Source organism: Microtus pennsylvanicus, chromosome 11 (genome assembly GCF_037038515.1).
Source record: "Microtus pennsylvanicus isolate mMicPen1 chromosome 11, mMicPen1.hap1, whole genome shotgun sequence".
In the NCBI taxonomy this organism is placed as follows: domain Eukaryota; kingdom Metazoa; phylum Chordata; class Mammalia; order Rodentia; family Cricetidae; genus Microtus; species Microtus pennsylvanicus.
This window is the reverse complement of record NC_134589.1, coordinates 38,967,391-39,110,978: the sequence shown is the minus strand read 5'-3', so window position 1 is coordinate 39,110,978 and position 143,588 is coordinate 38,967,391. Positions and strand designations below refer to the sequence as shown.

The 143,588-nt window shown below is 50.1% G+C and overlaps 1 protein-coding gene across 1 annotated transcript; it reads left to right on the top strand.

Moving 5' to 3' along the window:
* Positions 1–36,361: 36,361 nt before the first annotated feature.
* On the top strand, positions 36,362–91,342 carry Tmem132e (transmembrane protein 132E). Its single transcript, XM_075991391.1, has 9 exons — positions 36,362–37,794; positions 79,434–80,364; positions 81,973–82,119; positions 82,335–82,527; positions 83,209–83,352; positions 85,369–85,574; positions 87,479–87,767; positions 88,426–88,617; positions 89,271–91,342. The coding sequence occupies exons 1-9, from the start codon at positions 37,728–37,730 to the stop codon at positions 90,321–90,323; spliced, it is 3,222 nt and encodes a 1,073-aa protein (XP_075847506.1). The 5' UTR covers positions 36,362–37,727; the 3' UTR covers positions 90,324–91,342.
* The last annotated feature ends 52,246 nt before the right edge of the window (positions 91,343–143,588 follow it).

Genomic DNA, 143,588 nt, shown 5'->3' with positions numbered 1-143,588 from the left:
GAGTAGGTGCCTGGGCATGCAATGGCAGGGTGAACCACGTGAGGAACCGCCTTGTGCTTTCTAGGGCATCTGCCTTGTCCCACCGCCTCATCACCCCTGAATCTCTAGCTTTACTCAGGTGTCTCACATGTAGTCAAAGGTAAAATCAATTCCCTTTCCTTGTTCACAGATCCGTTTCCTTAACCGCAAGCTTTTGTTAGTGCTTCATGAAATTCCCGCTGCTGCTCTTTCTCCTTTCCCGGGTTCATATTGCATTGTGTACCAGAGGTTCTCCCGTCAAAACACTCCTTGGCACCAAGGGGGTCATCCTAAGGGTCACATGACACCTCGCTGGCTTGTCCTTTCTAAGGAGATTGGGAGGGGACTTCTCTTGTGTTAGACATACTTCACACCCCTGCTCAGCTGTGTAATCCAGGCTCTTGAAAGTTCACATCCAATCAAGGAGATATTGATGATTTAGCACTGGGGTTACAGTTTCAGTCCTGGGCATCTTGACCAGTATCCAGAACCTGTGAATAAGGCCCACCAAGCAGAGCGACAGCACCTTTCTTTACATGGAATCCAAGCCGTGTATGTCTAAGGCTCCCCAGGACACAACAGTAAGGCATGGCACATGTGAGCAACTGAATGCAAATGAGAACGCTGCAAACGGATTGGGAGAGTCGCTTGAGGACAGCCTTTTCCTGGCTTTGGCCCTTCTTGTCTTGGGCTTTGGACCCTTTTCTTTTAACTGGATGTTCTCTGTATCTTGCCCAAATCTCTCAGAAGACCTATGTCAGAGCCCGTTTTCTTAGGGGTAACTGCTGTTAAAAAAAAAAAACCCCAGCTCACAAGAGCAGAAGCTGAAGGAGATTTTTATGGTTAATTTGATGGAGACGATGGGGTGGGAGCAGGGGAAAACAGCTAAGTCCCTTTCGTAGGAATGTGTGGCTCTGTCTGTGTTTCCTACCTGCTGAGACAGTTTCTCTGTGGAGTTAGGTAGGTCTGACAGAAGAATCGGGTTATTTCTCGGTTTAAATGCATCCAGTTCAGTCATCTCCAAAGATAGGGACAGTTTTCTGCTTGACTGTCTGGAGACAGACTCTCGGAGTTGGACGCTAACAATTTGATCCCACCCTGAGCTTCAAATGAGCCCATCATCCTGAGTTTAGCACTTGCCTTCCAATGCTTCATGGAATAGAAAAGGGTAACTTTTACAGAGTTGGGGAGCTGTGTCCCCAAGCAGGGGCCTCTACTGAATGGATAAACCCAACAAGACTCTAAAATATAGCTTGTCAACTTTCCCAAGAAGAACCCCAGAGCTCCCAGGGTCTGCCTCAGGTGGCTTTTTGCAGCCTCTGTTTGCTGACTGCCCAGGACCTACCAGACACCCCCGTGGGTTTTCTCCTCACACCCATGCCCCCAAACAGGTGTTAGCACCACATTCTATAGAAAACAAACCCAAACTCAGAAATGACAAGTAGGTTACCTAAATCCACCAAGATAGAAAGTGGATGAGCTGAGATGCAAATTCTAAATCCAAATGGTACTCCAATCTCTCCTCCTCCTCCACAGACTTGCTGAAGATCGGCAGCCAGCTGGCGTTGCGCTTTATCTGTCTGTACAAGTGCGTTCCTAGGCTTGCTGACAGAGACTGGAAGTTTCTGAAGGAGGCTCTTCTGCCTCTCTGTTCCCTACCATCCTTCGGTGGGCAGGCTCTCCCTGAAAAGAGGCTGGAGTATTCATTAGGAGGCTAACGAGCTCCCACACCTGCCAGTCAGTCAGTCACCACACCTAAGAAGGCTCGGAAGGCCTGTACAGAGGAGCTGTCTCCTACCTCACAGGCTGGCAGGTGTGCCCACACCGTTTGAATGGCTTGTGGGAAGTAATTCGCTTCTGCAGAACAGACTCATTCAGGGTGTGTCTGGACACTAATGACCGTGTCCTTGGACTCTGTGATGACAAAATGACAGAGTCAGGAGGCTTTGTTTCCAAGCCTCATTGGGCAATATAACATGCACGCCAAGCTGACTTCGTTGGAATCCTTACTGTCGTACTTAGCAACTCTAGAAGCCTCTTTCTGGGCCTCAGTTTCTTTGTGCATAATATTCCATTAAAATGTTGACGGACCAGAGAGAAGAGTAGGTCAATTCATGTAAAGTACTTTAAACAACAGTCCATAGATACTGCCATTGTCATCCCAGGGGCAAACTGATGGAAATGCAAACATCAAATGATGACTCAATTGTCTACAGAAGCCTCGGAAGGATTACCAGGAGTGGATGCTAGATAAAGGCCACCCAAAAGCTCATGGACTTGACCGTGAGATCCCCAAATCCATACGGCCATTGTTTTTGGAGGCAGGACCTGTGAGGAGTAATAGAATTCAAGGATGTCATGAGAATGATGGAGTTCAAACTGTGGCCTTTGGTGGCTTTAGTCCAAGGAGTTGCAAAACTTTCTTTCACTCCCCATTCAAGGTCCTTCACTGTGTTGTGTGGCAAGAGGGCCTTCCTAGAAGCCAACAAATGTCAGGGCCATGGTCTTGAAAGTCACTGCTTCCAGAACTAAGAGCCAAACCAACTTCTGTTCTTTTTTTTTTCCAACTTCTGTTCTTTATAAACTACCTATCTCCTTGATATTTTGCAATAGCAAAAGAAAATGAACTGCGGCATAAAGTAATACGGACTTTGGGGGTCCTTAAGGAGGTGAGACTATTAAAAGGAAGTTCAGAAACTAGAGCTCAGTCGCAGATTCCCCATTAACACCTCTGCCAGCACTACCATCATCACCACCACCACCACCATCATCATCAGACTGTCAACATCACACCCTGGCATTTTAATGTCTGACTGTATATGGCAACTAAGAAGACTTCAGTCACATGTCACTTATCAACATGGATGTGGGAAACGAATCATCAGGTAACTTTAATGTGGGAACATAGGAGTGAACTTGCACCAAGGAAGGAGGCCTCGACATCTCCAAGGGATATATGATCTTATGAGATAAAATCTTCAGTCTGTTGCCTGTGAGGTCTACATGTGAGGCCCATCATTATGCAATACTTGACTGTGTCTGCAAATAATTCTGTGTTCCTGAGCTGACTTGGGGACAGATTATTCTCTATGCTTGTTGCTCTCACCTGGAGCTGATTCCATTTTCCATCCAGTGACCTCTACAGACAATGTAGTCCCATCTAGAAGGTTGTCACCAGGAGTGACTAGAGGCTGGGGATGTTGCTGAATGCCTTACAATGCACAGGATGGACAGCTTGTGACAAAGAATGATCTGGTTTGAAGTGTCCCCAGAGATGTAATGAGAAACCCCGTCCTATGCCTCTGCTATTTAAAGCATGATTCTGGTTCTGCCTGACCTGGGAGCTTGCTTCTCAGGTCTATTAAGTAAAACTCTGTATTGGAGAAGCACGGTTTAAAATGGCTCGTGCATGGTAAATAATACAGAGACTAAACTGAACTATGAACCACAGAAACCGAGTGAAAAGCATGGAACTTCTGATAGGGGAGGGTGGAAGACTCAGCAAGATTAAGATTCAGGGATACCTCTTAGGATCCACATAAACCATCTGAGGCACTCTGTAAGATGATCTCGCTTCTAATGTTAATCTTGACTGACAACCTGACAGGTTCTAGAGTTGCCTAGGAGACAAAGCTCTGAGCATCCCTGTGAGGGATTATCTCCATCAGGTTAACCTTTGGGCATCGCATACCTGTGAAGGAGTTTCTAGAGAAAGTTGGGAAGGCCCACCTTAACTATAGGCAATATCATTCCATGGGTCAAGCTCACAGACTTAAGAGAAAGGAGACAGCAAGCTGAACGTGGGCTTTCATGCCTGTCCACTTCCTGTCTACGAATGAAATGTGACCTTGTATTCCCACCACCACAACCTCTCCATCGTGATGGACTGTTCTCCCAAACTGTGGACCAAAGTAAACCATCCCTTCCTTAAGTTTTACAGTCAGGTATTTGAAGTACAACAACAGAAAAGGTAGCTAGTATATTTATCTCCGGAACCGCCCTAACTTCTGATTCTTAGACAGATAAAGAATGGACCAGTCACGTAAACACCGGTGGCATTGACAGGAAGGGACAAACGTGGTGCTTCCAGGATCTCCCTAATGCCACTGGAACTGAACTACATCCGGGCAGCTATGTAGCAGGCCTTCTTGTAAACTTTGCTGGTGGCTGGCACCTGACCCGAGCATCTAGTTTTTCACTCAGGTAGAGGCAGATCGTTTTCAGATGTGCAAAGGGTGCACTTTCCTTCTTTGCTTTCTCTTAGGAGATCAATAAACAGCTTGTTTTGCCTTTAACAGAAGTCGTGTGAATTCTCTACGATCAGCATTTGTCTCCTTTTATTAAGAGGATCTTTCCGAGGTTAACAATAAAGTTTAGAAACATTGGCTCTTTACGATCCAAAGTCTCAATGATGAGAGCACAGGGGCACAGTAACATAATACGTATCATTTATTAAGCACCGATGGTTGGCGACACTCTGCTTGTCAGCACCTCCAATCCACCCCACATGAATTCTGTGTCTTTTTTTTTTTTTTTGAGAAGCCAAGGAATAGGCGTGGTCAGGAGGCTTGGAGCCTGAGGCTTATCAGGCTCCATCCTGCATCTTAGTCACAGACAGAAGTCCTTGGTACTCCTGAAAGTTCAGTATGCTCCAGCATAGGCCCTCAAACATCCCATCCTGCCCTACTACTCCTTGCGTGTCCTTCCATCTGTTCCCCAGGTCTCCTCTCCTCTATCAGTAGGGCCTGCTTTCTTACACTCTCGTCTTCCCAAGCTTAGAAGGAGGCTTCCTATGCTTCCTTAACATAAGGAACTCATGCCAGAGGTGGCTGCCTACTGACCTGGATCTAGGGTCCTTCTCTAATGGGAGACTTCAACATGACACTGTGTTATTATTGTCCCCAAAGTTGCCATACACAATATGTGGGAAAAGGCACATGATTTTTGTCCCAATAAAGCTTTATTGACAAAAAACAGATGGGAGGGCAGCTTTGGCTCCCAGGTAGAAGCTGGCCAAACCCTGACCTATGTGATCTCCAGGGCCTCTCAAGTCCTCGATGCTCTGAAACTTCCGTGTGGCTAGAGGTAGAAAAATGGCGGTCTGAGGAAGGATCCCAACAGTTGGCCAGATTTCACTCACCCCACACAGGGCTCTGATTCGTTCATGGAATTTGCAAACATATCCCAGAGGAGATACAGAAGTGATGAGCCTGTGTGCGCCCACCAGCCAGCTCCAATAACTGTCACCATTCTTGTCAGCCCATGTCATCTGTCCCCTGACACACATCTCTTTGCTTCTGAAACAGCTTAAAGCGCATCTAGACATCCTATTATTCCACCCATAAATACTTCAGTATATCTCTCTAACAGAGAAGGATTTTTTTTTTTACAAAACAGCCTCAAAACCATTATCACCCTAACAAAACGAGGCATCACTCCTTATTAGTGACTACTACCTTGTACGAGTTTAAATTCCCCTAATTGTCTTTAAAATGTCTTCTTCTTCTTTTTTTTTTTACACTGGTGGTTTGAATCACGATCCAAATAAAATCTACATATTGTATTCACACAGCTTCTAAATTTTTGAATTAGTTGTCAACATGTGCAAATCTGGATTTCACATAAACATTGAGTTTCAAGTTTCTCTTGAGAAATAAAATCTTGGAAGAGCTGGCGTCTTTGCAGTCTCAGTCTCCAGGGCAGCCATCCTAGGCAGCCAGCGCGCATTGCGGTCCAACCTTGAGAGGCCTGGGGAAGCTATGAATGTTGCCCACAACAAAATAGTAAATGGGTCCAACATCTGGAAGTTATTTGGGGAGTATTTTTTGAAACTCAGTTGAGCACTTCTGTAGCATGAACTCTGTAATTGGCAGCATTGTGATACAATGTTAAAAGGTTAGGTGGCCCTAATGATGTCCTTGTCTTGCAGCAGGGTCTCTGAAGACTTTAGGTTTGTGGTTCCTGATCTGGACATTCTGGACTCCTCTGTCTTGCAACAGAATTACCTGGGCCACTTTGCAGCTCCTTTCCTTTCACCCATTACCCAGCCTCGCTCCCTCTTCTTTTTTTCTTCTATCAAAGCAAACTGTCTACCTGGTTCCAGGAGAGCAGGGGGATTTCCTAGACCATGCAAAATGTCCTCCAGCTGGACCGTGGGAGAGCTCCTCCTTCCCCTCCCCTATCCCACTATTTTAGTGTCTGATTCTCTTACTCTGCAGGCAGAGGGAGAAGGGGCTGCTTCACATCCCCTATGTGGCCTTTCCTTTTGATCTTTGTTGTTGTTGGTTGCTTAGGTTTGTTTGTTTGCATTTTTGGTTTGGGGGCTGTTTAGGGGTTTTATTTGTGTGTTTATTTTGCAGTGCTGTGAATTTTACTCAGGTCCCTGTACATATTAAACAAGCACTCGACCACTGAGTTATAGCCCTAGCCCGTTAAAAAACAAAAGCAATAAAAGATTGGAGTGGGGGCTAGAGAGTTGGCTCAGTGGTTAAGAGCACTGGTTGCTCTTCCAGATGTCCTGAGTTCAATTCCCAGCAACCACATTACAGATGGCTTACAACCATCTGTAATGAGAAGTGGTACCTTCTTCTGGCCTACAGGCATATGCGCTGGCAGAACACTGTATAAATATAAATACATATTTATATAAATAAATCAATCCTTTTTTTAAAAAAAGGTTGGCGTGTGGGCTAACAAGATGGCTCTGTGAGTAAAGGTGCTGGTAGCCAAACCAGCTGACTTGAGTTTGATTTTCGGGACTCACACAACAGAAGAACAGAACAGACTCCTGTAAGTTGTCCTCTGACCTCCACATGTTTATCACAGCGCGCATGCGCATACACGTGCGCGCATTAAATATTTTTAAATTCTCTAAGTCTGAGTTTCAGGAGGATGCCCCAGATGGCCTTGAACGCACATCCTCTCACCTCTGCCTCTTCAGCAACTGGGATTACAGGTTTACACCACGAACGCCAGCTCCTGGTATGACCGTAAAAGGAATCGCTCTTCCTTTCTGAGCCTCCACTGCTGTTTCTATCCAATGAGGGAGTTAGGGAGGGCGGTGGGGAGAATGGTCCATGTCAAACCTGTGAAGATGACCTTGTGATCCTGGTGACTGATCACTCATACTCTTTACCAATCCAAGAGGCCAAGTGGCAGAGACTGGGTGTGGTGGTTTGAATGAGATTGGCCTCCACAGGCTCATATATTTGTGTGCTTCGTCCCCAGCTGATGAGCAGTCAGAGAGATATTAGGAGGTGTGGCCTTGTTGGAGTAGGTGTAGACTTGTTGGAGTAGGTGTGGCCCTGTTGGAGGAGTTCGGTCGGGTCATTAGGCAAAGGCTTTGAGGTTTCACAAGCCCATATCAGGTCCAGTCTCAATCAATCTCTCTCTCCTCTCTCTCTCTCTCTCTCTCTCTCTCTCTCTCTCTCTCTCTCTCTCTCTCTCCCTGATGCCTGAGGATCAGGATAGAAAACTCTCACCTATTTCTCAAAACCATGCCTGCCTGTGTGTGGGCCACCATGCTCCATGACATATGTGAATTATTATCTCTGAAACTGTAAGCAAGTCCCCAGTTAAATGTTTTCCTTTATCAGAGTTGCCTTGGTTATGGTGTCTCTTCCCAGAAATAGAAACCCTAAGACAGCGAGCTTGGAAGGGACCAAGAGCAAAGCCTGCAGAAATCACTGAGACGGGACAGCACATTCTGGCCTTCCCTCTTCCATTCTTCTGAATGTGGGTGCACTCTGGCTCCTGGTGCTCTTTCCCCCTTCACATCCTGACAGGCCTATGCCCCAGCATGGTCTATGGATAACATCTACCAGGGCGGGAGAGATGGTGGGAGATGCTACAGCTGGCTCTGAGCCCATGCGCCACCCCAGTATGTAGGGCAGGTGTAGGCTGTTGGTGGTGCAGCAGCCCACCCTGGGGTGTTCAGTCACGCAGAGGAGCCCAGCTGCAGGGAAACCAGGTGGCCCAGTGGAGGAGTCAAATGTGTAAACAAGCAATTACAATAACTGTGACAAACGCTAAAATAAAAGCAGGCACCTTGGGGACACAGAGGAAGGATCTATTTGCTTACGCAGTTATAGGCGCCCCCATCTCGTTCCAAAAATGATTTTGAAGAGGCCAGTAGAGCTCCAAGTGAGAATGACGTAGATAAGGACAGGAATCGGTGGAGGAGGAACAAGATGAGAGCGTGCCGAAGTTAGCACTCAAAATATTTGCCAGGAGTTCCGAAGCTTTTGCTAGAATTCAGCCACCATTTGCACGGGAGCTTCCTAATAGTCAGTGCAAAGGAAGACATCATAGGAGTTCTATGATGTACAGATTTCCTGAAGAGAAAGCACAGAGGTAACTCAAGACACACAAGTCACCCTGAACTGCGACCCCAGAGAATTTCTTCTTCGCCCACATCTGCATAAAATACTCTGGGGCTAGGAGGAAGAGTACACATGAGGTTTCCTGTACAACACTTGTAAACTTCAAATTATTCAAATATTTGACTTTTAAGCCTCCATCTAGAGATCAGCCATGGTTCCAGGTACTCCCAGCACCACTTGGCTCAAACAGGACTGTGCTGTTCTAAACAGGGTCTCCAGAAGCATCACTCACAGAGCACAGCCCACATAGTAGGTTCTCTGGAAACATCAGCTGGTGAGCATTTAACCTTGGATGGTTAAACTGGACATATGAGCACCAACTCGAAAAACAGAAAACTGCGGACCCAGAGCTGAGGATGCATCCAACAGATGACCACAGCCACAGGGAATCTTAAACCTGTGTTTTAAAGTAAAAGTTATTTGACAATTTCACCTATGATTATTGGGTTCTGTCCATGTCTTGTCCTGGGCAGAGACAAAGTCACAGGAGAGAATTCAGAGAAACTTTGCTGGCAAAGTTTGGGAGGGCCATTTTGAAGAAGCCATTGAATTGTTAAGGCCTTTTTCCTTTTTCCAAAACCATTCACTTAAAAGTGACACCGTTTTTCTAGTAAAAGCATAATGCATCATCGTGGACTTTATTCAGGACTCATACCTTGAAGGTCTAAAGGAAAAACGGACAACAGAAGACAGAGAAGAGGGGCCTCACTTAATGCTGAATCCTGTCACATGCCTGCAGCCTTGCTTCAGTAGCTGATCCTCAGACCAACACGACAAACACAACCTTACTCAGGGCTGGACCTCACAGGACATCACAGAGTTCTTAAGCAAGATTCTTAGGGTAAAAACACGGTTCTGTGAAGACAATGTAGTGCGCCATTTGACTCTACCTTTGTAACATGACGACATCAATCTACCTGAGATTTCAACCACTTCCCGCCTTCCCTAACTCCTCAAAAAAATCACCCATGAGCAATGGGATGAACGAGCAATGATCTCCACCCCAAGCACCATGGGTTCTACAGCATGCCTCTGGGGCAGGAGCATCTGCTCTGACAGACAGGATGAAGGAAGCCTCTCCAGGAGGGGCTGCCTATGCAGGCACCCTCGGGAATGAGGAGGAGCAGGCAGATGGACTTTGGTTGTAAGGCCAAGGTCACGTCCACATATCCCACAGTTGTACTCTGGAACCCTCGTCTCCCCTTTGCATATGTCCAAAAAGATGCTGAAAGAGCTGTCATGTGTACTGTATCCCCACTAGTGACTTTGATCCTAACTTCCCAGGGTCAGGAGTAGGGCAGAACACCTAAGCAGAGCAAAGACGGACTTTAGTAGGGAAAGGTTTTAGGAGGGCTCTGGATCAAGCCCTCTGCCTGCTTCCGGTGGAAGAGGGTGCAGTGAACTCTTCCAGGTGAATGGTAAGCCAAGAACCCCACCCTACCAGTTCCAAGCCCACTAACAACACCATCCTAGAGCCAAAACCCCTGCCCAAGGTACTGATTTCTAACCGAGGGTCCGACCTGAAGAGATCATTCTGACATCTGGCATTTCCATAGGAAGCACCGAGAACTTGTCCAGCACAGAAGTGCTCAGTGGGCCAGTGGCAAAGCCAGAGGCTGCGGTCTGAGAACAGCTGCACGGAAGCACCTGTCTTGCGACCCCTGACCCTGCATCCTGCTAATTTTGGTCTCATTACATCTTTCCTGATTCCTAAGGGCAACTGGTCACCAAAAGATCGAAGACCACAAGAATGATCCTCATGCTCTCCTCAGCGGAACTCAGGAAGCTAGGGCACTATGAGCACTGAGATGATGGAGAGATGCTGGGAAGAGACCAAATTTAATCTCCCAGGTGAGGCAAAGCTTGAGATGGAATCGAAAGAAAGACTCCTCGATTTACCGTGCAGTCAATCTCAATGTTGTTATTCGCATTTTTGAAGAACTGGGTTTTATAGCAAATGCCTCTAAGAGTCAGACGACTGAATAACAGTTAGGAGGTAATATAATAGGAACGGAAACCACTGGGTACCAGATCTACCACAGGCAGTAAAACACACCTTTACTAAAACACATTGTGGTGTGTTCACACACAGAGCAGAATTCGGCCTTTAAAAATGCAAGAAATTCTGGCCCAGGTTTCAACCTTGAGAATGTTTTAGGAAGTGAAATGGGCTAGTCAGCTAAGGACCAAGCCTAGATGAGGTAGTTAGCAGAGACATCAGAGGAAGTGGAATAGTGTGTGTCAGTCTTGGAGGGAGTGAGATGAGGAGCCCTTGTTAAATGGGTGTGGCTTTCATTTGGGGGAAACAAAAACGTTCTGGAGGTGGATGGTGGTGATGGTTGTACATTGCACACGTAGAAGTCATTAATAGTCTGGGAATGTGGCAAAAATAATTAAAAATAATAAAAACGTAGGCTTCCAGGATGATCAAGAGGGTAAAGGTTCTTGCTGTCTAGCCTGAAGACCTGACTGGACAACACTGCAGAAGGACAGAGCTGACAGTTACAAGTTGTTTCTGATCTGTACAGACTTCCTGTGGCAAATGTATACACACACACACACACACACACACACACACACACACACACACACAAATTGTTTAAAAGAAAGAAATTATTTGAAAGTCAAATTCTGTGTCATATGTCTTTTACCACAATGAATATATGTATGTATGAATGCGTGTGTATATGATGAATCTTTTACATTAAAGCAAGGCTAGGAAGTGAACCATGAACTTCATAGTTAGCCAGATCTAGGTATGGATCTCAGCTACTGGAACATTCTTTGGCAACTATGACTTGACCTCTCTGCTTTGCTGCTTTCTCTTCTGTGATTGGAAGAGACAAAGAGGAATGTTTCAGGGTGTAGCTTACATGGTCACTCTACAGACTTATCAGCCCTTTGAGGTGGACAGAAGGGTACCAGGAAATCAAGCCTCAGCAAGGCTGTGTGATGTGTCTAAGTGGTACAGGCATACCAGCAAGCGGAATGCCAGGGCTCAAAATGTCAATGCCCATCTGCGTATACAGCAGGGCTCTGAGTCTGCTATAACCCGCCAGGTACCCCATGAAGTCCATTGGAGTCTTCCCTTAGATCTGAAGACTGGGAGGACACAAACCCAGATGTCTGCTTCGGGAACGTCCCTTCAGGTGCTGACATAAAACGCGCTGTTTTTGAGACCGTTACCCAGCCTCTCCTGGTTTACAGCTTCTTTTATGTTTACAAGTCCTATGAATGTGTGATTGAAATAGACCAAAAAATGTGTCTCAAGAATCTTACGTGCTTGGAAACCAAAGCAAGATGCCCTGGCGAAGGGAGAAACCATTTGAGATGCTGAAGTCTGAATTATGGGTACTGAGCTAAAAGCTCCATTCTAGAGAGATGTCTGGAAGTCACAGCAAGCAGATGAGCTAAGGTGTCACTATGAAGAGAGAAAGGCAGGGAAGTTCAGCCCAAGACACTCATCTTACAGATCCCAGATACCAGGGATCCGACTAGGTAGGATGGCACCAAGTCATGCAGTGTGCCAGGTGCCTACATCCTCCGCATCCTGAGGACTTCTAAAGAGATGGAAAGTAGTAGGGACACCGAGGAAGATGGTGGCAGAGAATGTGGGAAGCGACCCACCTTTCCTAAAACCTGGAGCCCAGGTTTTAGAAGAAAGATGGCAGAGAACCACTTTGCTAGGGCCTCACCCATGTTGTCTTACTTAAGCCTCAGCATCTCCTGTGTGAATAATAAGGAAAGAAGCTGAAAGAAGCTATGTGTCCACGATCGCATAGGTAGTTGAGGTAGGGTAAGAGCAGAGATGAATGCCAGCCCCTCCCCTATCCAGTGAGCAGCTGGGAAGCCCCTGAACTGATTTGGACATGAGTTAAACCAGGGCAAACATGTCTGGAAGAGCCATTTGGATAGATGGGAAAACTTAATTCAGCCACAGAAGCCTTAGTAACGGGAGTGGGTAAGGGGGTAACTGTTGATCCTCCATAGTGGAAACTGGAAACTGAGCTGACTCACCTCCACATCCTATGTCCTGGATCTCTATCCTTCTAGGTCTTGGTGGTCCATGAACAGGCTGCACCTGGGTCGCAGACATCCTAGAGATGGCACCACTGGGACCTTTGGGGATGGAGAAGGGAGCTTGAATGAGAGCCAGAGGAATGGAATTCTGGTCTTCTCTTGGCCATATTGAGCCTGACACTAGGCACACGACCTCTATCCAGTACATAGCATCCCTCAGCACAAAGAGGCTGGCTCAGGTGCTGTTTCAAATCTTTTCTTTCTCTAATACACTTGGATTTGCTTCTGGAGTCTGCTCACTAATATCAGAAAAGCCAGACTCAGTCCATTTTACAGGGCAAATTCCTTGGGTTGGGGCTTCGGGTGGGTTCCGCCTACCTCTGTGAGCCATGCACAAGGACTCTGGTCTTCTCAAGAGATGGAAGAAGAAAGAACAGGGGCAGAATTATCTCACCTTCTCCCTTCCCTGCACCTCCCACCTTTCTGATTTTTTTAAGTGCCTCTACTCAGAATTCATCAAAGATTCATCAGGCTTAGGATTGGCACAGACATCTGTGGGAGGGGCAGTGCCTGGGAGGGAGGCAGAAGAACAGAAGGCTGCAGGACTGGAGGGGCACCAGGAGAGGAGTGGGGCTCTGCCAAGGTCTCATCATCAACCTCTGAAGCCCAGTAGGTGAGAGGGGCTGAAGACAGGGAAGAGTCCTGCCTCCCCCAAGGGAGTCCCAGCCACCAGCCCTCCTCTCTTGGAAGCAGGAAGATCAGTAGCCCATACTCTACAATGTAGTCACTAAAACTAATGGAAGGGGCTGCTGGCGGTGTAGCTCAGGGGTAGAGAGCTTAGCTAATGTACGCAAAGTTCTGGGTTTGTCTCCAGTGTCCTATAAAACAGACCCGGTGTCTACACACTTGTGATCCTAGCACTCTGGAAGTGGAGGACAGAAGGTCAGAACTTCAAGGTCATTCTTGGTTACAGAGGGAGTTGGGAGTCTGCCTGGGATGTGTAAGACTCTGTCTCAAAAGAAAAGAAATCTACAAGAAGGGCACCAAGTGCACCTGTCCTTGGCAAGGGCCTCTGAGAGTCATTGGAGGGTCCACCAGGGTTCCCACTTCTGCGTTCCAACAGCTCCTTCTCTTACCAGCTAGGTCTCTTGGCTTCTACTGAAAATCCTGTTTAGCACGAAGGCCACAAGTCACTGAAGAGCCTACTCCTTTAGTTAGCAAAAGAGGAAACTGAGGCCTGGAGGAGCGTGTGACTTCAACTGGTGAGTGGTAGAGCAGGACTGAAACCCGGGCTCTAGTTCTCAGGTGGGGACTGGTCTTCTCTCCAGGGCTGCACTTTGCTCCAGGGATCCCCTGATCCCTGCAACAAAGAGCTGCTTGCCCCACCACAGCGAGGGCATTTCCATCAGTGGATCCAGACTGAGGGTATGAAGGGCATTTTGTCAGGCCAGAATGCTTTGGTGGGTGCCACTGGAACAGGGTGGTGACCCCCATCCTCTAGCGGCAGCTCTCAGAGTACTGGTCCAAGCTGGTCCAGCTCTGATTCTTCGATGAGGCACCTGAAGCCTAGGCAAGTCTTGAACGACATCGGCACCAGGCGCCAGGTTGGAGCTTCTTCCATCTCGTCACTGCACCTGGCCATATCCTGCATCAGAAGTGTCACGGCCACTACCAGGTTCTCCTGGAGGTGTGGCAGGTAGGAAAGAGGGGAACCCTCTGTGTCACAGAGAATTCACTACCTTTCAGCAGCACGACACCCATAGAGAACCACAGCAAGGCGATAAACCATGATCATCAGATTTTAATAATCACCCGGAGTTTGTTTAACATGCTATCGTGGCCAGCAATAAAATCAAATTAAAAGCCCAACCAGGAAGTGCGAGTTAAGCTCCCTAGCTGGAAATAGAAGAGTTGAGGGAGAGGAGGAGAGAGGGAGGGTAGGGCCAGGGAATGGTCAAGAATGACCTTAGAGGCAGGCTGGGGCCACCACGTTATGTACTCTCACACTACGAGCCAGCAGGGCCCCACCCAGCTCTACTCTCAGCCTTGGAGGCACAAGCCTTATTTTCCTATCTATGAGGGGCTTCTCAGTGCTTCTGACCAAAGAACAATTAAGACTCCAAAACCCTCTGCCTATGGGCAGGGCCTTCCTGCCACAGCCAATCTGGGCCTTCAGCCTCTGACTCCTAGCAGGTAATCAGCTCAATGAATGAATGAATGAATATGAACAAGTGAAAAATGAATGAGTGAAATAAGATATGGATAAACAAATGAATATGATTAAATGAGTTTAAACAAATCAGTGAACGAGTGAGGAAATATAAATGAATGAATATGTGAGTTAGCATAAACAAATGCTGCCCCATCCAATTTTTCATTCTCTAAGGATGTTCCTCCTCCCCCCTTAAATGTGTATCAAGTATCTACAGTGCCTGGGGTATAGTCATGAGCAAAATCTTTTCTGTCTAGGAACAAATGATGCAGGCTTCTGGTCTTCATGATAGGCTGCTCAGAGTCCCCACAGGGACCCCAGTAGACGGAGGCAGGATTCACAGAAGGCTCCAGGAGGAAATGTCTGAAAGTTGAAGTTAGGTCCTAGAGGGACACTAAGTAACAGCTAGACTGGCAGGAGCCTGGTCTTGGGCCATGGTGACAGTAACTGGAGGACAGGAGGTCCAACTAAGGAACAGCATGTGTAAAGTGGAACAATGAGGGGCTGATGTGTTCAAAGACAGAGGAGAGTTTGGCGGGAATGGAGAGGAGACCCGGGTCAGAGGAATTAGGGTGTAAGAGGGAAAGAGGGAAAGGGAGGCACGGTTGCTCCCACACTGAAGCCTTTGGACTTCATTCTCAGGTAAGAATCCACAATGGAGGTTAGGGTAGAGGCTGGTGTGGCTGTAAGGTAGCTGTGATGGTTAAGCTTGACTGTCAACTTGACTGGCTTCAGAGCTGCCTAAGAGACATGCCTCTGGACAGTCAGCAGGGGATTTCTGGAGAGGTCTAATAGAGAAGGGAAGGCTCACCCTGAAAATGGGCAGAACCATCCATGGGCTGGGGTCCTGGACTGAAAAGAGAGCCAAGGAAGAAAGAAGCTGAGTGCCAGAACCCATCCCTGCTTCCAAATATAAACATCACGTGACCCATCACTTGACACTGACCTCCACCATGGTGTTCTGTACTCTCACGCTGTGAGCCAAAATCAACCCTTCCTGCCTTAAGCTGTCACAGTGATAAGAAAAGGAACCTAAGGAGAAATACGCAGGAGTGGATCCCTGCTGTGATGAGCCTGACCGTGCGGTGAACAGGCCTTTGGAGTTGGTTTGTGGGAGAAATATGGAAGACTTCGGAACTGCAGGCCACAGCAGCCCTAGAATGCAGCAGGCAGAGCTTATTGTGCCCTTCCGGTGGAGTCTTCTGAGTCCGGGTCAGTAAACACTGTGCCGGCGCTGAGGTGAGTTAGGGTCAGTAAACACCGTGCCTGCAGCTGCGCTGAGGTGCAGAGCTCAGAGGCCTTGCTGTCCTTTGGTGCCCAACTGTGGGCAGGAGAGACAGGAAAGGGGACATCAGTCGATCAGGCCACCACCTCTGCTTCTTCTAGCATGAGCTGTGCAACACCCTGGCTCTCTCTGAGCGTCAGAAAGGAAATCAAATGGGCTGAAACGATGAATTAACTAAGAATGTGTGCACGGAAGGATGGAGCGATGGCTTCTTGCTTGCACGGTTACTGCTTTACAGCCTTCTGGCCCACACCTGCTGCACCGCAGAAGTAGGTCTAGTCAGTGTTTGCTGATCCTATACCATGGGATTGTGTAGATGATGTTGGTCAGAGGGAAGCGGGACGGTAGCAGGGCCTGACACTTTCCAGTAGACCTCCCTCCTGTCAATGTTCCCATCCATACCCTCACCTCTCCCACTCTAAGACCCACCCAGGCACTGCCTCTTCACTGCCCAGAAAACGCAGCAACTGCTTTGAGATGACGCTGATACCACCTCTCCTGAAAGGGTCTGTTCAGCCTCCATATGCAATACTACTCTCTGCTCTGCCCGCTCCTCTCCATCACTTTGAGTCTCCCTCAGTTCCCCCTAATCTCTAAAGCAGAGCCTGGACCCAGCCTCACACCCTGGCACACAGTAGGACCACATAAAGTATCAGTTAAGTGTTGACAAATAGTGATTGGGTAACCCACAAAGAGATCCTGGTCCCTGGGAGGTGGAGTCAGAAGGGAGGTTGCAGGGTTGGAACCAGCAGAGGGAGGCCAGCCTCCTCCTCAGGTTCTGAGTGCTGGAGCAAGTGAGGAGGGGGCTGGGCTTCCTCCAAGCAGGGGTGGGTGGAGGGGGGGGGCGTGTGAGGCTCCTACTGAGGAAGAAGCTGGGAGAAACCATTTGTAATGGGGCAAGAACTTGCTGACGGGGTAAGGATGGTCAGAGCAGCGAGGCCCGGCAGCAGCCATTCCTCTAAAGTAAGGGTGTGGGTCTTTAACAAATGGAGCCAGCATTCAACAGCTCTTCGCTGAGCTCCAGAAGTAATCTCTGGGTTTGCCTCTAATTTATTCTTTTAATGGACCCATCTTGTTATCAGCTACTAAAATGGGCTCGCCCATTAGCTGCTGGCACCCGGAGAGGTTGCCGATTTCCAAGGCCCTCGGCTTTAACAAGGGTGCACACTTATGCGTGCAGGCACGGGAGGAAGCAGGACTATCCACCCACAAATACTAGCTACACACACACACACACACACACACACACACACACACACACTCACATGGGGGGATCAGAAATAAGGGAGCAGAGACTCAAGCTCAAGAAATTTGAATATAAACCCCAATAAAGTCTACACTGACGGGCAGAAGGAAACCAATGATTCCTATATTCAGAGACACTGGGAGCCAAAAGGAGCCCTTGAGAACAATGAATCCAATTCTCTTTTTCCCTTAACTTTTCAAACTGATGTGCAGGTGTGTGTGAAAATGTATGTATAATGTATGCATATCTGTGCACATGGCGGTACCCATATCTGTGCTTGCATACCTGTGGAAGTCAGAGACAAACATCAGGTGTCATCTTTGGTTATGCTCCGCCTTAGTTTGTGTGTGAGTGTGTGTGTGTGTGCACGTGCGTGTGTGTCCACGTGCATTATGCATTAGTCCTTTATTTTTAGGTTATAAGCAGCTAGTAGCAAGTTTGGCCAGAGAGAGACGTGTAACGAGATTATAGCAAGGCTGTCCTCCTTTTCCCAAAGAGAAGTTTTAACTCCTCAAGAGAAGAAAACGCTGGGGATTAATGGAGAAGGAAGAAATACCGCACAGATTTGCTGGAGGCAGTGCGCATTCACACACAGACACACGGGCTGGATGTAGTGAATTTTTTAACTTTCTTTTTATTTATTCTGTGTCTTTCATATTATACACCTTGATCCCATTTATTTCCCCATCCCTTCACATCCATCCTCCATCTCTGCAACACCCCCCTCAAAAAAATTTAAGAAAAAAGAAAAAAATAAATATCTTCTCATGGAAGCTGCAGTGTGACACACTGAGTCATACAGTAAATGCCTTTGTCCATACACACACACGCACACACACACACACACACACACACACACACACACACACATATATTCAAGTGTTCATTGCAAAGAGCATTGGTCTGGTTCGAGGCCATTGTTTTCTACTACACTATCAATGCTGGACCCTCACTGGGACTCTTCTTGGATATCCTGTTGTACTGTGTTGTGATCTTTTGCTAACATAGAGCTCACTGACTGGCTAGCCTGGCTGGTCAGTGAGGCCCTGGAGGAATTCCTCAGTCGCTGCCTCCCAGCCCTGCCTTACAGGCACATGCTGCCGTGCCTGGCTTTTTACATAAGAGCTGAGGATCCAAACTCGGGCCCTAATGTGTACAGCAAGCACTTTACCCACTGAGCCATTTCCCCAGCCCAGGCCCAAGCCCGTCTTGTGACAAACAGAGAGAAAACCAGAGAAAGAAACTGACTATCCTAAGGCTACACAGCACTTTAATGCAGAACTAGATCCAGAACCCAAGTCCCCTGGGCCCAGTCCCAGGGTTCCCAAAATGTGAGCAGTAGAGGGAGGTGCCAGAACCCCAGCGATGGAACGTCCACACTCGCCTGGGGGCTCATGCTGGCTCATTTTCTGTTCCGGCCTTCTCGCACACACCTTTCTGCAGCATCACAGCTCAGCTCACGGCAGTTACACCCCTGACATGTGTGCTGCGCTCTACAGTTTAGAAACTGCTATTCTTCGTTAATGTCTGGTCTCAAAGGTAGACAAAGCCAGTATTATTTTAATCTCCATTTTCCAGATACAGAATCCAAAGTTCAGTTTGGCTCGAGTCGAGGATTTGCCCGAGCTCACAGCTAGGAAAACTAAAGCCAACATTCAAAGCCAGACAGTCCCAATCCAAGTCCCAGCTTTCCCAATACTGCCTTGTGGATGGGGTACTGAGCTCCCCAAAATCATTCTCCCCAGGTCACAATCTAAACCACAAAGCACCAAGAAGCACACGCATATGCCTCCCCCTACACACAAACACAAACACACACACACACACACACACACACACACACACACACACACACGTCGAACAAATGAGCGGGGTTGAAAAGTGTCCACAAGCAGATGCCTCCCCAACTCACACTCCCTCCACCACCCAGCCAATGCTGGCTCAAATCTGCCTACACTCTGGGCACTTAATAAGCAAAAACATCAACTCACTCAATCAATAAGCTCAGCTGTCGACAGCAAGTGAGGACCGAGCGCTCGGAAGAGCTAATAATGCTTTGAGGTATAAACATGGCCATTAACCTGGCTCCCACCCTGCCAGGCAGCCTAGTCACCACGGCCAGGGGCATTTGCAGCCAGAGGCTGTGGCATTTTATGGTTGGCTGAACCCACTCAGCCTGCCCAGGCTGAAATGGTACTCCCACCTCCCTTTCCTGAAATCCTTAGGTCCCTTGCTCACGACCCAAGCAGGGATTTAGCTGAATCTTTCCAAAATATATAGAAACCCCAATGGTCACATCTCAGGGACTTCACACTGGGAATTTATGCTGACTTTACAACCACATAGTGCCACACTCTCAGGGTTGCCAGTGGGTAATTGGCACACATAGCCCAGGGGGATACTGTCTCCAGAGAGGTCAGGCCGTCTATATTTGAACCTAGCTATTTACTAGCTGTGGGATGTTAGGAAGTAACTTAATTGTTCTGTGCTTTAGCTGAATTATCTGTAAATGTGATTTCTGTGCCAGGCAGATTTCCTCTCCTTCTTGAGGCAGGAGAGTGATCCCCAGAGCCACCTGCACAGGTGAGAGGAACCAGCAGAGTTGAAAGAGGAATAAGCCAGTGGGTGGTGTCTGTACCCTTGCCTCCCATGCCTTGAGGGCATACCCACTTCTAGCTCTCTCCTGCAACGACCTCGAGTCTCAGAGCTCTGTTCAGTTTGGTTAAGTGAGGATGTGAGGATCAGCAAGCCTGGATAGCACAGGATGCCAGTGGTCCACCAAGACTTCAGCCCTTGCTGAGGGCAGACACCAGATCCCATTCTGGATCCCAAATCTGAGCTCTGCCAGCTCCTTCTTTTCAAAGTGTCTCTTGTCCCCACAGGGAGTTGCAACATCTAAGTGTTGCTGCTCCATCATGGAGAATGGGGGGAGGGGACACATACTCCCTCCAGCTTCCCAGAGGAGGGCAAATGGGTCTTCTTAGCAAGTAGAATTATTTGAAAGTGATGTCAAAGCAAAAAAGTCTTTTTTCTTCTTCTCTGAAATCTCATAGAGTTTTTGTCATCTCAGTGACATCTCCTGCCTGTCCACTGTTGGAGTGTCTGCCTGTTTCTCTGTCTCTGTGTCTCTTCTCTATGTCTCTTTACACTTCTGTGATTTGGGGTTCTTTGTCACTATTCATCTTAGTTTCTTTATAATTTTATCTCTCTTTCATCTCTCATTCTGCATGCGTGTGTCCATGGATTCTAGAGCGAGGGGGCGAGAGACGCACAGGCAGTCAGAAAGACAGAGAGATTCAATCATATTTCCCAGGCTCTGGCCTACGGGTTCAGGACCATGGACAGAGTCTCGGGGCCTGGGGGAACCTCCTCCTCTGAGGAAAGGAGGGCAGTCCAATGATTGGCTCCCGAGATCAATATAGGTGGAAAAGAGGGTCCTGGGTGGTGTGATTGGGGGAAACTGAGGATAGAATGAAGGTGAAAAGATTGTGAAGATGCTGGTCCTGGCATGTGCTTCTTTGGCACATTGTGTACCCTGGGTGAGACCGTGAACTCAAGTGGCCCTGAGTAAACTATTGAGGTGAGTGAGCTGTGAGCGCCCACAAGTGATGAAACAGGCATGAGGGTAGGCATGAGAGTACCAACTGGAAGAGCACAAGGCTAGCCTCAGGTGTCCTGAAATTCTGCTTCCCACTAACTCCTGGGAGGCCAGAATAGAAGAAGCGCTGGGGCCACCAAGCCCAAGGAGCAGTGGGAAAGCCAAACACTCACACTTGGGATCCTATACATAAATCCAGATGGGGAAGGAAGAAGGCTACTCCACCAGGCTTGTGAGTAAATATCCAGAGGACTGTCTCTACGTCTGTGAAACTAGGAGCACTTGCTAGTGGGGTCCGCAGGGAAAGGTGCAGCTGAGCTAGGCCAACAGAGAAGGCGGTTAAGTCTTCCTACTCATGCTCCCCCATACTCATGCTCCCCCAGCCTGCAGTACATCAGCGTCCTATGGCTTTGAGTTACTTCCAGGGTGCACAGCCCATTGGCACACACGCTCACATACCAGCATACCTAGACACATAGCATACACATAACTCACTGGTTCCTAAACATGTGAAGATGTGAAGCCACATACATAGTACCTGGACAAATGCCCCCTACACACACACCATAGGCAGATAGCTGGAACTTCACCCATCTGGCTCAGTGTGTAAAGTCCTGGCTGCACAACATGAGCACCTGAGTTCAGATCTCTAGAACCATATGAAAGCCAGGCACAATGGTGTGCATATGTCATCCCAGCTCTAGAAGACAAGGATGTATGAGACAGAACCCTGGAGCTCACTGGCCATCCTAACCTCATCCTTGTGCTTCAAGCTCAGTGAGAGACCATCTCAAAAAAAAAATGAAGAGGAACCAACATCACCAACATGGACCTCTGTCCTCCATATATGTATTCATGGGTGAGTATATCCGTCTACACATATACACATTCCCACATGAACACATACATATATTGTGCTATGTGCCTACACACACACACACACACACTGCCATCATACCTAAACAGACCCATACCACTGAAAACATCCACAGTGGTCCCCGCAACTCACATGATAACAGCTGGCTCACACAACACCATCTGCAATTGTATGCATGAATTGTGTGGAAGCCCTCAGACACCAATCACTGTAGAAGAAACAGTATCACGTACACAGAGTGTGCAAGATCTCATACAAAAGCCAAATATGCACTACAAATGGCACATCACCTACACACGGGAACTGGGGCATGAAAATGTTACCTTACTGGCCTGGAGTTTCCCAGCAGGTAAGAAGAAAACAGAGTCGGTTCCTTAAGTTACATTATGCTCAGACACCCTGGGATTCTGCCCCTAACAACCTCCATCTGGACTTCAGGACCCTTGAGTCATATTAGGGTTTCTCTCTCGGACTCTTATTCTCTGCATCAAGAGGAGCCTCTTTCTGACTGTAGCAGGAACTCTTCTTAGGCATGATTTTTCCTAGAAATCCAGCACATCTGTGAAGTGGGAATTGGCTGTGCGACCCTCACAGGAGCCGATGCAAGCACAGACATCTGCAAGAGCATGGCTGGCTTTAGAAAAACCAAGGCGGCTCTCCACAGATGCTGAGGGCAGCATCAGGAGCCTGAGTCACTGTCAGAAGCTCTGGCTGTCAGGTTCCCTGCTCAGAACACCACCTGCATTTCTGCTTTGCTCTGCTGGGAGTGTCTAAGACCCCAGAGTCCTTCTGAATAATGCGCTCGAGGATGGGGCAGCCTGGGAGCCATCAAGACAGTCTCAGAAGCAAACTAGTCTGCGACTTTTCTAGCAACGAGAAACAGTTACGTCTTTGTGGGGATGGACTGTGCTACTCTGCAGTAACAAATAAACACCCCAAACCTCTGTGCCTGAAATCTACACTGTCTTGCTCACCTCACACTTCCTTCCACTTTCAGGCTGCGAGGCACACTGACCCGGTCATCTGTAGGTTCCAGAAAGATGGATCAATGAGGAACAGTGATCCTGCTTGTTGCCAGGCTTGTGTGTGTGTGTGTGTGTGTGTGTGTGTGTGTGTGAGAGAGAGAGAGAGAGAGAGAGAGAGAGAGAGAGAGAGAGAGAGAGAGTTAGCCATCCCAAGCCTAAACCATCTTCTCTCTCATCCCACATGGTCTTCCCACAATTACAATGTCTACATATGAACATTTGAAGCTGAGCCTCCATTCACCACGACTTCAATCCCCCCCCCCCCCGGAGCAGGCACTGTTCCAGGAGCTGTGGATACTGAGATGAAAGGCCTAGTCTCTGCCTTTGGCAAGTTCTCAGTGTCAAGTGGAAGGCAGAGGAGGACCAGGCTCTGAGAAGCGATTGCAGGGGTGTGTGGGAACAGAGCAGTGATGAGCCCCGCAGGTTAGGCAGAGGTAATTAGGAAAGCTCTCCAGGGAGGCAACCTGATGGAGGACAGGCCTTGGAACAGGTGGGAGGGGAACACAACACAAAGAACAGCAGTTAACAGCCGCCTGTAATGCAGTCAGGAAGATCTCTCTTTCCAGGGAGTCAGCGACGCTACAGAGGCCTCTAGCAGAGACCAGTGAGAGACCCTGTACAGGCTAGGTAGCTTGTGCTGCCTCTCAGATGCATCCCAGTCGTGATGCTGACCCCTAAAGCCCATCCCCTCTTCACCCTCCCCCAGGCCCTTCTAGAAACTCTTCTGCAGCTGCGGTCACCCGCCTTGAGTCAAGTCTACCTCAGAGCCAGCAGCTAGACCCCCCCCCCAAGAAGGCCCATGGTTGTCTGTTACAGTGGGGTGAGCCCAGATTTGCAGGGGGAGTTTGACAAGCCCTGTACCTTCTAGTGCGCTCTGTAGCAGGCCCCTAAGGCACCAGAGGAAGCCTTTGGACTTCCTTCTGAGGAGAGTGAAGGCCACTGTTCCCAAACAGGGGAAGGAAGAGCTAGATTTGTGAACAGGTAACAGGTAGATGTAATAAGTGCTTGGCAGTGTGGGCTCTACCTGGGTGGACTGAAGCAATCCTGGAAATGAGGCTCTCTGGAGCACGGAAGGAAGTGACGGAGGCTCATCTTGTCTCCTAGCTTTACAAAAGGCAGAGTTCATCAATGTAGACAGGGGGCAGGAGCCTTGCTCAAGGTCACTGCGGAGGACCCTAGCTGGGCTTGGGCCCAATCTAACCTACTGTAACTGGGTCTCTGTCACTGGAACGAACAAAGAGCCATCATAGAAGGGGAGGAACCATTTCCAAGTGTGCTCCCATCATGGTGGCCTGATGAATGCAGCTGAAATCTGGAACCTCATTTCTTCACCCTGCTTTTTTTTTTCCTGAATATTCAGTATGGAACTGGCAAGCTCAGTGCTGGGAGGACCAGGCAATAGGTGGTGTGTTGATGAGAAATCATGAAAAAGGGGAGACAGAGGTTCTAAAATGGGGAGACAGGGATTCTGAAAGAGGCCCTGACATCCTCCCCAGCATCTTAATAAAAACACTCTGAAGCCCACGGCTCAAACATGGAAACCCACACGTACCCGCAAACACACAGCCATTGCTGTCTCAGTCCAAGCCCTTCATAAGCACCGTGAGGCCAAGGCCAACCGGTTTAGTTTTAGTCTGTTTATTTCTGGATTTCCTTTCTTTCCTTCCTTCCTTTCTTTTTTAAACAGGCCCTAGTGTATCCTGGGCTGGCTTTCAAATCACACACTGTGGCTGAGGATGATCCTGACCTTCTGACCGTCTTGCCTCCACCTCCTGGGTGCTGGGATTACAGGAATAAGCCATCATACCTGATGTATGTCGTGCTGGGACTCACCCAGAGCTTTGCTCATGGTAGCTGAGCACTACACTGGCTGAGCTGCATTTTCATGCCCACAGCTGACTGCTTCTATAGAAGCTAGTTCTCCCTCCAGTAAGCAATACAGCTCCTGAGTCAAGACCATTATCCAGAACACCGAGCAGTAGCTGCCAGTCCCGTTTGCACACTCCTAGCCCTCTCCGGACCTCTGCCTCTTCCATGTCCTCCATTATGATCTCTGTCTTTTCCACTCTGTATCTGCCTGGATTTTAATGATCCTACTGTCTGGGTCTTCCCAGTTCTCTCTAGGTCCCTGCCTTGGTCTCCAAGTGTCTATGTCTGTGTTTCTTTTTATACCTTTTTCCCTGTTTCTACGACTCTTTCTGTGGTTCTGTCGTAGACTAACAATGAGAAAAGGCTTTGCTGGGTCCGGACTTACACTGTGAGGATGAGAAATTGGAGCCAAACCATGAGAAAGAGCTCTCTTGCCTGTGAGCACACATATCGTTTCATTCAGCTATGGTTGAAAGTCTTCTCATTTTCCCCAAACTAGAATTTTCTCATCAGTTTGTGTTGCTGCCCCAGAGATGGAAGAGAAGCGGGGTGAAAAGGGCAATGGTGAGTCCACAGCAGTGTCGCGCAGGAGGATGAGCTCAACACCGGCAGGGAAGGAGGCAACTCCAGCAATAGCTTGTCCATCAAGATGCTGTTTCACCTCGAACATATCACCCACCATCTCTGAACCCGTTTCCCCTTCTGTGAAAGGAAGAGGGCATGAAGGGAGCACCCCTGCCAGCTTTACAAACCTCTGGGTAATTTATTATTTGAGGATGAATAGAGACATGCTTTCAGATAAAAAATAAGCTATCAGGCAGGAAGAGAGAACAGAGAAAGGACAGTGACAGCAGGTACCAGTGAGGGTGAACAAGGGTGGTGGTGGTGGCGGTGGTGGTGACAACGGTGATGGTATGATGCTGTTGATAATGATGAATATAGTGATGCTCATGATGGTGGCTATGGTAACGATGGTAATGGAATGGTGATGATGATAGTAATAATAACGATGTTATGATGGTGGTGGTGACGATGATGGTGGTGGTGACGATGATGGTGGTGGTTGTGATGATAAAGGCCAACAGTGGTGATTACGATGGTGGTGATGATGATGATGGTATGGTAATAACAACCATCATGGTAGTGGCGGCATGATGATAGTGATGGTGGTGGTTCGGTGATCAATGATGGCAATGATAGTGGTGCTGATGGTTGTGCATTGATAATGGTGGTGCTTATGGTGATGAGCACAATGATAGCAATGATGATGGTAATGACAGTCGTCATGGTGACTGTGGCAATATTGGTGGTGGTGAGGGTAACACTGATGGTGGTGGTAGTAGAAATGCTGTCAGTGTTGGAGATCATGTTTACAATAACACAGTGCATCTCTGAACCATGCTCCCAGCGTGGAAGCAAGAACTAGCGGGTGTGCTTTGGGAACACAGTTCCTCCGCCACACATTGGGACCTTTCCACCTCTCTGAACCAACTCAGGTTTCCCATCCCCCTCACACCACCTCAGAACTCAGAGCCTAGTTCTAACCCCCTGCCATCTCCTCCACGCTCTTTCCTGCAGGGTCCACCCTGTATCAAGTATGTGTTCCTGCCTCTGCATCCTTAGCACCCTACCCTGGCTAACTCTGCCCCCGACACACTCTTATACACCCTTGTTCTTCCCCTCAACTTGCTCCTACCCAGGCAAGGAACATGAGCATACTTACTACAGCTAGTAGTTCCTAGGAACATCCCACGGACCCTGACTAGGCTTCCAAATACTCAGCTCCACCCATGGTCAACTTGTCAAGGACATAGCCCTGCTACTGCTACATCAGCTTTCTTTATTCTTGGGACAGGGTGATACCAAGTCCAGCTCTCCACCTCAGTTCCCCCCCCCCCAAGGGAGTTACCTCTTAGTCCCTGAGACCTATGAGAAAATTTTTTCACAGAGTGTAAATGGTGCAACAGCAGCCTCTTAAGTCTTGCTGCCATCCAGCCAATCCTCATTGGGCAGCAGCCAGAGCAGAGAGGCTGTGGACAGACAGTGAGCCTTCTATGACAAGAAACAGCCACTTCCTCTTCCCTCCACTCAACACAGAACCAATCAGGGAACCCATGGGAGATAAGAAGGAGGAAGGAAACAGAACAGATAGACACCCAAAGGTCAAGAGCACAGCCTCCCTCTATGCCTTAGGTCAGCCATTGCCCAAGGCAGAGTCTATTGGGTAGCCTTCCTGCAGAAGCAGGCAGAACCTGGTAGCCTCTTTCTACCCTGGCTTCCCCAAGTCCCCCCAGCTTCCCCCTAACTCCTTCCCTGCAGGACCTGTAGTTGACAGGACCTCTGGAGAATCAATCACAGGAGCAGAGCAATCCCCAGCCTCTGACATTCCAATTAAACACTTCCCTCTGACCTTGGTTGCATCATCCCGGCTTATAATAACATCATCTATCTTTGCTGGATGGATGGAAAGATAGACAGACAGACAGACAGACAATTGGAGAGCCCACGAGACAGACAGAGGGGACAAACAACCACACAGTTCCAGAGCTGGTCTCAGCACCCTGAGAACACATTTCAATCACAGGGAACTGCAGTACACTCCGAGAGAGAGCCGTCAGCCTTCTCAGGGACAGGCATCCATCTCTGCGGAGGAGACAAACAGCCTTGGTCCCCGCCAAGGGGCACCCCGCATTTATCCCACAGCCCAGCCCATCAGTCATCTGTCACTGCTAGCCTGAAAGTCTGAAATCCTTGTGGCAAGCGCAGAGAAGAGACTCCAAGGGCATGGGCTGATGGCCCCTGTCAGGTGACCCTTGCCTGATAGGGGACGTTGGGCCCTTCTAGAAAGCAATCTGAGAATGGAGAGAGGCTTCTGCCTCAGTACTCCAGGCTGTAAGGGAGGACATCAGGGGGTTGTCCCACCCCTGGGTACCTGCTTTCTGATGGAGAATGATCCTGGACTTGTAGAGAGCCCAGACTGAGAGACAGGCAAAGGAAGCCCCTCCCTCAGCCACAGATACGAAGCACCTACCTTGGGATGCTGCACCTGAAGGAGAGGCATGATCTCTACCCAGTCATGAATAACCTTCCTGCATCCCCTGGGGAACTGGAGAAACTGAGCCCTCCACTCATGGCTACCCAGAGGAGCCTTTATGATCCTTGTCTTTGGTCCAACATGAACTGAATTCACATTCCTGTGTGTTCTTAAGTCAGCTATTCACCCTCTCTGGGTGCCCTTTCTTTACCTGAGGTGAATAGGACCTGTCCTGAGGCATGCAGGAGAAAGGCTGACCACCTGGAACATGGGAGATCCTCAGTGAAAAGTGATGGGTCTGGGTCCGGCCAATTCGCAGGACTGGGCTCCCAGGAATGGATTAGCTGCCTAGGAGGAACTCCAAAGATTGTCCAGGGGCCCAGACTGCAGGGCTGGAGACAGGACGCATTATCAATCAGCCTCACATTTAAGCATTAGACTCCATCATCCCAGGAGCAACCAAAAAGTTGCCTTATTCGCCCCCACCTCCGAAGAACCGCTTCTGAGCTGGCGCTGTTTCTTCTGCAGTTATTTTTAGTTTGTTTTCCCAGTAATGATTCTTTTGGGTGAATTTCAGGGTTGTAGCTGTGTGCTCTCTGGGAGACGGGAGACGTATCCATACAAAGCGAAGAAGGAAAAGGGAGGCTGTTATTCATAGTAATTCAACTAGATTTGTAAAGTTATTATTAAGCATTTGTCACCACAAAAGTCACTTTGATTTGGCTTTCCTTCGAGCTGTTCTCCCAGCCCAATTTTGTTTCTTTGCCTTACATGGGAGGCCCAAAGAGCTCAGAGACCTGTCCAGCACACTCAGGCAAATCCTTGCAGGAGGACAGGGTAGGCCTCTTGGGACTTGTGTCTCGGTGAGTGTGGTGGAGAAGATGAAATGGCTCTGGCAAACTGGACAGAGTGCCAGGGCCAGCCACCGCCACAACACACTGCCACCGCCACAACACAAAGCCACCATAAGGGGAGTGCTGCTGATGGTCCCAAGGGACAATGCGGAACTGGGCACAGACAAGAGTAAGGAAGTTGTCCGAGGTCACACAGCTGGAGAGCTAGCTGGTAACCTGGTAACCTGGGTCCAGAGCTTGAGTTCACACTTGCACAGTAAACATCATCTGAGAACCGCTGAAATGCCCAGCGAGACTGGGCTGAGGTGGAAATGGAGCCCCTGGGACCATGGACAATCTTCCTGCTCTGTCTCCTGAGCTTCAAATATGGCTTCATTTGGCCAGAGGAAAGCAGTGGAGCCTCCAAATGAGGACTTCTGCAGGGTCCTTGTCCTCTCTGAGTTTCTGGGGGCTGCTGAGGGTCCCTGCTCTTCCTCCCTCAAAGAGGGAGCTGCTTCTTAGTGGCTGGGCTGGCAGTCTGTTCAGGACCCCCTAGCCTCCCCTCTCCTGGAGGATGGTGAAGTGGGCTTGAGATGTCCCAGGGAGATCAACTTCCAGGGCATGTATAATCAGAGTTATTCTGAGCAGGGAGATTTTATTAGGGGAGCCAAGAGGCCTGGGATTGAACCCCAGTTCATGACTTTGTCCGCCTGAGCTCAGCCACCTCTTGTCTAAGTGGAGATGCTAAGTGCATGCCATGTGGCATCTAGAGAAAATACCAAGGGTGACAACTAGAAAGTACCTAACAAGATGACAAGTACTGGCATCTCAACTGCTGCCTTGTGTGCCCTTCATTCATTCACCATTCATTCATTCACTCATTTGGTTAGTAGATGCTTAAAAATATGGCTCTATATATGAAACTGTATTCAGAGTTAAGAGAGTTTAAAGATGGATGAAACACAGCTTTTGTCTTTAAGAATTTAGCAACTGAGTAGAGGAAGCTAAGACAGGGGCTGGGTGAATTCTAACTAGGAGATAGGGACTAATTTATCTAGGTTTGGAGAAACAGTCTTTTCATAAAAGCCACCAGAGATGAGGAGGACTGAATAGTGGCTGAGCAAAGGGGTAGTGGCCAATTGGAGATGGGCTGTAAAGCCCTAAATGTAAGGCTGAAATTAGTCCTCCAGGCAAGAGGGAGCCACAGATGGTCATACAGCAGCAAAAGTAAGACAGACATAAGAATCTGATGATTAAGATGTGGGAAGTAGGTTGGGAAACAGTAGGAAGGAGATACTGGTTCCACTTCTGGTCTTCTGGACCCAGCCCGTAAATGAAATAAGGAGAGGTATCTGTGGCGCTGGGGTTTGCCTTCCTCTCCTAGCACACGAATCCTCTAATGGCTGTCTAGACATGCAGTCTGCAGTGACAGAGCTTCTTCCCAGTCCTGCCTCTGCAGCAGCCCAGACCGAAATTCTCTCTCAAGGCAGGAAGACTTGGCTGTGCCAACCCCAGGGCCAAGCAGCGCTGGATGGACAGCCTCTTGAGGCACAAGAACAGCAGAGATTATGGCTGACCTGGAGGCCCCAACTTTTCCTCCCTCAGGGTTAACTGCTGTTTAGCTGATGGGATGGGACATGGATAGGGTGTTTTCTGTCTCTCTGTTATACATGTGCGCGCGCACACAAACACACGCACACACACACACACACACACAAACCCACAGGGTTCTATATCTGTCTCTATCTCTTTCTTATACACACAGTGTTTTCTCGGTGTCTCCTCTCCGTCCCACTACACACACACACACACGCATGCACACACACACACACACACACACGCACACGACCACCACCACTTTGCCTTGGAATTAAATGCGGCTGTGTGGGGATGGGAGGGAAAGGGGGAGCCCAGAGTCCAGCCTGCCTGGCCCAAATCCAAATCCTTTCTTGGCTGGGAGCCCAGGGTGGTCCCAGCTTACTGGCCATGTGTATTCAAGGGAGGGAGGGAGGGAGGGAAGGGACAGCCAGGCATGGATGGGGACTGAAAGGAGTATGTGTCAAGAGAGGAACAAAGTGAAGATTTTAGGAAAATGTGAGCCCCAGGGTCTTTAACCAGATGGTTCTGGGGGTACCTCATTTTGCACATAGTGTGGCGTGGGGGAGGGTCTGCCAACAGTTCAGTAACTTAATGGCCACCGACTGAAACATCAGGCAAAGGACAACACAGTGGAGAGCAACAGAGAAAGCCCACGTTCCAGGGTCTCCTCTCTGCAGGGAAAGTCAGACAGATCAATGCGACCCCATAGACACACAGCTGCAGGAGGCATGGGGGCTTAGATGATGTATGGCATAGGGCAAAGCCTGGTCAATGACGGGGAGGACTTCACAGAGGAAGACACACCCAGAGTGAGCATGTGCAAACGATCTATTGGTATTTCAGTCCAAGGTCTGAACTGAGCCCAGGCTGCACCTGGAGCAATGAGACAGGAAGTCATGCTATCTGGGGAAGAGAAAATGAACTCCCAAGTCTGCTGTGTGGCTAAGCCAGGCCGTGATACTGGTGTGTCACAATGGGTTCATCGAGGGGCAGGAGCCAGGTGCATCCTCTTGTAGGGATTCCTTGACGGTTAAGCAGATACCCATGGGACTTCACTAGCTCTTGGTACACCTTGGTTTTCTTGTCCCTTCAAAATAAAAATGAGGGCTGAGGCTCGAGCTCTGTGGCAGAGCGCTGGCTTTGTTTGTACAAAGTCATTCATTTGTCCCAGACAACAAAACGACAACAAAAAATAAGGCAGCTTCTGATCTAGAGTTTTAAGCTGGTCACATGACACTGAGCTTGGTGGATGTGGGGCTGGGGTTCATCAGGTAGTGAGGGTACCAGCTAGGAAAGGGAACTGAGCTAGGGGAAAATGCTCAGAGCACACGAGGGATTCGGGGCTTTAAAAAGACCACCAGATGAGTGATGGGGCCCAGAAGCTAGGGCCCAGTGTTCTGCTTTCTCTTGCTTGCTTGTGTCCTATACAGCTTCTTCTCTGGGATCATCTTTCCTAGCAATCCTCTGTCTCTGGAAAACACCTCAGTGTGGATCATGAGTTACCATGCTGCTAGGAGCTAAACTGTGAACTCTTAAAATCGACATGTTGAAGTTTTGCCTCTAAGTAACAGAATGAGGCTGTATTTGGAGACAAGGTCCCTAAACAGGTGATTAAGTTGAAATGAGGCCTTTGGGATGGGACTCTCATCCAAATTGGTGTCCTTATTAAAATAAAAGAAACCCAGGATTCCTGAGCACAGAGAAGTGGCCATATGACCACACAGAAGACATCCATCTGCCCTCCAAAGACTCAACCCTGCCAACACCTTCATATTGGACTTCCAGCCTGTTAATGTGTTAACTCACACAGCCTGTGACATTTTATTACAGAAGTTGGAGGGGACGAGGCCTTGCCTTACAGAACTGGAAGCAGGTCTCTGGCCTTCAGCTGCTGACATCCTCATGGACAGAGATTAGTAATGACCCTGGAATCTTAGCCAGGAGCCCATCAGGCAGGCGGAGGTGAGGTGCCTGCAGGCCAGAGGCTGGGTGATGGTGATGATAACCCTGTGCCTGTGTGGCTATGGCAAGACTCCACGAAGATCCAATGCGTAGTTGTGAGTCAGTGCTGGGGGTGGGGAGGGCTGTGACAGGCTGAACTGCTGCAGACAGAGTCACAAGAAACAGTGGTCCCCTGCTCCCAGACACCCAGAACAAGCCTCCTTTTGCCCCAATGGCTTCCCTGGACTGGAAGTTCTGTGTATACCTAGAACCCTCCTGGACATAAGCATGACCAAGGAGAGATAGTAGCCCACTGTCGATGGAATCCAGTGGAGTGAAATGGTCAGGTGAGCTGCCTATCTGGTCTCTGGAATCACACATTTGATTTGTTGCTGCTGCTTTCTAGTCGAGTGACCCTAATCAAGAAACGTTCCCTCTCTGAGTCTCAACTGGATAAGGCAATATTAACTGTATCTATTGAACAAGGGTGTGGCAAGGGTCCACACAATGCATGCAAAATCCCAAGAAAGGTGCCTGGCACATCAAAGGCACTCCTGATGTTAGTTTTCGGTGCCACCGGGTTCCTGATGAGTTTTTGGAGGCTCTCTAGCTTCTGCCATCTGGGTGTTATCTAGCTCAGCCTATTCATTCTGATCCCTAACACAGCACTCAATAAAAAAGGATTTGTTTACGCCTGGGGAGATGGCTCAGTGGCGAATGTGCTGGCTGTACAAGGGTGAGGACCTGAGTTCAGATCCCCATGCAAAAATCTAAGAGTGGCGATGTGTAGTTTTAAGCCCCCAGTGCTGGGCAGGATGGAGACAAGGGGATCGCAGGGCTCGTTGGCCAGCCAATCTAGCGGAAACAGTGAGCTCCAGGTTCAGCGAGAGACCCTGTTTTCCAAATTAAAAAAAAAGAAAACAGAAGCACTATAGAAGATGCTTAAACTCAGCCTGTAGGGCTCCCCCTCCTTCCTCGACGCACGGTGGAGGGCAAGTGCACCCAATACCTGTGCATACCAAATACACTCACAAAATGAAAGTAGGCAATGAAATGGAATGCAGAGTTAACAGGCTGTGATGTTTGCAATAAGAACAAGAGGGAGAGCTAACTTAGGGAATCTGAAGAGGAGAGCCGGGAGGTCCCAGGAATACCCTCTTCGGAATGCCCACCCTGGCCTGTACCCTCTTAGCAGTAGGCATAGGGCACACTCAAAGGGGCTCCTCAGGCAGATAAGAAGCCATGCTGGCTCTGGATTGGGTCTTGATGAGCACGTGCACAGGGTGCTGGGGCAGAGCCGCACTCCCTCCCCTCCCCCTATTTCTTGTTATCTGTTCTAGGCATCACAAAGGAGCTGGCAACAGAGACAGCCCCAGCCATTGCCAAAACTCCATCCAGAAAGGCACTAAGGAGGAGACAAAACAGTCCTGGGCCAGACCTTCCTAAGCATGCCAGTCCTCTCTCCAGCCTCCACCCCACCTGTCCTCTGCTATCTTGGTCCCAGTGGTATGGCTCACTGGGAACCCATGACCAAGACTTCTTGGTGAGACCAAGGGCACTTGTTATATAGTCCAGAAGACAAGGGGTGGTACTATCCCCTCTCCAAGTAAGCTGGGATAGGGACACCTAAATAGCAGTAGAACTGGGGTTCCCTGGGTAGTCTACTTTCCAGATAGAGTGAACTGTCCTTACTCTTGAGGTGGAGAAGAGGAACATGTGGCATTTGGGGACATGGCAGGCAGCTCCATACCCCATAGATGGTATGAAAAGAATAGGGTTGTGGAAAAGAACTCCACTCTGTAAGGATGAAAGGACCATGGACTGACAAGCTGGCTCAGTCAGTGAAGTACTTGCAACCCAAGCATGAGGACTTGAATTCAAGTCAACAGAAAATGTGTAGGAGTCAGATATAGTGAAGCGAGTCTAGTAACCCCCATGTTGAGGCAGAGACAGGGAGATAGACCCTTGGTGCTCTCCGGCCAGTCAGTGTAGCCCCAACAGTGAGCTCCATGTTTAGTGAGAGACTAATGACGGTGATGATGGAGAGATACCGAGGAAGAGACTTCACATTGACCTCTGGTTTCCACAGGCACATGTATACATACAAAAATGATGGTGAGGCCCCCTCAGCCTTCCTGAGATAGCCTGCATCTTCTCCAGGAGTAAACCGTGGCCAGGTAACCCCACTGCCTGGCTCATGAGCTTAGCATCCACCTTTCCTTTCAGAACAGAAGGTCTATGGGAATAAGAGCTGATCCTCCCTCATGGTTAGTCCCATGACACTGTGGTGAAAGTTGGGGTGGAAGAAGGGGGAACTGAGTCGAGGTAAAGAGAAACCCATGAAGCCCATGTCACTAGCAAGCTGCCCAGCATGCTACGCTATTTCTAGCTAGAGCCAGGAGAGGAAGGTGAGCCCTCAGCCTCTTTGACTCCTGAGTTAGAGACAGAAGCTGTGGAGAAGAACAGCTGGGCAGAATCTTGGGGGAAGTGTGTCTCTTTCCTCTGGCCACCTCCAAGTTCTGGGTCCCCACTGCAAGGGCGGGCAGAACAGAAGGACCAGGTTGTATTCTTCTTTACACAGAATCATCCCTACCTCAGGAGTGGATCTGTGCTCTTCACCCCGACACCACACACACACAGACACACACACACGGGGGGGGGGGGACATGCAGCTGATTGCTGGCTTGCCTCTCCTTGGAATGGTTATTAAGTCCTTAGGTGACATTAATTGCCACCAGGCATTAGGGACCTAATGAGAATTACCTTCTGTGACTACCCCAGCAAAGTCTGTCCCCAGGGCCTCCAATGAGCCTGATAGTCCTTCCCAGTGGACCTCTGAGTTCCAGTCAGCCGGCCATGGGGGAGGTGTAAGAAGAGCTAGGCAGGTTCTAATATCAAACCCAAGCAGAAACGATCAGGGGCTAGGAGGGAAGGGGTTCCCATAGCCATTCAAGCCCGTTTTCCCCAAAGTGTCCCTTTCTGGAGGAAAAGGTAACTCACGGGAAACGGCAAGGGAGGGGTCGTGAAAATCATGATTTGCCGAAGGCAGCTCAGAAGGGAAACAGCCTGAGGCTTGTCAAAGGCTGCCTTTCTTGTTGAGCTGGGATCTCATGTAACTCAGGCTGGTCTTGAACTCTGTGTAGCACAGGCTGGCCTTGGACTCCTGATCCTCCTGACCCCACCTGCCCAGTGCTAGGATTACAAGCTTTTTACTGGGCATGCTAGGCAAGCATTCTACCGACCAAGATACATAACAGCTGAAGGGCAGACGAGGTGTGGACAGGGCGCCCACCAACCTTTGTTCTGACCTCAAAGCCCCATACTCTATCAGGTATAGAAGGGTGACACACACGTTCCATCCTCTCATGGGACGGAGTCTGCCCCTCCGGAATAGGGCCGATTAAGATCAAACCTTTCAGGATTTTCCCTCATGACGTCTAATAATGCTGTCAAATCACTGCCATTGATTTCCACGTCTGACGGTTGACTGTCGGGTCTGATTTGAGTTCCGTTCTAATGGACGAGGTGTGATGGTGGGAACGAATGTCGGCCCCATATCACTCCCTCTTCAACCAACGACTAGGTGGAATACAGAGAGACAGTTTCTCATATCCTCCCAGGCCCTCCTGAGGCTTGCAAAACAACCTGTAGGCAGTGGCAAATCCCTCGTCTGCCCCCAGCGGCGCCCCTTGCCCATCCCTGACCGAGGAGCTCCAACCAGAGGAGCTGGGCGCGGCAGCAAAGCTGATTCCCACCGGGTGCCCTGCAGAGACCACGCGGACTCAGAGGCTGTGGGAGGCTGCCCCCTACCCGCGCCTCGGGTGGAACCGCTGAAAACATCTCCGGCACCCGGCGGGGAGCTGGCATCCTTTGAAAAGGGACATTGGCGGGGTCTGCGGTGGCGTCTACACAGAACCGCAGTCGCAGCAACCAGCCGGCTCCACTCGGATCCCAGCACCAACCTGAACCGCTGAGGAAAAAAAATTTAAATGTAAAGCCGAAGAGAACTGAACGGCGAGGCCAGCCCTGGGCTGACTCTCATTAAGGAGCCGCGCGCGCCCCCAGGCTGGGAATGCGGAATGGACACGTGGACAGACAGGGGAGCCGGGGGAGGGGGGAGTCTCCGTGGCGCGCGAGCCGTGGGCCGCGCGCTCCGGGGCCACGTGATCACGGGGAATCTGGGAGGGGGGAGGGAGAAGGGAGCGAGCGCGCCAAGCTGGGCGCCCGCCCGCTACGGTCCGGGTGGGCGCTGGATGCCGGACCGAGGAAGAGGGTGGCGAACATCAGTGTGTGTGTCTCTCTTTCTGGAATCATTTACGGAGGAGCGCCGTGGAGGTGGCGGCAACTGCTTCGAGCAACTGTGGCTTCCTCCCCCCGCCTCTTCCCCGCCCCCCCCCCGCTCCTCATTCTCCCCCCCCCCCACGTCCAAGGAGAGCTGGCCCCCCTGCCGGCATCATTCTCTTCGCTGGGCCTCCTAAGCACCAGCTGCTTCCTCGGCCAGGGGCTGCGCAGGTGCGGATGCCTTAGCCCCTTGGCCGCACTCCCGCTTCTCTCCATCCGCAGCCGGGACTGGAGCGGCGATCCGCTCGCCCAAACTGACTCCGAAAGAGCTACAGCTTATTCCCTGCCGCACCAAGGCAACGGGCAAGCGGGTGTCTAGGGGAAAGGCGGGGGTGATGGGGAGGACAAGGCGTCGGAGACTCTGAACCCCGGAAAAGTTCAAGGTTTGTGCAGGTTCCCCCAGGGAAGGCGAGGAGCGATGCTTGGCGGGGCAGGGCACCTCTACTGAGACAGCGACACCCCACCCGAGAGGAGAGAGGGTGGTAGCCCAGTGCTGCCGTGGTCTGACTACCCGCTTTCCCATTCTACGACGCTCACGGGCTGGATACTGGAGGAGACGCTCCGGGAAGAAATGGCTCGAGCCGGGGCGCCTTAGCTGGCTTTCCCGCTCCCTCGCTACTCCAAGCCCCATCCATCTCCATGGGGCAGCGGGTGCCTAGAGCTCCACCCTTGCTCCAGCCATCAAGCCCCAGACCGGCCAGGAGGCGCCGAGTCTGCCTGTGCTAGCGCAGACTGGAGACAGCACGCTGGAGTCCAAGACCGAACACTGCGAAGGGACAAACATCTGGTCACCCACCTCAGGCATTCCATCTGGGCGTCGCCTAGGGTGGTGGCGACCTGCGTCGCCTGTCTCATCCCTGCAAGGAAACTTTTCCTTCCCCGTTTGGATTAAAGTTGCCTGGATTTTCTCCTTCTTTGCAAAAGAAATCATTCGTTGGCTCCCGACCTGGGATTTTCCGGGCTGCTGCAGGGCGCTTGGAGGAAGAAGAAAGCCGCGCTGTGTGTGTGGGGTTACCACCGAAACCAAAGCTATCCGGGCTCGCGTTGGGGATCTGCACCTTGAAGCGAGTACGGATAGGAGAGGCGCGGAGAGGCCAAGGGCTTTGGCACGCAGCTCTCGACAACCTCCGAGAGGTGGGTGGCCACAGGACCCCGGGACAGCACGTGCGGCTCCCCCCTCGCTTCTCAGATCCTGCAGGGGGCACCAGCCCTGGGAGGTGGAGACTCCTCCGGCCCGGAGCTGCGCCCCCGCTGGCTCCGAGGGTGTAGCCGGTGGTGCCTGGGACGCCCCCTCCCCTCAGAGTGTCCCCAAATTGCGCTCTCTGGCCCTTGAAACCTCAACAGAGACAGTTGGGCTCTACAGTGAGTGGGAGGCGACCGATCCTAGCTTGAGACCAAGTCGCCGTGGACTGCTGCCCCCTAGGACCCCTCCCGCCCCCGCCTCTGCCATGGCCCCAAGAATGTCGGGCCGCCACGGCGCCGCCCTGCTCTGCCTCTCCGCGCTGCTCGCCCACGGTAAGTGTCGCGGCGCAGACTCGGGGTGAAGATGCGGCGGGCGCCCCTGGAGGGGGCGGAGGGAGAATCGGAGGAAGGAGCACCCTCATCCTATTGCTCCCCTGGACCCTCCGCTGGCGCTACCAGCACAGCGTCCCCGCCTGCCTCGAGAGCCTGCTGAAGGGACCTAGGTCGGTCCAGGGGAGATTGGAGAAGGGGATCTTTCCTGCGGTCTCCGAGTTAAAATGCAGGGTCCAACCTGAGACCCTGGGGGCGTGTCTGCCCACGAAGATCTAGAGGGATGCTAGAGATAACTAGATTGGGTCCCCGGCACCCGGTCGCGTTGCCCCGTGCAGCTCGCGAGGCTGGGAAGTACTGGGACCCACGGGATCCCGGCTTCCCGGCCCCGGCGCGCAAGCGGGTTCCGAGTCGTGCGGCCCGCTGACTGGCTTCCTGCAGCGGGCCTCGGGCAGGGACGCGCACGGTAGGGGCCCGGGAGGCTTGTGAGCTGCATCTCAATGGCCGGCCGGCTCGCAGAGCAAGGCGGGCGGGGGTCTGGGCAGCGGGCACGGGCCGGGAGGCTGGCGGCGCGCGGAGGAAACGGGGCCGCGCTCCCGCGTTCTGCAATCTGTTGCGTCTGCTCCCCAGGCTCGCCCGGGGCTCCGGGCTCAGCGGGAAAGAGGTGACGGAGGGAGGGGTCTGGGGTAGTGTGCCCATGCAGTGAAGACAGCGAGGATGCAGGTTGGAGACGGGGCAGGGGGGTGGCAATCTCAGGACAGCCTTCCCCACCCAGAGTGGAAACTCAGATTTTTGAGCCAGGAGGATGCTGTGGCAGCTTCCGCAAGCTGGAGATGCTCCAAGAGGCTAGGAGCGCTGACCTAGGCGGGAGGGAGAGAGCTGTAGAAGCCTGTGAGAGTATAGCTCTCTGCTGCGCCCAACGTGGACGCTGCTGACCTGGGACATATCTCTAACCAACAAAGGGCCGACTAGGGGTGAGGGAATCTGATGTCCCACTTCGAGGGGTGAGCCAAGGACAGAATAGGAGAGGGGTTTTGTGGAGCAGGCCATCTGGAGGTTTTAGAACCCTCCACGTGTGGTGGTCAGCTTTTGCCCGAATCTGTGAAGTCCCTAGGAACCTGGTTGAGCCTGCTGTGAACCCACCTAAGGTCTTTAACCAGGGGCGTTGCTCACCCCAGCTGGGGTTCATTTTCAAGACTGAAAAAATAAGAAAGAATGACTTCTAGGAATTGTAGGATCCAAAGACTGGGAGGCAGAAGGGAACCAGCTAACCCCCCCCCCTTCTTTGGGTGGCTGGGTTCTTCCAGCTGTGGGGTGAGCTGTTTTGCCTTTGATTTAGTGGGAATTGCTAGTCCCCTATTTCCTCAGAAATTTGCAGGCAATGGCTAGCGGGAATAGGGTACGGAGGGCACTTAGGGGTGCATCCAGAGAAGAATCTTCATCCCTTGGAGAGATTGACTGTGGGTAAGGTTAAGACAGTGTGTGACCCGGAGCTAGCAGGCCTCTGTCTAGGAGTGGCTCTTACCGGTGCTTGAGTTCCATTACCAGATCAGCGTTGGCCCCTGGGCAGCTCAGTTGCTATCCATAGATCTTGCTACCCCCCTGCATGTTCTCTGGCCTGGCTGTAGAAATCGGTTTCCCTTCCTGGCCTGTCAGATTGGTTTGATTCCTAAGCCCCTGCCATAGGCAGGCCTTCTGGAGTGGCCTGCCTGCTGTGAACCTTAGCTAGGGCTTCATGATGTGGCTGTCTCTGGGCCCAGAGTGTCCCACAGCTCACAGGTACTGCTGTCCTTAACCTGTCCGCACACAATGCTAGCACAGTACTTGCGTGGCTAGGACTAAGGACTGACTTGGAAGAATATAGTGGAGGAGGTGGACCAGTGCCCTATTGTTCCCACTTCTGGCTCCTTTCTAAGTCCTTCTCTAAGCTTGAATGTCGCTTTGTTAACCCATACCTCAGTTTTACTTTTAAAACTCCGACATACCCCCAGTAAGCAAGAACAGAATGAAAGAAATGATGTCATGTGAAAATTAAGAGAATCTGAGCCCCAGGCCTTCATCCTGCAGGACTGCCTAGGACCCTCCTGCCACCTCCTCTCGGTTTGAGGAAGGTACATGGACTTACTGTCACTTAGGCCAACTTTCAATAGGTTTTCTAGACTATTCTAAGATGGGGGGCATGGGGGTGCTGCTGCAGTATACAATGCCTGGCAGGCGACAGAGGCCACAGGGTTCTGATCACACAGTCGGACTGGAGGCCAGGCAGCCTGGGCTTCTGTCTCACTATGACACCATTGGGCAGGGTGACCTTGGACTGCCTCCCTAGTGTCAGGTCCCCCTCCTCCCAGCCACAACATGTGGTCTCTGGCCCACAAGTTCCTTCTCAGGTTCCACCAGACTGTTGGGCAGAGCCCTTGTGTGGACAGAGCACCACATTCGTTGTGGGCCCAGCTGAGCCCTGCAGGGTGTTCAGAGTGGGGTGTTTGGCTCTCTCTTGGCGTTTCCAGTCTTGAGACTACCTTTGAAAAAAGCTAAGAAGGTTATTTTCTAGTATCTGTCTTTTGGGAAATGATCCTTCATTTTCAGTTTCAACAGGAGTCTGGGGGTCAGGGTATGACTGAGCCTGTTGGGGAACTGACTTGGTCTGTTCTCTTACACAGTAACGTTTATTGGCTCCCCATTGCCTATGGGACCAAAGACCCATTCTTTGCCCTGGTATCAGAGTCCTTCCTGATCTTGTTCCAGTGTGCATCTTCCCCCACGGTGCTCCTGACCTCTGTCCTTCCTGGTGCCTTAGATGCCCTGTCTCACTTCCCAGCCTTCCATAGTCAGCACCTTGCCTCCAGAAACCCCTACCCCAGCCTTTAAAGCCCAGATCCAGTAGCACCTCCAGCAGGGACTCTCTCAGGCCACCCCCAGCTCCTCAAGGCTCCTGAATGTTCTCCTGCCACTTCCGGCTGGCTACCTTTTGAGCTGGCATCCACATGCATCAAGTCCCCTAGCCCAGCCCGATGTCTTGTACACACTCTCCCGTCAGTCCCATCTCTAGTGCACACACACAGCAATGGGTCAGAAGAAAGGGATGAAGGAAAGCTGAGTCGCTGGGAATAAGGATAAAAGAGGGCAGGAGAAGAGACAGGTGGAGGTCTTGGAGAGGAAGAAGGGGGAGCAGGCCCAGACTCCAGTCAGTCCTTGAGTGACTCCTTCAGGCTGTACACCCCAGGTTGCACATTGGGCTTTGTTCTTAGGAAGCTACAGGCTGTCTGGTACACCCCCACGACTTTCTCCTGGAGGTTGTGTCTCCCACCCCCCTACTGTGTCTTTCTGGAGGACTGGGCAAGCAGCAGGCCAGGCCGGAAGGCCTGTGGTGGTTGTGGAGCTCAGCTCTGTTAACGTGTGAGGCCAGTAGGTGGGGGTGTGTTCTAAACTTGGTGGCAGAGAAGGAGCTTTGCTGGCTAGAATGGATCCTGAGAACGGCTGGGTGCAGGGTTCCAGCTATAGGAGGCTCTGTTGAAGGCCAGGACTGGAACTGGGCCCTGCAAAAGCACGCATGAGTTTGGGGAGCAGGGCTACAGGCCCAGCCTCCATCCATCAGGATATAGCCCACCCTCCTGGGCAAGGTCTGGCCCTGTCAGCTTCGAATACTGAAAGAGGAGACCCGAGGACAACCAAACCCAGCCTTCTAGTAGGCACGGATGAGGAAGCAGACATGCAGGAAAAGGCCTGGAACTCAAACAGCAAGATAATGCTGAAAATTACAACAGGCATGAAGCCTAAAGGGGGTTCCTGGTTTGGACAAAAGCACTTGGGCGGGTTTTTTTTTAGATTTTCTTTATTGCTTTATAAATAATACCATTCAAAATTTCCACCTCCTCCCATTTTCCTCCCTCTCCCCTACTCCCCCTTCCCCTCCCCCTCCAGTCCTAAGAGAGGGCAGGGTACCCTGACTTCCCAAGATATTCTGCAAGTCCCAAGCTAGCTCACAGTGGCCAGCCATCCTGACAGTCCTATTTAGCCTTCCCTAGCACCCCTGATCACACACCACATCTGATAAAACTTTAGGGCTGAGTCTCACTCACTGCTGGTCCTCCCAGCCCAGCCACAATGAGACCAAAGATTCCCCAGCTTGTCCCCACCTCAAGGCATTTTGTATCCAGAGTTATGAGCCCAGCTTCTCAGAGAACTGACACTGGAGGAACCCAAACCCAAGACCTGTTTGGGCTACAGATCAAGTTCAAAGCCAGCCTGGACAACTGTCTCAAAAGGTGAAAGAGAAATCCAGGTCATATCCCAGTGGCACATTGCTTGTCTGCCCTGTGCAAGGCCATGGATTTGATTCCCTTCGGTAGCCCAAAAGCAATTCTGTAAGGCAGTTGGGACTCGGAGTCCTCAGACTGCAGGACACTCAACATGCCTTAGCCCCAGGAAGTCCCTTTCTCCTGAGTCTGCTTTCCACCTCTGCCATTCTTAACCTCCAAGTTCTCTGCCCCCTTTCCACCCTTCCACCTGCAGCAAATGCCAACACATGGCTCCGATTGCCTTCCCTGCTCCTTTGCCCCATCCCTGGCAATCCTCCCTTCTTCCCTGCTTGAGCTCAACACAGAATTTTAATAAGAAATTAATGAGCCAGGTGTGTACATGTGTGTTTTTGAGAAAACAAATGTCCTTTTCTATTTTCCTTCTCTGTCCCTTTAGCTGAAAAGCAAAGTGGGCATGCCTTGCCATCAAGTCAAGCTGGTGGTGCTCTGCCTAGCTGTCCCCACGGTTGGGCCGTGTACCCACCAAAGCCAGCGCCAGTGCTCAGCCAGCCAAAGGCTGTCAATGGAGGATGAATGGAACTTTAGAGAGGGGACAGGTGAGGCCAGTAGGGTAACAGAGACAAGCCAACATTCAGGGTAGCCATCACCCATGGCCTTGGCATCCATCAGTCGCTGCTGTGTCTTGCCCTTTGTCCCTTTGGCTCTGCTTCCTTCCTTGCCACTTCTCAGTACACACACAGAGACACACGTGCAAAAAACCAAACAACCAGGCCTTGTTGGCTCTCAGCACCCAGCAGGATGAGTGGGAAATAGAAGCAATTACCTAGATAATTCAATGCTTGCTGCATGAATGAATGGATGCAAAAATGAATAATTCGCTGCAATAAAAGAGGCAAGAGTAGAAAAGGTAATTGAAGAAAGTCCTTTGTTTTGGGTTTTTTCTTCTTTTTTTTTTTTACTAAATTATTTAGGAAATAATCTGCTTTTAGAAAGTTCCCCTGTTTATCAAACACAAGTCCTTCCTGTTGTATTCTCTCCCCAGACTTTTTGGTCCGTGAGAATAGGCGAGTAGTTTGCTTTCTTCACTCAAATGGCGTTTGCAGTTCAGTCCATCAAACAGCTGGTAATTACATACTTGGCTTGTAGAGCCTGTCAGCCTGTCTTTATTTTCCTGGCCCTATCTTTGTACCTGGGAGAATGACATGTTTAGGGACATCAGGGTGGATGACTAGTTCTCACAATGGTCCGGATTCTCAGAGACATCTCTATCACCAGTCTCGAGCATGAACATGAGCAATGTGGGACCCTTAAGAGCAGAGGCACAAGACTCCTTCCTACCTGTCTGCAACTGAGACCAGTGATCCCACTGTGGTCCCAGGTAGCCATCACGGGAAACTACTTCCCAGTGAGCAGTTCTGGCCGTGCCAGCTCTAAATCCAGGCTTTCTAACCCTGCACCTGGGACTCTCTTGCCATCAGGGACAGCACTGGCATGGGCAGAGAAAGTGGGGGCCTGTGAATCAGAAGACCACTTCAGGTTCCCTCTCCCTTGATCTCTTAGGTGTGTCCAATCTCTTAATGGCGCTCTCTCTTGCGCTCTCTCTCTCTCTCTCTCTCTCTCTCTCTCTCTCTCTCTCTCTCTCTCTCTCTCCACATTCTCACCAACCTAGTCTTCAAGAGAGCAGTTCACTCCTTCCATCCAGAAAGCCCCTGTCGTAGGGTTTCTGTTGCTGTGATGAAACACCATGACCAAACAGCAAGCTGGGGAGGAAGGGGTTTATTTGACTCATACTTTTATGTTGCTGTTAATCATCAAAGGAAGTCAGGACAGGAACCTAAGTTGGGGAGGAGTCTGGAGGCAGGGGCTCATGCAGAGGCCATGGATGGGTGCTGCTTACTGGCTTGCTCCACATGGCTTGTTCAACATGCTTTCTTATAGAACTTAGGACAACCAGCCCAGATGGCCTGAGCATTCCCATATCGACTACTGATTAAGAAAATGCACCACAGGCTTGGCTATGGAACCATTTTCTGAATTGAGGCTCCCTCTCTGATACCTCTAGCTTTTGTAAGGTTGACATAAAACTAGCCAGGACCCCCACCATGGTTCCCAGACAACAGAGGACTCACGAACATTACCACCCATTCTGGTTTTCCCCCATTTGAATGGCACATTGCCTGGCTTCCCTCCTGGCCATGATCATAAATGTGCCTGGATGCCATGTGACCCTTCCCTGCCAAAGCGATCCTCGTGTCCCCAGAGGCATGCTGGCGCATGGTGTATATGTTGATTGTCTAAATAAACCAGTGCACAAACCCTTGTGTATATCGAAGTATACACCATCTTCAGCCCTCAGACAATATCCAGTTGGTGCTTACTTACTGCACGGGGCCAGCTATCATCCCGTACAGTCTTAGAATGAAACTCCTCAGGCTGCTGGCTAACTGTCCTTGGACGCAGTCAGGGGGGCAGTAGTCAGGACTACACACATTCATTGGGTATGCTATGCTGTCAGGGACAAAAGTCCTGTAAGGAGAGTGGGGAGTTCTAGAGCAATTAAGCCGTTTGTCAAATGGCAAAGTGAGCTCCTGCCGAATGGGGTATTGTTAAGTATGAACTCCAAGGAGAGAGGGGATGAAAGTGAGGCCCTTCAGTATCAACAAGCCTTCACAAAGGAAGCACAGTGAAGAGCCCTGGGTAGGTGCGGTCACTTGAGAAGGTGGGAAGTTGGCAGGACTGGGGTCTGAGAGAGAGAGGAGCCTCCTGACCTCCCTAGGAGGCCTAATGCCGGTGTGGTCACCTCACAGGACCATACAGCATTCTTCTCATTCTCTGCAGTCTCATCTTTGAACTAATTATCTAAGCTTGCAAAAATCCTGCTCACTGGGACCTGTGCGTGACATGTTCTCACTTGGCCTGATTTTATACCGCTTTGATTTGGGGATTTGGGGTGTTGTGGTCAAGAGGTGGAGGCTCTGCCAGCATTCAGAGACCACAGAGACTGCTTCCTATAAGTCTCTGAGCAACCTGCAGTGGTTCCAGGTCACCTGCTCTGGGACCTCTCTGCCTCTCTCATCATTGACCTGCAAGTGTCTTGGTGTTGGCCTAGCCTCCCACGGTCAGACACTAGCCACTGATCTTCCCTGGTGCCCACATCTCAGCCAGGGGTCCATTCGTCTCTCATCTTGTTCTTCCTCTGGCTTCATAGCTGTTTGAGGCCTTTGTGTAATGGGAAGAAACTCTTCCTTTGGAAATAGGAAAAATGGCCATTTTCTCTGCTGCCAATACAGAAAAAAAAATGATCTCAATTTTCTGTGACTGTTCTCAGGTAAAATCTGCCAGTAGCCAGCCCATGGATGAGAGAGCTGAGAGGATAGAGAGGACAGGTGGTCATGGGGCTTAGTTCCCCTGCTCTGGGGCACCCACAGCCCTTCCCAGGACATTCTTCCCAACCTTGGCCTCTGTTGACCACACATCTGTGTTGGGCAACCAATGCTCTGTCTGCTGAGCACTGATTTTGCCCTCCAGTTGGTGTTGGGTATTGAGTCATCCCTGGAGCCAGCAGAGGACCCTGTTCTGTTTCCACCTGGCTCTGACATTCAGAGCTTTCCTCCTCCACCCACCCTTTCCCTGCACTGGGCATTAAACTCCCTGACTCCCTTGCCCCTTTCATGGTGATTTGGGCCAAGTTTCTTAACCACTCTCTGCTTTAGCTCCTCTTCTGCAAAGGATGATGGTCAAAGCACTCCGCTTGCGGGGTGTGTTGTGATGATTCAATGAGTTATTTTATGCCAAATATTTCAGCAGATCGCACCCAGCATAGAACAAACGCGTAAAAATGACGGTTGTCAATATTATCATTACTAATGTTATTAGTGTGTGCCAGGAGCCATGTTGAGTGTGAAGACGAAGCTATCTGTCTCTGATAATCTGTTCTTAAAGAGGTTTCTAATGCAATGTCTTAGAGAGAGGAGACTTGTCACTGAACAACTGGAGCCACCACGGAAGGGACTGGGAATGCTGCAGGGAGGGAAGGAGGGAAGGTCGGAGGGGGGAAGGAAGGGAGAATTGGTAATTTAGAGAGAACATGGGAGGCACCTAGGAAGAGGTGGCTCAGGAGCCCTGGTCAGGTTCCAGGATGCTGTTCTGCAGGTAAGGCAGTCAGTGTCGTCTTCTCCAAAGGAGACAAAACCAGGGCAAGGTGACTGCTGGCCTGATTCTCAGCACCTAGGGGTGAGGTGAATAGGTAAACTGAGGCTGCATGCTGGGGAGCAGTACGGCAAGCTAAATGCCAGGCGTGTGCTTAGCCATTCCTTTCCGAGATGTTCTGTCTAGAGACCTCTCAAAGCTGTGACCCCCATGTTCCACAAAGTGCTCAGAAGCTATTGAGAGTTGAGGTTGATACCGTACAGACAGCATTCTTAACAGTGGCCAGGTCAGGGGAAAAATTGCAGATCGGTCCTGAGTGGAAGGAGGTTGTAGTGCTACCATCTGGAATTGTGGGTCTTGGCATGGGAAGTGGCCATTAACTGCCATCTCATGTACCCCCTTGGGCGGTGAAAAGCCCACGTTCAGAACCAGGTTTGGTGGCGAGTGCTGCCTCTGTAGCTGGCTGAGGAGCTGAAAGGGCTGGATTCTTTACTTACAAATTTTGGTCTGCAGATGTGCAAATGGAAGGTGGGGAGCCTGTGACCCAAGGCTCAAGACATGGAACTGTCAAGGCCCAGAGTTCCTGGAGCCACTTGCATTATGGACTCTTGGACTACTCATCAGAGCCCAAGCCCAGAGACCCCCCCAACACCCCTCACTGTGTGATGGAGGCCCAGCCAGCTTCATTTCACATTCCATCCCTCAGCCAAAGGCTTCTGGGAGCCTGTGGTCTGCAGGGAGGCCTCAGGAGCCCAGTCACATTGGTGGGGGGTGTTGGGGGCATTCCACGGCACCCCACCCTTAACCACTACAGTGAAGCCAGGTGACCTGAGAGCCAGGGACTTTAGAAGACTGGTCCCCCGAGCCTTAGCTTCCCCACCTGCAGCCTGGGAGCATTGGAGTCTTCTCTCCGAAAGATGTGCAGGGGTAGAGCCCACTGTGGAAGCACTGGGAACAAACAGCAGGCACCTGCCACAGGGCTTAGTAAACACAGGTTTCTTCTTTTCTCCCTTGCCCAGAGTCAGGCCTCTGCCTGCCAGGAAGCACATTCAAGATTGTGCCAAAGACTTCCCGGAGAGCAGTTGTCTCGTGATTGGGGGTTTTGTTTTGTTCTGTTGGAGTCTTTTATTTTAAGCCTTAATGCCTCCTAGCAACACACTGTTGGGTTTTAAGACCACAGTAGCCATCTCAATACCCGCCCCCACCAGCACCCTGCTGCTCCCCAGGTCTCTGCAGCAGCCCAGATCCCTAGCACAAGCGTGGCACTTGCCTGGAGGGGTCTTGACCTCCTGAGATTCACATCCCTATCAAGCAATCCTCAAGGTGGACAGAAGATGACCTCCACCCCCATAGTCAGGGTCCACGTGTAGGGTCCCAGGGCAGGGTTCTGTCTCAGAACCCTGGTCTCCCTGCTCCTGCAGCCTGGAAGCTCACAGGGACAACACGGAACGAGTCTCCAAGGCCTCATTACACTTCTGTATATCTCTATCCCTGCATGTCTACCATGGGAAGAAAATCCTACCCATCCTATAGAGTCCTCAAAAGGTGGGTCGTGCCGGGCGATGGTGGCGCACGCCTTTAATCCCAGCACTCGGGAGGCAGAGGCAGGCGGATCTCTGTGAGTTCGAGACCAGCCTGGTCTATAGAGCTAGTTCCAGGACAGGCTCCAAAGCCACAGAGAAACCCTGTCTCGAAAAACCAAAAAAAAAAAAAAAAAAGGTGGGTCGTTAGAGCAACATGCCCCGTATGGCACCTACAAATCTTGTGACAAAAGTCATGAAGCCGCTGTTAGTGATGTTATTGGCACCAGGAACCCTCAGGAGTCCATTTCCACAGGCCTGTCTCAGTGGCCCTCACACCCACTCCTGCCCCCGCCACCTGCATTTTTCTTCTTCCTCTGCTATTTTCTTTCCCCACCTGCCCCTCCCCCACAGTGATGGCATGGATGATCAAACCTATCCTCCCAGGGCTTGGGGATAGGGGTTAGGGTCCCCGACTTTATTGCCCAACAGTAATATCGCAGAAACCATGTGTCTGTCGCAAAGTAATTTTAACACTATATTCCAAGTCATCCGTGCAAAAGATGGTTGTTTCCTCATGGAAGCCCATAGGAAGCTGTGAGTGGATGTTTAGAGTTCCTGTTTCCTTCTGTCGGAACTCTGGCCTTCCACTCTGCCAGCAGCAGGCTGAGTTTCTTTTTGAACCCCACCCCCCAGGCACACCAGCTCCAAACCACACATGTCTCACCCTGCTGGCTGGGGGCACCCAGGACTCTTCCCCTCAGAGGCACTTCTAAGGCCTACTTTTAGGGGATCCCACTAGTCCTGACCGGCTTCTCTTGATTCTTGAAAGTTCCCTGCCAACTTAGAGCTGGCCCTGCCTTTCCCGGCTGCGGTGATTCATGCTAGTGATGATGGTGACCCCAGTGATGGTGCCTGGAGCTTCTATACCTCGCCCCCACCCACTGCCGGATTCTGGACCCTTCTGATCAGTGTCCCCTCACCTCACCAGGACAAAGAGCCAGACCCTTTGCAGCAGGTCCTGAGCCTACCGGGACTGTCATTTCTCCCCACCCTGCCTCTGACCTCTCAGCTCACACCACACTGGCTTCCCAGCTCTCCTCAGCATGCTGAGTGAGGTGACTCAAGAGGCTTGGTCTTCAGGCCCCTCTGTCCTTTGGTCTCTCAAATGCTTCTTACCAGTGCAGACTTCCCTGGCTACCTCGGTCCACTCCCACATCCCTGGGACTTCTATGACATAGTCCAGAGCTGGGTCTACTTGCTAAGAGGTTGAGCCCCCAGCTGAAGGGAGGCCCCTGCCAGCAGAGAACACATTTGTTTTGTTGAGTGTTGTACCCAGCGCCTGGACCAGGGCCCAGCACAAGGATTCTTAGTCTGTAACGTGAAAGGAAGGAGTCAGTGGTAGGTGTGGCCCCCTCCTGAGCTGCTGGGCAAACAAACTAGTTCTGAAATAGGTGACAGAGACAGGAGCCAGAGGTAGAGAAGTTATCCCTTCCCGCACGTGACTCATTCACTGTTCGTCTGTCAATCTTAGAGGAATGGCTTACCTTCTCTGTGCTTGGTTTCCTCCTTTACATAATGGAGTACTAGTAGTATGATCCTCATGAGGTCAGTACAAGGAACCAAGGAGATAATGTGGGCCCGGAGGAAGGCTTGGCTTATGGTACTTGCTCAGTAAGTGGCAGCTATTGTTAACTTAATGCTGTTGAAGGCTTTCTCTATACCGAGCATGTAGCACACACTGAACGTGTATATGGCAGCCACAGGCTGGCACGGGGCAAGTGTGCAAGCAGGTTTGGTGCCATGCAGTTGATGCCAGGTGGCAGAGGTGCCTGCAGAGTACCTGGTCTCACATGGGCTTTGGAGAGGGCTAGAGGTGGCTGCCCAACTCTATGCTAAGCAGCAACATGTTGAATCACAGCAGTGCCATGGCTGTGTGTGTGTGTGTGTGTGTGTGTGCGCGCGCGCGCGCCTGAATGTGTGACAGTTTTTTTTTTCTGGAATCTGCTCACTGGTCCATATAGTATGCGGTGAGGTGGGGTCAAAGGTGTTTCAGCTCTACACCACACTGGGGATACACTGTTTCCTGGCATCAACCTTCTTATCTGTGAAGGGAGAATCCCGGGAGTCAGCAAGCCAGTGGGAGCAGAGGTTCCAGAAGCAGATGGTAGGTAGGTGCCTTGTGGGCATGTCAACACTACAGGGGAAACCCCTGCTCTGTCATAGGGTACCACAGCCCTATAGCCCCATCCCCAAGAATCACACTCCTGCTCTAAGACTGTATGAGCTGGTTTGCATAAAACTATCCCTAGGCCTTGCCTTTAAAAGTCTTTGTCTTTTCTCTAAACAGCCCGTAAATGATTTCTGCAAATTGCTCTAAGTAGGGGAAAAAAAAGGAAGAAGGAAAAGAGAAGGAGAAAAAGAAATAATAATGTCAGTGCCAGCTGCCTGACCAGAATGTTGATGAATCTCCTGCCTGCACCTATTCCTTCCCACAAGCCCAAACTGTGCCTCCTCCCTCAGGCAGGAGGTGGCCATCAGACAGGAAGCCGTTCTCTCAACCTGCCCTGCCACTGCAGATCTCCTTGGGGACATGCACCTCCCTTCAGCCTACCACCCTTCAGGAGGACCTGCCCTTCTTGCCAGTGTAGGGGCTCCCTGGAAAAGGCAGGGCCTGCCCATCAGAGGGATCCTGATTCCTTCTAGGTGAAGATTGGGTGGGAACACTGGGATCCCCTCTAGAGCCTGGTTTCTTCCACCATCGTTCAGACAGCACAGGCTGGTTCCCAGACTGAGACCTCAGGCACATGCTGATTGGTTTGATCATCTGTCACCTTGCACAGCTTTCCCCAGCACGTGCTGTGTGCCAGAGCCTTTAGGATGAAGCTTTCCTGACGCGGTCTGAGAGCTGCATTAATCTTTGGGAATAAAGATACATATATAGAGGCAATGTGATACTATGTCTATAGCAAAAGAATAGTAGTAGGTTCACCCCTGAGGCTGATGACCTATCCAGCATGGGTTCTTGTTTCTGTTAACTGGACCATGCACGAATTCCATCTTAAACCCTATAAGAAAGTGGTTGGTTACTTCCTCCTGCAAGCACAGGCATTTCGAGGAGATCTAGAACCAGGCCCTAGACGTGGCCTGGCTCTCCTGGGGCAGGACCTACACTTGAAGCTCAGCATGGAAGCCACCCCTATAGTCTTAGATCTAGGCTCCAGTCCAGACCACCCCCATGCCATTGTGACCACAGCTCTGTTGTGGCGTGAGGGCCAAGATAGGGGCATGCAGCTCTGGGACATTTGGCCTACTTTCTCCTGCTTCTCTCCTGTGTGCGCACCGTGCTTGCTACTGTGAAGTGTTACCGTTGCCTGGCATTGCCAGCCCTGACATCACCATATAGCCATAAGACCTTTTTCCTTGCCCAGGCCAGTTTCTCTGTGTGAAACATAATAAAATTGTATGAAATCAGTGATTTTTCTCCCAATAATTTTTTTAAAATATTTATTTATTTATTTATTATGTATACAATATTCTGTCTGTATGCCTGAAGGCCAGAAGAGGGCGCCGGACCTCTTTACAGATGGTTGTGAGCCACCATGTGGTTGCTGGGAATTGAACTCAGGACCTTTGGAAGAGCAGGCAATGCTCTTAACCACTGAGCCATCTCTCCAGCCCCCTTCTCCCAATAATTTTAAGCACAGAAATGTATGCCACACATGATAACACAATACGTCATAACATCTTCATACCACATACATGAACAGATGATAGGTGTCACAGATGAAAGCCAGCAGGTAGATGAAGGAAAGTGAGGCCTCAGGAGTCCCACTTTCCCCATGACACCATGGCTGCCCTCAAACACATCCATGAAGCCAGTAGATAGGCACTAAGTCTGCTGTCACCGTGCAGCTGAGAGCCCACAGGGCATTGCTGATAAAAACATCTGCGGACCTCTACACTCCCTTTCCCTGAGACTTCTTCATTCAGTTTCCCAATGGAGGTGAGCCCCAGGGAGATGGACTGGCTCCAGCACCCATGGTCACTAGATGTGGGATTAGAGCCACAGGCACCGGAAAGTCGTGGGTGGTAGCAGACAGGGGTCTGTACCAGTCTTGTCCACCGTCCCGGCGGGCAAACTGTTCAGATGCCGCAGAACAACCATTTGTCATCTTCTTGTGCTCCCTTTGATGTGCCGAGAAGGAAGGAGGATGAACACAGACACAGCCTCCGCTCCCTCTCCCACTTAATTGGAACCCAATTAAGTGAATAATTGTTACAAATGTGAAATCACCTTCCACAGCTTGGGGATGTGGCCTGCACACTGCATGAGCCACAGGCCTCTTACAGACAGACTTGACCTAGTGCTTGGATCCCCACAGTGGGATGTGTTGACCCAGAGCTCCCCACTCTTCCTCTCCACTAGTTACCATAAAACTCAGCCAGCCGCCGCCCCAACTCATGGCCGTTGAGCAGAGTAGTCCCTCCAGGCTTCGGTCTCTGCTCAGACACTCACACCCTGCTGGATTGTCTCTGTGCTAGGCCTGGCTCACTAGCCCTGAGCTCACGCATACCTGCTCGGCCCTCGTAAGTGGCAAACATGCATAGGAAGTAAATCAAGGCAGAGAGGTGGGTGCCACCAAGGACAGAAAGAGGAATCCAACTGGAACATCAGAAGCCTTAGGCAAAAGCTTTCTAAGGAAGGAGATGTGCTCCCGGGGACTGTCCACAGTCCGTCTTTCCTGACAGAGGGAGCAAGGACAGGTATACGGAGAATCAGAGCATGGAAGACAAATGGCTCACTTTAGGGAGTGTCCTAGAAGCCCGTGCAGTGAGCATCCCACCCCCAGAGGCGTTCACATACCTACTGTGCTCTGGGCAGTGGAACCATGGTGGAATGGTTCATTTGGTATAAGATTCTGCACACGGGCTTTTAGGGCAGGAAGAATTTATTGGTGACAGAGACAAAGTGGATGAATCCCTTTGCAACTGTGTGATGAGGACTTGGATTGAGTTGGGGATGTCTGGGTTCAGAAGGACTCAGTCAGAGGATGATGATCTTGGCCACTCAGTAGAGTCTGCCGTCCAGCTTAGCATCTGAATTTGCTCCTAGTTAATTCTTGGACTAACCCAATGCTAAAGCAAAGCAGGGAGTGGAGAATAGCTGGGACCCAGAAGCCAGCATTGCATAAGGCTCCTGGCACTGAGATTGGTCCAGGGAGATTCCCCAATGCTGAGAGACCGGGTGGGTGGGAGATCTGGAAGGATCTCAGGGGTCAGGGGACAGGAGGAGAGGAGAATGTATATTGGACATGGGCGTGTGTTATTGGTGTGTGTGTGTACGGGTTCATGCACATATGTATGTACATATGCATGTAAAGTCCAAAGGTCCATGTTACATGTTTTCCGCTTCCACACTCTGGTTTATTGTTTGAGACATGGTCTCTCACTAACTTTGGAGCTCACTGAATTGGCTAGCCTGACTGGCCAGGAAGCCTCAGGGACTCTTTTACCTCTACCTCCCCAGTGCTAGGGTTACAGATACCTGCCACCACACCTAGATTTTTCTATGGGTCTCCATATTTGCACAGTAATCACTTAACTAACGGAACCATCCCAGATCAGTCCCCAGACCAATCTTTGAATGATTCGGATGAAACCTATTTTCATTTTCTATCTGCATCTATGGTTGCCTTTCTCACTTGGTTCTCTATTCTGGGTCTAGGTGTTCAAGGCCGGCCTCCTAGAGCCTCTGTTGAGTCTCTCTGTTTATGAAGATGGGGCTATTTACTGCATGAATTGTGAATAACGTGTTTGGTGGGCTAGTCTTGGAATGCTAGCACAGACACCACACGCTTAGCATTCCAGATCTGAAGTCCAGAATGCTCCAAACTCAGAGACATTTTGAGAGCAGATGTGACATCCCCCAGATGGAAAATTCCACACCCCACCTTATTAAACAGGCCACAGTCAAAGTGCAGATGCATTAGAAATAATGTATATGAAATATCCATCGAGGTGCATATTTGAACAAGACATAAATGAATTTCGTGTTTACTCTTGGGTCCCATCCCTAAAATGTCTCCAACCGAAAAGAATCTGAAACTCAAGACCTTTTTTAACCCTGAGAAGTGTTTCCAGGCTCCACCTGTCAATCTCCAATCAACTGTTCATGAGCAGTGCACTTAAAATTAAAAAGTCTGAGTGGAACATTAATGTGGGAGGGAGCAGGGTTGGAAGGACATAGCGTGTTTGACCCGTCCTAGCAGGAGTCTCTTGAGGGTCCTCTCTGAGGTGCTTCTGGGGAGAAGCAACTGAGACCAGAGAAGGGCTAACAGGTGTGGGACTGGGAATGCATAGAGCATGGGGTTTTTCTAGGGGCCTGAAGAGGGGGGGAGACCAAGAAAACAGCTCCCATAAATCAGATTCCAATCAAGAAAAGGAAGTATGCAGATGGAGGGGAGGGAACTGTGAGGCCAAGTGAGGGGATCTGTGGGAGCTGGGGTACGTAAGCACTAGGTCTACGTGGACTCCCATTGACATTCACTGTGGCAGAGAGAAGATCTCCAACTTGGATAATGGGGATCGATGGACAAGTGGTCTGGCTGCCGCCTCTGCCTCCTCATCCCTTGTCCTTCTCCCTCCTCTTGTTTTTTGTTTCGATTTGGGTTTGTTTTTGTTTTGAAACAGGGTTTCTCTGTGTAGCCCTAGCTGTCCTGGATCCCCCTTCTCTAGACCAGGCTGACCTTGAACTCAAAAATCCACCAGCCGCCGGGCGGTGGTGGCGCACGCCTTTAATCCCAGCACTCGGGAGGCAGAGGCAGGCGGATCTCTGTGAGTTCGAGACCAGCCTGGTCTACAAGAGCTAGTTCCAGGACAGGCTCCAAAACCACAGAGAAACCCTGTCTCGAAAAACCAAAAAAAAAAAAAAAAAAAAAATCCACCAGCCCCTGCCTCACTAGGACTGGGATTAAAGGCATGTGTCACCAACTCCTGGCATCCTATCTGCCTTCTTGAAGTATAAAATTCTGGCAAATATAGCCAACAGGCATTCTGTGGACTAAGTTACTCAAGGAGTTCTTGCCGATAGACAGGCATGGGGGCGGGCAGTTAACTTGCCCCTTCATTGCTGAGGAGAGAGGAAGCTTCTAAGAGAGACACAGAGGCACCCAGCCCTGGGAGGAGCCTGTTCTGCTGCTGCCCCCTAGGAGGCCCAAACTGCCAAAGATCCCATGCAAAGTGTCTTTGGAGCCCCCCCTTCCGCTGATCCCAGGGGTTGCCCTCAGAATAAGGGGATTGGGGTCTCCACTGAAGCTGTTCGGTCAGCCCTAGAGGGAGTGAGGTCTTTACCCAGAGGCCATTTTGTCCCCAAAGCCCCAGCCCTGCTTCCTGAGGATGGTGGACTCAGGGAGGCAGCCATTCACAGGGGAGATGACCCTGGTGGCCTTGGGGGAGGGGCTGTCCCTGACCACACAGGGTGACAGTGATTAAATGCACCAGCAGCTGGGCCATTGGGCCCTCCCTGCTGCTAATTTGGGTCAATTAAGCCCATTTGTCTTTGTTGACTAGATGTCCCCTCTCTGTAATGGCTTTGGCCCCTCTGGGACCAAGGAAGAAAAAATGGGGAGGAGTCTCCTGACTACAAGGCTCTTCTCCTTCCCCCACGACACCCCAAAGCCCTGGGCTCAGGGGGCTTCTGGACCCTTGTGACCTTCGCATTGTCCTGAGGGTGTGTTCAGCAGCCTCATCCGGCAGCTGCCCCAGACTTCACCTCATCTCACAGCAGAGTGAACTGTTCAGAGTCTGCTCAGAAGGGAACTGAACCCAGCCTTTGGATCCTAGGCCCAGGATTACTGTCGGTACCTCCTGACCTCTGCCCTTTCCACAAGAGGCTTGCTTTGGGCTGGCCCTGCTGCTATGAAACCCCCTCCCCAGGTTTCCTTGGAAACTCACTTCTGAGGTAATCAGGTTCTACCTTGCTCAAAAGAAAGGGAAGAATTGCTTAAAAATTGATGGCTTCAGAGGGAAGAGTGCTGTCTGGCACTGGGCATGCTCCTGAGAATGTTTCTGGCTGTGGGATTATAATGAACCTATACCCACAAGTCTGGCCTCCCCACTGTTGGCCTGGGTAAGCAAAGGTCAGAGGTCAGACTGCCACACAGCCCTGTTTTCTCTTGCTGTGAGCCCTGCATGCCTCTTCATTTCCTGGACCTCAGTTTACCTATACCTAGCCCTGGAGGCATGGGGTCATGGTTGGCCTGGGTTCCTGTAGCTCTCATACTGGAAGGGTTGGCCTAGAGGTAGTGTGGTATGAGGGGCAGTTTTCTCTTGTTCCTGACTCGGAAATGCTGCCTTACTTCTTTCTCCACTCTGGACAAATGAGTCAGGGAACTGTTGTCATATATAGGGACACGTGGGGACCAAGAAGACACAAACCTTCCTTGTGTTTCCCAAAGAAGTTGTGTCATCTCCGCAGACTCAGTGGAGGGAGGTACTACCCAGGTCAGTGGGTCTTGGGGGAAGGGGCAGCAGTCTCTGGGGAGAAGAGCTAGGCAGGACCAGTCCCAACGGTGCACGCCTGAGTCGGTCATGCACCCTCAGAGGATGGCTTCCTGAGCTCACCCTGTGACCTGTGGGAACAGGTCAGAGGGGGACAGAAACAAGTTGAGGCGTTGAGTCATCACTTGGAGTGCTTTCTCTCTAAATACAGCTCACTCACTGGACTTGCCCTGTGTGGCATCAAGGACACCTTCCCATAAGCTGTGGCCCTTGATCTGAGCTCTTTTGTGTGGGCCCGGTGGTCCCCATGCCTGAGTCCTAGGTGGTTATCTGAGTGGACAAACCTAGTGAATAGAAGGGAGACTAAGTGAGGGGCTAAGGCAGTGCAAGAGGTCTGTGTCCCCTCCCTCCACCGAGTGCCCTCCTCAAGGCTAAGCCCATGAGGTGTGTCACGTGTGTGACCTGCTCACCTGCCTAGGCGTCAGTACTGAGGGTGTGATGCTAAGGTCTGATAAGGGGCTAACTGACAGCTCAGAGTCCCACAGGGACCCGAGGGAATGGCTCAGTCCCTTCTCTTACTGCTGGTGTAGTCATGGAGACCCAGGTGGTTCCCAGCCAGAAAGCTGTGCAGGTGCATGCCATGGGGGCAGTCCATGGTTCTCAGGTCCAATGGCCTCCTTCTTCAAGCTGAATTGTCACCCAGGCTGTCTGGGTACCTGGGGAGAAGAGGAAGTGTGTGGTAGTTTGCCTTCATGGGGGCCTGACAGATGGGTATATATAATGAGGCTGAGGGCACATTGGCTTAAATCATGGAGGGCCCCTCCCACTTCTCCTTCCCTGGGTATGATCTTGACAAGGTCCCCCCCCCCCCCAGTTAGCCTTTTCCTGGGGGTGTTTCTGGGCTCCCAGGCTGTGCCTTCCCACCTTTCTAAGTCTCCTCTACAGTGCCTGTCCCTTAGCTGGTGTGCCTTCCTGGGTACCCCATCTCTGCTGAGAGCCTCGAGATCCAGCGGACAGACACCCTTTGAATGTTCTGTGTAGGTCCTCAATCTTGCCCCTCCCCTAGGCTGGACCCCATATTGTCCCCCCCCCCCTTTACTCAGATATCAAATAGGAGCCATAACTGTTATCCTACATACCCTTCCTCTCCATCCTTCCCTGCACACCTGGCCCAAGCCCACCTGGTGTCTGGACTTTGTTACCAGAAAGTCACACCTAAAATGACAGTAAAGCACCATGCACCATGTGCCCCGATGGCCCTGGACCCTGACCTGGGGGCTTTTAATTTATAACACACACACACACGTGCGTGCACGCGTGCTCACACACACACATACACACAGCAGCAGCAGGAGATTACGGGCCCAGGAGTGGCCAGAACTTGTCCAGATAGCCCTTGTCCGTATGGAGCAGCCAGGCCTCAGCACATAGTCTGTGCTCCTCAGAGAGCTCTCAGGAAGGGTCCTTCCTGTCACTCTTGATGCTCAGGAACTGTCACTCAGCTAGACCTGGGCAATCGCATCCTTAGAGTGCCCCCCTGCAGCCTGCTCTTTGAGTTTCTTCTCACATAGTCAGCCAACTTGTCCCCAACACCTTCTGGCCCCCCATCAGGAGAGCAGATGCCCCAGTTCCAACTAGTGACTCCCATGGCCCTGTTTTTTGACCTTACCTTGTCTTCAGTGTGTCACATATTCCCTTACTCTCTTCCCCAAACGCACGAGCCTCACCCCATACAAATGACCAGTGACATCAGAACTTAGCGTCCTGTGGGACCCCAGTTCTCTCTCTGACACCACCTGCTTGCTCTTCCTGCCTGTATTTCTGTTGCTGGTTTTGTGTTTTGAGACAGGACCTCAGTGTATAACCTAGGATGACCTAGAACTCACTGCAGTCCTCCTGCATCCGTTCCAGAGTGCTGGGATCATGGCTCGACACTATCAAACCTGGCGTCCTAGCTAATGCCTAGCTATTCTCCTCACTGCAGGCTCTGCGCAGGCCTCCTGGATGGGAATCCTCACCCCTGCACTACGCCCCCAGAAACCCTGTTAGTTGTTTGCAGTTCTGTCCCCTCAGAGACCAGTTGTGACCTCCCTATGAACCCCCCCTCCCCCGGCACTCATCCAGGGCCTGGAAGGAAGGAACCAAAGAGTAGATGCATTCTGAGGAGAGAGAGCCCGTGGCTTGGGTAAAAGATTGCTATTTATAGCAGCTGCCAGCGTTCATTACCAAGGCAATTCTGGACCAGGCTTTGGAAGCCCTCACCCACCTGTCCCTCTGCCGGCCCAAGAGGAAGGTGGGAAGGTGGCTGGCACTGCAAAGGACTGATGGCAAAGCCACAGGAGGTTAAGCAGATTACACAAAGTCGTACAGCAGGGAAAAGGCTGGACTAGGATTTGAAACTACCTTCTCTGGGTGCAGAAGGGAGACTTGTGGCTCCCGGGCCTGAACTCAGCTGTCCTGTGTGGTTCGGGGAACCAGGTACCCCGGGGAGAAGCAGAACATTTGGAAGGTGCAAGAGCAGACTGTGCTGGTCTTTTACTTCCTGGAAGGCACTTGTATTTCCTTATGAAATCAGCCGTGACGTCGTAAGTGAGCAGACACAGGTCTCTTATTCTTGACTATTGCATGGTCAATTGAGGCCCTCAGAGCATGAATAGTATGACAGGTAAGGCTGGGTCCAGCTCAGGAACCATGCTGTGAGTCAAAGCTGGGCACAGCAAAGCTTTAGGAACAGAGGCTAGGCACCCTCAGTGCACCCTCTGCAGGGGATGGGGTCATGTAAGGAGGATTTTAATGCCAACACCTATTGAAGGCCTCCCTCTGCTGAAGCTAATCCACTACCCAGACGGGGACCATGTCCCATACAAGCAGAAGATGAAGAGCCCTGTGCTAAGTAAGGCACAACCCTAAGCCGAGTCCTTGTGCATGGACAGATGGAGTGTGGGGTAGCAATCAGAGGCCCCCTCCACACATCTGTGAAAGATTTTTTCATCAAATATTGTCACAGAAGCGCACATAACACATACCCTCAAGCCGGGCGGTGGTGGTGCACGCCTTTAATCCCAGCACTTGGGAGGCAGAGGCAGGCGGATCTCTGTGAGTTCGAGACCAGCCTGGTCTACAAGAGCTAGTTCCAGGACAGGCTCCAAAACCACAGAGAAACCCTGTCTCGAAAAACCAAAAAAAAACAAAAAAACAAAAAACAAAAAACCACATACCCTCAATACATACACACTCAAGAAATCTCATGATCTGAAGCAAGGAAAGTCAGCAGGTACCCAAAGGTTGGCTGTATGGATGTGGGCTTTGTCTGCTGGACTGAGAGTTGTCTGGCTATGTTTCTCCCACTGTGTGTGTGTGTGTGTGTGTGTGTGTGTGTGTGTGTGTGTGTGTGTGTTTGTCTATGTGACTGTGTATCTGTGTGTATGTGCATATCTGTGTGTGCTTGTGTATGTGTGTGAGAGTGTTTTGGGGGTGTTGCTAAGGAATGACCCAAAGGTCTTCTACAAGCTAAACAAGCCCTCTACTGCTGAGCCACCTCCCCAGGTCCTCTTTTTAAAATTACATAAAAAATACTTCGTTTGTGTGTGAGTGTGCGCTCACACTTACATGCCACTGCATATGTGTAGAAGTCAGAAGACCACCTTCAGGAGTCAGTTCTCCCCCTCCATCCCGGGCTCTGGTGGTTGAACTCCATTTGCTGGACTCGTGTAGCAAACTTGTGTATCTGTTGGCCCATCTTGCAAGTCTCCTAGCCCTCTATTTAGTTAGTTATTTTGAAACAGGGTCTCAGTAAGTTACCAAGATTGCCTTGAACTTTGACATTCCAGGCAGTTTCACATTCCAAACTTACGATCCCCCTGTGTCAGTCTCCTGAGTAGCAGGGATTGAAGACTTGTGCCACCACACTGGGCTGTCTGTAGGTTACTTCTAATGGCCACTTCTTTGATCTTGTTTTGTGAGACAGTATCTTGGGTCGCCCAGACTGACCGTGAACTTGTAGCTGTGTATCTGATGCCAGCTATGTATCTGTATCCTTCTGCCTCAACCTCTCAAATGCTGAAGTGACAATCCCGTACTGCCATACCCGGCTTTGCCACCCTTTATATACCTGGCCCAACTTGCAGTATGGTATATTCTGCCCTTACTGACAATACTGTCTTGTGAGCCTCTATGGGTAGGTGCCCTGTGGGTGAAAATATTATCAGCCACCACAAGCCAGACACTTGCCAAGTCCAGAGAGGATGGTGTTCTTTCCCGCAGGCTAAGAGCAAGCTTGTCCTGCTGTGTTAGAGCCTAAAGAATTGGGACCGGTAGGGTCTCTATTGCCCAGCAGCAGAGCATGCCAGAGGTTAGAACTGGAAAAAGCTTCAACAGCCACCTGCAAAAGGAACTGAAACCCAGGGACCGGAAAGACATACCCTGCCTGAGTCCTACAGCAGGACTGGATAGGACAGAAGAACCACCAGCCTGGTCCTGGATATGATGCGCCCCAGGTTCCGCCTGTCTGCCCTGGATTTGGTGTGCACCATGTGCTCTGCCTGTTTGCTGCCTCCCAGACTGCTGCAAAAGAGGTGCCTAGCATAGAACCAGGTCCAACCAGTGTGTCAGTCATCTGTCACTAGTAGCTAGGATGCCACCGCTTGTGCGGTGCTGCCTGTCCTACGGAGGCAGTGAGCAGGGATAGGAGATGGACCTTTAAGATGTGCTGTTATTCAGAGAGCCTGCAGCCAGACAAGGCAGCGGATTAACGTCTTTGCCAGAAGGCTTTAGAGAGAACTAGGAGGGAGCTGAATAAAGGTCATTCTAGAACTCAGCCTCGCTACTCTGGGAAGGTGCTTGAGACCTAATATATGTGCCTGTGCTTAGACACATTTCTGAGACCTAATATATGTGCCTGTGGTAGCTGGAGTGTAATTGGCTCCCATAATCTCACAGGGAGTGGCACTGGTAGGTGTGGCTTTGGTGGAGTGGGTATGGCCTTGTTGGAGGAAGTGTGTCACTGTGCAGGTGGGCTTTGAGGTTTCCTATGCTTAAGATATCGCTCAGTGTCTCAGTCAACTTCCTGTTGCCTGCAAGATGCAGGACCCTCAGCTACTCCTCCAACACCATGTCTGTACATGCTGCCATGTTCCCCACCATGATGTAATGGACGGAACCTCTGAAACTGTAATTAAATGTGTTCCTTATAAGTGTTGCCTTGGTCATGGTGTCTCTTTGGAGCAGTAGAAACCCTAACAAAGACGGTGGCTGCCTCACTGTCACCCCTAATGCTCTCCTCTCCTCTACATGTCTGGGTTCATGCAGTTCAAAAGTGTCACTTCTTGCTAGTTAGTACCCGCTGACTTAACCTTGTACTCCTTCAGGAGTGTGTGTCCTGGTGTGAGTGGGGATTAACAGAGAAACAAACTGTTCACAATGTGTACATGACACTCTCTGTGGGGCACAAGTGTGTCTGTACGGCAGAGACTATGATAGCAGCAGAGAATATGATAGCAGTGCCTCCGTCCATCTTTCCTGTCCCCTAGCAGATATGAGTAGCCAACATCATTATCTTCAGAAGGGGAAAGGCTGCTTTTCAGTCGTGGCTTTGCTGGTCCCAGACCGTGGTGGAGTAAATGCATTGCCTGTAGGCCTCTGGTGGGATGGACTAAATCCATTGCCTTTTGGCTTCTGGTAGGGTGGAGTAAATCTATTGCCTGTAGGCCTCTGGTGGGGTGGAGTAAATCTGTAGCCTTTAGGCTTCTGGTAAAAATGCGTGGCACAGTAAAACCCTCCCTTCCCTTTTCAAGTCAGAAAATGAAAGGGGCTGGAGTCCCATTAAGTGTTTCAAGAACCCTTCCCCATGAGTCGAAGACCCTGCTAAGCCACACCTCCTAAAGGCCCCACCACCTCCTAGTAGCACCAGGCTGAACCTTTGAAATTACCACCAGACCCTAATCATAGCCACCCTAGATCCCATGAACCTCTTAACGAGCAGAGACTTTGATGGTTCAAGTTCCTCCTTCTCTCCAGTTGGATCCCACACTCAGATAAAGCAGAGTGTTCTGAGTGGCAGCCACATAGATCATGCAGGCTGTGAAACTTCCCCAGTGAATGCTCAGGCTTCTCATGTCTGGGATCCTCCCGGGGACGGGGAGCTCACTGTGAGGCAGCCCTTGGTATTTATTGCTAGGCATTTCTGACCCGAGACGACTACTCCAATGTCGTGTTCTCTGGCCAGTTCAAGTAGGATTTAGGGGGATCCTAAGACATACCAGTGGTGTGGGGAACATACCAGCTAGAGCTGGAGAGAGATAAGGGTCCCTGTGACGCGCAGACCACAGGGAAGCAGACTGATGGAGCAACATGGTGTGAGGGGAAGGTGTTTAGATGGGAGAAAGATGGACCGTGGTTGTCCTGAAGAGGAGGACCCCTTATCCTGGATGGGGAGCAGACACCTCTTTTCCTAAGGGAAAATCTGTTACTCTGATTATAATACCTGGATCCCAGATGTGTACACACACACACACCCCAGATGTGTACATTACACACACATCAAGTGTGTACATTACTTACACACCAAATATGTACCTTGTACACACCAAATGTCTACATTACATGCACACCCAAATGCATACATTACTTACACACCAAATACATACATTGTACAACCAAATGTTTGTTACACACACCCAAATGTGTAGATTATGCACACCAAATGTGTACATTATACACACGGAAACGTGTAGATTACATAAACACCCACAGACCAAATGTATGCATTATACACTCACACATCAAATGTGTACATTATACACACACACACACACACACACACAGTTACAGAGAGATACAGAGAGAGTGAGCACTCAAGTGAGTAATACTACAGTTTCCTGAAGACACCAAAAAGATGTCCTCCAACTCAGTTAGGTTCTCACTGTCTTCTAGAGACATGCAGACCTCACAGGTTAAGGACTTTGTGCCACAAAGTCACTCCCAATTCTGTATTCTAATTGCAAGTGTGCCCAAGGTTCCTGCACTTGTGGGCCGCCAGGGTACCACAACCCATCGGCTTCCTGACATAGCCACTCAAAGAACTCAGGACAGCTACTCACTGTTCCCAACTCCTGTGAGAACTGATAAAGAGCACAGCCAACGGCCCCATGGAGAGGTGTGCAGAGAGAGATCCGCCCCTTTGAGTCTGGGGCACACCACTGTCCTGTCACGTGTGTTTGCCAAGCCAGCAGCTTCCCATGCCCCTCACTGTAGGCTTCTAATGGAGGATCCCCTAAGTAGACACAACTGGAGAAATCCCTGAGGTGTTGGTGTTCAGCCCAGACTACTAGTCCCAAAGTGCCTAGGGCCAATGGGTGGGACTAAAAGTTTCAATTCTCTAGCCCTGTGGTTGGTTCTTCTGCCAATCAAGGTGCCCCCCCCCATATCAGCACATTGGCATAACTAGCTCAAGTGTGTTTGGGGGGCTTTCTGTGGTTGTCAAAGCCTGATCCTCTCACCCTTTCTAGGGGAATTCCAGAGTCTGGGCGGTCCCTGAGGGAACAGAGGACAAGACTAAGTACACAGATCTTAAATCACAGAATCACTCTTCCCCCAGGACAGAAGAGCTGGACCAGAGTCCCAGATCTGGAGCCTGGGATGCAGCTGAGCTGCTGTGACCTCTGTCCAAGGTTGAAATCATGGCTGTGCTCAGAAGGGATGTAGGGCAGAGGTCATGAGGGCCTTCTTGGCTTGATGCTGCTGTCTTACCACTGCTAACAAGACCCCAGGGTGGAGCTTTCTCGGCACACTTTGACCTTCTCTTTTTTTTCTTTTTTTCTTTTTTTTGGTTTTTCGAGACAGGGTTTCTCTGTGGTTTTGGAGCCTGTCCTGGAACTAGCTCTTGTAGACCAGGCTGGTCTCGAACTCACAGAGATCCACCTGCCTCTGCCTCCCACGTGCTGGGATTAAAGGCCTGCGCCACCACCGCCCAGCTGACCTTCTCTTTTTTAACCTTGCCGTAAGGGCTGCGTGCAGGCTAAGCAAGCAATCTGCCACCCAGGTACATCCCAGCCCAACTGTAACCTTCTGAGTGGGACCTTTCTCTTTCCCCTGTGCTGGGAGCGTTGACTGCCAACTTCTCTGCCTTCTGTATCTTCCCACAATGGAGGACCTGGTGCTTGGCAACCAACGCCAACTGCAGGCACTTCAAACACACAGAACACAGGGGTTATCTTGTTAGGCCTGGGGAGCAGGTGGCCTTAGCGATGAAGAGGATGTAGGTGCTTTATGTGGCCTTTACAGAAGCTATGGACTTCAGAAGACCTCAAAAACGCCTAGTTGAATGTTCCATCCAACATTTGGAGTCTGGAGGGTGAGGGCAGTAGAGGTATGACTGATCTGGCCTCATTCCCACATGGCCTGCACAGCAGGACCCCAGGGTGGGATCGGACCTGAATTGCTGTCATCTCAGGCTTCTTGGAATGAAAAGAAAAAAACCAACCTGTGAACCAGCATGGCTATGCAGTGAACCAGCCCAGCTGTGCAGTCCGGACAGGCTTCTTGGAGACAGAGGCACCTCTAAATCTATCCAAATGGTGTGGATTCTAAGAAGCAGTAGTGAGGAAATATACTCCAGGAGTTTGGGAATGTCTGGGAAGGTTCTGGGTTCAGTTCCATGCAAGACTCACTATTCCCACCTGCTGGGCTTCCAGGACCCTATAGTAGAAGTAGGTAGGGGCAGGAATGTGGGAGTGAGACAGACGGAGTGCACCTCTACCCAGAGGGCAGTGGGAGGCACCCTGTACCCCATGCCAACAGAGCTCTAGTTGGGGAGCCTTGCCCTCCTTGCCCAGCTAACCTCATGGGTGATGAGCTTCGGATATCTGTTGCTTCTAGCTCCCCGTGGCCCCTGGGATCAGTAGCCTGTGTTCTTTCGCTTCCTCTGGCTGCTGTTCGCATCTGTGGGCAGGAGCGTGCTGGAGAACAAAGTAACATTCCTCTGCTCCAGTGCTCAAGTGGCTCCCCACTGCTAAGCCTCAACGGATAAACATTATTAAGGGGGCTAGAACCTATAAGACAGGTAGAACCTGCGTGAAAATCTACAATGAAGCTGCCGCTGGGAGTGAGGCTGCTCTGTAGAGCCCCGGGGATCCAGGGAATGTTGGAGAACCTTCAGAATCGGTCTAAGCTCTTCCGCCTGACATTCAAGGGCTTGGCCCTCTTGGTGTCAGGCCGCCTAGTCCAGTCCCGGCACTCTACACATCTCTACCACATGCTCCGCCTTCCAAACTGCCTTTTAGCCCTGACTCTTGTTCTTCCTTCCTGCAATGTCTCTGACCTCACCCAGTCCCTCAGCACACAGAAGTCCCAAACCCAATGCCTCTGCTACGTCATGTTTCTGGTTCTCTGTGTGGGTTGCTGGTGCCAGAGCCAGGCACTCCCGTGAAGGCTCCCAACACTTCCCACCCTTTAGCACGTTATTTATGTACTTGTCTGGCCTCCCTGTTAGCCAGCAAATTCCTTAAGGGCGGACTCTACCTTCTGCAGCCCTCTCTCCCAGCGGTTCCCAGCAGGGTCTCTGAAGAGCTGAACTGGATAAATATTTATTTGGTGGATGTCTGTGAGAGTTGGCTCCAAACCCTACTATTTCATAAGGCACTCGAGGCCAGCTGCTCCATGGAATCTCAGCCACGCCCTGTCCGTAGCAAGACCACTATCTATGAGAAATTGGAGACAACAAACCAGCCTTGGCAGAGTAGAGAGAAAGCACAGAGAAGTGTGTACCCATATCTCAAGGAACAGGACCTAACCCACCCGGAGGAGGAAGAAAGGAAAGCCCCGTCTGTAAGAAGTCGAGCATCAGTGAAGCCCGGGAGCTTAGCAGATGGAAAAGCTAGCAAGTGTGAGGCACAGAGGTCCGGGAAAGATGGCTGGGGTTGCTCGGGGGTGTGGGTTGGGAAAGGCAAGGTTACAGAAAGAGCGGACAGGAGAGGGTAGGGATTGATGCTCATGGTGCTGAGAGACTAAGGGGGCATTTGGGAGTGTTATCAAGGCACAGAAAGTCAGCACCTTGGTTAAGAGGACAGACCTGCCATGAGGCAGAAGTCCTTTGAGATCCTAACAGGGATTTCTTCCTCTCCGGACCCATCTTTGCCTAGGGTTGGTGCCACCCACCGTGGGCTGGCCCCTCCCACACGGATTGTTGGTGGACAGTTAACCCCCCTTGCAGGTCCTCTAGAGTTTCTTTGCTTTTCTTGGTGCACACACCTGGGCTTTCTGTCCCAGGCATCATGGTTTCCAGCTTCCGGTGACCTGGTCCAAGCTGCAGGCTATGTCAGACTCTTAGAAAATGAGGAGTTTAGAACTGAGGCAGGGACTTCAGCCCAGACAAAGTATAGGAGCAGAGTACTAGGGGTGAAGAGAATGGCCTGCTAGGGCTCACAAGGTTCACTCCTTCCACTTTGGCTCTCTCCAGCTGTCCTTGCCGAAGTCCCTATAGTCGGATCTCACTCTGCACCTCATCTTTAGAACCTAAGTCGGGCGGTCTCTGGTCTGCAGTCACAGTGAGACCAGTCTGACCCCTCAGTAGAACTGTCAAAACTTCCAGTTCATTCATGTATAAGGAAGCCGCTAATGACACCCACTGGGGAAGTGGTTGATGGGCATTCACTCCAGCTGTGTGTCCTGGGCACCCCTCTTAGCCTCCCTGAACTTCATTTCTTTCATTGACAAAACTAAGGACACCATTGTTCTCCCCAGGGGTTATGGTGAGGACCAGTGACATGACCCAATGCCTTGCACTTCAGATGCAGCTCTTGAAGGTTAGTTAGATCCTCATGCACCCTACCCCTAAACAGGTAGGGTCCTGCTGCTTGCTGTAGTCCTCATCTCTGCTCAACCCTCACCAACAGACTGGGGGGCTGACTTGTCTCCTCAGCTCTCCCTAGAGCTTCTCTACCAAGCCCCGCCCCTTACCCAGCAGGTATGCTAGCATGCAATCTCTCTGTCTCTCTCTGTGTGTCTCTGTCTGTCTGTCTCTGTTCACACACACACACACACACACACACACTCCTTTCCTTTCCTTTTCTGTTGTTTGGGCTAATTGTTTATTAGGAGATGCATGCAGGCGGCCCACGCTGGTGGGGGGCTCAGCTTGCTCCGCTATAATTAGGATAATGCACATTAGTCATTTAGTGTAACTCGGCGCTGCGCCCTCCCCCGCCCTCCCCCGCAGACTCAGTTCCAGCCTAGGCCTGCAACTTTGCACAGGTACTGGCCTCCTTCTCAGTCCTCCCCAGCCCTCCTTCTGCCCTGGCTCCCTCCTCCCTCTCCTCACAGCAGCGACTGTGCTCACCCTCCCTCCCTCCCCCAGGCCTTCCCTCCAGCCTCCTCTCAATCTGTCTTAGTTCAGGTCTCTTTCCTTCCCCAGACCCTGCCTCACCCGCTGGGTTAGGTAGGTGGATTTCAGAGCAAGTCAGAATTCTGCAGGGGATGGTCTCAAGCCCTCCCTCGGCCTGTCCCTCCCACACTGCCCTCCTTGCTGCTGTATGCAGCCCCTTCCTGGCTGGCAAAGGCAGGTCTTTGTCTCCAGGGCCCTTTAGTGCTCTGTCCCTGTGGTTGTTTTCATCCCTGTGCTCCTTGCCTTTTGTCCACTTGACGCAAGCCTAGACCTGTCTAGGAAGAAGGGGTCTCAGGTGAGGAATTATCTCCATCAGATTGGCCTGTAGGCACATTTGTGTGTGTGTGGGGGGGGCATTTTCTTGACTAATGATTGATGTAGGGGGTCCAGTGATGTCCCTGGATGGGTGGGTCCTGTAGCTGGCTGAGCAAGCCAGTAAGTAGTGTTTTCCCATGGCCTCTGCTTCAGTCCCTGCCCCCAGGTTTCTGCCTTGGTTTCCTCTGATGATGGAGGCAAAATGAACCTTTTCATCCCCAAGCTGCTTTTGGTCATGGTATTTTATTAGAGCTATAGGCACCCAAGCTAAGACATTCACCATCTTCCCCAGTCACTAATGCTTACTTCAAACCCTAGAAACCTTGCCTTGCAAGAGGTTCTATCTATGGAGGTCATGATGGGGTCTCAAATAGTGATAGTTGAACAGGGAGCTTTCCATGCCGTGGGTGCTGGCCTGGACAGGGGCTGCAGATAGGGACAAAGGGCTAGCACCAGAGTCTCAAGGATCCCTTTCATCTCTCAGTGTACACCCACTAACTGACCCCAGGCCCTTGACCCCACTTCCTCCATCCCTGCCCACCCACCCCCATCACAGAAGAGTCCTCACACGGGAGGTCATGACTACTGGGCCTTCCACAGTAGCAGCTCCAGGGCATGAGCCGCTGAGCTGGAAGCACAAAGCCTCTTGGTCTTCACAGGTCTCTGGAGGCAATCCTGGGGTCACCGATGCAGATGGACCAGCAGACAGAGGCTCTCGACACAGACAGGCATAGGGAGACAGAGTCGCTGAACTGGCAAGGGAAGGTTCTCTCCCCTAGGCCTGAGCCTCTGGGCTCCCTGTAGCCCAGGGACAGCAGCCTGGGTTGTACCTCCTCTAAATCACAGGTACTCACACCCCACTGTAGCTTTGCCTTCTCGCCTTCCGTGTCTCCACCCCTTCATGCAAGTCTCTCCCAGAATGCCACTACAGCGGAGAATGGCAGGGACTAGCCAACTCCCAGGACCAGCTCTGGGCTGGCAGGCAGAGACCCAGGGAGCTCTGGTTCTGATACTGTGGTGGCTGTGTACTGTGAGCAGTCTGTACTCAAGGGGCCTCGGGTTCCCTGAATCAGCATCAGCTAGCTGATGTCGCTGCAGAAGCTTCGTGGGCCCCTGGTCACCTGCCCTGGGGTACCTGCTGCTCTTCCTGACTCTCGGATGCAGGCCCCCTGCTCTGTCTGGGCTGCTCCAGTGGCCTTCTCTCTAAGGAGCTGCAGCTGTCTCGATGGTGAAGGGTTGTGGATAGCAAGCAAAAGGAGTAGCTAGTTCAGGATGGGTGAGCCAAGAAGGGATGCAGGGAGCCTGGCAGAGGTCCTGAGACTGTGCACATACATGTTAGCAGGCACAGCCTCCTCACTAAGACCACCTCACTCATTCATTCATTCATTCACTCATTCATACAGTGCTCCATTCAGCAGGAAACTGGTACCAGACTGTGTGCTGAGTGCCAGGAATCAAGAGAACAGCTGGGCCTACCCAAAGCAGGAAACAAACCCCACTGTCAGCAAAGGAGCACCAGCATTGGGGTTCCACATGGGAGGGAGGACATTCAGTAGCTGGGTCTTGGAGGACCCCGAGGCACTGACCCGTGAGGACATGTGGGGATGCAGTTAATGGTGGTGATAATCACATTTAGGCCTCAGCCAGACTGCTGACATCGTGTGGGCAGTTCTTCACTAGACTCTTAAAGGCATTCCCTGGAAGAAGGTGTTGTTCTCACTCCATTTTACTGAGTAAGAGGGGACCCGAGGTGGAGTGCAGAGCCCCTACTCAGGGCCACACAGCGGATAATGGCTGAGCCTGCTGGCCACAGCCTTGATGGCCTATGTCTTCTTCTTGATGTCCTTTCGGTGAAGAGATGTGGATGTGGGGCCCCTGAAAAGGTTACAGCAACAGAGACGGGAATCTGTCCTGTGTCCCACCCACAGGGCATTCACGGAAGCCTTGGGTTCGGTCCAGCATAGGGTAGGGGAGTAGGGGGTGCCAGTCTTTGGGGTTGCTTCAGGATCTAGGGGTACAAGGAGGCTACTGAAGCATCTGGGAACTCTAGGCTGCTGGAAGCTTCTCCACTCTTCTTCCCCCATCTACCTCCATCTGCTGTGGGAACTAGCCTGTAGCTGGTTAGAAGCATCCTTGAGCACTTAGAAGCATCCAGAAGCAACCCCATGCTGGTCACTGGGTGGGTCACCAAAGCTGGAGCTACTTGGCTCTGGGGCTTAAGCAGAGGACCTTCACCCCAGACACAGGGAGACCCTGCCTGTGAGGAGGAGGCCCAGCTACCAATGCTTTGTCCCTTTGAGATGCATTTTGTCCAGAACAGACCTCCCTGGCTCACCCATGTGGCACAGGGCAGGGATTGGCTTCGCCCGTGCTAGGAGGTTGAGTCCCAGAGAGCACAGGGGCTCTGACACGGGTCACACAGCAGGCCACAGGTAGGACCTCCTGGCTGGCTTCTAGGGCTCCCAGAGCTCACACTCCTCCCAGTCTCTGTGCTTCTTGGGACCCTGCATTATGCACCTGTCACCTCTTAACTTCTCCCATTTAACCTAAGAGAAATTGACAGGACACTTCCCATAGGCCAAACAGTGTTCTAAGTACTGAGGAAACCATGTCAGCCTTTCCCTCCCCTTGAGCTACATGAGCAATGAGTGTTGGTAAAGAAACAGAGGAAGAAATGAACGTGTGACACCAGCTCCATCCCTGAGGACACCAATTTACCTACAGTGACTTTGTGAACTAGACCGTGACACTGATTTTACAGGTGTAAGAAATGGAGGCTCAGAGAAGTTAAGCAACCTGCGAAAGGTCACCCAGCTAGACATGTCAGAGCTGTCACTTAAATATGAGTTTGTGCAACAGCAGAGCCCCACAGGTTTTCTTCATTTTCAACAGTCCTTTATTTTTATCCTCAGAACAGCTTCTACCACTTTTCTTCCTTTAAAAAGGCATTTATTGTTTTCAATTTTATAAGCCGTACATGTTCATTGTAGACAACTGAGAAATACATAAAAGGATGAAATAAAAAATTGACAGTCACCCAAACTCCCCCCAGCCCAAGATAACACCATTAGCATCCTGATGCATCCTCTCCCCGGCTGGTCTGCATCTGCACACGTTGTTCCCTGGTGCTTGGCAGCCCTTCTCAGCCAGCGCACCTTCTCCTCCGAGTCCCTCCCCTTTGCACACGTCATCAGCACCCGATCAGGTCTTCATTTGCATATATTTGCATGTTTAACCCAGTTCTCCTTTCAGACATTTTAAGTTGTCTCTTGTTTACTGGGCTCATGACTACAAAGCCAATTTCTGTACTAATCCTCCATCGTGTTCCTGCTTATGAGTCTCCCGAGGGAGGGTTTGCTGAGGAAAAGACGTGAAGGGTTTCAAATCCTTTAAAATTGTGTGTGTGTGTGTGTGTGTGTGTGTGTGTGTGTGTGTGTGTGTGAGAGAGAGAGAGAGAGAGAGAGAGAGAGAGAGAGAGAGAGAGAGAGAGAGAGATATGGAGGATTGAACCCAGGGTCTTGCGTATGCTAAGCTGGGCTGTGACTGGCATCCCCAGTCCCTTGATGACACCTTTGAGGCTGGAGTGTTTGCTCGGCAGTAGGCAGTTGTTGCCGGACACACATCAGGCCCAGGCCTTTTCTTTGATCCCGAGCCCTGGTGGAGGCAGGGACGGTGCATGCGGTGTGAACTTGCTTCCTAGACAGTTTGTGTGGTTGGCGCTATTGCTGTGGGGCCAGGGAACACCCTGCGTCTTTAATACTTGCAAACAGTGGATGTCGTTTGTTTATTATCTAAATGAGCTTTCTCCAAAGCAAGGTTTCCCCCATGGCAGTCTGCCCCACAGGGACACTGGTTGCCATATTATTCAATTTCCTTTTTCCTGCTGGGATATAGGTCACGGAGGGTAGAAAACAGCGTTCTAAGCCAGACCCACTGCTCAGCTCAAGGAGAGAAGGCCTGGGCTCACTACTCCCTGGGGCAGAGTCCTCTTCCATGCCAGCTTTAACTTCTTCTACCATGCAGGGTTGGATAGTTGGTGGCAGGATGCCCCCTGAACATGGATGACATGGCCCCTAGGAAACCCATCACCTGCCTTTCCTTTCCCCTCGTTTGTTCATCCACCCGGGCCTGTACCCACCCACAGGTCCGATGAACAGGCTTCCTCTGGCACTGGTAGTCCAGGCACTGCCATGGGCTCTGGGTGTTTGTCATCATAAAATGTCATCATTGCTGCCCTTCAGCTGTGAGAATCTGCCCCTTTGGTGCCCTCGGTGCTCTTCCAATTAAACTTCTGTGATGCTAACTACATGTATCCAGGGTTCAGGTGGACACGGAAATCTGGAACTAACTCCTGTGGGATCCCAACTGTGTCGGCCTGCCTGGGTCTCAAGGGCCTATCAGCTCTTCTTCATTCCAGCTTCAAAGCAGGGACTGAAGGGTCCCCAGACACCAACCTTCTCTGTGACCCACATGCCTGTATACACACACACACACACACACACACACACACACGTCACAACCATCTCTTAGCACACAGACCAGCACCCATGAGCACAGCTGGGCTCCATTGCCTCAAACTCACCAAAGCTAATGACACTTTTTTTTTCTAATTTGAAAGTGATTAGTTTTAATTTAGGGACAATTAGAGGTAGAGGCAGGAGGCATCTGATCGTGATTAGATGTAGGGAGGTGGCCAGTGCCCCCAGCCCTGAGCCTCCAGGGAGATTTATTTCTGCATTCAATAAAAAAAGAGGAGAGGACTAGCCTCTGCACCCAGTCATCGACCATATGCCTAAGGCCCATCTGAAGTGCTGAGGGCGGGAATTCTGTCCACCCGCCTTCTCCTTGCACGAGTCCCCAGCATCATAAAGGCGTATGACTGCCATTTGTCCAGCATCTACTGGGAGCCTCACTGTACTGCATAAAGCCAGTCTGGCCCCTGGCTGTCATATCCCAGCTCGGATGCAAAGGCAAATACAACAAAACTCAGGCTCGCAGGTCTAATAGCAGAAGTGGTTTTGAGGGTCCTCCATACAGACCAACTGAGGTGATCTGGCATCCTCTGGTCCCAGGACAATAACCACTGAGTAATTATGTGGGAGCTCTTTGATGCTCTGCTTGATACTGGCTCCAGAACTGGAGCTGCACAGAGAGACCAGAGGCAGAAGAGCTTCAGGGGCTGGGGATTGCCAACACCTGAGAGAAATGCCTCATCCCCAGATGCCCATCCCACGGGCAAGCCGTCCCGTGTGTCCTGGTAGATTGGATGCCCTTTCTGCAGGACACTGCTCATTCCTTCATCTTTCCAATAGTAGGAAGGATCGACCTAGTCCCGCCCTTACAGGAAGGGTCCCTGGCTAGGCATAACCTGGGAGGCTTTGGGATGGTCTGAATGTCCATCGCTATCCCACGTGCAAAAGATGGACAGTACCAGCAAGATTTCTTCCTCTATCACACACAATCATGTACTGGAGGAAACGGAGGCTGTGAAGGGGCAGGAGCAGCCCGTTCTCAAGTAATGATTTTCCAGGAACACCAGGATAAGGTGTAGCGGGTGGGTGGCTTGGGCACCTGAGACATGTCATCTCGCAGTTCTAAGAGCAGACAACAGAGGTGGTGTGGGTGGAATCTATTGCAGCGAGAGCCTCTTCCTACTGGTCCCTTGTGTCTCGTGTCATCTTGCCTCTGGGTACACCTGTCTGCTGTCCCCTTATGAAGACATCTTGTCACACTGAGCCCGCAGCTTCCCAATACCTGCCGGGCCTCTTTAGAGACTTTATCTGCAGACAGCCACATGCTGAGATCTTGGTTGTCTGAACTAGGAGGACATAGTCCAGCTCCTGACACACATCAGAAGACAAAAAAGACAGAATCCTCTTGTGCAGGGGATGCTAACAAGGAAAAGAGACCCAGGTACCAAAATGTGGCCAGAGGCACAAAGGCAGAGCCAGGCACTATAGCTGAAACCGAAGAGCCAGGTGACCTTGGAGCCTAGGGTCATGCCAGTGAAGTGCTGTGGGTAGCCTGTTGGGGGGGCGGGGACTGAGCAGGCACGGGTGAGATTCTCATGTGCATGCATGCATAAGGCAAGGGGCATGCATAGGCTTCCAGGCCAGTTTGCAGGTTTGTCGTGAAGGTCATCGGCAGCTGCTGTATGTGAGTCTGCCAAAGCTGATCCCAGCTGTCCTTACCACCGTCTTACCCGTCAGGTTCCTCTTACTCTCCTGCCACTGACATGCCCTGACCTCCATCTTTGTGTGGATCTCCAGACACTACCCCACATCTGTCTGTCTTTAGTAACCTTCAGGGGTGCAAATGTATGTAATCCCAGAACTTGGAGGCAGAATGATCCCAAGTTCAAAGTCAAACTGGGTTACATGGTGAGACCCTGTCTTAAATACACCAGAGAGAGGCAGGGGAGACAGAGACAGACAAAGAGAGAAGCTGAGACTTCCAGGTGTTTCTTCTCCCTAGGAGGTCTTGCTCCACGAAGTCCAATGTTTACAGCTCTCTGCTAAGTCTCAGGACACCGTGTGTGTGTGTGTGTGTGTGTGTGTGTGTGTGTGTGTGTGTGTGTGTGTCAGCACTTACACTCAGGAGGCACATGTTCACTAGCTCTGAAACCATGGCCTCTGAGTGACCTCTACTGACTCCATCAGCCCTACTTCCTGTACTTTGCAGCCACCCAAGAAAATGTTTAGTGCCTCCCCTATTTCCCAAAGGAAACCAGAGCCTCTAGAGGCCAGGCAGCTTCCTTTTGACTGAAGACACAGGATCCAAGGCAGAGACCAAACCTCTTCCACCACAGAGGACAGCCAGCAGGATACAGTGACTCAGAGTTTCTCTTAGGGGGGTGGGAGATGCGGGTGACAGGGGCTGCTGTGGGTCACCATGCCACAAACAGGAAAAGGGGCAGTGCTCTGTTCAGCTTGAATGCTGGCTGTTTGCTTAGGGCGGGCACTCCCATTCAGAAGCTTAGTGTCCTTATTTATAAGGTCAGGGAAAGAGGCTAAGAGCCACTAAGAGCCAGAGTCAGAAGCCTCCCCCATCCGGGACCCATCCAGGCTCCTCTGGAGGCTTCACCAAGGAGAAAATTACCACGCAGAGAAATTCATCCTTTCAGTGAACATTGGCTGAGGGTCTACTGTGTATCAGCCACGTCCTAAGTGCTTGAGTAATACAGGACACTTCTTGTTGTCATTGACCTGGGGGAGCAAAGTTCTGGTGGACAGAAGAAACCACAGTTCCCTGCACAGTCCACCAAGTCAGTTGAGTGGCAGTCCTATGAGGGAACTAAATCTAGAAAGGCTCTCTAGTTTTCTGTGCCTGGGATGTAACACCATTGGTAGAGCGTCTGCTTAGCATGCAGGAAGCCTTGGATTCAATGCTTACTACCTAAAAAAAAAAAAAAAAAAAAAGTCTGCTGCAATCCTAGCACTCCTGAAGTAGAGGCAGGAAGGTCAAGAGTTCAGGTCATCTTCTGCTACATAGCTATCAAGGGCTACATGAGACCCCACCTTCAAAGAAGGGGAGGAGAGAAAGAAAGGGAGGGCAGAGCCTAGGATATCTGCAGAAGTGGAGCTCATTCAACAGTCACTCAGGAAAGACACCCCTGACCAAAGATGGGTGCTGTGTGACAAACTTTCCCTCAACCCCACACAGGGATCCCATGACAGACCAACGTATAGATAACATCAGAGTCCATCTTGGTGAACCAGTGGCTTTTACTGGAGTTACTTTCAGGAATATGGGTGAGGGGTTACTTACAGGAGCAGGAATGACTCGAAGGCAGCTGCATTGACAGAGCTCACCCCAGCATGGGTGGCCGCTCACCGCGCTGGGAACCTGGAGCAGGTGCACAGCCTGCAGGTAGCTCTGCAGGTTGGAGAGTGGCCTTTTTGGGGTGAGTCTGGTCTAAACCTCTCAGGGCAGCTCTGTGGTAGCTGGCCGGTCCCAACTTCTCCCAGGCAGCTGCTCTGGTCTGACACTATGTAGCTCTTTTGAGTCTTCTTTGACAGATCAGCTTGTCTGAGTCTTAGCAGCACAGCTCCCCCCCCCCCTAAGAGGGACTCTCAACTTTGTTTACTGTGTCTAGGATGGACCTAGAGAATTTGGTCAGTTTCAGGGAGTTCTTGAAGCTGGTTGTTTTAAAGTTGTTAACCTCCCTGCTTAAGGAGCTCCCCTGCAGGATAGAATGTTTTGATCTCAGGACAAATTGTTACACAAATGTCTGTAAGAGGCAGAAAGCTTGCTATCAGGGAAAAGGGCTCCAGGGAACAGCCCATGCAAGCCCAGGGCCTGCAACCCTGGCAGCTCTGCCCTACAACCCCGCTCCCCAGGCAGGCCCCAAAGGGTGCCTCAGATTCATGGGACACAGAAGGTGATTTGGAAGATTTGATAGTTTGACTCTGCCAGGCTGGCCTCACCCCAGAAGACAGAGGGGCTGTCCCCATCTCTTCCTTTACTTCCATTAGAGTCCAGTGCCCTTTGGGTGGCCTCCGCTCCCAGGCTGCCTCCAAAGGCTCCAGATGGTCAGCCATGAAGAGAGTAAAGGGGGCAAATGGGGATAAGAGTCACTTAGCAGCCTCCAGGAGGTTCGCGGGGCTGTTGGTGAGGGCAGGGCCAGGTCAGGGTTTTGACCTCCCACCCTGCCTGGCTCTCCCTGTCTGCATTCAGAACACAGCCCACGACTGTTGCTGCTACTCCAAGCCAGAGGGCAAACATGGTGCAATTCCACTTCAGCCACAGTCTTCACAGCCCCTTCACAGATAGCAGAGCCCCCACTCTCCTGAGACCGCTCTTCCCGCTCTCAGGATCCCTGGGAGGACTGGGGCTGATGTCACTTCTGTGATTTTAGGTGGCAACAGAGGCTAGAAGTAGGAAGCCATTCGTGCAAGGAGAAGCCTTGGTCGAGAATCTGAGCCAGTATCAGCTCACTGGCCTCCTGCTGCTCTCAGAGCTGGCTGGCTGGTGCCCTGACATTTTGTTTCCACACAGCTTAGAGGCCAGCCCTGAAGCTGCTCTGCTAGAGGGGACCAGGCCAGGCAGAAAGGCTCTCTCCATCACCACAAACACCTCCCAGAGCCCATCATAGCTGCTTGCTCTCCTCCATTCCAGTGCTTGCCAGGACTTGTAGGGAGCAGCAGGGATGAAGAACCAAGGCCTGTTGGAGCCCTGAGAGCAGAGGAGGGCAGCCTGGTGGAGATATCCTTGGCTTCCAGGGACCAATGGTACCCCTGGGTGACCCTGTGGGCTGCTGGAGAGAAGACAGGTTAGATCAAGTGACCCTCATACCACAATGGATTCTGGGACCTAGCAAGGGCCCATTGCTTTCGGGTTTTGATTTCCAGTTTGTTTTGAGTTGGTGTCCCCACGTAGCCCAAGCTAACCTCAAACTTGCCATCTTCCTGCCTCAACTTCCTATGTGCTGGGATTATAGCCAGCACATCAGATTTAGTTACCTTAGCTTTTCTTTTTCCATTTTCGTGTGTGTGTGTGTGTGTGTGTGTGTGATATCCATGTGTGTATATGCATGCTTGCATTGTACAGACACATGTGTAAGAGTTGCTCCTGCACACGTGTGCATGTGTGTGTAGAGGCCAAAGGTTGATGTTGGCAAATCAACCTTGATCACTCTTCCACCTATTCACTGAGGTGGGGTCTCTCAGTCAAACCCACAACTCCCCTGTAAGGTGAGTCTCATTAGCAAGCTTGCGCTGAGGGTCCTATCCTCACCTTCTAAAGCTCAAGTTGGAATTCCAAGGTGGCTTGGTCTGCCCACTGAGCATTCACATGGGTTCTGAGGATTCGAACTCTGGCCTTCATTGTTGCATAGGAAGCACTTTAGCCACCGAGCCACCTCCCTAGCCTTACCTTAACTTTGAATTGGAAAATTAAACTGCAGGTTTTAAGTAGGTTAGAGACACTGGAGACTCAAGAGCAGGGCACTTGGACTTCACAGCTTTTGTGAGGAATCAGTACGTATGTTTTTGAATCTGGCAAGGTTTAAATGACATTGAGGACACCAAGGGTATGGGTGAACTGTATGGAATGCCACGTACTGACTGGGGTCTCCATTGCCTGACATGGATGGAGGGTCTGCGGTCATTCATGGCAGAGTGCTTGGACTGGCTAAAGGCTCCCTGGAGGCTAGGATAAGGCCATAAAGCCAGAGATGAGAGCACCCTTTCACAGGGTGGAGGCTGCATCCCAGAGGGATTCCTGGAGAAGGTGGCACGGAGTCTACAGCCTGCTTGTATAAGGAGAAAATTGGAGGGAAGAGCAGAACATGAACAAGGAGAGGCAGTAAGGGAGAGGGGTGACAGTGAGGTGCCCCGTTAAAAGCTGGGGCTAGGAAAGAGCACTAGAGCCAAGGGGCCCTGGATGCCACATGTCAAAGACATTGAATTTCTCAGTAAGGTGCCCCCCGGTGGGCTGGGGTTTTCCTGTGAGAGTAGGCAAGAGAATCTTTAATGTGGAACATATTTCCATCCTGTTGCATAAATTCCATTTTTAAAAAATGTAATTCGCAAACACGAATGGCATCCAGCACCTGGCTGGGCATCAGCACCACTTTGATTCGGGTTGAAGGGATAAGTTCAGAAAGCTTACAGGAAAACACAAAATGGACTTCCAACCACATACCCTTATCTACAGGCCTTTCCTTGTCCCAGGACTTGAGCAGGGAAGTCCCATCTGCGCCCAGGAGAAAGGGGGTGAAGTCCCCAGGTGAGGGGAGTGCAGTGCAGCTCAGGACACAGCAGTGATCAAGACAAAAATAGTCAGAACCTGTTAGCTTTCTTGATGGCTCGGGAGGAGGAGCCCCTTTAGGATTAGGAGACGGAGGACAAAGTCCCCCAGTTACATAGTGTGTGGCGAAGGGACTTGAGATAACAGGGGCTCCTGGGATCCTACACCATTTGGGAGGGCAGGTTTGAATCTTCTCCTGAGATTGACGGTGACAGGTGCCCTTCACCTTCAATCCTTCATCTGTAAGATGTAAGTGACTGAGTGTATAGAGATCACAGTGCCACTCCTAAAATTGATGTGGAGATCAAATACTTTAAAAGGTGCCAAGTGCCAAATGCCAGCCCAGTGTAGAGTGACAAAGATCACCAAGTCAACCCTCTGGTGCTGGAGCAGGGCATGAGCAGTAATCCTCTGTGCACAGAACTTTGGCAGGTGAGGCAGCAACCATTTACTCATTTTGCAGTGTTGTGGGGAAGGGGCTTACGCCACAGCTCGCGGTGGGTCAGAGGACAACTTGTCGACGTCAGTTCTCTCCTTCCACTATGTGGGTTCAGGAGATGCAACGCAGGTTGTCAGACTGGACAGAAAGTGCCTTTACCTACTGAGCCAACATGGAAATCCATTATTTTGCAGGTTTTCAGGACAGCCCCACTGAAGGTTCTCTGGGGAGATGGGATGGGTGAATTAGTGGGGGTTGTGGGAGGAATAGTGCCATGAGGCCCCCAGAGGTCTCTTCTGATCATTCCGGACCTCTGTGCTTTCTGTCCATAGCCGCCAGCCGCTCCCACCCAGCCAGCCCCAGTCCCCCAGGATCGCAAGCCAGCCCTGTGCTACCGGTTAGCTACCGCCTGTCGCACACACGACTAGCCTTCTTCCTGAAGGAGGCGCGGCCCTCGCCGCCAGCCACAATCAACGGCTCCCTACAGCGCTCAGAGCCCTTCGTGGTGTTCCAAACCAAGGAGCTGCCGGTTCTCAACGTGTCCCTGGGACCCTTCAGCACCAGCCAAGTGGTGGTGCGGGAACTTCTGCAGCCGTCCAGCACCCTGGACATCCCCGAGCGCCTGACGGTCAACTGGAAAGTACGTGCTTTCATCGTGCGCGCCCGCGTGCCCGTCTCGCAGCCCGTGGCACAGGTGCTTTTCTATGTGGCCGGTCGCGACTGGGACGACTTCGGGGTCACCGAGCGGCTGCCCTGTGTCCGCCTGCACGCCTTCCGGGACGCACGTGAGGTGCGGAGCTCGTGTCGCCTGGGCGGGGCCTTAGCCACCTGCTTGGTGCGCGCTGAACTGCCCCTGGCCTGGTTCGGACCCCCGGCTCCGCCTGCGCCGCCCAGCGCCCGCCGCAAGTCCCCCGATGGACTGGAGCCCGAGGCGACAGCCGAGAGCCAGCAGGTAGAACTCTACTATACGCTGCATGCCCCCGATGCAGCGGGCGGCTGCGGGAGCGCGCGGCGCGGCCCCGGGCCGGGAGCAGCCGCGCGTGGCGAAACCCCCACGCAGCACCCGCTGCTACGCATTGGCAGCATCAGCCTGTTCCGGCCACCGCCACGTAGGGCCGTTCAGGAGCATAGGCTGGACAGCAACTTGATGATCCGCCTGCCCGACAGGCCACTCAGGCCTGGAGAGGTACTCAGCATTCTTCTCTACCTGGCACCCAACTCCTCCTCCGCTGCCAGCCCCAGCGTGGAGCATTTCACACTCAGGTAAGACACCTGAGAATAAGAGGGGCTTCCTAGCCCAGGTGAAGTACATCTCTGACCCTTCAGAACCTCAACATCTTCATCCTGTCTCCTCCAGATACACCTCTTTAGAGCAGCTACATCTCAGAGCCTGTTTGTCCTTATATCCAACGCAACCACAATTTCTTTTTTTAAAATTATATTTTTTGTTTTGTTTTGTATGAGTGAAGCCTGCCTGGTATTGCCCTCTTGTGGGGGTTAGAGGGCAACTCTCAAGAGTTTCTATGTCCATCATGTGGATTCAGGGATCCAACTCAAGTCAGGCTTGGTGACCAAGGCCTCTACCTGCTCAGCCATATCCCCAGTTCACGACCACGACTTCTTTCTCTTTCTCTGTGTCACAAAAAAAAAATTGCAACATGTGTGAATATGAGCCATTTTACAAGCATGGGTGTAGACGGGCAGGATCAGGGCTGGGAAGGATGCTTGGTCCTTTCTGCACAGAGCACACCCACTCACAGATGCCTTGATCATATCCCACCCTAACTTGAAATCTATATTTTTAGTAGGAAGTCACGGTTTGAGTCAGGACGGGGATTCCGAGGACATTAGATAGGTCCCACCAAGATGCTTCTTCACAAACACACATGTCAGGAACTGAATTTCCCCATCAGCCTTGCAGCTTCTCTGCAGACTCCCTCCCCTGAGCACACACCCACAAAGCCCCCAGATTCCCAGGGAGTGTCTACCTGATTCCGTGACGGAGACTTAGGTGTGAATGAGTTTTCCCAGCCATCCTGGGCTGCGTGAACAGTAGTAGAACATGTCCACGTAGGGAGGTGCTCATCAGCCCGCTTTTAGGAGCAGTAATTAAGGTGCAAAAAAAGCTTGTTTACTGCGGGACGCATCTCATGCACATCCAGAGGGGAGTGATGAGGCTGTGAGCCCCTCCAAAACCATGAAAAGCAATGGGCGGGGCTGGAGCTGTCGACTCGGAGGAGACCCCCACCTCTTTGCTTTCTGAAGCGTTGTCACGGTGAAGATGGAGGGATGTTGTTCTTTCTTGCCCCAGCAGAACTCAGGGCTGCTGTGTCTCACGTCAATAAGAATGTGGTTCTGGGGCTGGGGAAGTAGCTTAGTGCTCGCCTAGTATGCATGAAGCCTGGGTTTCACCCATAAACTGGGTGACATATTGCACACCCATAACCCCAGGGCTCTAGAGGTGGAGGAAGGAGAATTTTCAGAAGTTCAGAGTCACCCATGACTACGTAGAAAGTTGAGGGTTAGCTTGGGCTACATAAGGTCCTGTCTTTATAATAGGCAGGGAGGTGTGTTCTCTGAGCTGCTGTTGGTTCTAAGGGGCTTCCTGAGAAAACCTGAGGGTGTACAGAGGTTGTTGTGTTACTAGTGTATGGAGAGACTGAGTAAAGAATAGGCCAGGGCCAAGACAAAAGGGATGACAGTGTCCAAAGTTGCAACTTCAGAACCAATCACCCACCCAAATGTTAAATGGAGATCCTATGGTAATTCAGATCACTTGCTTCCCTGGTCCCCAGCTCCAACCTAGGGCTGGTAACCAAGTGAGCAAGCTTTGCATCAAAGTCTGCCTTTTCTTCCTCACTTTTGCTCCAGGGTGAAGGCCAAGAAGGGTGTGACCCTCCTAGGCACCAAGTCTCGAAGTGGCCAGTGGCGTGTGACCTCAGAGCTGCTGACTGGGGCGAAGCATTCAACAGCCACTGTGGATGTGGCCTGGGCCCAGGGCACACCCCTTCCCCCCTGGTGAGTTTCACTTCTGCAGAGCAGGCACCTGGGGCCTGGGGTAACTAATCTTCCTGGAGAAAGATGGAGTCACAGAGTGCTGGTGGGAGTCAATTTCCAAAAATCAGAAATGGGATTCTGGGGTTGGGGTACTCTGGTGGGCTGAGGGGAGTAGCTAAGGGCTGCAGAGCCCTGCCCTTCATCTTCCATCTCCCCCACTCCTGTCTGCCTTGCAGGGAAGGTCAGGGACCCCTAGAGATCTTGCAGCTGGACTTCGAGATGGAGAACTTCACCAGCCAGTCTGTGAAGCGGAGGATCATGTGGCACATTGATTATCGAGGCCACAGTGCCCTGCCCGACCTGGAGCGAGTTGTCACGGAGCTGACGGTCATCCAGAGGGATGTGCAAGCCATCCTGCCCCTGGCCATGGTAAGCAGGCCTCGACCAAGCACCCCAGCCCGGCCCATGAGTTCCCATGTGTGTAGTGGGACTGGGCAGGACTGAGCACGTGTACGTGTGGATGGAGGGAAGAAGGACCACTTCACTTCTGAGACGATGCCTGTGGAACTGGGCATGTGCTCATCCACAGGAAGCAGGCATAGCTCTGTTCCTGGCGAAATCACCATAGAAGAACTCTCTGAAAGGGAGCTTAGGAGGGAGCTCTTCTAGAAAGTGGTTGTCCCTGTAAGGTTTTGGAAGTCATCAGAAAGGAAGCACTCATCCCACCTAAGATGAAGACAGGAGTACACTCCAGAAGGACCCAGCTCCTGTAGGAGAAGGCACATGGAGAGGAATATGGGTGGTTTGTTTAGAGAGGGGATGGAGGGCTGGTGGCCCATCCAGAGCTCTGTGACCAGCCAGGAGGGTGTGTTGAAGTCACTCTGAGAGCTTTGGCTCAGGGGAAGGGATGGATGTTCCCGGAAAGCAGGGACGGCTTCTGCAGCCATCCGTCTGGGCTGATCATCTGAGGAGAGCCTGGGGCTGGACAGAGGCAGACCCTTGCACTTCCCCAGAGGAAGTGGATATCTGAGGCGTGGCAGCAGTGGGTGACAGGCATGTCTTTGGAGAAATGCATGCAGCAGAGCTCCTCCCGCCCCTGCCTCCCTGCAGGACACAGAGATCATCAACACTGCCATACTGACAGGCCGGACTGTGGCGATTCCCGTCAAGGTCATCGCCATTGAGGTGTCTGGCCTTGTCCTTGATGTTTCTGCCCTGGTGGAGTGCCAGTCTGACAATGAGGACATCATCAAGGTGGGTCTTTGGGAGAGAAGAGCCCCTAAGCCCTTTCAGGTTATCCTTGAAGATGGCATACCTCTGCCCTGCTGTGGATTAGCAGCTGCCCCTCCTCTCTGCCATCCTAAGCAGCACCCCAGCTTAGTCCCATGTGTGTGGGTATCCCCACGTAGACTCAGATTCCCTCTCCTAGTCCAAAGGACCACTCCATCCAGACCTAGTGGCTGTCCTGGCAGAGTAAAAGAGTAAGACAGTACCCAAAAGGGGATGGGTAGTGTTGACAATGTAACTCCAACCCAGCAGGTCACTATTGAGCTCTGTATAAGACAGACTCAAATAAGGGAGAAAGGTGGATAGATTTTCCCTGCATCCGAGGCAGGAGAGGAACAAGGTGAAGAAACTGGAGCTAGGAAGGGCAGCTTCAGGAATAGAGAATCCGACATGCCCCAGTACCTACAACCTCCCATGACCCTCCCAACTGTGGCTCCTTCCTACCCCCAGATGCTCTCCAGAGACCGGATTCACCTGCTCCCAAGAATCGACATATAGTGCTTTCTCAGGCACATTTCCCCATCCTGTGAGGGCTGAGACACCAGCAGGACTCAGTGGATTCTAAATGAACTGCTATACATCTCTGTAAAACGTGGCTTTTTTTTTTTAATGGAGGCTGAGCCAACCAATGGTTGGAATCCCCTACCTTCCAGGATGGGAGAGATTTCCTGCTTCCCTCCACCCCATCTCTAAGAAGATACAAGAAGCAAAAGGCCAAGGGTTTGGCATGGTCCAGGGATCCATATGTACAGATGAGACATTTCTTAGTTACTGTTCTGTTGCTGTGCTAACATACCATGACCAAGGCAACTTACAGACAAGTTTATTGGAAGATGTGTTTTTGCCATGACAAAACACAATAACCAAGGAAACTTATAAAAGAAAGCATTTAATTTGAGGCTAAGGTTGCAGAAGGTTAGTCCGTGGCTACCACAGTTGTAAGTATGGCAACAAGCAGTCAGGCATGATGCCGTGGTAGTGGCTGAAAGCCTACATATGACCCGAAGGGGGAGGCAGAGAGAGCACATGGGGAAGGGTGAGACCTTTTAACACCTCAAAGCCCACCTCAGTGACCACCTCCTCCAGCAAGGCCACACCTCCTAATCCTTCCCAAGCAGCACCACCAACTGGGGACTATGAGCCTGTAGGGGCCACTCCCATTCAAACCACCATAAGGTGTACTCTAGCACCCCCATCACTGCAGAGGCCTTGGGATGTGGCCAGCTCACCGGCCACATGGTAACTTCTCCAAGACTCATGGAGGTGCCCCAAAGTATATTCCAATAGGAGTGTCCAGGTGTGTGTATATGTGTGTGTGTGTGAGTGTGTGTACATGGGATCCACTCAAGGTGTGTCAGATGTGTGCATGGATACCCAAAGCACACTCAGACACCTGCATCTACCCTGAAGCCTTGGCAGTGGCCCCCGGGATGGATTGAGCACTGCTTCCAGCAACATATCCTCAGTAGGCATGTGGGTCCCGTGAGGGAGCCTCTGGGCACAGTGTAGCTAGCCTGGTGGGCAGACATTTGCATAAACACTACACACATATCAGTGGCCACCATCTGTCCATCTCACTCAGGTTTCTCTGATCCCAAATTTTCCTCTCTGCTCCCGTTCCTGCTCCTTCGTACCTGCCAGGAACAGCCCTTCATTTGAAATTAACGAGCTGCCCACTCGCCTAGCAAGCCATGCTACTGTGGCATGGAGGAGGCAGGGACCTGTTCCTTACTCCAGCTCTCCATTCTACCTAGTCAAACACCCACTGTGGGGTGCAGAAGACCATCTGGTAGACAGCTAGTCCCAGAGCCCTAGGTATTCTGAGGTAGAGAGCACCCCCGGGAAGCCTCTCCCTTAGCAGTCCTCTCCACTTCCTCTCCAGCAGCCTTGCTGGCCCTGTAGTCAGACCCAAGTACCCCGAACTGCCCAGCAGGACCTGGAAGGCAAGCCATACCCATGCTATATGTTCCTGCCCTTTCCCAGGTGTCCAGCAGTTGTGACTATGTGTTTGTGAGTGGGAAGGAGTCTCGAGGGTCCATGAACGCCAGAGTCACCTTCCGCTATGATGTCCTCAGTGCCCCCCTGGAAATGACAGTCTGGGTCCCCAAGCTACCTCTGCACATCGAGCTCTCCGACGCTCGCCTCAGCCAAGTGAAGGGATGGAGGGTACCTATCCTTTCCGACCGAAGGTACAGCCCCAGCACGTAGTGTAAACATGGGACAGTAGTCTGATCTGCACGTATATAAGGCCTTTGGTGGACACAGTCTGCGGGCTGTGATGCAAACAACATGCTTGTTTTGAGCAGCCACTGTGTACTGGGCACTGACAGGTATTTGAAATGTGAAGAGTGTGACTAGCCAGGCTCTCGGTCCATCGGGGTGGGAAGATATCCCAGAGCATGATGGGAAACTCTGTGGGCAGGAAATGAAAGGGCGTGAATGAAAGAGTCCCTTTTTGTCCAAAAATAAAGCCAGGCTTCCTGGAAAAGCTGATTCTTGAGCTAAGTCTTAAAGGACAAGTGGACAGGGGTCAGCTGGGGATCAATAGGTTCCAGGGGACTGGACACACCCTTGAACACAGTGGCACGTAACTGCACCTGTGTCCCCCAGCCAGGGATACCCACACAAATAGCAGCACACATACTAGATCCACTGCCTCAGCTGGGCACCGAGGGCAGACTCCTGGGTCCATAGGGACAGATTCACCACAATGCGTAGGTCTACACAAGCTCCATCTGTGGGCCACGTACTTGTTTATTTACCATGCTCCGCCCAGCCATTCGGAGCTTCCCAAGTGGAACCCAACAGGCCTCTGTGGGCAGCCAGGGCTATGGAGAGGAGTAGGGAGAGAAGGGAGAGCTGGTCCACATTCAGAGCTGTGGTGGCTCCAACAGCAGGAACAGTAGCAGAGCCCCTCCAGCCAGAATGTGCCCTTCCATTGCTGGGGCTTTTGCTAGCATGCAGCCTCTGCTTCGGGGCTGGGGCGCAGCCTGGGACTGCCAACCAGAGCAGTATCCACGCTGCTTTCTTTGAGTGCCGGGGTTGTAGGAAGCTCTTTGGTTTAAACTCTGGTTTTGTCATTTACTAGTAGTGCATCTTACACTACTTATTCAATGTCTCTGACTCATTTTTTCTCCTTCGTGAAATGGGCAGTATTGACTGGATAGCAGTGAGGATTAAATTGGTTAACACCGGTAAAAAAGAGACTTCCATGTGAATAGTTGTCTTAGTTGGTTACTTCTAACAAAACATTAGCAAGCTTATTCTCTACTGCATACCCCCTGCCAGGGAATCTCCTGGTTTTAGCATCCTTTTCCAATGGTGAATGAAGGCTGAGGATTTCCTTAAGCCATTAAGTCCAGGTTCCCTTTTGCTTAATGCCCTTCTCTCTCTCTCTCTCTCTCTCTCTCTCTCTCTCTCTCTCTCTCTCTCTCTCTCTCTCTTTCATTCTCTTGGTCTAAGCAGTGAGAGTGAGTGTGTAATTCATGCAATAGAATGCTTGCTGAGCATGCATGAAGCCCTGGGTTCAACCCTCCACATAAAACCAGGTGTGGTAGTGAATGCCTGCACAATCCTAGCAGTTGGGGGAGTTGAGGCAGAAGTATCAGGAAGTTAAAGGGAGAACTGGCCTGATCTGTGAGGCCTCACCTTTCAAAAAAGGCAAATAAATAAAAGCACCAAGAAGAAACTGGCTTCACCTCTACTCTCTGAAGTCTCCTCGGTTAAACGTCAAACGTCATCCCGTATCATTCATGTTCCACACATGACCATGTGACATGTCAGCCGAGCTTGTGACAAGGATCCCTCCTTGCTAGAGTCTCAGGCTCAGCACAGTATCATGTGCATGCTCAGTGCTGAGGAAGAGGCCATTGTCACTGTATGGATGGGATACCAGCTGTTGGCAGCCATGGGTTGGGAAGGCGAAAGAAGGAACCTCTCCAGGTGAGAGAGGCTGGGATGGCTGGCTCCATACACAGTCACAGAGGGGACCTGCAAAGACTGGCCGAGAGAAAGAGGTGCAGCACAGTTACAAGGGGAGAGATGTGTCTGAGCCAGAGAGTGGTCCCCCAGTCCTGATGTTGGCATTTCCCAGGTCAGCTCGGGAGAGCGAAGATGAGGAGGAGGAAGAAGAAGAACGGAGGCAGAGTGCCAGCCGAGGTTGCACTCTGCAATACCAGCATGCCACCCTGCAGGTCTTCACCCAGTTTCACACGACATCATCCGAGGGCACCGACCAGGTGGTCACCATGCTGGGCCCTGACTGGCTGGTGGAGGTCACTGACCTGGTCAGTGACTTCATGCGGGTGGGTGACCCCCGAGTGGCCCACTTGGTGGACAGCAGCACCCTGGCAGGACTGGAGCCGGGCACCACGCCATTTAAGGTAGGAAAGGGCTCTGTCCAGGCACAAAGTGGTAGTAGACCTGGGAACCTGGGTTAGCCACAGGTAGAGAACTCGAGAACTTAGGACCTTCACTTCTGAAAGCCACCGCAGTGACCCCCAAGAAATTCTTTCCTTTCCCTTCAGTTGCACCTTCTAAGACCAAGCTCTTTTTCACCTCTTGGTGAAGTTCTCAGGCAAGCCTCAGCAGCCTTCAGAGCCCTCTGGAGGGGGGGAGAGAGACATTGGAACAGGATCAGGGACTGTAGGCATGGAAAGAAAATCGCGCTGCTGAGTCACTAGAAGGGAACTACGGGTGGTCTAAAAATTCAGCTCTTGCCTTCCTCTCTGACGGTGGGGTGGCCAAGTAGAACTCAGCTGTCCCGGAGCTTGTAAATGACCACAGCTTACAGAAGTATTTTGTTTATAAAACAACTGATCCCTACAGCTCAACCACCAGTTCCTGTTACCACTGCGTGCCTCTCTCACCTGTGTCTGCATTTCTGCTTGGCCCCTGGGAGCCCCTGACTCTCCATGTTCCTCCTTACAGACCTAGGGGACAGCAGGCGTCCTGTGCTCTCTCGCCCTTCTCCCCAGCAGTGCTGGGAGTTCCCCGGGGGTGCTTCCCAGGTATCCCCCACCACCCTTTGTTCTGTCATAGGTTGTGTCGCCCCTGACCGAGGCTGTGCTGGGGGAGACGCTACTGACGGTGACAGAGGAGAAGGTCAGTATCACACAGCTGCAGGCCCAGGTGGTAGCCAGTCTCGCTTTGTCCCTGCGACCCAGCCCTGGGAGCAGCCACACCATCTTGGCGACCACAGCTGCGCAACCCACCCTCAGCTTCCCCAAGCAGGTAACTGACTCCCTTAAACCATCCCCACTCCCAGCTAGCATGTGAGGTGTGGAATGGGACCTGGACCACCCTGGCCATCCATCCATCTTCAGATGAGGCCTTTAGATATATAAGAGCTCTGCACCTTATCATCCAGTCCTTTACAGGGGCAGGCAGGACTCCAGTGTCCCTGTCAAGGGTCTCCTATTGGATTCTCAGTGGGCGCTCTCCTCTCCTCCTCCAAACTCCTCTCCGGTTGAGTCTGTAGTGTACCAATGCCTATGGATTATAGGTATCAGCTATAGGATAGAGATGGAAAGATGGTGTTAGGCCATAGGGGTCCCTTGTCGCTTAATCTTTGATCCAGATACCTCTCTTTTCTCTGGGCTTCATTAGCCATAGGTCAGACAGTGATAGCTGATGAGGGAAACCCAGCCAGGAGCTTACCTTCAGGTCAAGAGAAGAGGGGGAATGTTCAGGGTGGTAGATGAGACCTGAAAATCCTACCCTGTGTTCCAGGTCCCCACAATGCAAGGGGCCTCACATTGTACCTCAGAGGTGGTCTCGAGTCCTACCTAGCACCTGGTATTTCAGGTGCTGAGCCAGGCAGAGCTGGTACCTATCAGAGAAGATGCTAAGACTGGCCCTGACTTCTGTCCCCTTTCCACTTTCAGGAAGCCCTGCTGAGTCTGTGGCTCTCCTACAGTGATGGAACCACAGCCCCGCTCTCTTTATACAGTCCCCGGGACTATGGGCTTTTGGTGAGCAGCCTGGATGAACGGGTGGCCACTGTGACCCAAGACAAGGCTTTCCCACTGGTGGTGGCTGAGGCAGAGGGCTCAGGAGATCTGCTTCGTGCAGAGCTCACCATCTCCGAGAGCTGCCAGAAGACCAAGCGTAAGAGTGTGCTGGCTATTACTCCTGTGGGCCTACGAGTACACTTTGGGCGGGATGAGGAAGATCCCACATATGACTACCCGGGGCCCAGCCAGCCCGGGCCTGGTGGGGGCGAGGACGAGTCCCGAGGAGCTGGTCCACCAGGCACTGCCATCCCCGCTGGTGAGATCCCTGGATTGGGCACTTCTGGCCCAGTGCCGCTCACAGAGGACTACTTACCGCTGCCCACGGGCTTCCTGCAGATGCCCCGGGGGCTGACGGACCTAGAGATTGGTATGTACGCACTGCTGGGGGTCTTCTGCCTCGCCATCCTTGTCTTCCTCATCAACTGCATTGTGTTCGTGCTGCGATACCGGCACAAGCGCATCCCTCCCGAGGGCCAGACCAGCATGGACCACTCGCACCACTGGGTGTTCCTGGGCAATGGGCAGCCACTGCGGGTGCAAGGTGAGCTGTCGCCTCCTGCAGGGAGCGCCCTGGAAACCGTGCCTGCCTGCTGCCACGGTGATCACCACAGCAGTGGCAGTTCGCAGACCAGCGTCCAGAGCCAAGTGCATGGCCGTGGGGACGGCTCCTCTGGGGGCTCAGCCCGGGACCAGACAGAGGACCCTGCTAGCTCGCCCACCTCCAAGCGCAAGAGGGTCAAGTTCACAACCTTTACCACTCTTCCCTCAGAGGAGCTGGCCTATGACTCGGTGCCTGCGGGTGAAGAGGATGAGGAGGACGAAGAGGACCTGGGTTGGGGTTGTCCAGATGTGACCGGAACCACACGGCCCACTCCACCCCCGGACCTGCACAATTACATGCGCAGAATCAAAGACATTGCATAGTGGTGGCCTGAGTTGGCAGGATATCCCCCCACACACGGTAGCCTCTGGCTGGGAGTCAGCCAGGACCCCCAGCTCACAGGGACTTGGGGCAGCTGAATGGATTTTACAGTTCCTGCCATTGCAGCTTTGGTCTGACCGGTTATGGCCAGGTCCACTTTGATCTTCTGCCCCCTACAGGTGGAAGACTCCTTCCAAACCCAGCGTGAAACAGGGAGACAGTTCGGCCCTGTTCACCCTTTCCAAACCTCATTCCATCTTAGACATCCCCCACTGCCCCAAGATTGAGGCTCCAAGGCCAAACTTGGGGCCAGGTGGGCCCACACTGTGCCCTGCCATGCCTCTCACGTCCCCAATGGTGCCCCCTGTGCAGGGGACCCGAGTGGGGTCTTGTGTCACAGGCTGCACAAAGACTTTTCTTAAACCAATATTCAGGGATTTCTGTCCTGCAGGGTGGGAAGTGGCGGCTGCCTGCCTTGCCAAGGATCTTGCTGCAGACAGAACATGGGGTATTTGGGGGATAGTTGTGATGTCTGCTGGTTTCTGGGTGTCTCCCAAGCTTGGAGCTGACTGCAGGGGTGGGGGGGCAGTGCAAAGTGGGCACTTTCCCATGGCTCCCTCTGCTCTTTAGACTGTGGAAGGGCCCAAGTCAGAGGGCTTTTCTTATCTCTCTGGCCAAACCATACCCACACAGCAAGCGCAGTGGGTGATGGACAGCCTGTCCCCACAGCAAGGTCAACACGACTGCGCCTTAGCCTGGGCTCTGCTCACTCCTGCTTCCCTCCACACCAAAGGGCGGGCAGCCATAGCCAGCGTCCCTGAGATGGAGGAGGCCACCGGGAGTATTGCAAGGGTCCATTGGGTGGGTGAAGGCAGAAGGGAGCTATTGCTCTGTGCCTTCCTCAGTCCCCCAGCCTCACCTCTTGGTTCTACCCACCACTGTGTCTGTTTTTCATAAATAAATGGAAGGCATCGGTCTGGCTCGGGGACAACAGCTCCCTGCGAACAGACAGTACACAGAGGCTGGCTCTGTCTCATCCTTGCATGTTCGCCACGGGACATGGGGCAACACTATTGGCTACCCAAGGCTGGTGACCTGCTCTTCCAACCCTACATGTTGTGTCTCTTAAGACACTTGGGTACCATGGAGGCACCCACATTGTGTAACAAAAGATCCACTGCCCTGAAAAGGTGATCTTTAAAAAGGGGGTTTTCTCCAGGAGTCCTCAGTGATCGATTCTGGAGGAAGCTGGCCTCAAGACTGGCTCAGGAGAAAGGTCTTGTGGGTGGAAGGGGACAAAAGGGAGAGGTGTGTGACTTGGTATGCCTGCCAGAAATTTCCAGTTTCCTTTGTCTATGTGGCAGAAGTCTCTCCTTGCACCCACTATGGCCGGAGTATAGAAGGTCAGATGGGAAAGCCCTGTTGGATGTGGCTCTCACATTGAATGGGCAGAGCCTCTCTGGGCTTGGGAACATTTGCAGGGTCTTTGCAGGCCCTGAAAGGTCACATCATAACATAGGAAAACAAGTCAGGCAGGGACGCTGCAACTTAGAAGATCCTGCTGGGGTAGCCAGTCAGCTCATGCACAGGGCGGGGTAGCTGGTCAGCTCACAGACAGGGCTATAGTAAAATGATCTTAGGGAAGGCAAAGACCTGTGCCAGCAGGCTGAAGTTGCACTAACAGCCAGAACATTTTTCAGCGCACCACAGCAAGTCAGCTGGCTTCCGGGGCCACCTATCCCACAACCTGGGCAGGGCTCTGTCTAGTGCCCGGGGAAGTCGCTGCACCTAGCAGAGATCACAAGCTGAGAGTCTGAATGAGTGGATTTTTGTCAGGACTAGAGTCCAACTTCTGAGGAAGCTGAGTCTGAATGGGGAGACTGGAATCTGACGTTCTACTTGCTCACCACGTGTTTGACAACAGTGTGCGGTGGCAAGAAAGAGCTACCCCAAAAGCTGAGCAGAGGGTAGGGCTCCATCTCAGGTCAGGGTTCTTCAGAACCCAAAACTCAGACACTTGCTGGGCCAGTCTACCTTGCCTAGCTGGTGGGGTGCCCTGAGAGGAATCACTTTCTTAACCCTTTGTGCATAACGTTGTGCCTGGAGTTGGTAAGTACTCAGCCAGCGCTTGCTGACTAAATTAAAGTTCAATTGCCAGTTCAGTGACGGTTCTTCATCCCAGGCCTGATTTTATATTCATACTGGGGACTGAACCGAGGTCTTTGCACGAGTTAGGCAAGTCCTTTACCACTGAGCCACTCATTCATCCTACTTTTACTTTTACTAAATACTAAGTGGCCCAGAATGACCTTGAACTTACTCTGTAGCCTGATCAGGCCTTGAACTTGCAAGCCTCCTCCATCAACCTCCTGAGTATCTGGTGTTAGAGCCAGCATTGCTGTAACAGTCTGGGATTTCCTATACAACCTTTTTTAGTGCAGGAAGTCACAGGTGTCCAAGGCATCCCCTCGGAGCTCCCAGGGAGAGCGATGGGGGAACACAGATGCATCTGCAGAAGTATTCCAGAGTTGTGGGTGAAAAGTCACCCCTGTTAAATATTTAGCATATTAATTTCCTACTGTGTGTTGGTCTCTGCCAGAAGTCTGGGCCGTAATATGGAGCAGTCCTCAAGGGTCCCACTGCCACCTGGGATAGCCATCCAGTCTTGCTTTGGGCGAAAGGAGGAGGTGAAGGAAGACAAAAGTAAAAGACATTCCCAGTAGATATGGAATCCCAGGCTGCTGCTCAGCATTGCAGCTTTGTCCCTCCCTCTGTTGGCCCTAAGTCATCACCAATAAGGAAACAAGAAGAGCTTCTTGAAAAGGATGGGGGTTGCGGAAGGAGTGCTGTAGCGTTTGGGCATCATGATCCCACCTGAGGTTTAGATGTTTTCCTCCGCCTGGGTTAGGGGAAGGGTAGCAAGGTGACCAGACCATGAGGCAGTAGGTGCAGCAGACAGAATACAGGCCAGAGTCAGGCAAGAATAGAGCCAAGGCATACAGCAGTGTGCAGACACAAGACTTGCCAACTGCTTCATCCCAGGTAGAGATGTTGGGGGGAAGAATGAGCAACTGCTTAATTATAGAGACCTCATTCCCCCACCTCCCCAGAGCTGAGGATGCTGCCGGCAAGTTCGCACTATTTCCAGCCAAGACACTAGGGCCCATGGTGGAAGCAAAGTAGGCAGAAGCCACACAACCGGCTTTAGAACTGGGTCCCCAGCTGTGCCTGCCATCCTGTCCTGTAATTTGTGACCCTTTCTCCTCATCCCTCACACTGTCCGCGTTGGAAAACTCAAAAGCAATCACTGGAAATCACTACACATGACCCTGAAGAACTTCAAACTGCAGCAGGCTTGACAGGAATGAGGCAAGGACCTGAAGTTAACAGCAGCTCTGGAATAACTAGGCTCTGAACTTCTCTTTAGAAAAAGCTGTCTTCAACCCCCAAATGAATAGAAATGTCGTGTACAGAATAGTTATTGGCCAAGAGATCCTCGGATATTGGGGACCTGGACTCAGGAGTCAGCTTACTAGCAAAATGGGATTAGGATGTGTCAGGCGCCCTGCCCCCTTTTAGACACTGTTCAGGAGGCAAGGAGATTGGTCTGAGAGCCAAATGGAGAAGTCAAAACTCTTAAGGGGGACAAACTTCCCAAGGCAGGCCGTCTGGCACCTGCAGCTCAACTGTGCTGCACTATGAACTTAAGCGAATGTATCTCTAGCTCTGGTCCCTCGTTTCCCTATTTGTGAAAGCATAGATACCTAGCAGACAATAGCTGCTGGCCTTTCTGAAGTGGTCCATGACTCTAATCCTCAGATTTCTACCAAGCATATTGGGGGAGTAAAGATCCCCTGCTCCTGCATCATAGGTGAGGACACAGGCTCAGAAAGGGCAAGGTCTCCAGCTTAGATGTGTTCTTGTGGGAGCTGTGAAACCCTTCCCTCGAAGGCAGCTGTGACAGGTATAGTGGTTAAAGCCGGAGAGGATTGCAGTGGAGAGGTGGGGGCGTGGATAAGGGCTCCAAGCGCCCATTAGTGGGATGAGGCTGCAACGCCTCACTTGAAGCCTAAGTGTTGGAACCACTGTGTGAGGGACACACTCCCTCTCCCCTGGGTCCTCCAGTCTCAGCTGACTGTCTCATCCAGCAGCCATGCAACCCTCAGAGCAGAGTACCCCAGGGGCTTTCCTGAGTAGGTGCCCCATTTGGGGAGCTGGTGGCACAGCACAGATGCCAGAACAAGTAGCTGAGAATGACCTTGCACTTGCCTTTTCACTGGGGCGCTGGGGCAAGGCAAGAAAACCTGGGGGGCAGGGGTTGAAGTTGAAGGCATCTCTGAGGACCCCCATCCCTGCCACAGTGGTGCAGATGCTGCAGAGTGTCTATTACACCTTGTCACATCTCTCATACAATGCAAGCATGGAGGAAATGCGGGTAAGAAATCACTTCTGAGGGTTTACTCCCTGCCCACTGCATTAGAGCTGCCATTTCCTTGGCTCTTCCCAACAAGTGCTGTTGTATCCATCTTAGAGATAACTAAACTGAAGCCTGGAGAACTTACATTGTTGGTCTCTTGGGTAGAGACGGTGAGCTCAGTAGTTTTGACAGAGGCCAGAGTACCAGACTGAAGTTATCGGGTGTGATGAGAATCCTTACTTCACTGATGTCTTTGTGCTTATGAGACTGTTGCTGTTCACATGTGCAGAGAGACAAGACCCTTCACTAAAGTCCGGGGGCAAGATGTACCTCTGGTGCCTTTGTTGGTCCTTAGGTCCCAAGGTTTGAAGCCCAGGTCCCACCCATCCCTGCCCCCTTGTCTCCATCCCAAGGAGATGGCCTCCTGCCTTTAGAGAACCCAAAGGCACATGGGGATGGTTGTGCATACTCCACACCCAGGGCAAAGGAAGAGGAAAAATACAGAATGCAGGCAGTTAATACAGAAGGGAAGCCTGAAGCAGAGTGGGAGACAGCATTGGGGGTCTACAGATAGCTAAAATGTCACATTAGAGACTTGAGGTTGTGGCCCCAACCCTTCTTGCCTAGAGGAGGAACCAATGGAGGAAGAAGGTGCTGGAGGAAGACCCATTAGGAGGAGACTTGAAGTGGGTCAGGGACCTGGCTTAATTGTCCTGTGTAACTCAGTCTCTGGCCCACCTCTGAAAGATAGGATGCCCCTGAAAAGCCTCCTGGTAGGCACTGCCATTCTCCTGCTTTAAAAGATGTTCTTAGTGGGCTTCCTGGGGGTGGTTGGCTGGGCGGGGCTCTAGGACTCTTTCCATAGGAAGGGCCTGCTAGCTGGAGAGACTGGAGACAGGACAGAGAAAGGAGAGCCTGCCAATTCTGGGAGCTTAACACTCCTCAGTAAGAGGAGCCAGACAGCTCATCGCCTACCTTGAAAGTTGATTGAGTCCATGTCACAGATCCCACAATCAAAGAAGCCTAGAAGGTAAAAATGAAGGGGCAGGACAAAGGTTCCATCTTTCCTCTTTGTCTCTGATCTTCCTGTATATTTATGGCCCCCACCCCCTGCTGGGCACAGACTCCACTCCAGAAGATGGAGATGGGGAGGAGATGCCATTTATCAGAGCTGATGGGAATCTGGAATGCCACTCTCCCTCCCCCCTTTGCCCTCTGCCCACACAGACACACACTTGGACACTATTGAAACTCTCCCACCTGCCTTAGGCATTGATGGGTGGGAGGGCATCTCTCTCCTGCTCATGCCACCACGTGACAGATGAGTAAAGGGAACAGCTCTTCCATGCTTACAATATCAGGACTGGCTCGTCCACACATCTGCCAATGGGGTTGGCTCTATTTGCTAACCAGGTGAGGTGCAGGGCCTGTTCTCCCAAGTGTTGCAGCTGGTGGGGGACAGGGATAACTCTCCAGTCCTCTGGCCTGGGGCCAGCTCTCCCACCTGACTCAGGCATTGATGGGTAAGAGAAGAAGGACATCTTTCCCCTGCCCCTGCCACCACATGACAGTTGGGTAATGGGGACAGCCATCCCATGCTCACAACTGTAGGGCTGGTTCACCCACACCTCTGCCAACAGGATTGGCTCTATTGCTACACACACTTGTTAACTGCACATGTGCATAAAGGCAACTGGAGCCTCACCACACCCATGCAGTACTAAGAGACAGCAGCCAGTCTCCCACTTTATCAGGTCTGAGCTAAGGTTGAGAAGATACCGATTACAAGGATGGCCATGAGGGTTGTAAGTCCAAGCCTGGGCCTAATGGAGGAGGCATCATTTGAAGCTCCAGTGCCCATGAGGTTCCTCTGTGAACAGGGGCTGCAACCCATCTTCATAAATAACCTTCAGGGGTCCCAGTGTGTGCTGATCTTGTGGAAGCAGCCCATACTTACAGCAGTAAATAAAAGCTCTGCCCGCGTTCAGAAGACTGCCATTCACATGCAAGCCATCACTGAGTTAATTACAAAGATTCTTATCTGTTCATTAAAGTGACTAGAGGGCCCTGTATTTGGAAACACTGCAGTTAAAGGGACTGTGTTATTAACTCTAATGAAATGATTCACTCAGGGCTGGTGCCTGGTGAGGTGGAACCTGGGGACAGAAGCCCTCATTTAGGGTGCCTGGTCCTTTGTACAACAGTCAGGAAGGATTCTGGGAGGAGCCCTGGGTGAGGCTGGCAGAAGAAAAGGCAGCCATGTGGTATGGTTCAATTCAGTGGGCCATGGAAGGAGCGTGGCTGATTCTTCCCTGAGCTTTGGTTTCCCTGTCTTTGAAGCAGGGATAAAACTCGTGGGAGTTAAATGGGTCCTCTACTGTTGCTGCGATAACAGACATTGGCTAAGCCTCTAGATCACCTCAACTATTTTATGATCATTCTAAGAAAGATGCATTTCTCAGGTGAGGTGAGGTGCAGGTCTGGTCACAGCGATCATCGAATGCCACTGATTTTTTTTTCTTGGTATTTCAAAACATGCCTTCCTTCTTGATCTGAGTCATCTCTCGGGGAGCTTGAACAGTTCCGAGAAGAGTTTGGATGTCTCTAAAAGAGAGACACTGATGTTTTAATTTACTACACTGAAGTGAGGGGATGGTGTGTGTGTGTGTGTGTGTGTGTGTGTGTGTGTGTGTGTGTGTGATGAATATAGTAGGCAACTCAAAAGAGGGTAGCTGTGAGATGGTGTAACATCACCTACTCTCAAAATATTTCTTAAGAATATTTTCTTAAGCTCCCCAATCCCTGGGATTACTCAAAAATGAGGGACCAAACTCAGAACAGAGACAGTGTGTCAGATTATATCACAGGGAACAGAGTATTTGGAGAGGACAGGCCTGGGATGCTTAGAGCCGGGTCCTCTGATACAATAGGCCAGATGCTGCTTACAATGCAGGACCACACTCAGCCCCCTTCCCCTCGCCAGCCTAGCACAGGGCTAAGGGCACTAGTGCCTCTCTGCAGGGTGAGGGGCAGATAAGGCCAAACCCAAGCCAGGGAACTTCTCTCTCTGGTTTTTCTCGGCTGTATTCACAGGCTGGTGAGGATACAGCTTGCTGGCTGGCTGCCACCTCTTCCAACTCTATCCCTCTGTCCTCCTCCTTTCCCAAAGCCTACATCCTAGTCCTCCTGAAGAGGCCTTTCCAGAGGGAGGGGCTATGGGAAAAGAGGATCGGAGTGACATCAGGAGCCAAAACTCTGGAGCTGGCAGGTGTGTGTGTGTGGGGGGGGGTGCTCTTTTCCTAAAATAGGGCATGACCAGGATATGTGTGTTACCCACAGACCCTTCCTCCTGGGGATAAACCTCCTGGTGGGATGTGGTTCCTAGCCATAGATGTGCACAGGCTGTACACAGCCTCTCACGTCCCTGAGACAGGTCAGGAAGTTGTCTTCTGCTTTCTCCTCCAGACCCAGATAAGGCCATGAACCCAGTTTTTGCTGAATGGCTCTAGGGCCCTGGGAAAACGCTAGGAAAGGGGGTGACTTGACCTCTGTCCACTGTTGCACCTCAGCGGCCTCTCTTGGCTCCTTCACCAAGACCTCCATATGACTCACCCTCCAGCTGGCCTAGGGTCCCTCAGCACATCTGCAATCACCCGGCCTTCTATTTAGTTAATGCTCTATCCTCCCATCCCAGTACTGGAGTGCAAGTCTCTGAAGACACTGGCTTTATTTACACAGTACTGCATCCCACATCTGGCTTGGGACCTGGCACACAGGAGGTGGTTCATATGTGTGCTGTGGACAAGGCCACATTGGATTGGCTGGGGCTGGGGCTGGGGCTGGGGCTCAGGGATGAGGCCCTGCTTCTCACATGCACACCCAGAGAGAGGACCATCATGGAATCAGCTCTACCTCCAGTCAGGGTGTGCAACAGGAGCATTCTCCCTCTCTGGGTTAAATGGGAACACAGCACAGCAAATCTCGGGTCCTATGCTCCTCCACCCAGCACTCTGCCATCTCCCCCATAGCCTTGAGTCTGTGAGGTAGCTTGGAGACTTACTCAGGTCAAGGACAGCCCAGCACCCACTGCCATAGGAGTCCAGAATTCCAATGATGGTCAGCTCTAGGGGAAACGGGAGAAGGTGATACAGGAATGAGGGTTCACGTGCAGGGGCTCCCACACTGTTGGAGCATCTGGAAGGGAGGCAAGCCCAGGGGATGATCTTTGAGAAGTCCGCCGCTTCTCAAAATGGTGTGTAAAGGGAGTACAGTGTTTGCATGTGGACTTCATCCCATTCTCAAATTGGCCCAAACTGCATGAAGAGCAACTTGAGGTAGGAGGTGAGAGCATTTAAATCCCATCCCAGGCCCTTTCGGGCCCCTCCTCTCCCAAGTCACTGCAGACGGCAAATCCTTTTAAGAGTAAATAAGGCCACTTTCTCATCTCAGATTGGAGTAGAAGTTACAACCCAAATGAAATCAAACCCTAACTAGCCCACAGTGCACTCCCGATAAAATGGAATGTGGCGTGCAGTGCTGAGAGTCTGTAGGAGACTCTGCCCTTATGCCACCTTCTGCTAGAAAAGCACCCACTTTTAGTTCCCCTCCTCTGGGCGCCTGTGCAGACTGGCACCTCTCTGACACAAGGACTGGATCTCCTGGCACCCTAGTGCCCTGTCACTAGGTGGCCATCATGGCAGTAGAGGTAGTAAAAGAACCCTAGGCTGAGAGATGTGCTTGCCCTGTGAGGGACTGAGTTCTATCCCCGTGAAAACAAATAAAAATAAAGTCAGGTATGATGGCATGAATGGTCGTGCATACTTGTAATCCCAGCAGTGGGAAGGAAAGACTGATCCCTGGTTTAGACTACCTGGCAAGTTCCAGGCAAATGAGAGCCTCTATCTCAAAAATAAACAATAAGCAAAACAAAGTAGCATTTGAGGAATGACAGCTTAGGTTGTCTTACACTCAAGCACCTGCATACACGTGAACACACACACACACACACACACACACACACACACACACACAATCCTGCCCTGGCTGGCTCACAGCCACACACTCCCTGTACATCTGTCTCCTGTAAAAAAGATTAACCTGCTGTGTTTTGTTGAGTCAGGGTCTTTCTATGTATCTGAAGCTGATCTTGAACTCATTGTATATTCAGTCTCTTCGAACTCCATCCTCCGGCCTCATTTCCAGAGTGCTGGGGTTGCAGGCACAAGTCACCACACCTGGTCTATAGCTAACTCTTTTCTCCAGCAGCTAACCCTTATCTCCAGGGATACGGGTCAGGAAGGAGTAAAGCTAATGGCCGCATGTGTCGGAAAGGCATTTGTAAGACTCAGACTTTCTGTGGATAACGTGCAGGCAGAGGAAGGAAGACTCGCACCCCAGAGGGGAAATTAACCAGGCGAAAGAGCCATGAGAATTGCAGACAGGGACAAAGATTCTGCTACCAAATAGTGAGAAAACCGGAGCCACACAGCTGGATACGGGCCAGACCAGCAAGGATCAAGGCTATAGTTGTTATCCTGACCTAGTGTATACCAGCAGTGGCTGTTAAACATGCCTGGGCAGAGGATCCCACTGTTTTTCAGGATGTTGGCCTTGGTGGGGAGGGAGAATGGAGGATTGCCGTGGATTAGAAACCAGACCACACTGGTATTAACTGAATCCGGAACAGAAGGCTAAGGGGTTCTCTCAAGAGTCTCCAGTTCCCCATTTCAGTGTTTTACTCTTTGGAAGGTTCCCTAAGGGCTCGGACTGTGTCACCATGCGGGAGGAAAGGACTTTGAGACCTGGTACCGCCATTTGTTGTACATTACTTTGGATCTGTATTAAACTCACACAATCTATACAACAGGACTGATTTTTGCTTTTTTCCCCTTGTGGCTATGGAGGCCAGTGGTCATTTCCAGACACGCTCAGACACAGTAAATGCTTCCTTAATAAGACCATCTGTGTCCTGCCTTTAAATGCTTCGCGTACTGTTAGTCTGGAATAAGCAATAGAAAGATCCCATTCCAGTACTGGAAGAAACCAAGACCCTGAGCCTGCAGTGACTAGCCCTGAGTGTTAAATGTGTAGTATAAAGAAACAAGGACTCAAAGATAGGGCTCCTGACCACTACCCTCTGCAGACCTGGCTTTCAAGAAGTCAGTGGATGTCGCCCTTCACCATGCTGTCTACAGAGATGAGCAGTCCTGGTCCATTGGCTTCCCTCCATCTCTGCCAGATCTAGCTTCGCCTGCCCTGTGTTGCAAGAGCTCTTTGCAAAATTATCATGGCCATCCCAGCCTATGGAGGCAGTCAGCAAGGATGGGGGAGGGCCACGGCAGCAGGGAGAGATGCTAAATGTTCACCAGTCCGTCCCCTGGGCCTCAGTGTGGGGCTGAAGGATGGGCCTGTGCTCTGTCAGTGGCCCCAGCCTGCGATGGATGTGCAACCTGGTAAGATGGTGTCGGCAACACTTGGCGAGATTCATTTTCCCCGCTGCTGTGGGAGAAAAATGGGACCTGCGAGCCATCCATCTGCTCAGTGGGAAAGTGGCAAACCGGAGAGCAGCCTTGCAGAGAACAGTCCAGCCAGCCCAGCTCAGCAGTCTCAGAACAGGGAGGTGGGAGGCAGCCCAGGACTCATTCCCCTGGCTGCCCAGGATGGACAGGACTGGAGGGGGGGGGGGGACACTGGCATGTAGGACCTTCAGTGCAGCTGCTTGCGCCTTTAGGAACTAAATGTTAGAAAGTCACAGTCCATGGTTTCTAATATAATCTTTCTCACCTCTGAGAAGATCCTGGAGAGAAACACCTGTTTACCCCAGTGTCCTCAGAGCCTTGCCGCTCTGCCCCTTCCACAGGAAGAACTTCAGTTCTCCCCCTTTATAGCATGCCTGGAATCCTACCGGAGCCCGTTAACAGAAGCGCTTCAGCCGTGAGTCTTCTAGACTCTTCCAGCCCTACTTTCCAGCATCTGAAAACAACTGAATTCTGCTTTGGGATGTAGACTCGCTTATTCCACTAGTCCACTCCAGACACATCATTTCCTTGCATATTCTCTTAGATTTATTTCTAATTAAGTGCATATTTATGCGTCAGTGTGCCAAATGTGTATAGGCCTTGGAGGCCAGAAAAGGGTTCTCTGAAGTTCTGGGTGGTTGTGAGCTGCCTGACATGGGTGCTAAAGACCAAACTCAGACCCTCTGAAAGAGCAGCAAGCATGCTTAACCACTGAGATATCTCCTCAGTCCCTTGCCACACTGAAACCCCACCCCCCTCAGTATCACAGCTATGAGGCACCCAGAGCAATCAGGGCTGGCCTGGGCCATGTCTAAAAACAAAGCTCCCTATTTTGTTCCCTCATCAAAGTTTACTATCTCCCAGCAGCGACTGTCAAATACACGTGTCAAATGCATTGTGTTTCCAGGAAAGTGACTGAGTCACAGGTGTTCCTCCATTTACAGAGACGTTATGTCCTTTTAAGCCCTTCACAGCCTAAAAACATCATCAAATGAAAATGCATTTAATCCACCAAATGTTATACTTCAGCGTATCACGCGGGGGAGAGCACCTTGTGTCCCCTGATGAGCTCGGGACTAACTGTGAACATCGGCTCACTGCTTCTATCCTGCATCTTGACAGTATATCCAACTTTATGTCTCTGGACTGGGCAAAGATTAAAATTTAAAGTACAGTTTCAGGTTGGGGTCGTAGCTCAGTTGATACTTGCCTAGCATGTACAAGGACTGGATTGGTTCCTCAGACCCCGAAAGTCAGGGTCTAGCACATGCCTATAGTCTAAGCACTTGAAGGTGAGATGCTGTGGGATAATGCTCTTGTACACTGTCAAGATTTGTCACTAATATTGGATTAATAAAATGCTGACTGGCCAGTAGTCAGGCAGAAAGTATAAGCAGGATGACCAGACTAAGAGAATTCTGGGAAGGGAAAAGGCAGAGAGCAGTCACCAGTCAGACGCAGAAGAAGCAAGATGAGAATGTCTGAGAAAAGGTATCAAGTCATATGGCTAAACATAGATAAAAATTATGGGTAATTTAAGTTGTAAGAGCTAGTTAATAATAAGCCTGAACTAACAGGTCAAAGAGATTATAATTAATATAAACCTCTGTGTGTTTCTTTGGGATTGTATGACTGTGGGACCAAGCAGGGCATAAAATTCCCTCTACAGTGGGGTAGGAGGATCAAGAACCCAGGGCCAGCCTCAGCTATAGAGTAGGCTCAAAGCTAGCCTGGGATACATGAGATCCTGTTTCAGAAATAGGACAGAGACAGAGAGAGAAGGGGGAGGCAGGGAAGGAAAGTGCCTTCCCAATAGATCTGTACCTCATCTACATCATCAGGAAGTCAAAACACTGAATGGCAGACAAACCACCAGAAGTAGTGGGCTATCTATTGAGAGCTTGTGAGGTTTGATTCATCTGAATGGGGTTTGATTCATCCAAAGTCAACAAGTTGAGCACGAAGATGTTTCTTATCTGCTAGTCATGATTCTGGAACTGAGTAGGTTTAAAAAACACCACACTACAAGTGGTCGGGAAGAATTTGGGGACAGAAAGCAGAAGTGAGCATGGAAATAGGAATGAGATACAGAGCTTACTTGGTGTTGAACTGGCTGGCCTCCCGGCTGGCCTTCCAATAGTAACTGCTGCTCAGCTGCTACAATTGACCGAGACCTGGCTGTTGTTACATGACTGTATTCCGAAGTTCATTAGCTTGGTTTAGCCTGAACAGCTCCATTTTGATTTGGTCTGTTGAGCCAGTATAGAAGTTTGGTTCAATGTCCTCCTTCAATTGCGTTTGCTAACTTCTCCCTCCGTTGGCTTTCCTCCCCACCACCGTCTCTCCCCCCCAGAACCTTTCTCAGATCCTTGCCACTAGTGCTTTCCTTTGTTGTCTACAAGTTATCAGTGTGCTTTTGTGCCCACCGTCTTCTCCTGAGGCCTTGCTTACTGAGAGGGTTTGTCATCTGTTTCCTCTCATTGAACACAGACGGAATCTGATGCGGAGATGATTCTGGCCCAGACCAACAAGAATTCAAAGCAGGGGCTAGGATTGCCCTCATTCCAAAATCTCAGAAGCAGTCTTTTCCATGTTATTTTAGCTCTGTGTGTGTGTGCACGTGTGTGCGTGCATGAGAGAGAGAGAGAGAGAGAGAGAGAGAGAGAGAGAGAGAGAGAGAGAGAGCACGTGTGTGCGAGCATGAGAGAGAGAGAGAGAGAGAGAGAGAGAGAGAGAGAGAGAGAGAGAGAGAGAGCGCATGTGTGTGACTATAGGTGAGCATGTGCCACAGTTTCAGCGTGGAGGTCAGAGGTCAACCTCTGGAGTTAGTTTTCACTTTCTGCCTTGCTTCAGGCAGGTTCTCTTTTTCTGCATAGACCAGCCTGGCTGGCCTGGTTACCTTTGGAGATTCTCCACCTCATCTCACCGTAAGTGCACCAGGATTACCAGCACGTGACCTCACCTGGCTTTACATAGGTTTTAGGAAATCCCAATCCAAGTCCTCATGCTTGAGCTATGGTCGCCTCCCCAGCCCCCTTGAAACCCCAGCACCAGAGTGAGGCCCCTGCTGTTTCCTTGCTCACCCCAACGCTCGCTGCCTTCCCACGCATGTGCTCACCAGGACACCCAAGCCTCCTATCTGGCCCCCCTGCCTGGCTTTCCCCACTGCAGCCCCTCTCTAGCCTGCCTCTGATCTGATCCTGTCATTCCTGAGGCGACTGAGCAGAGATCAGACATTCGCCAGCTTAGGGGCAGGATCTCTGCTCTGCTCTGAGCCTGCTTCTTCAAACATAAAGCTAACTCTGCAGGCTCTGGGGAACAAGAAGAACAACTCTTCAATTAAAACATTCCCTCCTGGAGGAATAAGCAGGGGTCGCGGGAACCAGGAAGCTACTGACACCCATAGGATTCCTAAGGCCTCTCTCCAAAAGACACAAGCAGTGAACATTTGCTTGGAGTGGAGGAGATTCTGCCATGGAGCTGCCTACAGGTTGGGCAGGAAACAGCTTTCGTTAGTCCTTGCCCAGGCTCACTGAGCCCTCCCAGGTGGACTGTCCTTAAAGTTCCACAGAGGCCAGGCTCATTCCCTGCGGCAGGTTCTCCACCTTCCTAATGCTGCAGCCCTTTAATGCCCCCAACCATAAAATTACTTTCATTTTACTTGATAACTATAACTTTGATATTGTTATGAATCATAGTATAGATGTCTGCTGTTAGGGATAATCTTATATGAGACCCCTGTGAAAAGGCTATTTAATCCCCCAAAGGGGTCACGAGCCACAGGTTCTTAAGACCCTTTCCAGATCTTGTGTCCCAGGAGCGGCTAAGTAGGAAAAGCAAAGGTCTTTCCTCTCCCCTGGTGGCTAGGCCCAGCCTCAGGAAGGAGCAGAGGTGTTTCTCTCATCCCTCAGCTGGGGTGTTAGTGGAACCAGCAGGGCCATAACTTATTGAGCCAATCTCTTGCTCTGAGGCTGACCCACCCCCACTCTCCCCTCCAGAGAACAAAATTAAAAGAGATTTGTCCTCAAGCAGCGACAGCTCATCTTGCTTGCTCCTGCTCCAGATCAGCAGCCTCCCTCGACTATGGCTCAGGCATTCCCTGCGGGAGCAGCAAGTGGGGATCATTTGTCCCTGGCCTCAGTGGGTCCTCCAACTCTCAGCAGCCCTCCCCTGCTTGCTGTCCCCACCCACTAACTTCCCCTGTCCTGCTTTCTCTGGGGAAAGTTTTACAGGGATTCAGTTGAAAATTTCAGCAGCTTTACCTGTCCCTCATTTTTAAGGTTCTCAGCCGGAGCGCGAGACCCATTTGTTCCCATTTTCATTCAACAAGTAGCACGATTTATTTCCTCTCTGTTGAGGCCCCTAGATTGTTCCAGGCTGAATTATGGAGTCTTGGTTGGAAGCCTCCTATAGAATACATCCTTGAGGCTGTTGCCCTCTAGGAGAAGGCATGCTGCTGGTCTGTTTGCCCTGCCCCCCTGCCCCAGGGCAGCAGTAAGCTATTGGAGAGCACAGGCCCTTTAAATTAGTGTCTTCCCCTCCCTGGGAATGGCCCACAGTGTGAGCCAAAAAGAACTCACTATGGCTGTAATCTCTGGTACCACCATGTGCCACATACAAGTGTTAACCAAGAATGAGTTAGCTAGGGGAGGACACAGATATAGAAACAAACAAAATGTCCCTGTAACCGTGGATTCAGGGTAAGCATCTCCCCCGTAGCATGGTACTACATACATCCACACTGACCACAGATGGGCTGGGCTCCTGTTCAGACAAGGGGCCCAGCTCCCTTTGGCCTTTTGCCCATTCCCATCACCATCCAGGGACAAGAGGAAATCAAGATTCAGTACCAGCTATGCGCCTGAAGAGGAGAGTAGAGGATTGTGGGAAATCCTCTTTTGGCGTGTTTTTCATCTTACTGTAGATAATGAAGGGCTAGCAACATGGGGAAAGTGAAAACGAGCCATTCTCATAACCGCTTGCTCCCTTTGCTCTCATTAGGTAAAATCCATTGCCCAGCCGCATCCAGGCCCGTGATACCTCATCTTGGTTGTCCGACTTGACTGCATCTGCAGCAACTAGAACACGAGCTGGCGGGAATCCCTATGAGGGATTTTCTTGATCTGATTATTTACAGCAGAAAGGCTCACCCTAAACGTGGGTGCCACCCTCTGGCAGCAGTCCAACTTCTGGATGCGAAAGAAGGAAGCTTTGCTTTTTGCCTGCTTGCCTTCACGCTCAGGTTCATCTGCCCTGGTGCTGCCATGCTCCCTCATTGGTAATAAAATCAACTTCTTCAGCCTTACAAGACGAACTGCAGGAACCCTCCAGGCCTTCAGTGCCAGGCTTAGACTACGAAGACATCCAGCCTCGGGGACTGAGCAACTATTTTCAGGTTCTCGGCCTCACAGGTGTAAGGTAGCTGTCGTTGGCTACCCAGACCACATCCTGTAAAGAAGCCATCTAATAAATTCCCTCTTCATGTATGTGCCCGTCCGGTGAGTTCTGTTCCTTTCCAGAAGCTGGACCAGAAGCTGGACGGACACAGATCGACTTCCATATTAGTTATTTCCAGTTGCTGTCATAAAAACACCATGACCAAAGCGACTTGTAGAAGTGTTGGCTTTGGCTTATGGTTCCAGGGGGATGGTCCATTATCACAGGCAGACTTGGCAGCAAGCCGCACATGCGACAGCCAGACGGAGGTGCTGAGAGGGTACATCCTTGATGCTAAGCACAAAGTAGAGCATAAATTGAAAGTGGGGTGGGACTGTGAGCTCTCGAAGGCTGTGGTACTTCCTCTAGCAGGGCTGCATCACCTCCCCCAAACAGTGTCACCAGCTAGGGACCTTGTATGGAAACACCTGAGCCCATGGGGACCAGTTTCCTCCAAACCAGCACAGAGACAGACTCATTACAGAAAATGACTAAATGCCTTCCAGTAGAATTCACAGCCCTGCAAGGGAACCTTGCCAGCCCCTTCCCAGGTCTTCCCAGCAACTGCAGCAGAAGAAGCAAAGTCACATGTACAGAACGACCCAACTCAAAGACCGCCCCCCCCCAAAAAAAGGAGAATCACTAAGGCCCAGGAAACAGGGTCCCCTGGCCAGGGTCAGTAGATTCTTAAAGGACCAGCTAATATGTCACATGGTCTCATTTAAAATCTCTCTATCCTTTCAGGGCCAAAGCAGCCTTACACAGTGCTGAACAAATGGGTAGGAGTGTACTCCATTAAGGCCTTGTTTGTAAAGAGGCAGCCATCAGATGGAATGCGTACATACATATATGTCCATGACACAAAGCGCGCGCGCACACACACACACCCCAGTAACATGCTGAGCTGTTAGGTCCAGCTCTGCTGTGATGTAATCTGGTATCATAAGATTTGTACATAAACCATGTATCACACTGCTCATATTCCAGGGGACGACGTCTCTTTAGGTCTATGTTTTTAAAGTCAAAACCACTGAGTTTAAATGTAGAAACAACAACAACAACAAACCAGCTGCCAGGACCTGCTGCTGGCGACATCAGCTCCACTCCAGCGTGTGGAGAGGGTCTGAGCCGCAGAAGCCCCGGGGCAAGAAAGAAAAGTAATGAATTAGCTTTTCAAATCCTTGCTTGCTGATAGCAGGAAGGCAATCCAGTCTTGCAAAACAAAGCATCATTTTCAAGTAATGCCAAGTGTCCATTTTCTGGCTGCCTTCCTGCTCTAATGAGTGGTTCTGGAAGTATTCACAGGTTATCAAATTATTATTTGTAGCACTGCTCCCCTTGACATGGCAGCCAAGGAACATTTTGTAGCATTAGCAATTCATATATCATATGGGATGGGCATAGGTCTCTAGGTCTAGATGTAGAAGACAGGATTTACTGCAGTAACCAAAAATCCTACTTTCAATGCAAGAGTTATGAACATTTTTATCTTACTAAAATATTTAATAATATTTAAAAGTCTTTAAATTTTTTAAATAAAATGCCAGCTGTATATAAATGACTTTTACTTAGTTGGTTTATATTAATTCCTTGTAATATAAATTATGCCTTTTAATTTTAATAATTCATTTTGAATTCTGTTTTGAAATCATATGTGAAAGATGATTTTTTATCATTACTTGAGCTTACGTGCTTAATAAGAATATATTCAAATTTTAGACACAGAATAAATGGTGTTTTATTCTTATACTTTGGGGGACCCACTACAGTTTTACTGTCTACAAATGTACCATCAAGAACTTGAAATGGGTCTAGTTTGCATTGCGATGTCCTGTAAATATAAAGTACAAGCAATCTGGTGCTTAAAAAAGGACATACAGGCTGGAGAGATAGCTCAGCAGTTAAGAGAGCTTGCTGCTCTTGCAGAGGATCAGAGTTCAGTTCCCAGCACCCACATAGTGTGGTTTACAGTAGCTTGCAACTCCAGGGGATCAGACACCCTCTTCTGGCAGCCTTGGGTACCAATGCTTAACTGCACATAGACATACACAAATAAAAAGACATCTTTAAAAATAGTGAGGTTTTTATATCGGGACTATGATGATGGCTCATTATGGATTTGCTGTTCAAGCATGAGGACCTAAATCCAGATATTCAGAACTCATATAAAGCCAGATGGATGTGGTAGCATGTGTCTGTAATCCCATCACTCCTACATAAGGATGAGAAATACAAACAGGAAAATCTTTGGAAGTTTCTAGCCACCTAACCTGGCATACACTGAATAAAAGAACCCTTCTATAAACAAGATGGAAAATAAGTGCTGGTACCCAACATTATCCTCAAAACTACACACCCTCACCTGTGTTCTCTCTCTCTCTCTCTCTCTCTCTCTCTCTCTCTCTCTCTCTCTCTCTCTCTCTCACACACACACACACACACACACACACACACACACACACACACAAAAGATAATAAAAATCTTCAGATGGCCTGGGCACAGTGGTGCATGCCTGCAATCCTAGCACTCAGGAGATAAAAGTAGGAGGATAAAAAGTTCAAAGTCATCCTCAGCTACATAGGAAGCTGGTGCGGGACAATTGTCTATATTCTGTCCATTATGTTTTAAATAAACACTGATTGGCCAGTAGTCAGGCAGGAAGTATAGGCGGGACAACCAGACAGGAATTAGAGGCAGGTCAATGAGAACAGGAGAATTCTGGGAAGAGAGAAGCTTCCTCTGCAGTCCTGTCCAGACACAGAAGAAACAAGATGTGACTACGCTGCTGGAAAAGGTACTGAGCCATGTGGCTAACATAGATTAGAATAATGGGCTAATGTAAGTTATAAGCGTTAATAAGAATTCTGAGCTAATGGACCAATCAGTTTATATCTAATGTAGACCTCTGTGTGATTTCTTTGGGACTTAACAATTGCGGGAACTGGGCAGAACAAAAACATCAGACCACAGGAAGTTCCAAACCAGTCCAGAGACATGGAGGCTTACCTCAAAATAATAATGATAACAATAATAATCTTTGAGCTGATTGCCTGAAGAAATAACATTTTGGACTTTCTGATTGCCTCAAGATGTTGTTAGAACTAATTCAGGTGCTCTTTTGACTATTTCAACTAGACAGCTAGCTTCATTTGTGACATGTTCCCCCTGGACAAGCTTGTTTTAAAATGACTGATCATATACTGTTAGTACAACACAACGCATATGAAAATTCCCATTTTAATTACAGACTTGGTGTCTGCAAGAAAAATCAATTGTTATGGGGTCAATATGTTATCATCTAGGCAGTGGGCATGCTTGTGTCATGTGATGCCTAGCAGTAACTGCTTTTAAATTTCTCTGATGTCATTAGGCTTGGCTGTGTGGGGGGTTTAATTTGTGTGCAGTAAAATCTTCTCCTTTTAAGTTGTTGGAGGAGTCTGGATTAGTGCAAACACATTCTTCAGCACTCTATCATCCCAGAATACTCCCCCATAATCCTTTGCAGTTAAACTGAACTTCCACGGGCAACTAACTTTCCTGGTGTTTTCCGTTGTTGATGGATTTAATGTTTTGTTTGTTTGTTTGTCTGTAATATGAGGGCTTGAACCTTGGGTCTTAGGAGTACTAGGAAAGGGGTCAATTATTGTGCTACATCCCCAGACCATGTCTACTTTTGCTTTGTTTGGTTTTGTTTTTTCTGTTTCGTTCTTTGTTTTTCAAGACAGGGTTTCTCTATGTAGCTCTGGCTGTCCTGAAACTCGCTTTGTAGACCAGGCTGGCCTCGAACTCACAAGAGATTCACCTGCCTCTCCCTCCCAAGTCCTGGGATAAAAAGTGTGCACCCCCATGCCTGGCTTCCAGCCCTTTTCTTATTTTTTCTTTTGGGACAGGGTTTTGCCCAAGCTGCCTTGAACTTGCATTCCTCCTGCCTCAGCCTCTTAAATGGCCACCATGACAGGTCACACCCTCAGGCCTGTCCCCGCTTCTCTTCTTCCTGTTCCCATGGATTCGCTTTGCCTTTTCTTGAGCCCCCTGTGAGCAGGATCACACATCATCGATCCTTTTGAGTCGAGCTTCTTTCATTGTCTGCTTCATTGCTCATCTAGACACAGTTCCCCTGCCAGGGCACTCACCGGAGAACTTCCACGCAGGTGTCTTCTGTAGGTATCTGCTACCACAGCTTTTTGCAAGCTTGCAATGGGGGGCGGGGAGACAAACAAATTTTGTTTACCAGTCTGTTCACTGAATGACTAGCTCTTAGACATCTAGACATATGGTCTGTGGGTATCTCTTTTACATTCTTGACCTGTGTACTCTTGGATGGCCTAGAAGGGTGAAGAAAGAGCCCAGCACTGTAGCGGAGCCTCTGTTTTAGCCCAGGAGCCTGGCCAGTACCTTCCAGCTTCCTGAGGAGCCAAATGTGGACTAAGAAGCTAGACACCAATGTAATAGGACAAAAGAAAGGTCTGCCAGACCGAAACAGGCATAGCTTATGTGACTGACAAATCCATGCGTGGTGGCCAATTTCGACTGTCAAGTGACAGGATCTAGAATGACCATAGAGACACCTGGGCATGTCTGTGAAGGATTATCTAGATGAGGCTAAATGAACTGGGAAGACCTGGCTCTGTGTGTGGGTGGCACCATTCAGTTAGCTGGGGTCCTGGACTGAATTTACAGGAGAACGGGAGCTGGGCTCCATCGTTCAGCCCTCTGCATCCTGACTATTGGTGCAAAGCTGACTAAATGCCTCTTGTTCCTGGAGCTGCGAGACAAAATAAACCTTGCTGCCTTCGGTTGCTTTCGTTTGGTATTGTCACAGCAACAAGACAAGCACCAACTGTCACACACACCTTTGTTTGCTTGTGAGTTTTTGTTGTCATTGCTGTTGTTGTTTTGCTTTGTTTACTTTGGAGACACAGTGTCTCTGTAGCCTTGGGTGACCCTCCTGCCTCAGTTTCCTCGGCCCTAAGATTGTAGTTGTTGACCAAACCCGGCTTGCTTGCTTATGTATTTACTTATCTAGTTATTTGTTTGTTGTTTCTGGGCTGGGACTTGAACTCAGAGCCTGGTGCACGTTAAGCAAGCACTCTTCCACAGAGCCACACCCAGACCTTGACAAGTCCTTTTCAAGCACCAAGCATTTGGGCCCAGTATGCAAAACTTTAGAGTCATTGTGGCAAAAATAAATCAATAAGATATCTTCTGACTGCCTGGGGCTCACAGATTGGTAAAAGAGACAGATATTAATGAAGTAGGTATACTCATGGTGCCAGCCCCAGGCTTCTGGGAACAGTCATTCCTGTACCTGCCTCCTTCCACAGCACATGCTCTCCCGTCTCTAACTTCTAGCTCTTGTGGTCGCTACTCATTTAACAAGTCTGCTCACTCTCTCACTCGCTCGCTCTCTTTTGCTCTTTCTCTCTCCTTTAACCTGTCACATCTTCCCTGGAGTCTCCCTTCTGAATATGAGCTCATCTGTCCTTACTGCCATCATGTACCCTCCTGGGTGGACACCTCTGCCTCTGGTTCCTCCTCCCACCAAGAAGTCTGAGCGATGTGGAGGGGAAGGAAGAGGTTACACACTCCACACTGTCCCTGAGTCTCAGCTCCACCACCTCCACTCACAGCTCCTGACTGTGAGTTCACAGATGTCTCCCACCTGAATGGTGGTGGGTTTGTTTGCCTAGGGGAAGAGGGTAAGGATGTTGTGAGGTTTCAGACGGTGCTGACCAATAGTGTCAGGTGACAGATGATGCTGAACATAGCTCTTTCTTCCTGCGCCTCTGTTTGGGAAGCCCAGGACCTACTTGACAAAGGGATTATGCACCCTTGACTTGCTTCGTGGCTTCTATATTGAGAGGGACAGTGGGGAACCTCGGTACAGAGAAGCACCTAGGACAGGAATCAGAAGTGGCGGGGAAACAAACCCTGGGGTCTTGTGTGGCTCCCATCTGCAAGGTAGCTGAGGGCGGGAAAGAGGTGGCTGCTGTTGGCAGTATCCAGGCTTGGAGTGAGCTGCTACGGCGATCGTGTATGAGGACAGAACAGGCTCACAGCAGCTGGGATCCAGGTGGGCCCTGCCAGGAACAGATCCAGCGTGCTGGACCACTGCCCAGTGCCGCTTCCCGAATCCCATCTTCTCCCAATTCCCAGAGTGTGGCCGTCACTCTGCCAAGCATCCTGGCAGCCTCTGGCAACTCCACTTCCAGAGAAGCCCAGGAACCTGGGATGCTGCCCAGCGAGCCACCAATGGACTGAGGCGTCCCTGCCTGAGCCCTGACAGCGGAGGACCTCATCCATCCCATCACAGAGCTCCTAGCTCTGAAGCTTTACTGATGACATCCTAGAATAAAGTGCCCACCTAAGACCCAGCGGAAGCCCCCTCTCAGACAGAGAAGGAAGGTGGAGTCTTAACCTTGAACCTACCGCTCACCATTGACTTCTTTCAGTGCTGTCTGCCACTTGACTTTGACTCATCCATTACATGAAAATAACAAACTTTCTCCTCCTCTCTCCCACAGTTCTGTGATTGTAAAAGGGACCATGCAAGGAATGCATTTTACACATAGCTCATCGTGCTGTGTGACTTCGGCTGTATTGTTGCTTCTCCCTGTGCCCTAAGCAATATTAAGAAGACCCTGACACAATCCAACTGCCACCCTCCTCCATGCCATCCCCATCAGGACCGAGTATTTCCGGAGGGTACTGCTTGGAATGGATGCCACATTTTCTTTGTTTCTCTTTAACGAATGCACAGCCTGTGTTCCCTCCCATCTCCATCCATCCTCTGGGGAGTCTGGAGAGAGTTCCTGCACCTGGAGGGTATCCCTGCCCTGAGAGATAAATCTCCCTACCAGATGCCAGCTTGGCCCCCAGCAGCAGGCCTGATTCCTCCCTCGCTGATCAGCCACTAGTGCCGGCTAGCATTCTTGGCTACTCCAGTTTACACACCTTGCCCAGCCTGGTCTCTCCTCCTCCTATCTTTCCTTCTCTAGCCTTACACTCCTGTCTTCTGTTTCCACTCTGATAGGGATTCCTGAGAGCCTGCTATGGTCTGTAGGGACATAGCCCTGAGTCCTAGGTTCTATAAGAAAGCAGGCTGAACAAGCTACAAAGAGAAAGCCAATACATAGCACTCCTCCATGGCCTCTGCATCAGTTACTGCCTCCAGGTTTCCGCCCTGCTTAAGTCCCTACCTTGGCTTCCCTCGGTGACACCCTGTGATTGGAACGTGTACAGCAAATAAACCCTTTCCTCTCCAAGTTGCTTTGGGCTATGGTCTTTATGATAGCAATAGTACCTTAACTAAGACAGCCTAGCTTCCAATTCCTGCTCTGCCCAGCACATCTCCTCACGGGGAACAGGGCTTCCATGGAACTCAGAGGACCTGGCCTGTCTGCAAGGAGGAAACTTCTTTGGAATAGCCTCTCTCCCGGGCGGTGGGGGGGGGTTACCTCTTTCCACATACACAAAGTTCTCAGGCCTTCAGATGCTCCCAGTCCTGGTAGGGTGGAGAAAGAGCACTGAGCAGTGAATCAAAGAACTCTCAGTAAGGGTGAGGGCAGGGGAGAGAAGGGATAAAGAAAGGAGTAGAGGTAGGGACCCTCATTCTTGATTTCTGGTTTTGGATTTAACCTTTCATGTAGAGATGATTTCAATCTCCTTCTGGTCTGGACCTTACTTTGCCAGTCTAGAGAATGAGAATAACAACTCTGACCTCACTTAGCTCCTCGTGTTTGGGAGAGTGTGATTATTAATTGACTGCCACATGCATAGCATCCAACATTTATTGAGCATTAGTGTGCGCTAACCAAGAACAAGTCCCCCAGCCCTCCCCTGCTGAGAGCTTGAAGTTCCCTCGGCAATTCTTATGGAAGATAAAAGCCAGGATCAGATCGTGAGCAGATGGGGCAGGAAGATGAGGCTGGTGGCAAAGGCCTCCGTGTCCTCCATCATAGAGTCCTGAATCCGGTTTGTTGTGTCCACCCTGGAGTAGTGACAAGGATAGTGAAGGAGCCCAGTCCTCCTGTGACTGAGGCTTGGGGCTCCAGACTGCCTGGGGGAGAAGGGTGAGAGGCGCTCTCATGGGGGTACCCTTTCAGAATGCTTGCCTGTCTGCCCTCTGGGCTGTACCTGCCAGCAGGGAACAGAAGCAAGGCTACAGAGGGCGCCATGGAGCCTTAGTCATGAGCTAACAGAGGCTCTGCTGACATTGCAAATAAAGAAATACACAGACAAGTGGGCGGACCAGGCTTCCCAGGAAACCACAGCCCTCTCCTCCCTGCTAGGTCCAGCCCCAGTCAGAGCAGGAAGGCTCAAGACTGTCTAGGGTCCGTAACTGGGGTCAGGAAGCACTCAGAGAGTCAGAGTCTGGGGGGTGAGACTTATGTGGGTCACAGTGCATTGCCGGCCAGGCACTGTGCTAACAATAACAAGAGACAGTCACCCTGTCCCCACACCTTGAATGCACTGTTCATTTAATCCCTTCAGACATCCTTGCAAGACAGCCTATGATCAGCATCACATAAACACGAAAGTCAGGTGTCTCAAATTAACTTGTCCAAGCCAGCCACTGCACTTACCAGACCTCACTGGGTTATTCTTCTACAGCGCTATGGTATAAAGAACTCCATAAAGACAAGGTCTCAAATTCACAATCCTTCTGCCTCCACCTCCCAAATGTTGGGATTACAGACATGTACCACCACATCCAACTCTAAGGGGCTCTATAGCACCATTATCTAGATGGTGAGATGCTGGCTCAGAGAAGTTAAGAAATTTCCAGGAGGTCACACAACTAATAAATGGACCGCAGGGGTTTCTGTCAAAGTCCAGGATCCTAATCACCATGTCACATTGCACCAAACCCCACCCACAGAGAAAGGTATATTATCACCAATTCCATTTTCCGGAGAAGGAAACCAAGGTTCCAGAGATCAATGTGACTAAGCCAGAGAACCCCACTAGTGGTCAGGGACACTATAGCCAGGACCAGGTCTAGTCTGTCTCCAACAGTGTGGAAGCCATGTCCTCCTTAGCCCAGGTCTGCCAGTTTCAAGCTCCCTGTCCCCAACCCTGCCTATGACAGCTCTGCTTAACAAAGATTAGCCACTTGCTGGGCACAGGGGTCTGAAAAAAGCATCTCAGGTCCCTGGAGGTCTGTTCCACACTGGACTAGAGGTCTGAGTTGGGTCTGACACTTAGTTGGCCGGCTGCTGGGAGGAGGTAAGGTAGGAGAGGTTTTGATCAGCTCAGTCTCTGAGAAAGTCCAAATTCTATGCAGGGTCCAAGAGTTTGCCTGTGATCCTTAAGCTTTGGGAGTTTCCTGACCCCCTTGGTCCTGTGGCTCTCAGCTGGAAAGTGTCCTCTTCTCCCTGCTTCAGTGCTGGGTGCCCTTGAGTAGTAGACTACTCTACTCTGGACTCTACTTCTTCAGAGGATACAGAGGGCCCTCCCTCAAGAACCTGCAACCGTGAGTGTCCTCATCCAGAGAGGCAGTCAAGGCCCAGTCTCTGAACCCTCAGGCACTAGAGGAGACACAGGTTGGAGACCCAGAACATTGTCTGCAAGATGATGGCACAAAAGAGAGATAAATGGGAGAGACGGGAAGAGGGAGACAGAGAGACACAGAGATGGGAGATTTTGGGGGTGAATTAAGGGTGGAAGGAACAGAGTCCTACTGCCAGTGAACAAGGCACAACAGAGGTAGCAAGTGCACACAGCCACATGCACAGGAGAGAGGACAGGAACCAGGGTGTGGTCAGGAGGAGAGTGAAAACAGAGCCCTAAGAGAGACCCAGAGGCAGCAGAAGGGGAAGCCTGGAATGCAGGGCTGGGAGGAAGGCTCCAGGATTCAGGCCTTTGCAGGGCAGGGAGAGGCTCCGGTGGCTATGGCATATGGCTTCTGATCTCCCGGAGGCACGCGAGCATAACCATTCATCTCTATAAATAATTTTACCCGCCGAGCCTTCTAAATGGCTTCTCTGTGTCTGTGAAAGCTTTTAAACCCCATTTGCTTAGTAAACATGCAGGAAGCAGACAAAAGCTTCTCCCTGGCAGCGAGGGGGCTGGAGGACCAATTAGACTGAGGAGTGATTAAAAGGAAAACACAGTGACAGCTGTGGCTGCTGGGGTCCCCTGGCCCCGCATCCCTCCTGGACTTCATTCCTCTCTTCTGGGGAACGACACACTCTGGGCCTCTCAGCCACATGCCTGGTCTGCCATGCACAAACCTGAGGAGGGATGAGCCTTTGACTGTTGTTCCTAAGGAGTGGGGAAGTTCTTCTTTGTCTCTGGCCAGAGTCTCCATGCTATTCTCTGCCCTCCAGTGTGGAGACCTGACAGTTTGCCCCCATTGTGGAGATCTGAGGAGACGGGGATGCTGTCCAAAGAAGGCATTCACAGCTCTGTATCTATACACTGGTGTTGCAAGACAGACTGCTCTGAGGGCCCCAGCTAGCTTTCTTCTGCTTCTTCCTAAGTCTTACATGAGGGACTGACTTGTCTGTTATTTTTGGCTCTGTGTTAACAAAGCCTAAGACAGTGTTGACTGTGTGACTTTCCGGCCCCTGAACAAACAACAGCTACATGGGATCATGTGTCTGACCATTGACACACTCCTTCTGGCCCAGGCCCTGGTCCTCGAGTCACCCAAAGTAGGATTGGCCCTTTGCCCCTATTGAGTTTGCTCGGGTCAGGTTCTGAACTCATTGGTCCAATCAACTGAGATCCCCTTGGATGTGGATCCTGCCACCAGCTTGTTCACTGTCCCCTCTGTCTCTGAGCAACGACTTTGCGTGCAATAGAGCATTATGGGGCACTCTTGCATTCTTGGCCCTCCGGGTGTTTCTTCTGGGGACCAGGGATTCTCATGAGCTTTCTCTTCAAATACTTGATGACCCGTCCTGGCTGCTGAGCTGCGTACTGCCAGCCCTACCTTTTCTTACTGCAGACAGCTATACCGAGAGCCCACTGGGGCCTAGTCACATGGGTGACACAGATGTATAGTGACTTCAGGATCTCATGAGTCGAAAGCAGGGTCTCTAGATGGTGGCGCTGTTGGGAGGCGGCTGGTTCTCGAAGGCACTAACTTCATCAGCATTAATGAACTCATAGCTGAATGGGCTGTTAAGAGACAGTCTAGTCAGAGTAAGTGGCTGCTGGGGCCTGGTTTTGAAGGGCTCTTTTCCCTCCCTTCCTGTCTTGTATTCTCTGCTTCCTGGTCACCGTGAGGTGAGCAGCTCCCCTCCATCTTGTGTTCCCTGGCATGGCCCTCTGCTTCATGCCAGGCCCATGAGCAATGAAAGATTCAAATCACCGTGGACAGAAACTTCTGAACCCATGATGCCAAGCAAACCTTTCCCCCATCAAGATGACTTTCTTGAAGATTTTGTTCTCCATGATGAAAAACTAATACACGAGTTATGACCCTGAACAGACGATACACGTGGATTTGCCCGACACCCACATGTCTTCCCAGCTACTTGGGAGGCTGAGGCAGTACCGTTGAACGCTCAGCGTCAGCCTGGGTAACTTAGCAGATCCCTGTCTCAAAAGAAAAGATTAAAAGAGGGCCGGGGATGTAGTTCAGTGGTAGAGGACTTGCCTAGCTTGTGGTAGTTAATTCCCAGTATGGGGTGGGGAGGCAGTGACGTGAGGAGTATCAACTTTACAGGATCACCTGGAGATAGATGGGCCTCTGGGCATGCCTGTGGGGGATTGACAGAATCTAGAGCCAATTGGAGATGGACCTCTGGGCGTGCCTGCGGGGGATTGACAGGATCTAGAGCCAACTGGAGATGGGCCTCTGGGCGTGCTTACGGGGCATTTCGTTGGTTAAGTGATTTGATGTGGGAAGACCCATATTAACTGTGGGCAGGACCAGTCCCTGGCAGGACTGTGTAAAATGGATTCCTCTGCCATGATGGACTGCGTGTGTCCTTGAACTGAAAGCCAGAATAAGTCCTTTGTCCCTTAGGTTGCTTTTGTGAGGTTTTTGTTTGTTGTTGTTACTTTCTCACAACAGTAAGAGAAACTGAGATAGCTTACTCCTCAGCTGGAAACCAGTGCCAGACTGAGGTGGTAGCATTCACATTTGCATCTGCTCCGCCCCCTCATTTAGTTACTTAGTGCGTCAATGCTGGGCACTGGATGTGGGTGCAGGGGTAAACTAGGGTGAAGAATGGTATGACTTTTCTCTAGCCAGAGCCTGGTCCTCTTGCAGGCTCTGGTTACCCAGCAGCCCTGGCATCCGCTTCCGCCTGCGTTCCCTCACCTTTGCACGCAGCCCTGTGGTTCTGTTAGCTTTCATTGCTCCTTTATTAATTGGCTTGCCTGTCCTCGGGATTATTTGATTGCCACTTAATTGCTTGATGACTGCACGGTTTATTTTTGTTCTTTTTCCCTCTTAGGAAGGGGGCGGATGCTGAAGAATGGGCCAGGCTGGCTGCTCAGGGCTGTCTCATTCCCCAACAGGGTCCTGCTGTCCTTTCCCATCTGCTACCCTACCAGGGGAAGTGGAACCCCCCGAGGCTGCTCCAGCTCTAAGCCCCAGACAAGGACTTCGGGAACTTTTGAAGCAAGGACAGCTGGGTGTTCACAGACTCTTTAAACTGCCGTTGGTGAAGCTGTGCCCTCAGCCAGCTGGGTGAGACCTCAGCAGGCCATCCATTGTGCCTTTCTAAGTGGGAGCTCTGAGGAACTGACTAGTCTCGGACCACAGAAGCAGGATGGGGCAGGAGAGGAAGCCTGATCTGCAGCTACTAGGGAAGACCACTCTTTTCATATAGGCGCCTGGAGGTTCAGAGGAAGATCGAGGCTGCAGCCTCTGGAGCGGGTGTGTCTCTGGGAAACACACATTCTCTCATTTATCCACTGAGCACATACTAAGCATCCATGGGGTTCTGGGCACATCACTGAAAATGGGAGGGTGATGGTGATATGCTTCAATACTGTCCTCCTGACCTTAGAACGGGATAGGCTAGACCAGCCTACCCCTGTACGGGTAAACTAAGTCTGTGAGGTGTACAGGGCATATGCTAGGTCCCTGGCATTCCATACTTTGCTTAACACCCATAGATACTCTGGACAGAAGAACCAGGAAGGACTGTTGTCTAGCTGTGGGCTGTAGATGAATAAGGAACCCGCAACTTAAACAGCTGGAGGGATTTGCTCATTCACATAGTTATAAGTAGAAGGTGAAGTTTGCTTCAGATCTGAGGGTATCTACATATTGGGCCCTTGATGCCTATCCCATGTTGGGAGTCAGAGAGTTCCTGTGGTCCTGGACTGGGCAAGGGTGGACCTGTGGGTGGCCTGTGCTCACTGGGTATGCGATGGGGTACAGAGAAGAGGGCATAAGTCATGAATGGCCATCTTGGAGGAAAGGATGCCTGTCCTTTCATTTTCAGGAATCATAACCCACACCTGGCAAGAAGCACCCTGAATAACAAAGTTGTCCCCGATCCTCAGGGCTCCCTTGCTCAGGCCAGCCATTCCTTTCTACCACATTGGGACTTACAGAGCCATTCCAGCTTCAACTGGACTCTCCCCATCCCTTCCCCCAGCCTACAAGCCTACATGGGAACTTCACCTGAGTGGCCCTCAGAGCCTGCCTGATCATGATCCAAACTCCTTGGGCTTGTTCCTGAATGCCGAAGACCATCCCCACCTCGCAGACTTCACCAAATCAGGAATCACATTCTAAAGTATTGGTGTCAGGAGCATAAACCTGCTCATGCTAACATAAAGACCCCGTGGGACCCCTGGTGCAGGGGCTCTGAGTTTTGTTGTCTCTCTCCTCCCTCGTGTCCACCACCAGTCCTCACCCTTGCCAGAGCTGGCCAGGATTTTTCCTTATCTGGCATGGACTCTGGCTTCTCTCAGAGCTTCCCGTCAGCTCACCTGCTCACTGCCACACACTAATTGTCAGGATACGACCCTCAGTTCCCAGATGTAGGGCCCTGATGAGCTTAGCATAACCTGGCTTCACCTCTGGCCCAGTCTCTGGCCCACCCAGCTCTTGAGGCATGGAGCCCCATGGAGCTAGGGCCGTCCTTATTTGGGCTCTGCATCCTAGCTGTGGGTAGCAGGCCTGGAAGCTGTGAATCATGACATTGTACCCCCTCTTGTTCTTCATGCATACTTGCACCTGCAAGCCTCTGTCCCCCCCAACCTGGGACACCGCCCCACAAACCTCTGCCTTCTCTGATACAAATCAAGTTATTTAATTTTTCCAATCCTCCCTTGGGTATCAACCCTCAAGCATCCTTTAATGGCCTCATCCATATCCCTACACTATGATGGCCCCATCCAGGGGTGCCACTGCCTGTCTCCCATCTGACCCAGTCTAGCCCCCATTGGCTTTGGTACACTATTCTTCACCCCAGTCTGTTCCCTACCCCTACCCAATGCCCAGCACTGCTGCTCTAAGTAACTGAACAAGGGGTATATCCAAACGTGAATCTTGCTGCACCCGAGTGGCCTGGGATACCACCTCACAGGGCAACCTTGTCATCCACCCCTTCAACGGAAAGCTGACAACTGCTTAGACTGGGAACATTTCTCTTCCTAGCCCAATCTCCAATGCAACTGCTGTCCCAGGCCAGAACTTTCAGCGGGCCCCGGCAGCTTCCCCCTTTCCCATGCCTCTGCTGGCACTTCCTCCTCTTCCCTCCCCAGTAGATCTTTCCCATGGAGGATCACAGGGTCCGTGTTCTTAGCTGTCGTTCCTCCCAGCTACCTGTGCTCTCTTGGGCTGGGGTTGTGGAAGTATGCTTCCTATTCTCAGCCCCACGATTTTCTGATGTGTTTCCCCCTCTCATCCTTTTTAAACACAGGATAATTTCAATCTGCCTTTCACAGATGGGCAGCCTTCAACTTGGGCACTGGAATTTGGCTTTGATTTATTTTTGATCCTCTGAATAGATTTTCTGCAATCAGAAAGACCCCTGATCCTCAGGGCCGTGAATGGAACATCAGTACAAAAACTTACTGCTAAGACTCAGGAAGGAGAGGCCATTGGCCAAGGGCAACAGGCTCATTGGGGTGAGGATTTGAATGCCCTGCATCCTCATGTTCGACTCTCCCCACCCTGCCCCATTACGTCATTTTCTATAACCTGTCAAAACTATGCATTAAAGAGGAAAATCAGGAGATTGGTTCAACAAGCCTCTCCTTGGAGAAGTTCAACACCAAGCCAGACAGGCTCTCACAGAAACTGACTTAGCTGTGTGGACTGACGATGCATGGCTCACGGAGCTGAGACCTGGCCTGGTATGCTGGGACAACAGCTTCCCTCAGAGACCCCAGTCTCTAAGCAGAGCCCTGAGTTCTAATGGCTCCAGGAACTTTGCTTCCCTGTACCTTGGCCTTGCATGCTCCAAGAATGGGCCCATCATTCCGGCTGCTGCTATAATAAAAGCCAAGGTTCATCTGGGGCTTTCTGCCCACTCTATATGCCTGTCACACCCAGTCTTCCAGCTGTTGCATAGATTGGGCACCTTTGTCACCCGGATACTACACAGCAGTAGATGCTGATGGTCAAAGAGACCCAGGGACTTGTTAAGTCACACAACAGGGCATAGGATCCAGAAAGAGCCCAAGCTCTTCCTCTCTGATTTCAGCTGAGGCCAAGTCAAGAAAACAAATGCTATCTGTTAAGCTTGTCAGTCACAACAGAGCAAACTGGCCATGTAAAGCAGTAAACAGCTAGGGTAAGGCTGGAGAATAGGGTAGTAGGGTAGAGACGGGGGAATCCAGGGGTATCAGGATTAAGGTTGGAGAAAAACAAATGGCAGAGAATGACTGGATGCACCACAGCATGTAGCCAAAAAGAGCATGTTCAGAAAGAGTGCCTTGTATGTAAATGAACCATAAAAAAAGTAATGTTCCCAAGCTGCCCCCTGCTTTGTCTCCTTAGGTTCTTGGCTTCTCTCCAGAGCTGGCCCATTTCCAAGCTCAGAAGTGGTTTTTTTTTTTTTCAGAAACTGTCTCCTTTTCAGTTACTGGCCACATGTCCATTTCCAAATCTTTGTTCTGGGACACAAGAATCTGAAACTTTTAGTGGGTGCTCAGGGAACCCAGATTGGCATGTATAACAAGGCTGTACCTGGCCGACTCCAACAGACCGGACATTGCACCTGCGTGACACTCTGGGATAGAAGCTGTGGCCCTGGTGTCAAAAACGGAAACTAGGTGCACACAGTGTGCCTGGTCCAGGCCTGGGCTGGTGGGGGCAGCCGCCTGGCCCCCTGCAGACATGATGACGAATGGAGGCTGTGGGGGCAGCCATGGCTCCCTGCCAGGTGAGAAATGAAACCACTGTCTCTTGAGCTTCATTCTTAAAAGGATGCTCCCTGCAGTGATTATCTGACCCCATGGGCCCCAGGGCCTGTGGCCCCACTGACCTGGCTATATTCCCATATATATTCCCTGGCTATATATTTTGTCACTGACACGTGAGCTTCCATGATGCTCTCAGACCATACAGGCAAAATGTGGCCTCTGAGCCTGTGAAATCTTGGTCGCCTGGCTCTGTGCTTGCCTCCCTTTCTTCCCCTTCCTGGACTTGCTGATAAACCCCACTCCCCATGGTCCCACCTCCACAGCCCTGCCCTTTCTCTTGCATCTCTGTCTGCAACCTCCTACTCCGTCCAGTCCTGATGTACGGGTGTGTTTGGTTGTCTCCTGTAGGAGCTCATGAGGTAGAGCTTTGGTCCTCTACCCTGTGCAGACCGCTCTACCCTGATTTTCTGACAGTCCTGCCATGGAAGTGTGTCATCACAGAGGGAGGTCAGTGGTTTCTTTTTTTTTTTAATTTATTTATTTATTAAGGATTTCTGCCTCCTCCCCGCCACCGCCTCCCATTTCCCTCCCCCTCCCCCGATCAAGTCCCTCTCCCTCATCAGCTCAAAGGACACTGTCACTAAGACAAAAAGGTCAGTGGTTTCTTGCAGGCAGAAGCCAGCCCCACCTAGGCCATAGGTTGAAGAGGTGTGGCTGCTAGGAGGGGTCACCTGTAAAATTGCTCAGCTGTGAATGAGTGGTTTTGGAAGGAAGTAGAAGCCCGGATGTAAGGCCATTTCCATTGAGCAGCCTCGGTGATTGTACTGATTAAAGTCTAACGCTTTTCTATCACAGCACACGTTTGTGCTCAATCAGGAGGAGCTAGGCTGGCACCAGGGGCAGGGGAGTGAGTATGTGTGTGTGCGCGCGCATGCGTGTATGTGTGTGTGTGTGTGTGTGTGTGTGTGTGTGTGTGTGTGTGTGTGAAGAGTGAGAAAGTGTGTGGGGGGAATATGTGGGAGTGTGTAAGAGTGAGTGTGTGAGTGCAGATGTGTGAGACTATGCGTGTATGTGCACATGGGTGTGCGTATACACGTGTGCATGTGTGTGAGCGTGTGTGCATGGATGCATGTGTGTATATGTGTTGCAAAAGAAAAAGAGGAGAAGATATTCAGAGTCAATGGCAGCCATAGACAAAAACACAGCAAAAGGGAGATGAGAGGGCGCCCTGCAGACCTTCATAGGCCGCTGCATCTCATGCCGCTGTGACTCCCACCGCACTCACCATCATCTCCTGGGGACATGGTAGGTGTGTTTGTCTTCCGCATCCTTCAGTGGTGCAATGTAACCTGGCTTTGGCCCTCGAGAGTTTCTAGCAGAGCCCAGAGCACAGCAGGCGCTCTCGGCACCTGTGACAGATTCACCTGCCTTAGCTGGACCAGGGGCAGCAGTGACTACCTGGACTCTGATCGTCACTGGGTGAACCATCAATCAGCACACACCTTGCTATCTTTGACCTCTTTGGGGTGCCCAGATCTCTCCAGTACTATGTGGATATCTGAGAGTTCCATCCCAAACTCTGGGAGCCATTTCAGAGTGATGGAGGCAGGTATTCTTTCCGAGGTACCAACAAGGAGAAACTCCGTGTCCCAGGGACCAGCTCCTCTTTGCCCTGTAGTATCCTCAGCTTCCAGGGATCTACCCTTTCCTTACAGAGGGTCATTGTCCATTCCGTGTCTAATGTCAAGAGCCAGGAGTGTCCAGGGCACCTCTGCCAGCCTCATTCTCACCCAGCCCCATCCCAACCCCCTACAGAGACCTCAGTGAAGCATGACTTTGAGCAAGCTTTTCCTCTGAGGCCATCAGTGGCTCCCGCTGTCCACAAGGCTGTTTGCAGTCCCTCACAGCCTTTAAGGCTGTCCTAGAGCCTTGGATTTCCTCTAAGAAAGGTTGTATGGAATGAGTTGTGGGCTAAGGACCTGGAGTACAGTCATCTTGGGGTACAGGGTCAGAGGAATAATGGAAGGGCAGGGCAGGGCAGGGCAGGAGATCACACTAGGGCTAAATAGAGACAGAAGGAAACAGCTTTGGGAAACCTACTTTCTTCCTTTCCACCCATCTTAAGCTCTGCCCCTTATTTCTGTCCTTCCAATGAGTTGGGCTCTATTCAATAGACTATCCTTCCTAGTTCTCCAAAGGAGCCCACTGCTCTTGAGTGGGTGGTACCTGGGTTCTCTCTGCCTTAAACTGAGTACTGGCAAGGATTCAGCCAATCGATGCACATATGCAAATGAGAGCCTCATAAATGGTCTCCCTCCTGTCCACTCTAGCTGAGTCATAACCTTGGCTTCCTGTGGCCCATTAGAAGACAACTAGGGAGTGCAGGCTCCATTTTCTTCTTTAATGGGCCAGTGGGCAGGGGAGGGAACAAAAGAGTCACTAATTAGGAAGAAGTGACAGCACGTTTCCCATGCATTACCGTGCACTCCATCGAGTTTTGCGTTCTGCTTCATATCAAATCACACAACTGTTAGTTGACTTGTGTCCAATCAGGTGGAGAAGAGAGAGGGAGAGGGTTGGAGATGTCAGATCAGGTCAAGTATGTGACCCATAAAGTAGACATCCCCCTTCTAACCGACACATCACCCCCACCTTATATTTCCCTTCTTTTTTTCACTGATGTCAGCCTTCTGTTTGCTGCTCCCACCTCTGATGTGTTCACAAAGACCTTTACAACATTTAGTATCAAGACCCCTTGGGTGTGCCCAGAGCAGGGTTTTGTGTGCATAGACCAGACTTGAAGATAGATTGTTCTCTGCAATAAATATCGACGGATTCATAAATCTGGTTGCCAGATTCGATAAGAGTCACTGCCTGCATAATCCAGAGCTAGGAGACGCTAGCTAGCTAATTCGTGCTGGACTGTCTAGATCCCAGAGGAAGATGTATAAACATGATGTTGCCCCACCGCCTGCAGCTGGGGGCTGTGTAAGAGGTGGGAGGAGGGTGAATGCTCCCAGCCAAGGGCAAGGTCTCCAAAGGATGCTGGGTGAGCTGGGACAAAGGGTCCACAGGACATGTTACCCTTCCTCCCTTTCCTTGGCTAGAACCCTCAGCTTCCAAGCCTCCAGAAGTCTCCACAATATTCTTACTCAGGCTGAGCCTAGGGGGCTGAACATCTGGAAGAAAAACAGAGTCAGCCAGCTCATCACCCAGATGTTTTTAAATACCTTAGGCTCTGTGCTGAAAGAAAAAACAAAACAAAACAGCATTTAGTACTGATGATTTTCAACTTTTTATTCAGATGTTGGGTGCTGGGTAAGCAGAGCCTTAGGATCCTTTGTTGTGTGTGCGTGTGTTCACATATGTGTGCACATGTTGTGTGCGCACACGAGTACACATGTGTATGGACATCAGGAGCTGACATCAGGTGTCTCTATCCCCGCCCACTTTATTGTTTGAGATAGAAACCTTGATTGCTCTTTCCTAGAACCCCTCTTGGCTAAGTGGGTCACTTGAGCACCCATAAGGAACTTCCCCCATAATAAACATTCTCTTTGGATGTCTTGATCTCATAGTGGCTGGGAAGTCAGTGACTGGGTAGGTGGACATGGCTAGAACCATCTTTGCCAACCCTGGGATAGTTATTCTTCACTTTCAACTTGGCTGAATCTAGAATCACACAGGAAGTTGAAGTCCACATCGGGGGTATGTCTGTGAGGCATTTCCAAAGGATTAGCTAAGGGGAAAAGACCCACCCTGATTGTGGATGGTACTGTAGGAGACATGTAGGTCCTTGTGCTCACTGAGAAGTGCTAGGGAAAGCAGGAATGTCAAACACACAGGGATGACTCTACAACCGGAGCAAGGCATAACTTATTTTCCACCCGGAAGGCTGGGGATGAAGGTAGCTAATAGCCTGGTGATCTCTACACTATCTGTATGCCCAGGCCACACTAGCTCCTCCAGATTCTTATCATGAGCCTTGTTTGCCCTGAGCCTGCTTCTTTTGCTAGTCTATAGAATCTATCTTAATGGGAGATATCCCTTGTACTTTACAAGAGTCTCAATGTAATTATGTCTTATGCTTTATTGTGCACACTGGATTGAGTTAATTATCATGAGGAAACGTTTTTCCAAATCGTGCTGTATTTAAGTACGCCTAAAATAACCTATCTGGTGTCAGACTCCTGAAGTTTGAACTAACACCAGCTACTGAATTATGATGAACTTCCTTTTTTCTGATGACAGTCCGATGGCTACGGTGTTTGCAGAGACTGCCCCCCAACACCTGGCACCATCCATAGGCTGGAGAACCAAAGAGAATAAAAGAAGAGAAGAAAGCTGGCACAGCACCTGTGTTCCCACTCTGTTTCCATGTCCAGAACAACTCTTCTGTTAAGTACTTCTGCTACCGTGATGCCTGGGAGGAAGCCACCATTGGTTGAACCTCTGAAATCATGAACCAAACACATCTTTCCTGCTATAGGACATTTCTATTGACTAGTTCATCAAAGTGATCTCGAAGAAATGGATAAATACTCATATATGCCCACACGCGTATATGCCCACATATATGCATGGCACACACAAATACATACGTGCACACATACTCACAAACACACACATACACACATACAAATCACACACATATGCACATGCACACATGTGCATGCACACACAACCAGGGCCTGATGTGCAGAAGTACTTCTTTCTTGCCTTGCAGAAACAGGCATTTATGGGTGGGAAAAATGGACAGGTAGAAAGGACAAATCATAAACTTGGCAGCTTGCAGAGAACAAGAAGAGGGTAGAATTAGCCCCTGGGGGCCTGCCTGACATGAAAAGGGAAGAGGGGCCTCCTTCTCCTCTCCTCTGTCCTTATTTGGGCCAGGACAACTGGACACCTGAGTTCTTAACCTTTCTCTGGGCCTCTGGGTGATTGCTTCCTTGTCCAGATCCCCGAGAGACAAGGAACTCTCTCCTCAGCAACCTGCAGAGACAGGCAGCAAGACAGTGTATGAGAAGGGAGTGAGCAGCAAGCTTCCAGGGAGGCAGGCCAGAAGAATGCAAGTATGCAGAAGAGCTTTCTCTATTCGAAGTGTCTGGCAGTAGAAGCAGGAGAGTGACCTCCCCGTTACCAGAGGCATCCAAGCGTTCTTTGGACAGCCTTCTGTTGTAGAGTATGATTTCTGGACACTTCCCTGCACTGGATGGGAGTTTTGCATAATGTGTTGGCTGCTTCTAACTCTTTACGATTCTGTGATTCATCCCACGAATGTTTATCAGCTGCCCACTGGACCCAGCGGTTTTGCTAATGCGCCCTGTCTACTGCTTTCCCTCCCCTGGCCCAGTTTCCCATCACATAAAGGGAATGCATTGGCTCCATGACCTCAGTGGGCTTCTCCAACTCTGACCGCTGCCTTGCTCAGAAGGAGATTGGAGTAAGAAGGACCTACGCACCCACCCCCTCTCCCATCTCTGTCCTGATTGCTGATTTGCTACCTCTAACTTAGTGAAGTTGAGACAGAATGAACTTCTTCTGGCCTGGGATGCCATTAGAAACAGATGGCCTTGTTGCTATGGAAACCAAGGAGCTCCTTGTCCTGGGGAGGGAGGGGGGGCTGGGACTGGGGAGGGGATGGAAGCAAGCAAAGTGATTTACTTCGGCAATAGCCCAGCCTGGAATTCACATGAATGTTAAACAGGGGTGGCTCCAGGCCATCGCTCAGCCAGACAGATCGGAAACCACTTAAGATGAAAAGCCCAGAACACATGAACATCCCTTCTCAGGGAGTCCGGAGACTTCTCTGGCTTCCCCTCCCCACTACACAACCCTCCCTGGGCAGGCACATGCTCTTTTTCTGCCTAGGATTTGACTTATTCTTCCCAAGGAAAAGATGGAGTTCTAAGAAAGGGGATTTGGGTCTTTGCGGCGGAGTGCGGGTGGGGGCAGGGAGGGCACTTATTTGAGACTGAGGAAGGTTTCTTGTGCATATTAGAAAAGTCGAGTTCTCTGGCATTGCACGGCCACAGATGGGCTATGCGGGAGGGAATTGGGCCCCAGCTCCAGGACGATTCAAGCTGGGCTAGCAGATCTTCAATCAGGGATTCTCAGGATGATTTTGCCCATCAAGTAGCAGATTGGGCAGGATAACCTCTAAAGGGGTTTCTTGGGGTCTGGCAGAGGCATCAGAATTCAGGATAGTGAGCGCCTGCCTCCGAGTTACACAGACCTGGGCTCTACCCCAGCTCGGCATCTCACTTACTCATGACCTCCAGCAAATTTACTTTCTCCGAGGCCTTACCTCCTTGCCTGTGACGTGCGAATCCTAATACTGACTTTTAAAAGATGAGTCGGTAAAGTGCTTGCCATGCAAACACAGAGACCTGCGTGTTGATCCCCGTCACCCGTGTCTAAAGCAGGGGAGATGGCACGCCTGTGATCCCAGTGCTGGGGAAGTGAGAGAGGAAGGGTCTGCCTTCAGGACTCCCTGGCCACCTAGTCTAGGCAAACTGGTGAGTTCCAGGTTCAGAGAAAGACTCTGTGTCGAAACGTTACATGGAAAGAGACTGGAGAAGATCTCTAATCGCTACACACATTCACATACAAACATACAAATGACAAGTATGCGCTTATTCACAGGCACACAGACACACAGACACACACATGCAAAGTTTTGGTGGGTGTGCTGGTTAGTTTTGTGTCAACTTGACGTCAGAGAAAGATGATCAGAGAGGAGGGAGCCTCGGTTGAGAAAATGCCTCCATACAGCCATATGCAAACCCATGAGGCATTTTTTTAAAAAAAAAAATCAGTGATTGTTAGGAGAAGGCTGAGCACATTGTGGATGGTGCCATCCCTGGGCTGGTGATCCTGGGTTCTATAAAAAAGCAGGCAGAGTAAGCCATGAAGAGCAAGTCAGTAAGCAGCACCCCTCCATGACCTCTGCATCAGCTCCTGCCTCCAGGGTCCTGCTCTGTTTGAGTTCCTCTCCTGACTTCTTCCAATGATGAACAGCAATACAGAAGGGTAAGCCAAATAAACCCTTTCCTCCCCAGTTTGCTTTTGGTTATGTTATTTTATCACAGCAATAGTAACACTAAGTAAGACAGGGTGGGAGATGAAATAGCCTCTGGCATCTGAGTGTTTGATCCCCAGTTTGTGACTCTTTGGGGAGGCTTAGGAGTGTGGTCTTGCTGGAGGAAGTGTATCACTGGGCAGCGGGGGTGGGGGAGTGATTCTGAGAGTTGGCTTTCTCTGCCCCATGCTTGTGGTTGGGATATGAGCTCTCAGCTGTTCCTGCCACCATGCCTGGTGCTTGTTGCCACCCTTCCCCACTGTGATGCGATGGGCTCTTACGGAACTAGAAACCCAAAATAAGCCCTTCCTTCTTTGAGTTGTCTTTAATCGCAGCACTCGAGAGGTAGAGGCAAGCAGATGTCTGTGAGTTTGAGGCCAGCCTGGTCTACAGAGTGAGTTCCAGGACAGCCAGAGATAGCTCCAGAGGCCTTGTCTCAGACAAACAGACAAACAAAAACAAATGCCTTGGTTATATGGTGTTTTTCCCCCGCAACAGCTGAAAGGTAACCGAAGTATTAAAATAAAGCAATGTATGTAATGTGGTTGGCTCTGAGTCTTGTAGGCTTGAAACACTCAGTCATTAACAGTCATTATTCTAAGTATTAATAAATGTACCCAGAGATGGGGGCTGAGTTTGGACTGCTCTCTTGGCTCCTGGTCTGTCATTTACAAAGAAATTTTTAGTCTTTTTGCCTCTATATTCTCTTCTGTGATATGAACCTAACTGTGGTGCTTACACCATCAACTCGTTGTGAGGACTGAATTCTATAAACCCTCTAAATGATCCAGCCTAATGCTCACTGGCAGTGTGTCCTCATAATAAGCAGAGAGTCTGTTCCCAGTCTATGTGCTAAAATCCCGACCCATCAGTAGGATGGCATTAGAAGCTGTAGACCTTATGGGGCAATCGCATCATGAAGATGAGACTTCCTGAGTAGGATCAGCACCCTGATAAAAAGGACCTGGAGAGATTATCTGCTCTCTTCTACCCCTATTTTATTTAGAGTGGAACTGTCAGAGGACTTTTAGGATTCAGTTCTCTTGTCGCATTATGTGGATTTTGGGTATCTGAACTCTGAGGGTCTGAACTCAAGTGGGCTTGGCATCAGGTGCTTCTGCCTGCGGAGCTGTCTCACTAGTCCTTTGCCTGGATGAAACAAGAAGCCATGTTCAGCAAGCTGGAAAAGGACCTTCCCCAGTGCCTGAGAATACTGCATCCCATGTTCAGCATGATTGAGACAATGGTAGATATATCTTTGGCTATGGTGCTTTGGTATGGTATATCTCAAGTTTATGGTGCTTTGGTATGGTAGTCAGAATTGATGAAGACAACATTATCATAGCCATCATTAACATCATCTTCATCAACTGCCTGGCACTTAAGACTTCTTGGAGGATCCATGGGTGAATGAATCAGGGAGGAAACACATGGAGAACCCTCATCAACACAAGCATTTATGAGGATCGTCTGTGCTTGCAGCCCTGTGCTGGCTGGGAGGGTGCAGAAGGCATGACACATTCAGTGAACAGTCATTATTCTGAGTATGTGCCCAGAGATGAGGGATCCCAAAGCTGAGTTTGGACTGTTCTCTTGACTCCTGGTCTCAAAGCTGTGTGCTGGGTTTAAGCAATCAACAACTACAGGAATACATGCAGACATTAGTCCAGGCTATAATGCACCAAAACAAGACAGAATATCCCTGACAGTATGAGGCAGGATTTCCAGATGGAAGTTGCATGAGGCTTTAAGGAGGGCAGCAGCTCAGCAAGGCTCCACTAGCGGGGGGAGGGTAAGTAGACTCCAACACTGGGAGACAGAGAAGGAAGATACCAAAGGTAACAGTGTTCAAGACCGTTCTGGAAAGCAGTGCTAGGGTAAGCATGGCTTCCTATCTAGTTTATTCCCTGAAGACAGAGGAGAGTTAGGAATCAAGCTTGAAGGCTTCACGTGTAAGAAAGTTGGATTGCATTTCCACCTTGGTTGGTTGCTAGATGTTCTAAGCCTCCATTTTCTCGTCTTTACAAGAAGGCTAACGTGTGCCCTCTAGAAAGAGCAATGCTTAACTAATATCAATGCAGATCCTGCTGTGTAGTAGATGCTCAGCAAACAGCAGGGGATTTACTTTCTTTTTAATTTTTTAAAATTTTATCTGTGAGCAGCGAAAAGCACAGGGAAACTTTCTCCTGATGTGTTTCAGGGAAGCGAGTCACTGCCTGGGAGGGGCAAAGGGCTGCCGTGAGAGCAGGAGCAGAGCCAAGAGGTCTGTTCAGAGATGAGGGCTTCCTAGTGAGGCAAGGCTGCTCCACCGCCTCAGTGGTGGCAATGGATACTGAAGGTTCAGAAGAGAAAACGGGAGACCATGAAGAGAAGCTGACAGCTACAGAGCAGAACCAGAAGGTAGCAGTGGGTGCACACTGGAAGAAAAGGGACTCGGGGAGCTGAAAGGGACCCGATGGAACACAGTTGAGTGATTCTACATGGAAACCCTGATCTTCATAAAATGCAAATGTCACATATGCAATCAACAAATATCCTGAAATTCTGCAATGTGCTAACGCTATAAATAGGAGCAGATGCAGTTCTTGCCCTCGAGGACTGCGGACCGGTTGGGAGAAACAAAGGCCTCAACAAATGCACGCAGTGAAATGCAGCAGACTCCACCACGTCTGCCCAATAGACCCGCAGAGCAAGGAAGCAGTTGGTCGTGCCTGGCTTTAGCAGGAGGTCGTGCAGAAATAAAATGAATGTTCTCCAGTGAGACTGGGGCAGCAACTATTCTGCGGGACAAGGAAAGCGTGAGAGAAATCCCAAAAAATTCCTGCGCCTCGAACCTATAACCCCAGCTCCAGGGGCCTGAAAGACAAGAGGGCCACAAGTTCAGCATCAGCTTGGGCAACTTAGGGAAACTCTATCTCAGAAAAAAAATTAATGAAAACTGGGGCTGTTGTTTGGTGGTAAAGCGTCTGCCCAGTGACATGAGGCCCTGATTCAATTCCTCAGTGCTACCAAGAAAAAAATCAAAGAGACAAGTTAGGGCAGAGATTTGTAGTCGGTACTGCTGATCAAGTGCTGTAGGTGCCTCAAGAGGGACTGTGGTGTGGATACCAGTGAACGTGATACTATGGAAGGAAGAAGGATCACGAGCTTTGTTGGGGATGCTTAGGAAAGGATATGGGAGTTGAGAACATGCGACTGGTCTCAGATATATACATGGAAGGTTGATCTGAGAAGATTCAAGGATGATTCTTCCCCTAAGGCAGGATGAAGGAAGGAGGTGAAGATGAAGGTATTTGAAAGCAGTTGGACAATAGAAAGACGTAAAATTTCTATCACTGACCTTTGCAGAAAAGCCAGAAGCAAGAGCACTGTTAAAACAAAAGCTAAAATAAAGGTCGAGAGAGCTAGACAAGCCAGACTGGTGAAAGGAAAAGAAACCCCAGCTTGCAGGTGCCAGGCATTGAAGAGATACTTTTGTTTTTACAGATCTTAGATATTAGACACAGACATTAGAAGACATCATTTGCAACTTAGACAAAATATACTCTTAGAAAAACTCAAATTAGAAAAACTGACACATGATAAAATGGACAAACTAAATATTCCTATCCTGCCCTGAAATGGGTGATTTCATTAAGAACTCATCAGACATTAAGGAAGGAATAACAATAGTCCTCTAAAAATAAAAGAAGGTAAATACTCGCTCACTGTTTTATGATTCTATATAACTCTGATGCCAGATTGTCCCTAATTAAAGTTGACAAAGAGGTGAAAGGCCCGATGTTCATAACAGAAGAACGAGAGCTATTTCCATGCACAGATGACATGATTGTTTATGTAGAAAATCCAACATGATCTACAGAACATCAGCTTCAGCTGACGTGTGCGTTTAGCAAAGTCATAGGATAAGATGACACTGCATAATCCAATTTGATCTTCAGACAATAGCAACATACTGCTGAAAAACAAAAAAAAACTACCATTATATAATCAAAACCATAAAATGCTTAGGAATGCATTTAACAAAGGATTCATAAAATCTATATATTACAAACTATAAGATATAAAAACAGATAAATTATGAATGACTTAATTGAACGGCATATATTAGCAAGATTGACACTGTTAAGTGTTGATTCTCTATAATCTATAAATTTCTTTTTGATTTTATAGATTCAATACAATCTCAATTTCTAGCATTCCTTGTTGGTCAAAATTGATTAGCTTATTCTAAAATGTATATGAAAATGCAGAATCTGAACTATCCAAGGCAATTTTGGAAAAGAAGAACAGAGTGGAAGGACCTACATGACTTAATTTCAAGGCTTGATGAAAAGCAAGGGCAGCACCAAGACGGGATAATGAATGGCCAGACAATGGAATTATAGAAAACAGAGATTTGGGAAGACCTGTGTGGACACGGCATTTCGATTTTCAGTGAGGGACCAAGGTGGTTCTGTGGGTAGAGCAACTCTTCAACAAAAGTGGCTGAGACAACTGGCTACTCACGTGGGAAAACACAAACTGGACTCCCATCCAGCACGATGCATAAAACCTACTGCGAGATGAATCGTGAGGTCAGACGCACAAGGCAAAATGTAATGATTTTAGAATAGAACAAGAGTCTTACCTTCTGCCAATAGGCAAGATTTCTTCAATAAAAGGCAAAACCTGACCGTTGTAGGCTGGTGAGATGGCTCAGTGGGTAAAGACCCCTGCCACCAAGCCTGATGATCCATCCTGATACCCACATGGTAGAAAGAGAGAACCAACTCCCACAAGTTCATCATGAGAACAAAATTGGAAAAAGAAAGAAAAGGTCCTCCTGAGCAAGTTGGGTTTTCTTTTTCCAACCTGGTAGAACTAGGGCTACCATCAGATTGACTGATGTGCCCGCACTCACACACCGCGCGCATGCATAAGTATGTGTGCATGCATAAGCAAATGAAATGTAATAAAATGATCATTATAAAAGAAAAGGAGGTCATTTAGACTTCATAAAAATGCAAAACGTCTGTTCATCAAAAACAGTTACAGTGAGCAGAGTCTCACTGGAAAGAAACGTATTGCAAAATGTGCCTGTGCGGGGCTTGGGTTGGAAACATGGGAAGAACTTTTACAGTGTGATAACAAAGCACAGACAGTCCGATGGAGAGGAGGAGACGCCGACACCCACCCCACAGTACGTATGGCGTGAATGCTCACCTCTACCTAATCGATGACCCAGCAGAAAGAACACAGAACCACACAGCAGCCCCTGTTGGAAAGTCCCCCAAAACAGCTGTCCACAAGCAGGAGAATGGGGGAGGGGAATGGTGACTGTTGCTCAGTGGTACAAAGGGACTGACTTGCGACATGGGTGAGTCTCAAAATCACGAGTTCAGACTGTGTGAAATTCGGGAAGGATTGTTTCTATAGTTTTAAATCTGTGCATTTCTAGTGTGTGTTGTGTGCACATGCGCGTGCGCACGTGTGCGCGCACGAATGTGGTGTGTAGGGTGTGTGTATAATGTGGATTGAATACATACTGTGGCCCTTGTGTGGAGGTCAGGGGACATCTTGCTGGGGTTGGTTCTCTCCTCCCACTGTGTGGGTCCTGGGGGATCAAACTCGGGTCATCAGGCTTGGCAGCAGGAGCCTTTAGTAACTGAGCTGTCTCTCCTGCCCTGTTTTTTTTTTTCTTCCCAAATGGTATCTGTGGTGCTTCTGCAAGATGACAGCAGTGATAAGAGAGGCGCAGGGATATGTGTGACATACTTAAGACTTGAGCATCTTGCTATCTCACTAATACAGTCCCCACCCCCTTATCCCATCCTAAGGCACACACAGATACACAATGTGAGCTTTTCTTAATGACACACATACAGAAGTGTCTGGAGCAAAGAATACTATCAGACATACTGTGAGAAATGTTTGTCATTGTCGCTGTTTGTTTTGCTTCATTAGCAAAATAAGCCTTACGGGGACTGAGTCCTGGAACCTTAGCTTTATCCTGTGCACCTAGTAGCCTATTGTGTCAGGTTGTGAACTTGAGCTTTCGCCAATGGAGTGAGACGGTATCCACCTATGTCCCAAGCTCCAGCATGCTTGCTAAGCCAGTCTGAGTCTTGGCACAGCCCTATTTGTAAAAATACTTGCCTTGCAGAGCTGCTTTCATTTTGTTCATGCATTCCTTTATGGGACAAGATCATTCTGGTTTGTGTCTGATCTATGCTCAAAGTAAGGTTTAACGACAGAGCCATCCATGGGCTTTTCTTGGTGAAGATGATAATGAAAATGTTGACAGCTATCCAGGTGATGCTTTGAGTTGTCCCACGTGTTTAGAAATACCACAATAAACTTTGAAGAAAGGAAAGTGAGGAGAGAGGGAGAGCAGAGCCAGTCAAAGATACGGGGTGCAGTGGAGGACGACTCTCAGTGGGGGTGAAAGGAAGTTGACCAGGATTGTTCAGGGCAACAGCACCCAGCTGGGACTTTGTTGCTATTCCATGCTGGAAAGCCTATGTCATGTTCCCTAGGGCTGTCCCTCAAGTCACTCGAGTCAGCCTGAACTCCTTGTCCAATAGGACATCTGGAGACAAGATGTCCCTTCCTATCCTGCATCTCCTGGAGGAAGGTGTCTCCCCATCAGACCTGAGTTTCCCATGGGACAAGAATGAGGTCTTCCACATCAGGTGAAGAGCGCTTTACAGCAGGACCTCAAGTCCTCCTAGGACAGAAAGACTATCTATACTTCTTTCCACAGCTTGGATGCTCCTTAGTGATGCAGGACAACCTCCACCATCACTAGGTCCCCTAAATGCGTCTTGCTCATGGTAGGGCTCCTTAGCAGGCTGTCATTAGCTTATCTGCATTTCCCCGAGACTCTCACTTGGGATCGAAGACGGAGCAGAGAGTGAGAGAGAAGTGATTGACAGGATCCAAATAGGAACGCTCTGGCTTCAACCATCCAGAGGAGCTGACGCTCACTCACTCGGGTTTCACACAGAGCCAGGAAGACGGCATTAATTCCCTGCAGGGAATGATACTTGGCACGCCTTGACGTGAAGACCCCCTTTGCAACTGTAGGGCAACAAGGTGTTGAGAGGAAGTTATGGGACTCAGTAGCTCACTGGGTGGACAGGCGTGGGGCTGTTTTCACATTTCCGGACCAAACAAACCTAGGGTGGGCTATGCCCCAATAACAGGAAATGGGGGATCATGTTGACATGCTGGGAAAGGGATGCCTGAGCTACTGCTCTGCTACATAGAAAGTCTGCCTGGGAGAGGAGATCTGGGGAAAGGGGAGAGAACTGTGTGTAGAAGCATGGGTAGGGGACAAGGATGTCAAGTACAAGGGTGCCCTAGAACACCTCCATAATGTGGTCCCCAACTCCCGCTTAAAGTATGACTGTGCTCACAAGAGTAAGTTCCCTAGCAACTGACGACGCATTTCAAACACTGCCTGACCACGCACATGATGGTACCAGGCTGAGAGATCAAACCCACTGGGTTTCAGTAGGGGATGTGAGAGGTATTTCCATCCCCCTTCCAGCCGGCTTCCTAGAGCTCTCGTGCCCCACTAGCCCCTCGGATTCTCTCTGAGAGGCACAGTCTGTTGCGATGCCACAGCTGCCTGTCTTATTCTGGGTGAAGTGGCCACGGCAGTGGCCTGCCAAGCCATAAAGCCAATATCCCCTCTTCTACATCAGAGCTTTTGAACATCAATCAGGGTTGACTCTTTGCAGACTGGAGTCCAGTGAGAGCAGCTCAGGTTACTGGAAATCCTCTTGCTAAAGATGACAAAAGGAGAGGTAAGTACATGCTGGGAAAAATGTGAGGGAAAATTAGAAAATAATACCCACCCCACCCCTATCTTTCAAATGCATGAGTCGAAGGTGAGGAGTTCAGCACTGAAGAAAAAAAGGACCGAGACAGAGATGTCTCCTCTCTTCCTTCACGTCAGCCCTTTAGAATCCCACCTGCCACAAGAACAATTAGACAAGAAAAACCACTAAAAGTATCCAAGCTGGAAAGCGGGAGGCCAGATAACAGCTGCCAATAAATGACGTGACCCCAGTTACAGAGATGAAAAAGAATCTCCAAGAAGCTACTATTGTTGGGTTTTAAAAATTAAACAAAAATGCAGGACAAACAGTGACCATGGTAGTGAATGCTTGTAATCTCAGCACTCAGGAGGGGAATCACGGCCCAGTTTAAGGTTAGCCTTAAACTACATGGTCAGTGTAAGGCTAGCCTACACAGTAAAGTGAGGCCCTGTCTCAAAGGGGAGGGGGGAATCCTGCAGAAACAATCTGTTTTGTTCTCTACACCTGCAGTGACAGCAGGAAAACTCGAGAAAGCAGCCCTGTTCACAAGTGTCTGAAAGAATAGACAACCTATGACTACATTTAACCAAGAAGGCGAAAAAGATGTGTCCACTGAAAACTACAAACACTGCCTGAAAAAAGTTAAAGCTCATTTACACCAGTGGAAAGACACTCATGTCCATGAACAAGGAGATCAGTTATCGATAACAATCTGTATCAAAATTCTGATTTTGAGGGCAGAAACAGAATAGCAAATCCCCCAATTCGTGTGAAATCACAAGGGATTTTTAATAACCAAAATACCCTCTCCTGCAAAGCTACAGGGATCCGAGGAAAGGAGTGCTGGTGTAAGAATAATAGCAACATAGACAGGTGGTTCTCTGTGGGTCGTGACCCCACTGGGAGTCACATATCAGATATCCTGCAGAAAAGATATTTCATTATAATTCACAACAGTAGCAAAATTACAGTTATGAAGTTAGCAACCAAATAATTTTATGGTTGGGGTCACCACAACATGAGGGATTGTATTAAAGCGTTGCAGCATTAGAAAGTTTGAGAACCACTGATCACAGACCAAGGGTGTTGAGCTGAAAGTCCAGGCATAAACGCGCTGACTATGGTTAAAGGATTCATGACAAGGCTCCGGGTCTTTTCAATGGAGACAGAGGGTCTCTTCAACAGTGGTGCCCGCACAACTGGATTGCTATGTGCAGACAGGTGGTGCGGAATTCCTACTTCATAGCTAATGCTTAGATTAGGGCAAAGTGGGTAGACAATTGAAATACAAACACTAAAAGTATAAAACTCTGACTAGAAAACATGAAGAGGTTTTCCATGACCTTGAGGTTCCCCTGGATTCACAGATGAGGTATCAAAAGCAGGAACACACAAGAAAGAGTAGAGACATCGGATTTCTCAAAATGAAGCACTTTTGTATATAGAAAGACATTGTCAATAAAGAAAAAGGAGGACCTAGGTAAAGTGGGAGAAAGCATGTGCAGATTTCTTTGATGATGATTTGATATCCAAAATACAAATAAAGAATTTCAAAACCAACAAAAAAGATAACCAAATTAAAACAGACAAAATAGTTTTTTTCAAAGAAACTGTGCAAATAGACAGTAAGCCCAAGAAAAGCCGTTCACTGTCATCAACCTGAGGAAACACAAGTCAGAACTGATAAGACACCACCTCACGCCCATAATCATGGCAATATTAGTAACAATAATACAAGATACCAAACGTTGGCAGAAAGACAGGAAAATGAGAGCATTTGTTCATTGCTGGGGGCTGTATAAAACAGGGCAGACTCTGAAGAACAGTATGTGGGCTCCCGAACACACTAAACATGGGATTACACACAACACACTAAACATGGGATTACACACGACACTGAACCCCACTCCCAAAAGAGTTGAAAGCAGGGTCACATAGACAACCGTATTTCAGTGTTTTTAGCAGGCACATTCACAACAACCAGAAGGGAGAAGCAACTAGAGGCTGTCAGCACACAAACTGATAAAAGAAAATGCTGTCTGTTCAACCAGGGAATGCTGTTCAACCATACAAAGGAAGGAAGTTCTGACACATGCTCAGTATGGCTGGACCTCAGAAACATTATACTGAGTGAAACAAGGAAGACACAGAGGACATTTTACTATATGATTTCATTCATGTGAAATAGCCTGAATATATAAGGATGGAGAGACAAGAGTGGTTTAGAGGGCTGGAGAATGAGGAGTTATTACTTAATGCTAACAGATTTTCTGTTTGGGGTGAGAAAGAAGTTTTGATAAATGGGCTAGGGGGGTAACTCAGTTTTTGAGCGTGTACAAAGCTTTGGATTTGATCCCCGGCACTGCACAAACCAGGCGTGGTGGGCACACAGCTGTAGTTCCAGCACTCAGCAGGTTGGAGGCACAAGGACCAGTTCAAGGCTGGGCTAGGGAGATGGCTCATGGGTAAGGCTCCTGCTGTGAAAACCGGATGATCTGAGTTCAGATCGTGAGAACCCACATAAATCTGGATGCAGTGGTTCAGCATCTTTCATCTCAGCACCCCTACCAGGAGGTGGGAGGTGGGCAGAAGAGAACGCACAAAAGTTCCTAGGCCAGCTGTCCTACTGTGAGCAACAGTGTACTAGAGAGCCTGTCTCAAACAAGCTAGGAGATGAGCACTGAGTTCTCCATACATGCCGTGGCACCTGTGTCCACACACACACACACACACACACACACACACACACACACACACACACACACACGGCGGGGGGAAGAGAGAGTAAGTTCAAGATCAGCATCAGCTGCATGACAAGTTTGAAGGCAGCCTGGGTTACATGAGGTCTTGTCAAAAAGAAAGTTATAAAATAAATAGTGATAGTTATGTAACATTGTGTGCATGTAATTAATAACCCTGAATTAATTATACACTAGGAGTGTCTGGAATTGAGTATTTAAGCTTTTATCACAGCAACTGCGTTTATCACAATAACAATATTTAAGGCAAGTAGAAGTATTGGTAACAGAAGCAATCCACAACAAATACTTTTTTCAATAGAGCAGCATTTCCCTGACTCCCGAAGGAAGCAAAGCCAAGAAAAATACCTTTAAATCTAGGTCCCATACACTCCCCTAGATTGTGTGCAACCAGACATGAACTCACAATCAAGAATTTTAGCTATAGTGAAACAAACAACTGCAAATGAAAACCTAGAAGAAACCAACAATAAGTACAGGTTTGCAAAGATTTCCAATATTGAAACTACCTGCTGGATGTAAACTCATAAAGTCAGAGATTTTTATGTTTTCTTTAGTAGATTAAAATTTCTATATAATATTCAAAGAAATTTGAGAAATTTAAATGAACTATCAGTAAGAGACCATACGAATTATCATAAATGATTATTGAAAAATCCAAATAGCATTTCTAGAAATGAAGGGGTATAATAAATTAGACATAGTTGAGGAATTTGGTTGACTACAAGGTCAACCTGAGGAAATTATTTAGAGATGAAATAATGTAAAATAATGAAAAGTTAAGATGTATGATAAAGAAAGTCAAAATATTCAGCATACATTTAATTAGAAATAAAAGGAAATTAATTTAAAAACTTAAAGATAAGAAATAAAGATGAATGAATATTTTCCATGAATAATAGAAAAGCAACATTTTAAATAGTACAGTATGTAAGATGTAGGATATTTTAGAAATGTACATTAAATAAATTGTTGTAAAGTACAGAATATTTACATATATTGTTAAATTTTAGGACATCAGAAAAAAATGACAGAGCCCTAAGAAAAATCACTATCAATCTAAAAGTGTATACTCTACAAAACTGTCTTTCAGGAACAAATATGAAAAACTATTCTTACAGAGACTCAAAATTTGAAAAAATTACTCACTAACAGAACTTCACTAAATGAACTTCTAAAAAACATTTCAGAAAAAAGGAAAATGAGATTACAGACAGAGATTACAGACACAACTGTTGTGGGATAATATTTTTGTACACTGTAAAGACGTGTCTCTGCCTAAGGCATCTTCTGATTGGTTGAATGAAGAACTGGATGGCCAATCACTAGGCAGAAGTAAATAAGTGGGATTTCCAGGGAGAGAGAGGAACTCTGGGAAGAAGAGAGGCGGAGAGATGCCAGCATGAAACTGAAGAACTCGGACATCAGGTAACTGAGTCACACGCAGAACATATACTAATAGAAATAGATTAATAAGTTATAAGAGCTAGTCGGGAAAACACCTAAGCCAAGGTCGAACTTTTCTAATTAGTAATAAGTCTCCATGTCATTATTTGTGAGCTGATGTACCAAAGGAGAGTCTGACTGCACACAACAACAGAATGATTATTAAAGAACTGGTACAACCCAGGCGTGGATGGGCACCTGAAATCCAGCACTCGGGAGACTTGAGAGTTAGCTGCCTAAGTTCAAGCCAGCCTGAGCTACATAGCAAGACTCTTTCTCAAAATAATCAAAATAAAGGCTGACAAGACAACTTAACAGATAAAGGCATTTGCCATGCAAATATGACCATCTGAATTCTGTCTCTGGGACCCACGTAAAGGTAGAAGGATAGAACTGACCCCACAAAGTTGTCCTCTGACCTCTGTACTCACGTCATAGCATAGGCATGCCCATATACCTGCCACAGAAAAATAATAATAATGATGATGATGATGATGATGATGGTGGTGGTGGTGGTGGTGGTGGTGGTGATAATGATAATGATGCTTTTTAAAAGAGAATAAATACAAATAAAATCATTCATTTCTTATTGGTAATAATAATAATTATTAAAATGCCCAATGTGGAGACCAAAGATAGACCAAAAGGACCAGAAAGTAGGAATTCTTCTGGACTCTTTAAAGTAAAAAAAGCCAATGTTATCCATGTCCACTAATCAACCTCCAGAGGTTGAGAGAAATGGTTTGAGTAGCTGACTAGCCTGATTTTCTGTGAGGAAGTCTACAAAGGGGTAACTAACCCTGACCCACTGGGAACCCAGGATGGAGAGACTGAGCCTGACTGTCCATGACGGACACTGTGCCATGTACATCTGTGGAGAAGCAACACTTTTCTAATATCAGCTCCCCAAATGAGCATCTAACCCTACTCAGCATTCCTGATCTAGGACACTGCCAGGACAATAAAGCGAATGTGCACACTGGCCTCTATTCTGACCCCTTTTTCCACCATGTTTTTGTTGGTATGTGTGTGTTTTACTTCTAGATTTTTCCCTTTTTTAAAATTCCATGTCTTTTGTTTACTTTGTGCATTATGTAATCCGTGTGTGTGTATGGAAGTCAGAGGACAACTTTGAGAATAAACTTTCTCCCTACACTGTCGTGGAGCATCAAACTCCAGTTGCCAGACTTGTTTCTGGCCCCAAATCCTCCATTATGAAGATGAGCAAAAAGTCAACCCTGTAAGTACTTTCCATAATCATAGCCGTATTACCACAGATGCTGTCATATGTATGCTATTTTCATGTAGCAAACATGTGATCTATGACTACCATGTCAGACTCATGTGGGGCTTTCGTTATGCTGCTGACCAATCTTAATCTCTGGAGATTGTCCCCTAACCCGCACTTTATTTTTTTTTGTTTCCTTTTTTTCCCATTTATTTATTTATTTATTTATTTATTTAAGATTTCTGCCTCCTCCCCTCCACCGCCTCTCATATCCCTCCCCCTCCCC

Bases quoted from the DNA above. Each gene is read 5' to 3' on its own strand.
- Tmem132e (XM_075991391.1), top strand. From the start codon at position 37,728: ATGGCCCCAAGAATGTCGGGCCGCCACGGCGCCGCCCTGCTCTGCCTC. The intron at 82,528-83,208 runs GTAAGCAGGCCT...GCCTCCCTGCAG, and splicing joins CCATCCTGCCCCTGGCCATG to GACACAGAGATCATCAACAC. The intron at 87,768-88,425 runs GTAGGAAAGGGC...GTTCTGTCATAG, and splicing joins CGGGCACCACGCCATTTAAG to GTTGTGTCGCCCCTGACCGA.